Genomic DNA, 144,179 nt, shown 5'->3' with positions numbered 1-144,179 from the left:
GGCAATGTCCATAGTAAGAAAAAAATACATATTCTTGGAAAAGTTATTAAGAATAGGGATTTTCCCTTAAGCAGGGAAGGAACAATGGCTTTGCTGCAAGCTTCCTCTTCAGGCCCAGTAGTATATATTGAGAAGACGGGCTACAGCAGCTCTCATGCCAGGAAGGAGGGACCATGTCACACTGTCTGGTACTGCTGCAACTTAGACTGAGCAAAAAGTTTTCTTAATACTTGTCTGGCCAGATACCAGAGTGGGAATCTGTTCTAGGGCCCCAGGGTAACTTCAAGAAAGGTGAGCTAATGCTGGAAAGGTAAAACGATGCCCATCTCTGCTCACCAGCTTGCTACTTTCATTTCTGATGAATGTTTGAGACAGGTGAATTCCTTAGACTTCTGCTTAGCCAGGAAAAGGTGTAACTAAAGCATCAGTACGCATGATGCAGGGCACTGACTTTACAAAATACTGGCTTCAGTTGGTTTGAAAGTTCAAGAGGCCAGCTGGTTTTCGGGGTTTTTTTCTCTCTCCTGGGGAAGGAGATGAGCAGGAGACACCAGCAGGTCCTTTTTCCTATGCTCAGCAGAACTGTCCCCAGCAGCAAACCCGACTCACGGCTGTGGCTTCAGGCCTTGCTGAGGGTACCATTGCAAATGGTCGCTTTGCTGAAGAAGTCAGATTTTGCCAGCAGCAACAACAAATCTGTTGTTACATTGAGTGGGTCCCAGCACCACTCTACCCAGTTACTTTGCTGGGCTGTGACATTTGGAGACCTCAGGCTGGTGGGCCCCAGCACCTGATTTTTACTTTTAGCTTTTTTTCTTGTATTTCTTCCTGGGCTTTAGCCCAACCTGTGAGTACTCCACACACTTAGATAGGTTTCCAGTGTCTGAAAGTAGGACTGTGAAAATGGAAACATCTAGAAGGTATTTCTGAAACACTAAGCTTAGTTTGTGGTAATGCTAAGAACAGAAATGAAATCTCATAACTCCAAGGCATAGTAAGATCAAGCCCAAAACAAAACCTGATGGTTGACACCATTAACTTGCAATTAAAATACACAAGATTACATTTTCTGAACTTGCTTTAAAGATGAAGACAGAATGCAGATATGGCTGGAAGGAATGGAAGGCCTCTGGACCCTGGCCTTCGCCGGGTTCTCGTGAGACTAGTGTTGACAGCTGAGATTCTGACTTTTCTCAGCAGATGACATGGCAATAATGTATTCTCTCAAACATTTGTGCCTGATGACAGGTTACTGCTATTCCTGGGGAAAATACTGACTTCTCATACACTGCTCTAAGGTGTCTGTGTTCCCTCGTTCCTGGAGCAAGTCAGTTGGCAGTGTGAATCCCATCAAGCAATACTATGAAATGCAGGGAGTGAGTTAAATGGCATATCAGAAAAGCAGGAAAGAAGGAGTATTTCCAAATCAGTTTTATTTTCATTGCAATGAAAAGAAATACAGGTATGCTAGCTCCTATGGGCATGCAGGTGATAGGTTTCCAGAACATAATGTGGGCATTTCTGTATAAGAACATTCAAAATATCAGAGCTCTACCTCAGATATGCTGTATTCAGCAAATGCCATAGTGAGATTAATGATAAACCTAACTTAATGACTTGTGAAGGTTTGTACGAGAGAAGATCTTGTTTTGCTATCTATAACATAGGCACTGCATATGCTTCATATTTCTACCTACCTACCACTTTCCCTTGCCTAAAGAACAAGTTTAAATTTGTCTAAAGTTCCTGATGCTCAAATCTGTCCCACTTTTTTAATGTACTGTACAAGTCTTGCACCTAACATCGGAGCATTTCCTCTTGAGAGTGTACAGTGAAAGTCAGCCTTTTTTTGAGTCCCACTTTGTCTTGTCCGTGGATTTCATTTCCCTGGACTTGCCTCAGAGCACAGAAATCCTGCCTGTTCTTCCTCTCCCCACCTCTACCCCTCACCCCAGAAAAAAGAAAAGCACCTTTTCTTTCCTTACTTCTTTATCCCTAAACTTCTCTCTAGATTTAGGTATTGCAGCAGACTTGCAAATGAAGAAGTAATCTGTTTCCCAAAGCACTTTTGGGTTTCTTCTAGCAATTTGAAGACTTGCTAATAACATTCTGAAAAATCCCTTTGTAGTCCTTCCCCAAATGGTCTTCTGAATTATCTCAGATCATCCAGCTGAAACCATCTTTTGAAGCATCCGTTTGATCAAAGCGATAAGACCATTGGTTACATCTGCTTTGGGACTGCCCAACAGGACTCCATTTCAGTTCTGCCTTGTTACTGCAGCTCATACGATACCTCCTGCACAGAGCCAGGCTTGCCTCTTATTTCCATACGGATCTGCATTTAGACTCCTTCCACTGTTTTTTGTGCTTGTTTGTTTCTTGCTAGATATTTTTTACGAAGCTGAGGAAAAGTCTTCAAATAAAGATGACGGACTAGTGCATTTTGGTAACAGGTAATATCTTGTAAGTTTAAACTATTCCTATCAGCGGTTGTCCTTCTCTTAAGAGTTGCCCTCTTGTGAAGTGAGAATGTTGCCAGAATTTCACTTCTCTTTCTAAGAAAGCTAAAGAAGGAACAACGTGTACGAACAATATTTCAACAAGACTAAAAAGACCTTGTACAAAACATTGAAGCTTTGCTGAACCTGCACTTTGAGTAACTGTACATGCTTTTTCCCATCCTTGTTTCTGCATCTCTTCGCTCTGCATGTCGCAGTCTATTGCTAGCAATGCTTTACTCTGACGGCTTGCTCTGAAACCTTCGGAGACCTCCTCTTTATATTTGCCAGAAAGCAATCTGTTATTACAGATGCGTTTGGACCGCATCCAAAGACCTGTTGCTCCACGTAAAGGAAAGGAAAAAAATATCCGAGTATGAAATGCCCTGTGTTCAGAGACGAAAACTGCCCTCTCCCTCTACGGGTGGCCGAGTAGCGGGTGGGTGTGAAAGCTGGCAGCTCTCCTGGCCCTCGGCAGAGCTCTGCAGCTGACGGTTGCTCCCGGGTGCTGGGAGCTGGAGGGAAGGAGAAGGAGATGGTTTGCAGAAGCCACCAGCAGCTGCCCAGCCATGCACCTCGCCTGGGCCAGCGGCTTCTTACAGCTGCCTCCTTTGCAGCATGGCTGCCGAAATTCGCTGTCACAGCCATCTCGTTTCATCTCATCTCGTACCAGATAAAGTAGGTTAGGAATCAAAAGGATCTCTGAGGAAAGAAATGCAAAGGGGTTTCTAAAGCAATCTAGCACTCCTGCCCTTCCCGCCCTGGAGAGCTGTCTTGCCAGAAACAAGTCGGCATTGCTTGTGTTCAGCATGTAAAAACTCACATCTGACTGGAGATGCAATATGTAAAATGTATTGCTTAATGTCAGGTAGCCAACCAGCTTCTCCCTTGGGAGGCTGCGGTTGGACTGGAGGCACAGGGCAGCTAGCACAGGGAGGACGGAGCATGCTGTCACTTGTGCTGCATCCCTCCCAGCAGGCTTCTTCAGCAGATGTGGGCAAGGTATGTCCCTGTGGCTCTCGGTGCCCAAATCCAAGCATGTTTTGACATACACAGAGTCCCTAAAGCTGCTAGGGACAATAAGGATACCTAGATGAACCTCAAATGGACCCGGCAGCCCCAAAATTACTTTAAAATCCTCTCTGCCTTCTACTTTTTCCCCTTTTGGAGGATCTCATCACAGCTAGTAAGCAGGGGAAACTGTAGGTCTCTAGTGGAGACAACATGATCTTTCAGGAAAAATGAACACCCTCATCTCTCCTTCTCAGTACTGGAAGCTGTTTCATTGATTTACCTTCCTTGTGCTTTAAAGCACGTTTCTACTTATCTCAACATCTTCCTGAACTCCAAAACCTATTAGAGACCAAAGAGCTGCTTCAGCTTGTAACTGCTGAAACTGCTGGTTTTGAACTATTAGAACATTGTGAAGAAATGAACAGACCTGGAAGCCTTGTCCCATACCAACATCATCTATTTGCATTTGCATGCTAGCTATCGTAATGCTGGTGTGGCACCACTTCGTGGAAGCACCATGGAGGAGTTAGAGCCACAGTGTCCCTCTGAGCTGCCGACTGAAGGCCTGAAGCACTCCAGGCCATTTCAGAAGCATTGCTGCCTCCCTTTCCTTACACCAAGGGCCTGCTATCTTGGGTGCCTTTATTTGTTTCAGAGCTTCTGATGATTCTTTAAACTATGCTGAGTTCTACCATTCCTCTTAAGGTGGGTTCTTGCAAGCACTTGGTGGGATGTTTGCTCCATCATGAGAGTACAGCAGTTTATTTCGCCTTAACAGGGGCTCTTCACACATGCTTTTGGTATCACGAAATGGCTGGTGGAACCACCAATACAGTGTACACGAGGGGACCACTGCACATCTTCCAGGCAAGAACTGAAGGAACCAGACGGCAAGCATGGCAGGAGGCTACACACATGCTCTTTTTTAACAGATGCTGTTTCTTCCTCATTCTCTCATACTGTTTTAGTCTTGCTGCCAAATTATTTAAGCTGAACAAAACTTAATTGCTTTTATGATCTGATATGGCTTTAAGTTGTAGATATCCCTGCTCTAACAGTACTTTCTGCATTAGTTTTGTTAACGTGAACTTCTAATAATCCAATATTAAATTGCTGGAATTATACTGAAGTATTTGAAAATTCCTTCTGTCATTTATAATCTACTGCCCGGCTCATGGCTTCTTCAGACTGCTCTCCACAATTTAGGCATGACTGTGCCCTCCTTGGTGTATATAAAGGTTCTGTGAAGAAGCCCCTGGCAGTTGTAGCACCTCAGGTTCTTCCCCTGCCTATAAGTGGCACGCATATAATCATTAACATCAAAAGCAGAAGACGCGAATGGCAGAAACGCTGCTTTTGACTGTCGAAAACGACTCCCTGGGTCACAGAGCATGAGCCAGGGATGTATTGGTTGTTTCACAAACATCTAGCACAGTTCTGTTGTACAGAAATGGGCTTGGTAGAAGAAGATAGTTTATTGTTTGTGTTGTACTGTCGTTCGTCCAGTTTCCAGTCAGTTATTGCCTATGACTTGTTTAGCCTATAAACATTTGCTTGTAACTAAATATGTGATAAGGTGTTGCCGGGCTCTCTGGGGTGACTGAGCTGTGTTTGGTGACTACCAAGAAAAAGCTGTGTTTCCTTCCAGGTCTCTTCAGTTCCCTATCCTTAAGGACATGAACCTTAAGCCCGATGTCTTCTTCCCTCAGCCTCCTGCAAAGCCTGTTACAGAACTGTTGTGTTTGTTGTGTTTATTCGATTTTTCAGTTTTCCATCCATATTCTATAAAATGCTTTGAACTGTTAATACCAAGGGTAGAGGTTCCCAGAAAATATGGCATCAAAGTAGTTGGAAAAAACTTTCAGGCCTATGTATGAAAACTTTTGACAAAGGTGACCGCTATCTCATGTGTCACCTTACTGTCAGAAAACTAGGCCTTGGTTATCTAGCAAACTACTGGTTAAGCTAGGAGGGAAAAACAAAACCACATCCCTTTTCCCTGGAATTAGTCTAGTATTTACATATTTAACTTGTGTCTGGGGCTGCCCAGGGCCCATGTTCAATGGGAGGAGTAGTGTGCCTCTTGCCCAGAAGAGCTGATACTTTGGGTGTGCTGGTGGGAAGTGGGGCACGCAGGTTTGAATTCCCTTGGGCTGAAGGGGCCGCTGAACCTGTGTCTCCTGATACTCAGACAGCGGGTGAGAGGGAAGTTTCATTCAGCTGTTTTGGTTACTTTTTTATTAGTAAGATGTCTGCATCTGCCTGGAGCAAAAGCATCTTCACGGCTGGTAAAGCTTCACGGAAATTCCCACACATGGAAAGGACTTCAGAGAGATGCTCCCTCTCTGAGAACTGATGAGGAATTACTCCATCTAGTATCAGAACTTGCTGTTGTGGACTGGTTTGATTATACCCGAGATATGTGACCATATTTTTTATAAAAACAATCAGCAAAGCCTTTACAAGTGTATTGAAAGCATCCCTGTAACTAATCTGCCAGTTATTTTGCTTATTAAAACTTCCAAATACACAAAGCAATTAATTTGCTGAATTTACTGCCAAAGGAACTATCTGGAGCAATGCTATTAACCTATTAGATTTTATAATTTGTTTCCTTGATGACCACAGTGTCTACTTAGGCTGAACTCTTTTTGTCTTTAGAAAGTCTGAGAGATCATTTTTTCCTATCTCATCCCCTAGAGAAGTAAACATTTTCTGAAGCAGAAACAACCTGAGATCCTCCTTGTCTTGCCTAGCAGCTAACTTCTCAGGTGCAACATGGTGTTAAGCATTTGTTCCCATTAACAATAAAAGAACTCAGCTGCAACAACGATGTTGGAGAATCAAGCTTTCTTTGGGGCAGAGAGGCTTATTTGCCAGTTCCTGCAAGTAATTTTGGTAGGATAATGATCACGCTTAGGCTACCTGCTGCTAGATAGAAGGTGTGCAATCTGGGACAGTACTGAAGCTACTGGATCTCCCAGAACATACTGACATGACCAGCAAAACTCCTACAATCTCTCTGACCCTGTAAGGTAAGTGGTGAGACACATCTGTCAACTACTTGGAAGTGCTTAGCTAAAACTAAATCTAGACTAGTCCAGGACAAATTATTGGCTCACTTTTAGGTGAGCATGGCTCTCTATAACCAAACAACTCATGGAGTCTGTTGGAGCTGCAAAAACACTATATGCCTAATATGATCTAATCTAGCTGCGTAGCTTCTTCTGCTCCGTGAAGCAGAAAATATTGGAGACTGCTTTCTCAACTGGTCGTGCAAATTACCCATGTGTTTCCTGACATTTGCTGGTACAGAACACGAATATGGCAGCTGTTCTAAAAAATACTTCTGTCTGGTAGCCAGTAAGGTAGTATGTTCTAGGATGAAAGCAGAACAGGCTTAACCCAGTATGCTCACTGGCACTTGATGAAACTGCTGTTCAGTGTTCTTTGGAAATTGTGTCTATCATGTCTCAAAGTTATTGGGATGAGTGTAAAGGCTGTAAGATAAGTCTGGCCCAGAAGGAACCTGTATCTTTCATACACACTTGGGCTACTGTGGAATCTAGATTAAAATTTCTACGTTTATAATCAACCTGGATAAGTCAGAAGTGGTGGCCTTTGGATTCGTGGCTGCTTACACAAAATTTGTGAAGATCCCTCACCTTCTGGTGTACATGATGAAAATCAGTGTGCTAAATATACCAATACTTTAGGTTAGCACAACATTATTTTAACGTTCTATAAATAACACCATCCTGATTAACTTCTAATTGTACTCATTTCTATTATGAAGATAAATGCAAGATTATTAACATTGCATATGAAAAGAACAATTCAATTCTGAAAAAATCATTTAACTTCATATCCTGGAGATAAATGAATTTTCAGGAGCTGAGGTTAAAGGTCTGCTTTACATGTAAGGAGAGATAATGACTTTTAGTTGCTTGAGACTGCAGAGATGTCATCCACTGCGTGCGCCAGCATAACAACAACCAAGAGCTGATACCAAATACATAATTTAGTCTTCATACTGAAATGGCAACTTTCTTATTAATTCTGGGAGAGTGTCAAGTGCACTTGACACTCTAGAATACTTCAATCTCGGATATCTCTCTGAATTTCAGAGGCAAGCTGATCTGCCTCCTGCCTCACCTTTCCTTTTATCTTCAAATTTGACTGTATTCTTAAAAGTAACATCTCCAAAGAAGAAAAACTATGATGCACATTGAGAGAAATCATTAATTCTGATGCTTGAACTAAATCTGTTTATTAGTTGTATTATTTGGATTACTGCTATCCAAAGTCACGACGACTTAAATCTCTGTGGTTTTAGCTTATTGGCTGGATGGCCAAATTCTCAACCTGCTTTTAAGCAGGAAGGTGGTCTGTGCTTGGGCTACCTGGGCTAAATCGATACCTAACACAACTTGTGCAGAAAGCGCGTCCCTCACGCTTGAAACTTGCTTAGTTTATGCTGCTTGTCAAGGTACGCTAGTAATGATCCTCTCTGGAGAGAAGAAAATACACAAGATGATCTCTCTTCTTTTTTTTTCCCCTTCCCCACCAAGCAGACAGAAAAAACCTTTCTCTTTTGAAACAAGAGCAGTCGATGAGCTTGAGATGTGTCTGTCTGTGATCTTCTGTGACCTGCTTTACGATGTGAACAAGAGGGACAGTGCTGCCAAGAACGAGAGTGTCGTTGCTTGGAGAGGAAAGTGCCCCTCTTTCTCTTAAAGTAGGGCTTGTTAATGACATCAAGATGAATGGAAAAGCAGGCACTGACTCCAAATAGCCACTTCAGTGAGACTGCTGGAAACCGAGCTAAATCTTCTGTCATTCGAGTTTGTGAAAAGGCAAAGGCAAAACAGACGAGAACTGTTGCTCTATTTATTCCTCTCTGTGCATATTAGTAACTCTTCATGCTATGAAGCTGCTTATGCTTCTTAAAGTTGCTTACACTTACTACTGCCAAACTCAAGCCCTTGCACTTTGGGAGCCTTTGTCTTCGCCGCCTTTCCTGAGGCCCAGCTACTCAAATCTCCCTTTCAGGTTCTGTGTCATTTTTTTCTCCCTCTACATGCCTACCAAATGGGGAACCTGCTTTGGTGAACCTGTAAAGGTGGAAAAAGGCAAGGAAAAGCTCATTAACATCTTTTTTTTTTTTTTTTCCTTAACAGGATGGTAATGTTAAGCCTTTTACTAATTTGGTATAAAATTTCCTTTAAAATCAAACAGCTTTATTCCTTTTCCTGACTTGTATAGAATTGATTTAGTATAGGTGAGGAAGCAGCAACTTCCCTTCTCAGGAAAACCTGAAAATCAGGTTAGGTTTCTGGGGCTGTGAGAGTACAAGGAAGGTCCCAGACTTGTCCAGCTCAGTAAGGAATGAAGCAGGTATGTGATGGAAGACAGCTGTAGGAACCAAGCAAATTCCCCATCCCTTTTCTGCTCCCTGAAACAGACATTCCTACGGCACAAGGAAGAAATTTCTTACTCCTTGCATTTTATAAGGCAACAATTCTGAGGGATTATCTAGGGATTTACTGCAAAGCAGTGTTTAGTTTCTGGCATCTGGAAGAGGTGAGCTATTTGCACGTGTTTAACATTCTTACTGGAAACCGTATTATGATACTGCTGCAATAAATCAGTGTATAGAAAAGATTATTATTATCACAAATTAAACTCCAAACTAATTCCCTAAGAGGATCTGGACTTTTTAAGTAATACGTTTTTCAAAACACTGGAAAAAAGGTCACTGTAAGTCATCTATTTCTGCACATCCCTGTCTCAGAGTAGTGGCATGTACCTGTGACCCAGAAGGTGTTGTTGGCTTGGATCTTCAACTTCAGTTGTGATTAATTAAAGACAGATAACTTTAATTCAGTCATAAGGTTGTAATTTTCTGAACTGCAGTAAGGGTAATTCACCAGCTGTTGTGTGGCCACCAAGAGAGCAATCTGTACTTGGGCTATGTCCTTGTGGCCCCAGCCTATGCCAAATACAGGGTTTAACTCTCTAACTATTGGTTAAGGCAAGCTGAATCATTACATATTTTCTGGCTACTGTGGTTTGGCTGATATCCCAGATGGGAATGTCCGGAGTAAATGTGGATGTCTAGAAAATGGGTATCTGTATCAAAGCAAGTCACCTTGGATTCCTCCTTATACTCAACAGAGGTCCAACGGTGGATTACAGAGTACAAGTGTCCTTGTTTTAAGGTCATTGCCTATGCTAGAATAACAACTTTGTAAATTGTATTATAAATTGTATTAATATCTTGTAAAAGTGAGCAAGAGTGCTCCTACATGAAGCTCTGTACCTTCATGTCAAAACTTAGATGAGGTACGTTCTACTTGATGACAAATGATAATGAGAGTCGGATGCACTCTAAGCTTTTATCCATTGGCATTAACTGAACTTGAGCAGATGAGGGATTATAATATTATGGTTATCCTTGTCTCCGGTAATTAGCTATTTCCTCTTGAATTAGAATCTAGATGATTTGTAGACCATCCAGTGTAATTTTCCAACCATACCTTGAAACACTGGTCAACATTCAGTCTTCCGTGTTTAAAACACAAAGCCATGGATCATTTCCTTGATCTTCAAAGTCACCTTTGTCTTTGTAGTTCTAATATTCAGATGACATCTTGGCCCTGACTAACTGCTGCTTTGTATCCCTGTAATCATTGGGGAGCTAATAAAGTACAATAGATTAAATACTCTCAGCAACGTAATCTTTAAATTAACAATCTGACTTTCTCTCTTGCTTTTTTTAAAAAAAAAAAACAAAACCCAAAACACTATATTGCAAAGACTGTAAATCCTGACTGTGATAATTTTATAAAATTTTGGGAAAGAAGAAATATCCCTTAATTGAAGAACGATGTTTTTAAAATTCTCCTGCCTTTATTTTATTTCATAACAAAAGCTGATAATGCTGTTCTGCTGAGTTCAAAAATAGCCTTCAAATTGGCAAAAATATGCTGCCACTTCCTTTGGTGAGAGTAGGAGGTTGAATATTTGGGATTTTTTTTCCTAGGTACCTGCTCTTTCCATAAAATCTATGGAGTTCTTATATGACCAGTACATGCTGTACTGGGTCTGGCTGTGATGGAGTTAAATTTTGTAGCAGCGTGTACGGTGCTTCATTGCTGGCTGGTGTCAACCCACCACAGACCAACACATGTAAACTTGACTGGATGACTGCATACATGATAATGCAAAGGTTAGCATTGGATTGCATGAATCCTTGGTTGAATTTTCCAGACAGCAAACAATAAAATGCCATAAAAAATGTGAACTTGCTTGATAGTAATTTCCGCCATTTTGGGCAAGTGCTACAGTATTTAGGAAACCTGACTGACGAAGGATAGCATCCAAGCCCTCAGCCACCCAGTCAGCTGCACAGGCAGGCAAAGAGGGTGAAAACAGTCACATCAAAACCCCTGACCTTTCTAGGTTTCCAGGCAGTGTCTGTTCCAAGCAACTCAAGTACTCTCTTCCTACTGCACATCTTGATGTGACTGATACTCCACCTGTGGCTTCCTTTGAACTTTTTTTTCACCCAGGAGTGAAGGATATGCAACAACTCCAGTAAAGACTATTTCAGCTATTTAAGTCTTGGCTATAAATCAGAAGCTGTTGTTCGTAACATACACATCATTTTCATAGAGTCTGTCATGTTAATTTACCTCAGACTTGCCCTTTAGTGGGTCATGTTCCTGGTGTGTGACCTGACTATGCAGAGGAGATGGAACAACTCTAGACACGAGCTGAGCCACTCTCTCACTGGATATTGGAAATAGGCTCGCTGCCACCATTTCCCCCTCCGTTGGCTGTCTCTTGATTATGTACTCTGTGCTGTCCCATTTCTGGACCTGGTTCAGTGCCTGGCTGTCCACGGCCACAATGCTCTGAGGAAATGCAAAGATAATCCCAAGTCTCCTCTTCACGCTACAGTTACACCTGAGATTACAGTGGTATTTCAGTTCCCTCCTTAGGCTGGTGTTTCTGTTCTACTCTGACTACGGAAACATACAGGTTTGGATTCATATCACTTAATTTCAGCCATTCAATAATCAATTAGTCAACTTAGCTAAGCTAGCCCACTAAGCTCCAGGTACAGACAAGGTGCAGTGGGAAAGGCAGATCCAGGCCATATACTAACAGTGTATATTTTATGGCCAGCTGCACCTGGAAGTTAACTTCTCTTTCCATTGGCTACAGAGAGAACACAAATGACTATCTTAAAATTAAACCTCCTGCCTGAACAGATTTCGGTCATGCAGAATCAGGGAGTGATTATTCAACACTCAGAAATGCCCATATGCCCTCCTGGGGTTTCATGCTGCAGATCATTTGTTTAATAGGTTTTGTGTAAAACTGGTGGGCGGTAGTCAGTACTGGCTTAATCTAATACCTTTATTAAAGATGGAAATAGATATAAAATCCCTGCCAATAAAACCTGTGGATGACACAAAGACTGGCAGAATGATAAATTATGACAGATTAAGGGCTGGTAATACAGCATGAGCTGGATTTGGTAACAAACAAAACATGTTACAGTGTGCATATAAAATGGGATGCTGGAAAAAGGTAAATTTGTAAAGGACTTCGACCAAACCACAAAGTGTTAACATCAGTCTAACAGTGTGACAAGCAGGGCTAATGTGGTTCTTGAGGGTGTTAAGAGGAGTAGGATATTTTTATGATATTAAGGATGCTGGATGCATAGAACTGCTGCATGTCTTGTACAGGATCAAGAGAAGACTCGTTGAAGAGCTGCACAAATTTTCTGAGGGATGAAAAAGTGTCTCTCAGTGACTGAGAAGGAAGCTGAACACAGTATAATCATCTCGCCTTCACTGCCGATGCCCAGCAAAAGGATACTATTACGTTTGATATAGCTCCTTATTCTAAGGTATAACAACAGCCTGTGTCTGAAAGCTGAAATTGGACAAATCGAATTGAGGTACACTCCCTGAGCGAGTGAGATTAATAAAGACGGACAGAAATTTTCTGTATCTTGTTTCCAAGTCAGTACCGGTTATTTTTTTGTCATCGTCATGTCTCTGGAAGATACTTTTTAATCAAATTAAAATGATGCGTTCCACTTGCAGGCATTACCATGTGAAGCTGAATGATTTAGGAAGTACAGAAATCTGGCCAGATTAATATCTTAACTTCTATGAATCTACTGCAGAAAACACACCCCTCGTGGTTTTCTTGAAGTCCCTGGTCCTGTCTGTTTCTCGGTATGGGGTATCTGTTTCCATTTCATTATTTTTTCCAGAAGTAGTTGTGTTTCACAAACATTCTTGCTGCTAATCTGCATGTCTTTTCTTGTTCTCCTGTAAATATGGGCAATCTAGTGGAAACCTTTCAATCTTACAGTTTTACAGTCATATGGTGTGTTTTCATTGAACCCCTCACCCAGTGTGAAGGAGATCATGATGCTTTAAAGGCACTTTTTGTTTTGGTGGTGATCCCACGCATTTTGGCACTGATTGTCACGCTGGATCTGGCTAGTCTGCCTGGTTTCCTTGAGAATGAAACCACTTAAAAAAAAGAAAACAAAAAGAAAGAAAAAAAAAATTCAAATTGTGTAGTCTCTGCCAGAAACCTGAGCAAACTCGTGGGGAATTGAATGTCTTGTAAAGAGAAAAGTGGCGTTGATGGGAAATGCAAACATTTCACAGCATGTGGTCTTGAAGAGCTCTTAGCATCTGCAGTATTTAATTTCCTACTGGGGATAGGATGTGATGTATCATCTGTTAAAGTCAATGGCTCTTATTTACTAAGTAGGAAAGATATTTTCCATCGTTGTCAGGTCACTGCACTCCACTGCTGTTTTTTACAAGTGCCTTAGAAATGCCCTGTAAAGTATTCTGTACACATGTTGAACTGTCACACCGACCCTGCACTTGTGAACAGAATGCGCTTTGTGAGATGAGGGTAAAGGCATATATTAAACCACCTTCATCATATGAATTATTGCTAAGGGCAACAAAGCATTCCCCTTTTCAGCTTTCCTGGGTGGATAAAACACTACTGGTAACTGAGCACCAAGCGGGGAACTGAACACAAATAAGGTATGTACTTTTGGTAGATGTACTGGCTCTGTGAAGAAAACCAAGTGCACAATAACACTTAGAGCTGTAAGGTTTCTGCCCATTAGCTCCATTTACTGCCAAAGCTGCTCATGCCCAGAAAAGCTGAAATATAAGAGTCAAACATCCCACCCGTGCCAGGCCTGAAAGCAAACCAAGGAGAGAGGCAGATTGACTCCTGTAGCAGTACTCTTCCAGAGTCTGGAAATACTTTGTGCTGTACTTTAAATCGATAAGAATGAAAATCATATATCACCCTGTCGTGGTTTAACCCTAGCTGGCAACTAGGACCATGCAGCCGCTCGCTCACTTCTGCGGTTGGGATGGGGAAGAGAATCAGAAGAGTAAAAGTGAGAAAACTTGTTGGTTGAGATAAAGAGAGTTTGACGAGTAAAGCAAAAGCCGTGCACGCAAGCAAACCAAAACAAGGAATTCATTCACCACTTCCCATTGGCAGGCAGGTGTTCAGCCATCCCCAGGAAAGCAGGGCTCCATCACACTTAACAGTTACCTGTGAAGACAAACCCATCCCGTTTCACAACGAAATGAGAAAGGATCATAAAAGTTTAGCATAATAGTCAATCTTGTGTCAGAGAAGCCAGATTTTCACATGGATTTGGTGCTCAGAAAAAAATGACAGTAGCTTTAGAAGCCAAAAGTGCTGAAAAACAGCAAAATACAGCATCCTGCTAATTCCTGGGGTGGTACCAACTGAGTTATTGCCGGGTTGCCTGATGATAAAAGAAACAGGAAACTTCAACCTGAACTTGCGCCCCAGCTGCCTGTGTGGTCCAAGGCTGAAAACAGCCAAAGTCACTACTTGCACTACATGCCATAGACACAGACATGTGAATGTTGCCTGATGAAGATGCTGTATGCGACTGCTCTGCCTGTGGACTTGAGGGTTTTTACACTGCAAAGAAGTCCCTGCAGACCAGCACACAGCTGTAGCACACGCTTGTATCTACCTGGCCATGCACCTGCTCAATCAAAACTTCTCCCAAGCTGGTTGAGGATGAAAAGCAAGCCTGAAGGAAAAATCCAGGAATTCCCAGAGCTGCTAGTAGACTAAGCAAGCTGAAACAACTCCACTTGATCAATCTCACGGAAAATATTTGCAGTGTTCATACCTCTGTGCCCTCTGTGGAAAGCTTTTAGGAACCTACTCCAGAGACTGGCCTGCCATGGCTCCTTTTTGGTTTTTTTTTTGTTGCTTTTCTTTCCAGCAGTGGCTTTTCAAAAGTGGGAGATGGGCAATAATATAATGCATAATGTATAATTCCTGCTATGGCAAGTGCCATTCTGTCTGTGGTTTGATGAGGTCTTTTCTTGAGTGTTGCTGGCACATTCTGAACTCTATCTGGTTGGCTTGCTCAGGGCTGGATAAAGATCTCTTACAGAGAACAGTTTTACAAGTATTTTTTATGCAAACATCAAAGATTTTACAGTTCATAAAAACTGAGACAAAACAATCTCTTCAGACTTCATGTCTTACAAAGACAAGTCTGAAGGGAGGACCATCACAAGAAAATCTTACTAGAAGACCCCCAAGCAGGTTCTGTTACACCTCTAAGACAGAAAAGTTTCTCAAGAATGATTAATGGAAAGCGGTTGTGTGCTTAAGATGGGGCAGCTCAGTGGTCAGGGAACACCTACCAGAACCAGCTGGATTTGGGAAATTATTACTGAACAGGCATACCTCAGGGTAAAAAGTGTCTGAGATAAACTGTAAATGCCTCGATATTAGATTGCAAGAGCATTGCAAAAGAGAAAAGAACCAACAACAAACCCCCCAAAACTAATTCACTTGTTTCTAGAAACTGAAGAACAAGGGCCTCTGCTCTTATCTTCTGTGTCTTCTTCCAAATGCTGGCTCTTTTGAATTTGGTATTTAAATGGATTTTCATTAAAACTTTGTTTCTTAGCTTTCTAGATGCTAAATTTTATCATTTTGATTAGTCTCTTGAATTCATTTTTCTCATGGGAAACAAAAAATTATCATTAAGGTATTAAACCCTAGCTTATTTTTAACACTATTTCCGTGATAAAGACGCCACCTTTAGCAAAACTGCTTGAGTTAGAAGACGGACAGATGGGTTATTAGTAAGTGGATGTAATAGCAGAGACTTGATACTCTTTTCTACGTGAAGCAGATTACACGGGCAGTTTCCTCACTAAATGGGTTACTCCCTGCAGTTCAATTTCCAGCCTTTTCCCAGTCTATTATTCCTTCTTTCTCTTCAGGATATTCTATGTCTTCATAGTTATTGCCTTATTATTCTTGCAAATAAGACAGTAAATTAATTCATCCCTTCTCTCCTATCCCTATTTCTTTTATTTCTATTTCAAAATGGTGTTGATAAGAGAAGTTTTAAAATTAATATCCTATATATACACTCACATATATATTTACATATATACTATACATCTATATGCATATATGTGTGTGCGCTCATATAAAAATATATATAAAAACCATGTCTCACCTAGTTCTTCCATATAGTTTTCAAATTTTTCACAAGAGGTTGATCTCAGATTCCCAAAAGATGATCGGTCACCTTTCTGTACGCGGTGAAGTGCTGCTTCTGAAGGATAAGAAGAAACAGCTGTTTTACTATCATGATGCAAAGGAGAGTCCTTTGCAATCTGTCCCTACTTGTGTGACACACAGAAAACAGCACTTTTCTAGTGTATGATGACACTTGCCACTAAGCCAAGATTGAAGGAAAAAAGTACCTCAGAAGTCAACCTACAAGCCCTTCGCTTTCATATCCCAGTCTTCACAGCATTTCACTTTTCCCATTCACAGCTGAGGAGGGTAAAGCAGCCTAGCTGAGCCTGAATGGAAGCAGCAGCTAGAACCAAACACAGGCAGGACCGCGTCTGCTTCCCACTCCTCCACGCTGTTCTCACAGGCATCGGGAGTCAAGTCTAGAAAGGTGATTTTGCAGTTTTGGAGGGATCCTGATGACGCCGGTATGGCTTCCCAGAGGCAACAGATGCTCAGTGCTCCCACCAGTCCTTGTTGGAACATCCACAATAAGCAGGAAACATCAGAGGGAGAGAGGGCCGGTCACCTAGGGAGACATAGGGATACTTAGTAAATCTGAGTTTAAGATGTGGCAGATGAAGGCTTAAGGCTAGCTTACAGTGATGCCAAAGAAAAAGATACGAGGAAGAAATGAGTGTTAAGAAGACGACAGGAATTTGTGGTTTTGAGAAGTTGATTCCAAAGTGACAAAAGACCATTTCTGGAGCCTCTGAAAGACAAAATGGGGAGTGAGAGCTCGGGGGGAACTGGGGAGGAAGACATTGCAGTTGAAAAGGAGGTGAGGAGATTCAGGGATCTGCTAGAAGCGGAGAAGAGATGAGATCGCTTCTGGATGTTGGCAGCAAACAGAAAAGAAAATAACACAAGCATGAGGAGTTCTGGTCAAATAGTGAGTGATGGGGGGGGAGCTTGCCACATACAGCTTCACATACCCAGAGAAGAAACAGGATCTGGAAGTTATCCAGGCAGGATTCAAGGACTTCTCTGCATAGTTGCTGGAGATGTTGTTGTTAAGGGCTGAAAGCTGTATATATGTTTAAATATTAACCAAACAACTGCCCCTGCCTCTTGCTGGTGCTATATGTTTCTGATCTGCAAGACCTATTTTTGAACCTGCTTCTCCATTACAGCATCTGAGGGCTGGCACTGGGTACCCCTACTAATGCCACTGGTCACTGCAAAGCCAGGAGGCCACATCTCAAAGCAGTTTTCAGCATCTCAGCTGGTCCCACCAGGTTGTCTGGCCATACCCTGCACTGTGCACCACAGTGCTTCTTATTGTTGCCTTTTTTGCAATGTCCAGCCAGAAGGTGAGCAATGCCACCTTGGAACAAGATTCCTGTAGAGAAACTGAAGGAAGAATCAATTTTCTGGGTAGATGAACATAGGATCATAGAACTGCCTAGGTTGGAAGGGACCTTTCAGATCATCGAGTCCAACCATCAACCTAACTCTGACAAAAGCCATCACTAAAGTATATCTCTAAGCACTATGCCTACCCATCTTTTAAATACCTTCAGGGATGGTGACCCAACCACTTCCCTGGGCAGCCTGTTCCAATGCTTAATAACCCTTTCAGTGTAAATATTTTTCCTAATATCCAGTCTAAATCTCCCCTGGTGCAACTTGAGGCCACTTCGTCTTGTCCTATCACCTGTTACCTGGGAGAAGGGACCAACCCCCACCTCTCTACAGCCTCCTTCCAGGTAGTCGTAGAGAGTGATAAGGTCTCCCCTCAGCCTCCTCTTCTCCAGGCTGAACAACCCCAGCTCCCTCAGCTGCTCCTCATAAGACTTGTTCTCCAGACCCCTCACCAGCCTCATTGCCCTTCTCTGGACCTTCTCCAGCACCTCAATGACTTTTTTTGTGGTGAGGGGGCCAAAACTGGACACAGTACTCGAGGTGGGGCCTCACCAGTGCTGAGTACAGGGGATGATCACTTCCCTAGTGCTACTCACCACCCTGATCCTGATACAGGCCAGGATGGCGTTGGCCTTCTTGCTTTCTGTTGCTTAGGTCTTTCCTGGGTGTTAGAAGCAGCGGCTCATTTTGTGACCCTTTACCACCATCATGTGATTGTTTTTCCAACTGTTTCACTTCCTGCAGGTCATCTAGCAAAGCAAACAGCATTTTAAAATTGATTCCTATTTAACTCCTGCTGGATGAAAATAAATGAGTCGTCCCATTAATTGTTTTAGAATTTGACAAAAGCCTTCATGTTTTTAGAGTGGCTTATTCCAATAGGGAGGTAATATCTTTCATTAAACCAACTGAAATCATTGAGAACAAACACACTTTTGCTCATATAAGGCTTTTCCTCAGATCTGAAATGGACATAATGGTCTGGAAAAGTAAGGTTTTCCTGTGCTATGCAGCACAGTAGGAAAATACTGTTTTCTTGGAGTGACCTTGAAAGGTTTTTTGGCAGGCCAAACTTGTCTCTGTGTAAAATCTGAGATGATGCCACAGGTGAACGTAGCCCGCCACCTTGGAGGTTTAGGAAGCTTTGTAAGACCTGTGGCTGGGGAGAGGGAGGGCAGGTGGCCCCCTTCTCAATCCATTGTGCAACGCAAGAACACCCATGCAGGGCTTGTGCCCAAAGTTATAGGCTATGATGTAAGCAACTGGGGGTGACGTAAGCAGTTACAACTACTAAAACAGATTAACACTTCCTACTGAAAGACGATTGTCCTGTGACTCTCTGTGAAAGGACCTGGGAAACTCAGGTGCGTTGAAGCTTAATCCCAATGAGATGCATCCCACTACAGCCATTACTGGCCAATTATTCAAGCTACCAATGTGTTATTTCTGCTGGGCAGTTCTCCATACCCTTACCATTCCCCTAATCTTCTTTTCACTAAATCCTGTTCCAAACTATTACTGAAGAGAGAAAGTGGTACTGGGTAGAGCAGGATTAAAATACTGATCTTCTCAATGAGCTGAGACTCAAGAAAATGAAGGTATTTCACAAATATAAAAGCCATTAAGGCTTAGATTTACTTCTGCTGAATAGGATTAAAAAGAATTTGACAACCTGCTAATGATTCACTAAGGCTTTCCTCCCCAACACATTACCCTGGACAAGCACGTAATATAAGGAATTGCAGAAACCTATTGAAGAAATTCAAGAGTACTCTGGGTCTGAAGTTTTAAAACAAATCCTTGACTGGGGAGAGTGCGAGAGTCATGGACTTAGTATATAAAAAACACTGAATATTGCGCAGTGGTGGATAAAGCTTTGTGATGTGGTGAAAACTTGTTATTCAAGATGACACTCTTTAAATGGCGGTTTTATCATCCCTAGGGCATAACAGTCCAAAAACTGCTTCCCACACCTTCACAAGATATGTGCAATTTGCCCTTGATAACATACCTGGAAAAATATGCTCACCTTCCAGTACCTGATGGGAGCCTTACGTGTGCAGGCAGGGCTGGCTGATAAAAGTCTCACATGTGCCAGCAAGGCCAGCAGATTGCTGCCACAGCATTTTCTTCCCAGGCAAATGAATTTTATTTTTTTTTTTAAATGCAGCAGGTGCCTTGCTAAGAAAAGCAATGCAAGCTATGTGCCAAAGCCCTGACAGGAATCAATGATAGAAATAGTTTGCATCTGGGTGGCTTCACCTTTGGTAAGTGCAACTGTGCTCTGGAAGTCTTGCAACTGATAAGAGTGACTGGCTGTGAATTAAAAAAATAAGAGGGAAAAAAAAAGAAAAAAGGGTACCTTACAATTTATCTTCCTTAACAAAACAGGATTTATCATGCTGTGAGCAACAACAGAGCAAGCACTTCTTGCCTTCACAGAAGGAGATGTGCAATTCTGTTACAACACAGATGCTGATGCTTTCTGCTATTCAGTTTATTTTTCTCCATATCAGCTGTTCTGTGGTATCATAAACTGGTTTTGCAAAGCATCCAAAACCAGTCAAAGCACTATAATAACTCTGACCTTTCTTACAGCTTTCTTTTCTTTAAAATATTTTTTCTAAGAAATGTGACTGTTTTCTGATGGCATCAGTTTTGGTGGTATTCCCCATAGTATCTGCACAGAATATCTCTAGTCTGCTATCACTGTTGTCAGTTAATGGGTTTCCCAGCATTGCTTAACATTTAATAGCTTTCCTCAAGTCCCATGAGAGACAGACATTTTCATCTAAGTTCTGAGTTTCTAGCTTTGATGACTAGGAAAAAAAAGACCCTGAAACCATGTACTCAAAAAGAAATAACACCTAATTTATTGATTCAATGTACGCATATTTTAAATCAGCTCATGGGGGTTTTTTGTTTTTGTTTTAAATGTTGGGGACTGACTACACTGAGTTTCCATTTATTTATTTATTTGTTTGTTTGTTTGTATATTTATTTATTTATAGTGTGCCTAATCAGAGCTAGGTGTTGATGGACTGACTGACTATGCCTTTGCTAATATCAGCTGTGTGATGCCACCAACTAAAGAGGAGACCTAGTCTCCTCTGCCTTGACCATCTGGAGACTGTTAATTTCTGCTGATCCAAAACCACAGAGATGCCTAAGAGAGTGGCAGGGTTTGTAAGGACAATAACAGTGTTTACAGACCAGCTGATCTGTAGGGAAAAAATGGACAAGCCTCTGAGCACACCAGCTCTTCCAAGGTTGTCTTTGCTTTTCAGCCTTCTATGTACGCAGGACTGCAGGTGCATCAGCCCTGGGGGCTACTGCCCATGAGGCAAAAGCCACGTGTCGTCACCCTCTGCCTAAAATCACCCAAACTCTAATGGCAGCCCCGAAGCTTGCAGAGATTCACCAGTCTGTCCATGAGTTCCGCAGGCTGTAGCAAGCTCCTAGCGAGCTGGATTGCTCACTTTTCCTTGGAGAGCTCCCTGTCAGGCATTAGGGCTGGTAATGACAAGGAAACATGCAGGCAAATTAGGTGTCAGCTCCCAGCCACCCACAGCATGGTGGTGCTGCCATCCTGAACAGTTATGGTGCCCAATGGTGCCTGAAGCATTGGCCACCTGTATTATTGCTATGGTACTCGTGATCCTGGCCTTTTGTCCTTTCCTGGCTTCCCCAGGCTACACTCGTGCATGGCACCTCACTCCCTTCACCCATCACCGTGTGGTGTTGCAGCCTCTTCTGCAGAGTGAGGTCTCCTGAGGACAGGTCCCAGCTCCAGAGGCAGATCTGGTGGGCTGGTAATGGGAACAAGCTGAGCAGGCAGGATGCCCTACCCACAGGACCTGTAATCTTATGGATCCATTTTCCAAGAAACTTTAAAGTTAGTAGTGATACAGCAATACTTTTCTGATATCATCATTATGGCAGATTCAAACGGATCTCTCACCTTCATACATTGTGCATGTCTATGCATACACAAATAGCTTGGTGAGTTATTTGAGAAACACTTCCCAGGCTCTTTAAACTTGACCTTCTCTTTCTGCATGAAAAGTAAAACTACAGGGCCCAAGTTACTGCTCTCTAATTTGGTCCACTAAAGGGAGAGGGACTTTTGCATTTCAGAGATAATCTGTGGCAGAGCACTCAGCAAAACAGAAAACCAAAACTAAAGTTCACCTGTCTCTCACCTCCACACTTCTATCACCATGCGCTAAAATGAGATAGCCTTAAAAATAAACTCGATTTGAATTATATAATTTGGTTCCTTTCCATTTACGTCCGGGTCTTCAGAAAGTTCTTAATTTCTCTGCATCTAGGAGAGTGAGAAACGCTCTTCAGACAGAAGCTGTAAGTCTAGTGCAATTTCTTGGCTGCTGACTCTGGGTTTTGGGGGGAAAAAAAAAGGTCTTCAAAACCAAGAAAGAAAGCACACAAATTTATGAAACACTCTGCAGCTTGGGATAAGTGCACAGTTAGCTGTACTGTGGCCATAAGAAAAGAGAGCATCTTTTCATGAAGCCCAGTGATGCTGTAAGACTGATGGCTTAGGTAGGAAAAAGGGGGTTTGCTTTTTCTTGATAAAGGTGTATGTTATTGTCAAACTGACATACAGAAACAAGTAGCAAAAGCAACGGAAAGCCACTAGAGAAAGGGCCCAGCTCACTATGGATGAATTAGAAAACAGCTGAACAGGGGAAAGGCCTCTATGAACAGCATGAACAGCAGCCATCACACTGAGTGTGGGCTGGCCGGTCCAGGCAGAGCACACACAGCTAAAGGTGAACTCGGGTGTGATTTATTTTGCCATTTATTGATGTCAGTAAGTTTCACAAGTACCTAAAATTGAAGCGTCTAAACTCAGGGGGCTCCTCATCTCTGCCTTCGTCTTACACACTAATACTACTGACCATCCATCACACTCAGCATCACCCACTTGTAATTAGCCAGTTTGTAGCCAGGAGCAACAACAGATTTTAACAGCATTTTTAGGGGAATCTTTTCCTAAAAATAGCAGAGGCCCAAAGATCTTACCCAGTAATCTTTCCCTCTCCTTTTTGGCTCCAAAATATGGTTTGTACGCAGCAGAACATTGTCAGACAGGAAGGCTGAGACAGCTGGCTTCTACAATGCCCTGCAGCTTTTCAGCTAGGTCATTAGTCTTAAAAGAAGGAGGCCTTGGTGTGCCAAATTAGGGGTAGAGAGTAATTTAACCTGGGTTTCCCGTTTCAAACTATTCCAGTTATGGAGATTCTAGATTCCTCACCAGTTGTTTTCTAGCACGAGCAAGAAATGATCTGACTCTAGGAAAGGAAATGGTCTTTGACTGGATGGATCAGCCTTTCCCTGACCTGGGTAAAAATCAGGTAGAGCTGAGCTGTGTGGGGCTTCTTCCACTGCTTGCCTACTTTGGGTTTCTTCCAACAATGTTTAGTTGCTCTTCTTTCCATGTGCTGGCTTTTGTGAGTGCTGGTCCTATGGGCCTACCATTCCCCCGACTCTTTGCTCCTATCTCCCTCAGCTCCCTCATAAAGGAAGGAGACGTGGGCAGGCAGCTGGAGAGAAGATACAACCTGCTCTGGGCAGCTGGGGTCAGGGTCCCTGGAGCCTGCTGGAGCATGCATTGGTCACCTTGTCAAGGTGTGCGCTTATGTTTCTGTGTATGACAGTTCCTACTTTGCAACTGGGATCCTATTCCTCCATTTGCTCACTGAGCATCCTTGAGCCCTCTCAACCCCCCAGCTGTGGAATCCAGCTGTCCCAGAATACTCATAAAATTCCAGTTTTGAGAATTTTTCAACTGAGCACGACCTTGGTCAAAGTATGTTGTTGGGTTTGGTTTTTTTTCACAGAAACATCTTTTTACTCCTTTCCTGTATTGCGGAGCAGGTAGAGTGTTTGATTGCGTTACGAAACACCTGGGCTGGGCCGCTTGCATTTTGCTGCAAATGTGGCTGAGCGTGGAGGGAGAACGTCCAAAAAAGCTGAGATCAGAAATCAGCAGGTCTTGTTTTAACAAGCCAGTTGAATTCGTTACAGGCTTTTTGCTGAGCGTGCAAGCAGAAACAAAGCAGAAAGAACTTCAGCGCCCAAGTGGTGCAACTGCTCTCAGCTCTACAGGTCAGGATGATTAAACCTGCTAGACTGAAATCTGAAGAAGCAAATGGGACACCTTCGGCTCTCTTTATGAACGTCTAACAACAATTTTTCCCACATTCTGGTGGACAAAAAACAAATCGCTGCATCTGGTGCAGCGTATGGCCTAAAAAGCACGATTTTGTGTATATGGCCTCAATTCTAGCATTTTGTTAGAGGTTTAACTAACTCCATAATTAATACCTAAGCTTCTGATGGTGCTGCCATTAGAGATGTTGGACTCATTTGACTGCTGTAGTAGTGATGCATATTAACGATTAGAGGACCTCTCCGTTCCCTCCCGGTGACAATGCAGATAATGAGAAGCCTACTACTACCTATTGCTGTAAATATTTATACATCTTCCAGCTCTACAGCAAGCCCAAGGATAATGAAAGTAGATTCTGTTTCCCTCTTCTAAGTGTCTTTATGCTTATCATTTAAGCAAAATTTTGGCTTCTTCTTCCATATTCGTCTGCTTTTTATATTCAGATACTGTCCCAGGGATCTACCAGTCTCCTGAGGCAGAGCAGCAAAGGAGAACAATGTTCTAAAGTTTTTAATTAGTTGGATTTTCTTCCAGTTGCTAACATATCCTGTCACATCTGCATCTGTTTTGTATCTTATCACAGAAGTACAGACAATATGGCTGGAAAGGACCTTGAGAGGTCATTGTCCCTGCAGCGATGATCACTGACATCTGATTTCTGATGCGTATCTGCATAACCTGCTCTTGACAACTTGCAAGTAGCTATTTCCCAATCTCTCTGAGATTTTTTTTTCTAATGAGAATTAATCTTTCTTGCTGCAGTTGAAGTCTATTATTTCTTGTTCTGTCATCACTGAATGTTTATTCCTTTACTTTTTGCAGCAGCTGCCTGAGAATTTTGGGTAATACTAAGTATCCCCTCAGTTCTCTCATCTCTGTTTAACAACCTTCCTTCTTCAAAGCCCAAGTCTTCCAGGTGCCTGATCCTTCCTGTTGCCTTTTTCTGAACTCCACTGACAAACGTTGTAAGATGGGCTTCTCTACCTTGCTGCTTCTTCATTACTGTCAATGCTTAGCATGCTATTCAGTAATGACCAGCAAAAAAGAAGTTTCAATATGTCTTTGTGGCTGGTCCTTTTGCAGAAGCCAGTTTAAAATATGCTTTTATTCTGAGATATTTAAAACCAGCTTATGAGGATAGTCACAGTCTTTGGCTTTGTTTTCTGAGCCATCCTTCTGGCAGAAATACAACAACATTTGTGCATAAGCAGCTCCGAAAGTCTTCCATGTACTGTCCTGCAAATAGGAGGAAAGGCAAATGATGACCCATTTATGTGTAGAAGGAGAAGCAGGTTCTTCGTGAGGGAATTGCGCAGGATTTGGAGAGATGGGTTTCCAAATGAGGCCTTAATGGTCCTAAGCAGAGAGATTCGGGGGTTGCTATAGGCAGGCACGCGAGACATTGCTTTGAAGCTGTATGAACAGAATGCTGGATGCTCAGTCTAACCTCAGCTGGTTAGAAATGCCCAAACACTACCTGGAACTGTTTCTCCGTGAGCAGAATATTTCCTTTTGTCACCAGAAAGAAAGCAGAAGCTTCTGCTAGCCCCATGCCTGTACTCCTGATACATGCAATGCACCTGGTGAAGGCTGAGCCCTTAACTAAATCAATCACCTGGGAGAAATGCTGAAAGCATCCCCAAGTCCTATATCATGGTATCTCTTCTCTGTAAGCATCTGCTTATCTCCTGCATTCCTCTGCCTATGCTGACAGCTTTTATTGCTGAGAATTCGGCAGACATGTTCATCTTTTCCAGTGTGCCTTATCTGCTGCCTGGACACAGGGCTAACATCCTTGTGCCGTGGAGGTTTTAGATGTTGTTTTCACTAAATAAACTTTTATGAAGCGTGAAGCTGCAGCTGACATCATAGGTTTGGATCCAGCACTGTTATCAAGATAAAGAGGTTATTATGCACACACGGTGTGAAGCAATCTTTACAGTCAGAAGTGTCTGAATCATAGATGATTATGGCTGGAAAGGGCTTCCACAGATCAGCCATTCCACCTCCCACCCAAACACTGAATAAACTCTACCTACAACTTCCCTGGCAGATAGTCGTCTAGTCGCTTGTTAAAAGTCTCCCATGACGAAGCTTTCCACAGATTTCCTCAGGCAATTTATTCCAGTGCTTGACTATACTCGCTCATTTTCCTCATGTATAATTTGGACAGGACTAATGTGTAACTTTTCTTTAGACAAGAAAGGAGCATGATCAGAGATAAGTAATATTTCTACCTAGCTCTAGTAGAACTGCAATAAAAGAGAAACACACTTAAAAATCTTGAAAGACCTAACCCAGAGGGACTTGTGTAGATACATACGTGGATCCGAGCACGGCAGCAGCGAACTTGTCAGGGAGCTATGTAAATTAGGTGGCTGGAAGTGCTGAGGTCTGACATTTTTCTTAAGTTTCTCCCTCTCTGGACTCTAAGGTGTCTTACTCAGCGCTATGAAGTGATTCTTCCCTCCACGCAGGTTTCACATCTCTGAGCCTTCACCTGGAGCCTCTCCTTTGGTGGCAGAGGCAGAGCTCACTCCTTTTCTTCAACATAGATTGGCGGGAGGAACAAACTCTCTTAATAAATCACTCAGTTGTGGAGCACTCTTGCGAGATGAGAAAATTTGGGTTTAATGTCCTCTTTTGTCTAACGAGTCCAGGCTCATAACTTGCACTAAGGTGCCTTGCCCGCAGAAGGCTCGCAGTTTTCCCCTGTTGCAATGCCCTGCTTGATGTGAAAAAAGTTTCATTGCACTGGAAAGCAAGACTGTGATTTTTAGCCTTGCAATTAGGTGCTCACGTTGAAGCTTGGAACAGGGGGTTTGGGCCTGGCCACAAGGATTGCATCAATATTTTATGCAATATTTGTTTCATGCAAAATGCGTACACAAACTTTGGCTGAAAGAGCAGGCGTCACCCTCCAGCCCCAACTGCTTTTCTCGGGAATCCTGCTCACTTTCCGTGACTCACTGAACATTTCACTTTTCCACACCGTGGAACAAGTTCAGCAGGTGAAGCGGAGCCTACCCTGCCCTCGGTTACACACCCTTTGTGAGGTGAGCAACGGCAGTTTGGATCCTCTCCCACAAAGAGAAGAACTGAACCCTGTAACCCACTTCTTGGTGCTTGCTGTAGAGCATTCAACATTTTCCGTCCAGCTGCATTTTGAAGGAAAGCAGCAGCTTCCACTGTACTTCACGTGGACCCAAATTTGGGAGCTCAGGGTGACCTTGCTGGCTCGCAAGACAGGCAGGGGAGTGTCTGGGGAGATTTAGACAAGGGAGGGCAGGGGCTGAGCTGTGCACTGCCGCCTCAATGGGCCCAGAAATGGAGTTGCTGCAAGAGTGAGGAGGTCATGCCAGAAATCCCCATCCCTTCATGGTGAAGTACTCACAAACAAAGATCTTGAGGGTCCCAACTGGAAATAGGTGGATTAAAATTTAGGTGGCCTTCCCAAGAACATGCAGGGAATCTACAGATCTGAAAACTTCCCATGTCACGGTGCTGTGAGGTAGTTCCCCAATTAAACTTAGTCCTCTTACACCAGTAATGTGTTAAGGGATGTTGACTGCTTTTAAAATTGTTATCCTGCATCTTAGAGACCAGGGCACCAATTAATTAACATAACCTTCTTGCTACTATTCATCAAATAATTTTTATCTAGTTATAGTAGTTTACTACAAACTTTTCCCCGGGGAGTTTCACACTGTGGTGTGCTGAGTAAGTTGAGGATGCACCTTTCTAATTCAGCCATTCAGGAGTATTTTAGTGCCCAACTCCCACAGAGTCTGTTATCTCTCTTGTTTTAATTTCAGATGTGGTTAAGTTAATTCTGGAAAATTAATTAACAACCAGTAGAGAGAATCTGAGATTGAAAGCAGCTTGCATAAATGTGGACAAAAGAAAGAGAATTCATAATTAAAAGGTGAAGAAAAAGGGAGACCAGCAAAACAAAACAGTAGACCTCAAGAAGGTAGATTTGACTAAATTCAGGTAATGCATCCCTAAAATTTCATGGGAAGCCAAGGAGAGGGAAGGGTAAACTAAGGAGAATGGCTGTCACTCAGAAAGGAATAATATGAAGGACAGATACAGATAAATTCAGACAGGACACAGAGGGAGCTTGTCTCTCTGTCATTTCATCGCTGTCCTCAAATGCAAGAGGAAAAAGAAAAGGGAAAGGAGGTCATATGAATAGTTACAGGAAAAGAAGAACGAGTGTGAGCAATTATAGACAGAATCTAAAACACCAAGGCATAAAAGAAGATGCAACTTGTTAAAAAAAAATGGCAAATAACAAGAAATTCAGCTACAAACAGCCTTTGTAAGGCAAGAGCCAGGCAAGAGGAAGGCCTCTGCTTCACTTGCTAAACAGCTCGATGTGGAGAAGGCCAAAACATTCAGTTCTTTCTTTTGCTCAGCTTTCCATAAAAAGTTCAATGACTAGCAAATCTATAATAATTAATACCTGCCAAAAAAGTGCAAGATTTCAGCCTGGAATAGAGGAAGGATTGGGTAGGGAGATCTCAGAAGGTAAAATTCTTAGAGGTTTGATGTTTCAGTGTGGCTGATAAATTGCCCAGTATGATATTTAAAGACAGGCTGAAACAACCTCAGTGGAGAACATACGGGAGAGGAACAGGCGTTCAGGAAAAACACCTGCCTTTAGGAGAGAGGGAGAGAATTGGAGAGGAAATAGGGAATAATGGGCCTTACTGACAACATTTGATAAACTAAATGTAAGTATCTGGATGTGAAAGAAATTCTGGTACTTGCCAACATAGATGTCAAGAGCAAATGACATCAATTCAACTGCGTTTTCTTCTTCAAAAGGGTAATTGCTCTTATGGTTAGGGAAGAAGCAGTGTGCCATCTGTCATGACTTTAATAGGGGCTTTTGACGCTCCTTGTCGATGCTCTCACAAGGGTGTTAAGGAGGCGCAGGTAGGATGAAAATAGTAGAAAAGTACAAAGAAAACTTAATTTTTCCATGATTTTTTGTCAAAATGGAAGGACTGGGGTTTCTGTAAGGCCCTTATTTAGGTTCAACTCTGCTAAGTTTTCTACTCGATGTAAGAGTAGATCAGTCAGGGATGCACAATTCTAGTTGACCCTGACTCTTCTCTCCCTCCCGTTTTGCTGTGATTAAAGGTATTCAAAGAAAAAAATTCTGACTGCAAATGCAATAAAAACCCTATCTTTTCTGCCTTTAACAAGAGGAGAACTCTTCCCATTGGTTTGTGCAGTCAGGCACTTACACAGCTTCAACAATCAAAGCCTCCACCCCATCAAATGTTAGCGATGTTTGTGAAGATCACAGTTTATCTGTATCTTTTATCTTTGTTTCTAACAGCTGTAATCATAATTAAATTCTAACATTGCTGTTGTGGTTCATGTTAAAGCTTCTTGCTTTGCAGTGGCGTAGCTGAGACACTGATCAGTCTCTGGAGCTGTTAATTAAAGGATGAACATTCATTGCAGAGAACTATAATAAAATGTGTTTGTTGTGGGAGACTGAGCGCTAAACGGAAACGCAGGCATTTATCAAGAGAAGCAGTAGCAACATGGAGAAAATCATTCCAATGAGTGAACGTGACAAAACACGATTATTAAAAAGAAATGCCGGCGTTGCCTCCTCAGGCTCAACATGTGCACTGCTTCCCGCTGGGGCAGAGGGCTCTGCACCAGCAACGCCCTGGACTCTGCATGTCCTGATGTCAAGAGCCGTAAAGGCAGCCTGCTTGGAAGGGTGAAAATTACTGAGCAAAAGAAAATGTCCTGATGAAAAATACTGACAGAGAAAGACCTGCCAGCCTGGAACTGCGAGCCGGGGGACTAGGCCTGGGAACCACAAACACCCTTGGCATCTTTGAAGTACAGTTGTGTAGCTAGAAACCAGAGATATCCTGAGATACCATCGATAAGCCCCAAAATAAGAAACTGTAACAGCAACTTATCATCTGAAAAAGCGGAAACAGTCTGGGAAAATAAAATGGTTCTAAAAGAACAGAAAACAGCATCATCTGTTGGCTGTTATGGTGAAAAATCTAAATTGACAGCATCTATTGGCTACTTGAGGTGATGATGTCCTGCACCCTCTTATGCCTCTTTGATCTAAGAGGAACCTAATTTTTATCCAAAATTAAGCCTCTCTCTCTGAAAACTTCCCATGCTGCACGTACGTTTCCTTTCCTAAACAGGTTGAATCCCACACAAACTTTCCACGAGCACTGGGATGCTCACTGGGGACGCCCGTCTGACTCCAGGCTTGGTGATGCAGATCATCTCCTAAGTGAGACTGTCTATTTCTCTTATCGGATTCCCTTTGGGCCCAGTTTTGGGAGTTTGTCCTCCCACCTCTGGGATGGTTGGGTCCCCCTCTGAGATCAGTTCATCCTCTCCTTTGCCATGATTTGTCCCCTTCTGAAATCTGTCTAATTCACATGATACCAGTCAGTATTATATACCCATATAGGCAATCTAGCATAAATACACCTGCTGCTATATTGCTGATAAATTGCTTCACTAATAACGTTTGTAGTAACCTGTAATAGCACATACCTCCTTGGTGGTTGCTATGCAATTGGTTGCTGCTGTTATTAACTGCTGCCATTCTAATGATTGATACTGTATTATTGATTGCTGATCATCATATGTAATAGCTTGATATATGTACATATTCACTTTATTAATCATAGACATACTTCCTATTGGTGATTTTTGTGCTATTTGTGTAACTTCTTTACTTTGAGGGTGACAGAGCACTGGAACAGGCTGCCCAGAGAGGTGGTGGAGTCTCCGTCTCTGGAGACATTCAAAACCCGCCTGGACACATTCCTATGCCACCTGCTCTAGGTGACCCTGCTCTGGCAGGGGGGTTGGACTAGATGATCTCCAGAGGTCCTTTTCAACCCACACAATTCTGTGACTCTGTGGTTCTGTAATCTGTAATAAAGTAGAGAAATTCAGAGGGTAAAAGCTTCCATGTCCTTGTGTATTACGGAGTCCTACAAACCATGGTCATGATTTCTATCCACCCGTAAGCTGGGTAGCCTTTTAGGTCATGACATATTCCCAGGCATATGCTTAGCTTCCCTAAGTGTGCTCCACGACGGCATTAGGAATACAAGTGAACCTAAAGGTAAGCAAGTGACAAAATGTTTTGCTGGATGTACATGAAGCTGTAAAAATCAATAGCATCCCACCAACAGACGGGATCACGTAGGAGGTTCAAGGAAAGGAAAATACACCTGCATTAATCAAATGGCTTCTCATCCACTAAAGACGTTGGAAAATAGACTGCTCTCTTCATTCAGATCTGTGGTGTCGAAGAAGCAGACAGTGATCCGAACACTTGTCCCCCCAGAAGCTGGCGTAAAAGGGACTGTTCACCAGTGCCGCCTGCTCCTCTGCGACACGGTGTTGGTGGTCACTGCTAAAAGTGGAGGCTCAGTGATGTAAAGCATTTAGGTGGTGTTGAGCAGAAAATATTCGGCACCAGGTCTCCCAGCCTAGCCACGGAAAAAGCAAATTGGTTGGTACAAGTTAAATTAGTATTTACCAAGTTAAAGTTTAAAAATTTAAACTTCATCATACATGAATTTACACAGGAATTTGAGCTTCTCCAAACCAGTTTTGTTTCGATGTGTGTGGACATTGGCTAGGTAATAAGTATGTATAATATGGAGGTACGTGGATTTTAGCGAGTAACATAATATTTTCTCATGACGCTACCAGGAGTCATTTCTGTGGCTCGTGAATCATGACTTACAGTTCCAGCATGAAATCAGTGGAGTTACACATAGAACCACCTTGCCCTTCTAGTTTCCTCCCTATTTAGCTCAAATTACACCAACTACAATCTGGTTTAATATGACAAAGTACCTGCTGGATGTCTCTTCAGGCCCACCTACGGACCTGCTGTGAACGTGTCTGCTTTAAAGAGCCAGAGAACTAAGAACCAAAATAAAACCAAACCAAGCACACTCTGGAAGCTTTAGTTTACCCAAACATCTTCCCTCTGGTGGAAAGCTCTTTCAAAATGTCCTCTCTATCATTAGCTTGCAAGATCTCTGCCACCATAAGACAGCCCCCCCTTGCATGTCCCTTTCAAAAATAAACGCATCCTGTCTTTAATGGTATTTCAGTCTGAGTTCATGAAGTTCGCGTTGTCCCTGAAGTTGTTGACAGAAGACATTACAACAGGCAGGGTGGGAGTGGAGTTGCAGTTACTGTACTGCATTTGGAAATGCTAGGGACTAATTTCACAGACTGGAATGGAAGAGTCACACATCCCAGACACTGCCTCCACTTGTCATCTTGCGTATCTTGGAAGATGTGAAGTGGGGAGGGCGGAAAAGCCTTCAAATGAAAAAAAACTTTAATGAGTAAGCTCAGGTAAAGATGAATACAGCAGAAAATTTGATATGTGGTTAATATAATGAAATTTCCTCTCCAAAACAATTGTTCCATATATTGTATTTTCTTTTCCCTGCAAGTGGAAGGAAAGAAGTCTGTCACGGCTTCCCAGTTTTCAGGAACAATATAATTACTGAACTTTCCCATAGCATCTGTTTTCTAGGAGTGAAGATGACAGCGTGACACCAAGGAGGTACTGACTGAGTGAGGCTGGGCCACGTCCCGTCCAAACCTGGGGATGGGAGCCCCCCTCCTGGTACTGGACACCCAGCCGTGGTGGCCGTGGACAGAGAAGCTACTGAAGCATCTGCGGCATGGTGAAATGTAGGCGTGTAGGTCTCCACATTCATTCCCTCACAGATCTAACTCCCACCGGAGGCACCTAATCACTCTTATTACTGCATTATTCGTCTTGAGAACTCCCCAGGTGCCCAGAGGGTGCCCAGTTCTCCCAGCACACTTGCCTGGCAACACGGGGACCAGACTCTACAGAATACGCATTTGTGGCCACCACCTTCTTTTGAAGTTTAAAGACCAACATGTACTTTTATGGTCTTTTTTTTCCTCACTTCTTGAAGTTGTGTCACTCTGAAGGGGAAGACAGGAGGGTGTCCTAGCCAAAAGAAATCAGCACTACAGTGAAGAGCGCACTTACCCGAGAGAGGGAAGGAGGCTGTGATTTCTCTCTCTGCTTCCCATTGTTTGTACATTTTGTCTGTAATTCTTTCATTTAAAATGCACAGCAGTTCTTGGACCAGGAACTGGAACCAAAGGCTCTCCATTTCACGGCCATGTGTGCAGCCCACCTAGCAAACTACTCCCCTGAAGTCTTGCTTGCTTGCTCTCTAGTCCAATGAACCTCAAATTCTTCTTTGGTAGTCAGGAGACTCTCCAAGAACGGAGGTGTGAGCTTCCTCAAGCAGAGAAGGAACTAAATGTGGACTCCTGTGAGCTGTGAGCGTGCTCTGCCTCCTGCACTAGGTAGGTGCCTTTGTCTCTGGCCATGCAAAAATACAGTTTCTGCTCCAGTACCATAATAAGAACAGGAGGACCACAACAAACCTCCCACCCTGTACACTCCTAGCTATCAGCCACTTTCAGCTCAAGAACTTCCTGAGATTTATAATATATTTTCTGTGATTTATATTTAACAGCTCTCGGTGAATTTCATTTCACTGGCAATTCCAGTCTCCGCTACATCCTTTTTTGAGGTCCAGTTTTAAATTTCTGCTAGGAATAGGATCCAAGACACATTGTCATTCTTCAGCTCTGCCTACTGATTAATTTAAAAACTTCCAGCTGAAGACTTCTCTGTTTTGAGGACTGCCTAGTTCTCCGTGTTTATCACATGGGAAAACTAAGCAATTAACTCTCTATTCTGGATTTCCAAGGAGACATAATCAGCATGATTTCAGTCGAGGTGCATTGAAGGTTGCAACGAAAACTTCAGGAAGAAGAAGAAATAAATACTAGTAAGAGAGCCTGCTGAACTGGAGGGACTAACTTCAGTATAGTGTAGGGCTGGCATTTCCTAAAACGTCGCGTATTAGTTGGCAGGTACACAAGGGGCAGAAAGAAATACTTCTGATAGAGCCCACTAGCTACTCGTTTTCCACAATATTTAAATAAAAGATAGGAGAAATTAACCAAACAGGAGTGCGCATTAGTGGAAAACATATTTTCTCTCTTAATGGATTCAGTTGACCGAATAGCAGTGTTTTTCAGTGTCAGAAACACAAATGGCTGTTGATGGGAATCATTATGCCTGGGTTTGCACTTCCTTTCAGTAAAAACTGCTATTAAGGTCTAAGTGCCTACAGAAATAAAGCTTTTACCCACCCCCACCCCCCGCTATGACAGTTTATCATTATGAATTCCATTTCAACATAGTGAGCCAAACAAGGTGCACCGATGAAGTGGGATACAATTTACTTTTACACAGCTAATACATTGCTAATTACACCTGAACAAATATCGAAACAGGAATTTCTAACAACATTAACCATTAATCTATTTTAAATGTGTTTCGCTGGAGGACTGTTCAGAACTGTAATCACAATTTCAAGTATAATGAAGCAGAAATAAAGGGAGTTTTTATTATTTTTAGCTTTCAGTAGTGAGGTGAAAACAGTAAGTATTTTTTAGCTGTTTTCCTACAAGAAGCCAATGCAAACATCCACTAACATGGAGGTTGCTGCCATTAATAATAAATAAAGTCATCCTGATGACCTCATAGACCCAAATTAACTTTTTTAATTCTGGAAAAGCTATAGAAAATTGAAAATCTCTACAAAGGCTTTCTATATGGCTCTATAGAAAATCTATATAGATGTCACCCTGCCTGTTCATCATAAGAGCTGGAAAAGAATAACCTTTGTAAAACTAGAAAAATTCCTTGGTGGTACTAACATGAGCTGGCCCCAAGCTAGGGCCTCTTGTCCCTTTTGCAGCTACTTGCCGTGGTTGGCCTTCTCTGGCCAGCCCCTCTCCTACCTTCCCTAAGATCACACACCCCACGCATTCCCCGTGTCGACACGTCTCCTCAGCTGGGACTCCCTTCCTGCAGCTATTTGTTCTCAGCCAAGGTCCCCACTGCCAGAAACAGCATTTAGAGCTTTTCTTGGAGAGATATGGAGACGTATTTCTCCTTTTGCTACTCACTAGTAGGAAGCAGAGTACCTTGGGGCCTGCCCAACAGCCTGTGCAGATGTGCTTGGCGGATTGCTAACGCTGGGCATGTTCTGGACGACGTGCTCTAGCAGGGCATCTCCAGACGTATTACAGGGAGGGCAGGAAAGTCTTTTCCTGAGAACACTGCTGAGGCAATCCTTAATCATCCATGCTGACATAAATAGTGAGCTTTTGTCAGTAATGCATTGGCACTTAATCTCTAGGTGACTACTTCCTGGGCAAGGTCACAGAGAAACTTTTTATAAGACGCAGCACACGGTCCTGTGAAATAATGAAATAAAGGGATGAGTTACCTCCCCACGCTTGAACAAGTTCTGAAAAATATCGTCTCAATAGGCTAAACTGTGTAGGGAACAACGCAGACACAGCTGTAAAGTTCCTTTACATCATCAGAGGTTATTTGGAGGGAAAACACTGGGCTTGTGTTCCCTTTGGAAAATAAAACATTTACGTCTCAAAGATCATAAAGGGCGGCTCGTTTGTGTCTGGGTTTGTGGTCCCAGGGCTGTTGTATCTGCACGCAGATTGATGTGTGCTTGCCCAGAATATTATCTGTTAGGTTAAAAAAAAGGCTTCTAAAAGCCATGTCCTAATTTATTACAGCAAAAATCTAGGGGAAATGACTACAGCCTTAAATGAAGTATAATTTGATCATTTTCATGGCTTTTATATTATTTTAGAGTTCAGGTTCATGCTCTTGTGATAGATACCACACTCTTCAATATACTTGCATTGAAAAGGAGGGAATGTTAATGCTGCTGACACAAGTCCTGTTTCAAATTTCTTGTCAAGTCACAGAAACGCAGAGCCCGAGTCCTCAGAAAGTTGTGGTATAATCCTTCCGGATAATTCTCAGATACGCTCTTAGTTGTATCCAACAATAATTACAGAGAGCAGAAGGAGGATGGGAGGGAGGAGTGGAAAAGGGAACCTTGTCTATAAAAAAAAGGGAACCTGGACCTTCTGGTGTTTTCTTGGCTCCGGCTGCCATCTAGTGTTCCGTCGGGCTCGGTGAGGCGCAGGGCTTATTTTGAGCCTGCGCGAATCTTTCCCGAGACTGAAACTCCACCTGTGTAGACAGGCAGGATAAACAGTACAGAAACACCTCTCCAAGGGACAGCAGAGGAGGAAGGTTTAACGCAGCCGGACGAGGAAGAGCTCCTATGAAATTAGTTCTCAAGTCTTTGGAGGTAGCATCACTTCTTCTGAAGTAACTGCTTTACGTGGTTTTAAGTGCGGTCTCTAAGTGAGCCAAGGACAGACGTAACAAAACATAAACCTTGATCTTGCACTGCATAAAAAGGGGGTGGGCTTCTGTTCGTCACTGCTGCTGCGGTACAGTAGTTGCTGTTGTATTTTTCGCTTCTTTTCCTTTCACTTCAAAGGGCGTATAGAAGGCCTGATTCCTAACTAAAGCAACACTGGGGCAGGGAGAATCGTCTCGGTGTAAAAATCATCAGCACAACTGTGCAAACCAAGAGCAAGTGTGACACACAATGTGTAAACTCAAGCTGATGCAGCAGTCATCAACATAGGCTACAAGCTTCTGGAACAGGATGTACATACACCATTATTTTTGGCATCTTATTAGCTCAAATTGTGCTAGGAAATTTCTTCTCTGCTGTGGGAGATCTAATCCAGCCTCCCCAAACAGGCAAGAGTGTGTTGCACATGGCTTTGAAGTGTGGGAGGTTTTGTTTGCCCTGCTGTTGCAGCAGGCAGCCAGCGGAGAGTGGGCACGTTGCAGAAGCTCTTGCTGATCTTTGAGAAGCTGCGGATCTTTGTGTGAAGTCGTACAAACTGAAAAGTGATGTGACAGACCACATTCACTGCCACTTTTGATGCAGGACAAGCAGTAATACAGAGATCGAATGGATTATGTTGTCCAGGAGATCTGGCTGACTCTGGCTGAGACTCTTGTGGTGTCACATCACTGACAACGTCCTTCTGATGCCTGGAGTTTGTGCAAACAAAGGAAGCCATGCCAAATACTGTAGATGCAAAACCAATGTGCTGTTGGAAAGTTGCCTGTCAGCACTTTAGCAACAGGATCAGGCTTGAGAAGCAATTACTTCACTCACAGGTAATGAACAGAGCGGAATTAGCAGCTGGCTTTGAGAGGGTGGGAAGCAGCTCAGGAAAAGACAGAGATGTGCCTTATTCATATGGAGGTGACAGATTCTCATCTTATATCTAATCAGAATGTCTAGTTCACACCTAGGTACGAGGCTATGCAGAATTAAAACCATAGCTTTGGGTCACAGCTATTAAGAGGAATAGTCCCTATTTCTTTGGGGTGGGGGGGGATTTTCTGCAGGGCTGCTCACCAGGGCTGGACAAGAGCCTGAAGCCTTTTATGACTTTGTCTTTGGCAAAATTTCATGCTGGGAAAAGCTCTAAAGGATTGAATCTACTGCAACACCCTCCTTTGAAGGAGCAAAGCTGTGCAGGTTTTCATAGAAAATAATCACAAACTATCAGCAAGTCAATAAATGGAGAGGATTAGTGAACAGGGATGATAGCCAGGATGGTAGGCTAAGGCTACCTCCCCCTTTTTATACATATCAGTGCTAAAATCAGTATTACTTATTTTGTAGTACTGATTATTTTAGTCTTGGGCTAAAAATCGGTACCTCTACTGTGAAGACCTTTGCTAAGAACAGCAGTCGGCTCTGTAGCAACATAGCGATGATGTTGACCGTTCAGTCAAACTCTTAAAGGTCAAGGGACTGGTTAAATTTGGCCCTGTGGTCCTTTAATTTCCAGTAGCATTTCTTGTAATTTTTCACTTCCTCCAGTTGCTGAATCTGTCCGCCTGCTCTCCTCCTTCTAGCACTTGCAAGTTTTGAGTGTCCTTTACTCAAGAGTTGAGATTTAAACCACAGTAGAATTTGCCAGCTGAAGTCACGAGTTCACTGAAAAGCTACGTAAGAAAGTTTCCTGTATACTGGACTGCTGATGTCTTCTTGAGGGATATTCGTGATCTTAATTTGAGTCTTATGATCTTAATTAAAGTCTATCTGTGCAATCTGTGGTAACAGGAACGGATTGAGCAATCCTTTCTGACTGTCTCATTGCTGAGCAAAAGCTATCTTGTAAATATATAACTTTATTTTAAATTATAACAAAATCTAAGATTATTATCTATCTGTCACTCCATCTTTCAAAGCAACAAACCCAGGTATTTTACTGTTTTGAACATTGAGAGGCTACCCCTCATATATAGTCTCTCAAAAGCATTTTGATTACACAGCAATCAACTTCTCTGTTTTACTACAAAAAACACTACAAAAATTTGGCAAAATTGCAAGCTAGCATAGAACCAAAAAGAAAATGCCTTTATACTTAACAATTACATTTTGTTGTCCTTTCACGTAGCAAAAAAAGTGGCCACATACTAGATGAAGTGTTATCTGAGAAGGTAATATTTAGCAAAGTAGCAAACAACGGGGATTTCTGATCCCCCTGAAAGGGAGACTGAAATTAAAAAGAAATCAGACAATTGATAAAAGCTGACATTTATAGAGTAAAAAAAATTAGGCTGGTCTCCAACACAAATAGAGTGAGAGGGCCAAGATGGGAAATTCATATAAATTTTTCATGGAAGGGCATTATTAGGAAAGCTAACAGTGAGAAAGCCACATGCTTCAACCCACTGATGGGCCTCCAAAACAAATCACAGGCAAGATAATCCATAGTTTGAGCTCTGAGGTTGGAGATGATTAATGCACCATGATCTCATTGGAAGGTGTTGGAATATTCACTCTAAAAGCCTACTGCAGGTGTATACATAATCTCACTTATCTAAGGGCACAACCGTTTCTGATCTACATACATCAGAGGCCAAGAAGAGAAAGTGTTCAACTTGGAGAAAGTCTGAAGCCCACAAATCCAGCTTGTTGGGACCCAGCATTGTACTCGGATGAACACTGAGAAAGGAAGCACATCTGAAGCCACTGCTGCTAAAGCACATTTATTTCGAATGTGTTCTCCCATCTCAAGTATTTTTTATACACGTCTCCATTTCACAATAAATCAGTTTTAAGAAGTTATGCAGAATTTGTTATACAAAAGCCACAGAAATCATCATAGAATGGCTTGGGTTGGAAAGGACCTTACAGATCATCTAGTTCCAACCGCCCTGCCACGGGCAGGGACACCTCCTGCTAGACCAGGTTACTTGAAGCCCCAAATGGTACAGCAGACATACTTCTCAAGAAATAATGATGATCCCACATCAGTTACAGTGAAATGCTTAAAAAGTTTCTATCCTTGTCAACGGGAATTTAAAAAGAAAAATTAATGTACATCTGGCTTTTTGACAAGACTTTTAAATGTCATTAACATTAATCATCTGGCATTAGATACAACATCAAATTAAATATTTCTGCAAAATCTGCAAAAATCAACTGATACAAAAGACTGAAATTTATAATAAGAGATCTGTTGAAACTTCAAGACAGAGAACACTGTTTTCCAAAATAAAAACAGTGGGACAGCAGTAAAAAAAGTCAGGTTTTCCAGAGCATTGCGGTGTCTTGACCAGATCACCAATGAGACAGCTTTCTTTAGGAAGCTTCAGACACAGAAAAACCCTTCTAAAAACTTAGATAAGTTAAATCTTTTTTTTAAAGTGCATTAATTATTTGAACAGTACACTGATACTTTTAACAATCTTCAATACAAAAATTCAAAGAACCAGTATAGTTTTCGAAATTTAGAACAACTGACACCAAGAATAAAATTACTAATCTTTCTTAGATTTATAAACCCTTTAGGTTTAGATACGTCTCTTCTTTTGTGCCTCTACACTCTATAACACAATGGAAACCTGATCCTGGTTGGTCAGTGCTTTTATAATTTACAGAAAATGAAGTAAAAAATCTGGACTATGGGTTTATTTTTTTTGTGAGCTGAGTTACTGAAAACTCTCTTGGATTTTAATGATTCCTTAGACTTTGAAACACACTCATCCATGGAGAAACCTAAGCAAAATTAACAGGAATTGTAACTGCCAAGAATAAGATAGAGGACCTAGGATCAGCTGATTCCAATAGTCAAATGCAAATCATAACTTCATCTCAATTTAGAGCAAGTCCATTTAGTGATAGAAGTTGTGCTCAGAACTTATTTCTGGGAGATGCACGTGTTTTCTGGCACAAAACGTATTATTTTTGCAACTGTAATAAATCTGCAAGTGTACTGACCACATAAAAGGCTAAAGAAGAGAATGCGTTTACCTACCGTAAGAACGGCAGAATGACGACTACAAAACCAATGACAGCTAAGTAATAAAAACTTTAAATTAGAGCCAAAACTACAAGCAACAAAAAAGTTTGGAAATATGTGAACTACCTCTACAAAAACTGTGACCAGGTAAGGAAATGGATACAGTGATAACACTGAAGAAGACAACAGACGGGCTAGAGAAAGACTGGATAAACAGTAATGTCTTCATCTTTTTTGGATTCAGGATCAGATGTGATGATGTGGTGTTAAGACAGTGAATTTTGTTTTGTCGCTTACATAACTAGAGATTTTTACTTATCTATACATCAAAGAGTCTTTTTGCTATGCCTTCCAGTGCAGTATAAAACTTGAAAATACTAACTGTATATATTTGCTTCTTTTTATAGATCTTTATGTAATCATGAAGTTGAATAAAATACTTAACAGTAAAAGCTTACTTAGAATGTTGGTCCAATCTCAAAACACTACTTAACAGTCACACCAGTGCTGAAAGACTACCATCTATTTATCTATCTTTTTATCAGGTTCAAGGTGTAGAACAACGACCACATGGGAGTAGGAGACAACATTGTATAATTACATTGAAGGTGTAGTTTTGTTATTCAGTTAGTTGCATCATCCCTTTTCAGAGGAATTATCTGAAGTGCTTTGGCTATTCTCTCTCCTATAGCTCGACTACTTGCTGCAATTATTCTTCGAGACATCAAATCAAATGGTCCACCTAGAAATCAAAGCAAGCAAAATAACTAGATTATATCTAGAGAAAACTGAAAGTTGGTAAGAAAATAAGTGTTGAAAAAAACAAGTGCAAATGATACATTGCTATTTAGGACCAAGTTTTGCCCCTAGATAAAAATGCATTTAACGCAACAGGTATCTCATATGAGCTACATTTTACACTCTTCAGTGTATGTTTACTGTCTTTTTTTCAGTCTTCCAGGTGCTCAACCAAGGGAGTAAAGGTTATCTTGTAGCTTAAAAACATAGAATTGACTCTCTCTTTGTCCATTAACCGGATAGAAACTCTGTTCAGTAGTGGTAACTTGGAAAGAGGACTGAAAAACCTCTTTGCCTTCTCATTTCAGCTATGTTTTGCTCCCAATTAGCTACTTAAAAGGACAAGAGTATCATGCATGCTCGTGTATTTACCTGATACGTCTAGCAGTACACCGCCTGCTTCGGTAATAATGATTCCGGCCCCTGCCATATCCCAGCAGTGAATCCCCATTTCATAATAGGCATCGGCTCCACCCGTTGCCACAAGGCACATGTTCACAGCTGCTGTACCAACGGCCCTAATCCTAAAGGAGACATAATTGTTTTTTTAGTTGAGAACAGTTCGTAAGAAAGTCAAAATGTCTGTGTACACTGTACAGAGAACACAGAAGTGTCATATGCAAAGTGAACTGAGCCTGAGAAAATAAGATCGAACGCTGCAGTGAAACAAATGGAAAATTGGGAATAGTTTTGCTTAAGTAGCTTGAAGAGCTCTCTGAATATAGCAGATTACCAGAAATTACATTTATGAATTCTGTTAACCAATTTTGTTTTAGAGTGGAAATAAATCTTAAACAACTTCTTAACCTAAAACATATTATGGAAGATATCTACCTGTGAAACAATAACAGATATTCTACTTTGCTTTTTAATCATCAGTACATAAAACTGTAACTGATGGCAGCTAAATTACTGCAAGAAGCAACTTATATCAACTCCGATCTCCATTTATTCTTCACAAATAAAATACCAGAGTTGAACTGACAATGTACCTAAAATGTATTCTCTACTCTACAATTCAGCATATATTCTTTAATGACAGCAGAAGACTTATTGATAGTAGAAAAAAACCTACATGTGAAGTGTCAAAACAAGAATTCTGAGAATTTCAGCATAAAACTAAAAGCCCTTTTAGACTGGAAACATGAGTAGGGTTGAGTAACAAGAAAGTGTCTACTGAAACCACCTTTAGACATTAAATGGTTTGCAGAAATGTTGGCTTTGGCTTATCTGGAGGAGAGGAAGCAGGGAATGTAACCAAAATAAGAGCAGTTTATGGACAATTTCAACTACTTCGACAAATTAAAAAAAAAAATGTTATGATGCTGAAAGAGAAAAGGGAGGTCTACTTTTGTCTTCTGATATATATAAAAAAAACAGCAATTATTTTCATTGCTACAGGGAAAGGAAACTAAGAACTGTAATACAGCTTCTGTTAATCCAGTTTTACTCCTAGTGTGTTTCTGGGGAAAAAAAAAAAAAAAAAGGCACAGAATTGTATTTCATTTTTTTAACTAATACAATACATTTTAGTCCTACAAAAGCAAACATGCTTTACTTCTCAATACTGATTGTTAGGTCTCTCTTATATATGTCCCAGCTTGAAAAAGTTAAACACACTTAAGAGTTTCTCTGCAGAAACTACTATACAAAAACATTTAAATCATATTTCACATTTAAGGTGTCAAATGTAATGCAACCAATCCTTCCTGAAAATGATCTTATTTACATATTTACAGTATTAACACTATCAGTAAATATAAAAAGTAGGAAATATCTTACCCGTGAATAGGAATACTGAGAAGTCTTTCCATGTTAGAAAGAATTATTTTTATAGTCTCTGGATCACGATTTGATCCCAATTCTGTTACTAAAAGGGATTTTGTAATGTCTGGAAAAGAAAAAAACCCTCACTTTTCCAACAGTAAAACTTATACAATAATAATAATTAGCAGAGTTTACATCATTGCTTTCTTATTAGACTGATTAAAAGGTATTTTAATGTAAATATTACATATATTGAATGTATAAAAATTTGTTCTTACATGGAAAATGGCAGGGAAAAAATAAAATACAACAAACAGCACAGTCTGGTTCAGTTGTGCATATACATTAATCGATGTCATTAGTAAATAAAATTCTATTGCTATCAAAAATTAGAACAGTTCTCAGATCTTTAAAGGTGCTGCTTTAAGCGTGGATTTTACTTTACATAGGGTAGTAAGTATACAAGAGAGATACTGATTTAAATGAATAGTTCACACCTGGAAGAAGCTGAATTGTTTGGTAGATTTATTACAGACTCTAAAGAACAATCACAGATGGATTACAGAAATACAGGGAATTAAAACCAAACAAACACACACACCGCACAGGGAATAAAATCTTCAATTGCTGAGTCCTGTTTTTGCAAAGATCACAAGCATGTTAAATGCATTAAAGAGAACATAAAAGTTGTTTCCCAAAACTGAACAACCCATGGCCAAAAAAAGTCTGTCTTTGCAAAACAAAACTATGAGCTAAAACCAGAAATATATCCAGGTCTAAAACTGTTGATGCCTCATTTTCAAAATAAATGTAATTACTGGAAATAAGATACTCAGTTCAACTTACCTTCTTGGCCTGATACTTTAAGTTTTTGACCATTGCAAAATGCACCTTTTCCTTTTCTGGCAGTATACATTTTGTCTTCTATACAACTATACACAATTCCAAACTCTATCTGCAAGAAAAAGTAAAGATACCTTGAGGTTTTTTTCCCTTTCTTCCTATTTACTGTGAAAATACAGATCTTAGTTATAACTAGCATCAAGGAATTAATTTGGTTTTGATTGATTAGATATTAAGTAATAAAAAGTATACCTTTTTGTTTACAACAAAGCCAATTGAAACTGCCACAAATGGAAACCTACAAAACAAAACATTTCACTAATTTATAGCGAGATACTGTGCTTCTTTCATTACCACACTTACTCTTAATAAAAACAATATTCAGTTAAACATAATGTATATTTCAAAAAGAAACTTGGCACTGTATAGGAAATAATAGTTTTCTGGAATTTGCACAATTTACTATGAAAATAGACCCTAGAACACCAATTAGCATTTAAAATACAAACTTTTTCACCCACTGAAACTAAGCCTGTTACAGCTTAGTGACTGTCATTTTATAGGCAAAGAATACAAGCAAGCCTCTACGCTACTAACCTTTCTCAGGAGGAACATGCCCGTCTCATCAAAAGCGGCAAGTCACCTCTCCCCCCACCTCCACCTTCTCCACCAAAGCAACGAGAAAGACAGATATTGAAGTGAGAAGGAAGAACATAGGGGGAAGAGTGAAGGCAGTGGGAGTATATAGGACATGGTGGGCTGCATCTCAGTCTAAGTTTTTAATGATCAACCAGTTAATTTTTTTTATAATTGTTTTTTTACTTTTCAAAATTTGCAGTTCCAAAACATTTGCCTTAATTATGATCTGCAAAAAATACAGACGACTTTTAATTCTGTAAATCCAGCAGAATGGGTTCTTTTTTTTACAGCTTTTTGAACATGTCATTTAGCAGGATTCAGCAGCTGTTTAAAGCCGTGGTGCAAATAGCAGCAGCCATTTCAAAATTGGAATAAAGTACGTTCATAAAAAGCTCATCAGGACCAAAATCTGTCATGTTTCAAAGACAGAAGGAATAGACAGTCAGCACTAAACTGAAACTCCCCTCCTTACCCTGGTACAAAATACCGCTAAACAATCACTGGTGATATTCTGTTTACTTTCACAGTAGCAGCTCCTAAATCTTAATGAATTTGAAATTTCTTAGAAATCAACACCTCTGAAGATGCTACAACTCCTAATTCTAAATCCTGTTGCTTTACTGTTAAAATCTGTCCACCTATCTTTGGCACCTCTGCCAAAGGCTGCTGACTCCTGCTATACAGTACAGGCCTCTCACGGAACAACTGCTGTTGGTTACAGACTGAGACTATTATAATACTTACAGAAATACTAAAATGATTACAAAAACTGCCCAATAGCTCTCAATAAATGCAAATAACAATTTGAAATTATTAACAAGTTCACAGTATCTCTTTTAAGGCAATTTAAAAAGTGACAAAACCTTACTTTCATGGAACTGGAGAAAGAAAAAAAGGCAATCAGTTGAAGTTGCTAACATAAAAAAAAAATGAAAGGTGGACCTGTGCACGAAGTTGGTAGTTCCGTCAATAGGGTCTATAATCCACGTGGGGTTATCTGTCAAAATGCTGCCCTCTCCAGCTGCAACAGATTCTTCTCCGATGAAGCTGAAGTAGCAAACGCATTTAAAAGATACAAAGAAAGCATTTAAAAGTTCTGAATTACAAGTGTCCTTGAAATTAAAAAATCTTAAAGTGAGATGTAGGTTTTTGCACCATCAGTGATCATATGGAAAAAGTAGAGAAATACACAATTTATCTGGAAAGCACCAACCACATCTGACCAAGCCTGCATCAATATTTATGATGTCAGAGATAATCACAGTATGTGGGGAAAGAACTTTATGTAAGTAACTTTATGTTTTAACATTGAAGTTTTCATCATTTCTTCCAGTAACAGCATCATCAAATTTCAGTCAGAATACTTGTGGCTATTTACACCTTTCAGTTTATTTGTACTATACACCACTACTTTTTAGCTTGTGTTTTAACTGACGAAAGCCTTTCTGGTCATATCCCTCTGGTTAGACCACTGCATTAACTGTTAAATTTGTAGTCTGATTTCAATCCAAATGTGACAAAAAGTTGTTAGTCTCAAAACTATTTAGTTTTACAAGCATTACAAAAATGGTAACATGGTAAAGGGATGAAATCCAAACCAGAGCTCCTCCTGAAGAAGATGGCAGAGTGCATGCTCAACCATAATACTAACCCAAAGGAATACACAAGGCACAGTGCTACAGGAACCCAAATTTCAGTTTTTGCTGCTGATGGAAGTATTTGTTTTGAACTGCAAAATTACTGGGATGACTCTAAGTGGGTGGAATTCTCTTCTATGCCTTTTGCATGTTAAATTTAATCGCATATTACTCAACCTATGAAAAGTATGCATCAAACACATGCTTTCCTCCACAAACACGTAAAATGAGGAGAACTGCTGAGAGTAAATAAATAAGGCCCCTTTAATATTGATTAGGAGTTTTATGATTAACTATGGAAGTGAAGATGATTGTTCAGAAAGAAACACCGTGTTTCCAAAAAGCAGCAGATCTTCACAAAGAAAAGAGAGAGACTGCATCGTTATTTAGGCGGATGAGTAATTCGTTAGAAAGACAAATTCAGCACCAGTATGTCTAATGCGATATCAATTATCTAATATAAAAAGAAGCTAAAATATTCTACGATGTTTATCAAGGTCATTCTGTAAGTCTGTATGCTTGCACTAATTTGGTTAGGTTACTGACATTTTGTATCACTGCAGTTGTTTCAATTCTATGCACATTTATTGCGTTTCACATATACGGCTACAATAAGAAAATGCAAGAAAAATTAGCAAACCCACTTTAAGGAAACTGTATTAAGTTTCAGCCATTATACCAGGTATCTTGGGGACACCTTTGATTCTCCAACACAAATAACCAAGATGTTATTTACAGCTGGCTCAACTCAAAGTGCCTTTCAGCATAAATCCCGAGCAAGGCTAAACTCATGTCAGTAGACCCTGGAGACACCTTGTTTTGTTACTACAGCCCTGGGCAAAACTTCAGCCCACTACTACTCTAAAATACTTAACATACTGAGGGCAAGGGAGAATTCTGTAACTTTCCAGCATGCCAATTGTAATGAAATTTTACCAAGCAAAATCACAACCTTTCTGTTTTCTTCTTCTAGTCACCTCTCGCCTTCCCCTATCAAAAGTGTATTGGTAGGAACCCATACCTGTGAGAAGGATACTTTTCTTTTATCAAAGAAATAATGAAGTTTTCTACTTTTTGATCTGTTTCTGTCACTAGATCTACCGGCGAACTTTTAGTCATAACAGATATTTCTTCTTTGAGTGCTCCACGGATTATCTGTTAACAAAAGGGGGGAAAATTTTTTTTTCTTCATTAACAGTATGGAAAATAGTAGTTTTCCCAGAAACCTGAGCATCATTTTTACTGAAATTTTCTATACTGTACATACAAAACACAAATACAAAAAATGACAAAACCTGGATTTAACTGCAGGAGCTGGGGCCTACCCTTGCATCTATCTTCAGTCCCTACTCAATACAAACTTTTACATGACCTTAAATCTAAGTACTACAAGAAGATCCACTGGTACATAAAACTAAGCTCTATTTTCCTAGGACAAGTTTTATATTTATAAATTTAAATGCCAGAATTGAACAAAACACTTAAGACTGAGCTTAAGTCAGCTATTTTTAGCCAGACCCTGCATTTATGATCTTAAAACAATCAGAGTCAGCTTAAGCAAGAATCCATGCCTCACAGCCCACAGAATTATTTTACTATTACTTAGGAGATTTTGAGGGAAGACTTTAATGAGGTCACTGCAGGGACGATGTTCTGCAGCTCCAGGGGACAGAATTTGTACATGTGCCACAGCAATAGCCTTCAAATGTACCAAGCAGAACTACCAAGAACTGGACATTTAATAACCACTCTTATCCTGAGGCTCTGCCAAGATGTGCAAACTCTGTCATGTTTTAAGCCTTCTTAGATCACAAATGGGCAAAATACCAATACTGCAAGGGATGCTTCTTATTTACAGAAGTAAAGCAGCCTTCATAAAGAGAACACGATATGATATCTTGTACCAACAAGTCACTGTACAAAGTTGACTGAGGAGTTTGTAAGAAAGACTGTCAACAGCTTTCAGGTGGTAAAATAATAAGGTACACGGCTGCAGTTTAAGAGGTGCTCATTGTTTACCACACTTCAGAATTTATTTATTTTTTTTAATCAAACTTAAGAAACAAAAGTTAATCCTTGTTCTTTAATCAGACTCTGGTACAAAGAAAAGGTGCAAAGTTGTTTTCTTAAATTAACCAAGCTGTAAGCATGAAAGACAGTCCAATCTTGAACCTGAACATCACTGAATGATTCTGCTAATTTATATTTTTGATAAAATACTCCTTAGAAGAATATACAATATCAAAGCTCCTTTAAAAGCTCTATACATACTAGACTCAATAAATAACGTTAGTATTTATAAATAGGTTATACTTACCTCTCCAGCTTTCCTTGCTAAAGCAACTGCATAATCCATACATTCTTGCCAAGGGTCTGCCATCTTTTCTTAGATATACAGCCTAAGAAAAGGATAGATTAACACAAACATTATTATGGCTATTTTTTTACAAGTTCTGATTTTCTGCTCCCCTTGTTCTGGACTGCACTGTTTTCTCCTTGATGGAATATGGAATTTTGTCCTATCCTCTACTCTGAAAAAAATAACTTAAAGAGTATTAATACTAGTCTAAGTTACCAGATCTTTTTCCCACATTTTGTGATTACCAAAAAGGCATAACGTAAAAACATTAACAAGTACAGAGCCTCAGTCTTGAAAGGTACATGGATAAACAAAATTCTACATTTAGACACTGACCTCAATATACATAAAGGCTTTGAAAAACAAATAGTGTGGTTACACACAGGCACATTCACAAATACAGTGTACAGCTCAAGGCCTTTTTGCTTAAAAATACTAGAATCTTCACTGTAATTTACTGCAGAAACTGTTGACATACACCTTAGTCTATTCTTAAGTATGGTTTAAATGACTTTGAATATCTTAAATTAGAAGACTAGAATCTTAAACGCCAAATCTGTCCTTTCTGTATTTTAGTCCTCTGTGCTTTGTTCTAGGGGTTTACTCCAAACAGAAATATGAAATGGTTTTGATTCTACATGAGACAGTTACAAGATCCCTGTCATTTAAAAGCATTTTCTACATTCTTAAGTATTATGAAGCAATACTAGCCACCTCATCTTCCATGCATCTCTACTTTCACGAGGAATGCAAAATACAAATCAGCATATTATACGTTATTTCTGATACACCCTTAACAGACCACAAATTCATTCAAAGATGTAATGGTATTCTGAATTTTGGAAGTCTGTTTCATTTTTGAGACCTATCCCTTTCAGAAGCCTTCTGGGTATCTTCTACTAAAGTGAGCTACTTTTTAAGTGATGACATGGGTAGCAGTTTTCTAACACTTGCAGATTCACAAAGATTAGGTAAATTATAAAAAAAAACATCACTGAGACAGTATAAAAAACCCCAAACCCTGTGCAATTAACACAATCCAGAAGTCTCCACTCCAAGCATCCTGATCTAACTGCCCTTGCCTTTTTCAGCCTTGGTCCTTAACAGGTAGAGATGGCTACAAAAGCTAGGTAGAACGCAAAGGGTATGAAGCTTCAATTATGTTGATAATGTTCTTATCATAGCAGGTAAAGTACAGACTCTGTTAAATAAACACAGAAATAACTTTGTCAGAACACAGAACTGGGTACAGACAGAACAGATCCAGGTATGCGTCTACAAACAGACAAAGAATTGGCACTAGGTAAAAGTTACTCTGTTATCCACAAACGACTGGTAGTACTGGTGGAACCTTAAGTACATTTTAGACTCGCAGAATGTGCTGGGCTGGAAGGGACCTTTAAAGGTCATTTTACATCACTTACATCTAAACCCTCACTAAAACAGTAACTCCAGAACAAACATTCTAGTTAAATACCAGCACCTACACTGACTGAGAAAAGTGGGGGTTTTTTGCCCCAGCTATGTTTTGTCGTCCCTGGGTGCCCCATGACGAGTTTGTCCCGCAATCCCAGGCCATGCATTCAGAGTAAAGGTTTGGAACCCGGGCTGAAGGGCGGCCCACATAACGCGGCCGGAGCGACAGCACCTCCCGCGGCAACCGGGGGGCTGTGTGGCCCTGTCAGCGCTGACAGGGCCACACAGCCCCCCGGGGCAGCGGCGCATTCCCTTCATGATACCCCGAAATGGCGGCTGAGGAAAGAGGAAGAGGCTCACCACGATCCACCGCTGTAACCACCGCCGCCGCTGCCTCCCCTCTCGCTGAGGCGCGCAGCCCCGGCAGTGCGCAGGCGCCGGGGAAAGAGGCCGATAACTCCGCCCCCTCCCGCCGCTGCGCCTGCGCGGAGGGGGGCGAGAAGGGGCATGGTCGCTGCCCGCGGCGTGTGAGGTAATGGTCGCCGGGCGGGGTTGCCTCAGCGCCTGCACCGTTCAAAATTGCAGTTAAGGTCTTAAAATTAGCCTTTAACGTCGACTTCTTTTTATTAATTGGGCGTGGCAGGGTGAAGATGCGGAGAACGCGGTTGGCGTTTTCCCGGGTTTGTAGCTGACGAGGACGCCGCTGTTGACAACGAGACCGGGTTATACAGGGTGTGGAAAAAAGTATAAAGGCCCGTGAAAAAGAACGTGAACGTCACTCGGCACAAGAAGGACGGACGTGGATGTGTTGGAGCGGGTCCAGAGGAGGGCCGCAAAGACGACCCAAGGGCTGGAGCACCTCTCCTATGAGGACAGACTGAGAGAGTTGGGGTTGTTCAGCCTGGAGAAGAGAAGGCTCTGGGCAGACCTTATAGCAGCCTTACGGTACTGAAAGGGAGCCTACAAGAAAGCTGGAGAGGGACTTTGTACAAGGGCATGTAGCAATAGGAGGAGGGGTAATGGCTTCAGACTGGAAGAGGGTGGGTGTAGGTTAGATATCGGGAAGAAATTTTTCATTCTGAGGGTGGTGAGGCACTGGAACAGGTTGCCCAGAGAAGCTGCGGAGGCCCCATCCTTGGAGGTGTTCAAGGCCAGGTTGGATGGGGCTTTGAGCAACCGGGCCTAGTGGGAGGTGTCCCTGCCCAGGGCAGGGGGGTTGGAACTAGATTATCTTTATGGTCCTTTCCAACCGAAACCACTCTATAATATGTGTGACAGTGCCCTTGAAGTAAAACAGCATTTAATGAATTCAGGTTACAGTGCTTAAAAACAATAAACTGATCAATTTCTGAAAGATGTGGTTCTTTTCCGTTACATCTTGTGGTTTTTTTTCCTCAAAAACTACCAATACCCTTGAAACTGCTGCGTTTGCCCCCTCGCTAGCACCTCCTGCTGACAGTTCTGCTAACTGGAATAATACCAAATCAGTACCTGGAAATACATAGTATTTTTAAAATACACAGTAAACAGATTTTTCAGAAAACTCCCTAGCTTTCAAACAAAGATTTCTGAAAACAATTTGCAGTTGAAATGATGCATTTTCAAGATCAGTATAATTAAAGTTACACAGAGGACAAAAAGCTTTCCTTTCCAAGACCGACTAAATACCAGCTTCATTGTTTTTCTGTGATCTTTTGACCCTATTGTCTTTCACCAAGTAAAGGTAAACAGTGAAGCGTTCTCTTGTGTTCACAAATTGCAACTGATGTAATTTACTGTCATATGTGAAACGATGATCTACTGTAAAGAGGACAAGGGTTGTAGTTTGCTTTATGATTTAAAACGGTCATAAAATGTCTACATCACCAAAAGAAGCAGCCTTACCCCATTTCCCCAATGCTGATCCCACCCACGATTAGGCACCTGTTCAAGGCCAAACAGGGGCAGTTTTGTCCTTTCCACATCAGTGAAGACACAGTTTCCATTCCAGCGGTGCTGTTGTGTGGGACAAGCTGCTTGCCTTTTCATGTTTCCTCCTTCCCATTTCATAAACAGGAATAGTCAAATAAGCCTGTTTTTTAAAGTCTTCACAGTCATTGAAGATCTGCAGAGATGGTAAGGTGTGTTTTTATTAATTATTTTGCAAGTCATTCTTTACAAGGTTAAGCTAAAAGCATACAGCCAGCTGAAAGAGGCACGTGGTTTCGTTGAGGCAAGCTGCCAAACGTGCCTCAGCATAAACCATATTGGACCACACCAGTATTATGGAAAATGGCTTTTTTGACATCGTTAATAGTATACTGAACGTTACATTAAGTGTTTTACAAGCTCTATAAGGGGATTTCAAATTCTGCATTGATCCTAAAATCAGCAGAAGTAAAACAAAGAGAAATGCCTGAAATTCTGTCCTCGTAAGTGTGTAATTTCCCTAATCCAAACCACAACTTCCATTCCAGCTGAAATTTACTATTTCATGCAAGACGCTTCTATGAGGAGAACTGAGCTGCAGGGAGGTGTATTTGATAAGCAATATGAACAGAGCTGATCTATTGATAGGAGTCTTCCAAACCAGACTGATGACACTCCAGGGCACATACTTTGCTGTTTTTCTAAAACACGCACACAAAAAGGAAACTAATGAAAGCAAAAGTATGAGAGATTACTGCCTGCTTTCTTAGTGTGATGTATTATTTCTTGTTTGCTTACAGCACTGCTCAGCTGATCTAACAGGTCACACATCCAAGCAAAACTGAGCTCTTGATATTAATGTAACCCTTTCCAAACTGTGTTACATATATCACAAATATATGCCGGGCAATTTTGTAGCAGTATTTAAACTGGAACAAGGCCAGGAGCTGCTACCAAGAGCATTCTCAGTAGTAAAATGTTTGCAAAGCCTTGACCTTGTGCGTTCTCTAAAGTTATTCTGCAGATATAACAACCAAAAGGCTTGATATTCACTTATTTTAATAGTTCAACTGAAAGTACTGTTTATTATAAAATCATTCATTGACAAATTCCTCTTCTCAGTTAAGTAACTTTGCATATATTTTCTTTACTAAAAGTGGGGTTAACATTTTATTTATTGACTTCGAAATGAAACAGTTCAGCAACTTTAAACACAAGCCTGTAAATTTAACAATGGTTTCAAATGTTAAATGTCTCCTCTGAAGTGTTTTGGGGTTGTTTTATTTTCAAATCCAGTTGCTTAACTTTCCCTATGAAAATGTGCTAAGATAATAAGCTTTAGAAAAACAAAAAACTGTATAGGCTAAGTAAAGATATGCTAGAGTCTTAAAAAGCTAAAATGTTGGCAGTTCTAGCCTCAGCAAGATACTGAAGCTCTGGGAAAGTTTCTGCTGTTGTTCCTAGAGTTGATGATTAGGGCAGAGTTTTCAACTTTCTTCACTTATTTATCTGTCAGATTAGCTTAATTCGGTTTTGCTTCTTAGTTTCTGAAAACTGAGTGGAATGAGCTTCTACGTACAATCACAGACACATTCCTGGACTAAGATGAAAGTGAATGTGAAAACTTTTTGGAGTCTTAATCAACTGTGACTTGCCGTATTTGTACTGTCATTTACAGGCTGCTGGCCCTTAGCACTAACTGGCGATTGATGAAAGCAACCTGCCTGGTAAAACCTTTGAGATCTCCCCAAAGATTTACTTCCTGCATCCCAAGTTTTATCTTCTCTCTATCCACAACAAGTGTTATTTTAATTATTTTGCCTGCAACTGCTAGGCAGAAGAATTGGGGGCAGAAGGAAGGGGCTAAGTAGAGAATGAGGATTTTCTGCTAAAAAAAAAAAAAAAAAAAAGCAGGTATACTTCCCGCTGCCAGGAAACAAAGATTTCCAAAATATTCAGCCACTGAAGACTGTTTCCTTCATGGAAACCTGAAGCACCCTCCTTTTGGTGACATCCACACCACATCCAGTAAAATAATTTATCAGTACCCAAGTCATATTAAAACTACAGTAAAGAGTACTGTAAAGCAAAATAAGAACAATTAACACTGACACACTCACTGAGATGTTTTTGGTTTTTATGCAAGTCCAATTAATATGTAATAATCCTACAGTTATTCCTAAGTTGTTATAAAGTACGCTACTTGGTAGTACCGAAAACCATGATACTTTACAGCCATTTGAACAAGGCCACATTGCTGTTCTGCCAAGGGAGAGTACCTTTGAAAAAGATGCTAGGCAGACTCCTCTTACATTGTGATATTATTTTTTTTGCAGCTGCACCTAGAATGGGTATGTCATGCATGGCTATCTATTTTCAAACTGGTACAAATTAACCAGAATCTAGCCAGTGGACAATGGTTTCCTTTAGGCAAGCATGTACTTGAGAATAACCTGGACAGTTTTTCTCAGTTAGTGAATACAGTAACTGAATGAGCCAAAACACCAAATCCAGATTTGTGAATGCCCAGGTAACCATGGTGTGGTGTCCACCTCCAGTCACAGGTCTGAGTACAGCTCTCTGCCTCACATCAGCTCTCTGAACCAAAACTCCATTTCTCACAGAACTAGCAACATTCCTTAGCCTTATGTCCCCTGCCCTCCCCATAGAGTTTATCCCCATTTCTATGTATGTCCTGCAACGTCAGGACAATGTTCCTGAAATGCATCATATTGACATTTTTGAACAATGTAGACATTCAATCTCACTGTGGCCCAGTTACACCTCTGGGCATTACTGCGTACGTTCAGTCATGTTGCACGTATGATCTGGAACATAGAATCATAGAATCACCTAGGTTGGAAGGGACCTTTCAGATCATCTAATCCAACCATCAACCTAACTCTGACAAAACCCACCACCACTAAACCGTATCGCTAAGCACTATGTCCACCTGTCTTTTAAATACCTCCAGGGATGGTGCCTCAACCATTTCCCTGGGCAGCGTGTTCCAATGCTTGATAGCTACCTGAAAGAAAGTGCCCTGTGTCTGAAAACGAAAGGTAGTGAGTCACACTGATCCAGCAGTGAGTCACGCTGTGGGAGGCAGTGATTTCTCCCCCTCTATGTGAATACTGCGTCCCAATCACAAGCCACTAGGTCATTTCAGTAGCAATGGATCACACCTTACATACTGCAGCTGAAAATCTTGCCAGCCTACATAGTACCTGATGAATAGGTTTGCCTCAGTAGTTCACTCATGCTGCAGGGCACCACGGAGCTGCAGAAACACACTACAGCTTTGCAAATGGAGCCCAGGCTTGTGCTTTCCACTGCTCTGTTTACAGCTGTTCATACTCTGTCCTTTCTGTCATCGTAGGATTGCCTTTCCAGCTCCTCCCCATTGGAGAACACTCGCTGAATAGCTGTAAACAGATGAAAGCAAATTGGAGGAATTAGTCTTGAAAGAGTTCTGCTCCAGCTTAAATAGAGGCAGGCTCAAGGCCACTGTAGAATGAATCTGGGTTGTAACAGGCTCTTTCAAGAAAGATGAAGCGAGGCTCCTTGGTTATACATCAGAACTTATCACATTAGGGAAGTGCTGATCCTAATATTTGTGTACAACATTACATGTTTTTATGTTTCAGTAATTCAAAACAACTGTGATAAAAATAATCTTTTGGTTCTTTTTTGCTATCTTCACTTTGAATTTACAATCCAGCTTTGAAATCCACCAAGAGAGATCCAAAACCTGGAGTACAACAACTACCGATATTCTGAACAATCTTCTTAATGAGCACCAAACAATTTCAAGACACTGACAATGCCGAAAGCCATTAATTCCATAGGTTATACTTACACGCCCAGAGGTGTAACTTCTTTATGTACAATCACTGTAAACAACTGCTTTGAAACATAGTAAGTCCATCTTGGAGACTGCTGAAGAGGAAACAATAGAGATTTACCTAAGGTCGGAAATGCCAAGATGAAACTGCACGCTGTCGAATTCTATGTTTCTAGTTGAACTGCATTTCTTCCCCTCTTACCATATTTCTTCCTCTTTTTCACAGAATTAGAAAAGGACAATTTCAAGTTCTCTCTTTATCCCCCACCTAATCACACAATGATGCTGAGATTTACAAACACTATAAAGAAATCTGTGTGAATTTACTTTTGCTTCAGAAAGCTTTCCTTCTAAAATGTTGTTACGCTATTACGAGGAGACAAGCAAATGTGAACCTTGGGCATGGACACTGCTTGATTCCAAACTCAATGAAATCTGTTCCTGTAGATGTAGAAAAGATTCTGCGATAGTGTAATGTGTTTCTTCCCTTCAAAGGACTGATAACACTGCAAGCTTACATTTTCATTATTTATTGTTTTTAATACATGCTTTTCCCATCATTTACACAAAAATAAATATAAAATTTAAGAAAACATTATTGACATTATACTGCTAAATAAGGCAAGAATTTATTCTAGAAAGTGAATATCTGTAATATTAGTTGTTATGGTAACTAATTTTCCTTTCAGGACATAGTTCTTCTGTCAGTCAACCAATTGAGAAATTGATGGGAACTGTGTCTTTACAGCTGAGCACAGATTCTGGCATACCAGTGATTTTAAAAGAAAACTGGACTTGGTTTGAATATACCATGATTCTAAAAAAAATCTTTGATTTTTTTTGTTTGTCATAATTTACTGATTAACTAAAGTATGACTCTGTATCTTCTACAAATAGAACATCATTATCAAGATACTCCAAAATTATATTTCCACCATTGTACAATGGATAGTCTTTATCAGATAGCCACGTTTCCAATGTGTGCTCAAATGGCAAGGCTTCTCCAGAGGCAGTATGGCATAATCTCAATTTCTGTAAAACAAACAGCACAGAAATTAACATCAAGATTTGCCTATCTGAGATGCAAGAAGTGGGGTGGGGTAGGGACAAAAGAGTTAAAAAAAAAAACCAAAACGAAAAACTCAACAACCTGGAAAATGTTTGTTATTATTACTGATTTACCTGGGATGTTGATTTGTTGTTGTCATTTTTAAGGCTTGCTAATGAAGCTGCAAAATCTACTACTTTGCCAATACTCCACTTACTGCAAAAGAACATGGGCTTGCTTTTCTCTTTGTTCCCCTTTGGTAAAAATACTTGGAAGTAAATTCTTTCTGTCTAGAAAAACATGAAAAATAAACAAAAAATTATTCACAGAAGAAACACATCATTCAAGTCATACATATCTAATAGTTTCTCAGTAAAAAAATGTCAACCCAAAAATTACCAATTGAAACTTGTTCTATTCTCTCAGAACCAAGGCCCCATTTTACTGCAGAATATAAATAACTGAGTCCAATCCCCTCCAGCTGCAGGCACACATATGTAAGACAGTAAGTTCAGAAAGGTGGAGGGAACATCTTTTGCCAGAGTCCCACAGCTAGACTGTTAAATATAGACAGACATGAAATAGTGTCTACCCTGGGTTTACGAGACAATAATGACTGCTCTGGGGAGAAAAAGGTGAGTTTAAATAAGCAGTGCTGGCTTTTGGCAGCAGTGAAACGTCTCAAATTGGAATGCAAAGGCGGTTAAAACAGAACAATTCACCGTACTAGAAATGCCTGCTTCACAAACCAACATTCTGCTCATGGCCAGCTAATCCTTTATCCTGTTTTTCCTCCTTTTATGTACTAAATGTTCTTTCAGTATCTACTAGACTGAAACATTTGTTTAAGAAATTTCAAGAGTAATCTACAAGGGACAGATTTTGAGCAGGAATGGGACAATCCCTTCTTCAGTTTTATTTCTTCTTGACATGCAACAGAAGACACAGAGCAAGCGTGGCTGGTCCATCAGTTAAGACCACCCTTGCTAAGTGCAAGCCAGACACTATCAAACAAGACAGAAGTATTCTTTTTAAAGGATTTATTTACGCCTTCCCTAGAAAAATATGGGACTACCCTTCCCCCAGCTATGTTAATAAAACTGAGTCTGAATTTCAACGTGTGCATCTTCCTCAAAACTTGAGTGCTCTCCACACACAAGAAAATCTTTATCATGCAGAAATATTACACAGGGGCAAGGGAAGCAGGACCTGAATCTTGCTAAAATGTAAATGACCACAACTTGCAAAACAGCTAACAAAATGGCCACCCTATTATGGAGACATGCTAAATCACTTAACTGTTATCAGTCCCCCAGCACCTTCCTACAGTTGCTCCTCCAGTTCTAAGGACGATGAGACAGTCTCCCACAGTTCACTGGAACTTAATTCACAAAGCAGCTCATTCTGCTGTTGCACTCCTAACTATGGGGTATGCCTCTTGGAATTTCTGTGCCATACCCAAGGAAATAGCAGTCAGTCAGGGACACAATAACTAACCCTATTTTGCAGCATGGCCCTCCTGTTTTGAGCTGGTCAGTCTCAAAAAGGGGTAACTCTTATGAGGTCTGACACCCAAAGAAGCAATCATCTACAGAAAGCTAATCTGAACAAAGAGGCCAGAGAAACGATATTTCTAAGATAGCCTGATTTTCCTGATCATAGAACCAGAAAGGTCAGGAAGGACCTCTGGTGTCATGTGGTCCAAAACCATGCTCAAAGCAGAGGGAACTTTAAAGTTGGACCTAACTAAAAAGGTAGATCAGGTTGCTCCAAGTCAGATTCAATCAAGTTTTAAACATCCCAAAGATGTAAATTCCACAAATTTTCAGAGCAGTTTGTTCCAAAGTCTGACCACCATTGCTGTGATTTTTCTTCCTATTATCTAATTGGAATTTCACATGTTGCAGATTGAGCCCATTGCCCCCTGTCCTTTTGCTGCGCACCTCCAAGAAAAATGTGTCAATCTTCTCTATATAGTGATGAGAGTATATAGTGATGAGAGAACCAATGTGCCTCAGAGGCATCCCAGAAACTTCATATTCAAAAACTCTGTCATCGAACTGGAACGAGCTGGGCAGAAGGCAGCTAAAAGGAGTCTGGGAAGCAATTTAAATAGAGAGGTTCTGAAGGTTAACAGGCTTCATTTATCACTGTTAGAATTATTGCTATGCTAGATGATTAAACAATTAATATCCAAATGAGGAAATGAACAGTAAGAGAAATTAGCATACAGTAATTTGTGCTACACTTTTCAGAGATTACTGGCTTTGGAATTAGAAAGCAACTTTTATATATGTTGAGGGTTGACTTTTTTAATTATGTTCCACAATATTTGAAATTAATCACTTTCCCTCCAGCACATATTTTATTAAAGTGGTACTATCTGTGAAGAATGCTACAAGCAGGTCTTTCTATTATGACTTCTGCTTAAGCAGAGTTATCTAATTTCTAAGCATGAAGTAGTTCATATGAGGACTCAGTAATGGAATAGCTGTAGTTATTTTAAAAACAATAATTAAATGTACTCTACTAAGATAAGACCTAACAATAAGACTATCACACAGAATGTTTTCAGTACTATAAAATCAATATAACAGGCCTAAACTTGGCATGCTCCAACAGAACAATGTGGTGAAAAGAAATTTAAATACCTTTCTTTTAAGAGGATGTGTAAATACAGATCTAAATTGAAACCCTAGATGAAAGAATCAAGGTGTTTCTAAACCCTACATAATCCTGATATGTGGAAAAGACTTGAACAACAGGTTTGACTGGCCATGGTAAAACATAAGGAATCTGTGAAATACTTCAAGAACCAAAGAAATTAAAGGCTGAAAGAAACATAAAGCAACTCTCAAAACCATTTTACAACCCAAAGGCAGGAACAACTGACCCCAGGCCCTTCATACCTCATCCAGAAATGTAATAAATGTCTATCAAATCTGAGCAGCAGAAATAAGAACGGAGCTTTGCAGAACACAAAGCTCAGATTCAAATGAGATGGGTTCAATCTGATTGGTAGAGAGTTGTGCAAGCTGTGTCCTGTCTCTTTCAGAGGCCTTTCAGTTCCCAGCATGAAAAGCATCCCTTTGAGATGGGTTTGCCGTGTGTGGCTGGTACCCCCTACTCCTGACCCCTGCTAATATGTTTAGCATAACTAAAGCCATTTGATAAGGCAAATGGCCATTGTCTGTGACTGAGCTGGTCACGTATCAGTCCCCTCTCCCCTCCTCCTCATGGCCCTGAAGGTCCTGTGCACCAAGCAGACTTCTGCTCCCCCTCCCTATCAGCCTCAAGATGATAGGACAACTACTCCCCTCCTTACTGGCCTTGAAGATCCCAGGCACACGGCCAACCCAGTGGTGATGACCCCGTCACACAACAGGGAAGCCCAGCAGCACACAGAGCACTGTCCATAAAATCAAGCAGTTACAATCCCCAAGTGGGACTTGGACCAGAACTGCTGCTGGACTGCAGAACCCATGATCCCCCAGTGGCCAGGGATGCCTCTACTGTTGTCTCCTTCCTCCAAGGACTGAGTGAGTTGTATGCTTTTACATGTTTTGAGTCTTGATGATGACTGTGATATTGATACTGCAAGCCAAGCATTAAGATTTGACACAATCTGCAGAGGGCCCAGCCATCAGGAATTCTGTGCTATGCTACTTACAAAATGGTGCTACACTGATTCTGATTATAAAACTCCTGTGCTACTGTGACCATAAAATTCTATGCTATGCTGATCATCAAATTCTGTTAAAATAATAAAGCTTTAGTTTTAACTACAACTTAGTGCTGTCATTACTCTGCCAAGGATCCCCAAAAGAACCTGTCTGTCCTCATAGTGTCAGGTAACAGAATAACTTGGTGTAGTTGGCAGAATCCTTGGGTCAGAGTGATGACTGATTTCCCTGATAAATGAGACTCCTGGAGAAAGGGGTTTACAGAAAATGGCAAGATCCCAAGTAGGACAAGAAATGGCTAGAGGCAATAAGCCATGATCCAAAAGCTGTATGGAATGAGTTTAATAAATGGAAGGATATGTGTAAAGTGAAGAAGGACAGACAGAAGGTAGGAATGTGCTGGCTATTAGCTGCAGTATGGAAAATTGAGAATGAACAAGCTGAAAGGTTAGAAAAGGAAATTATGAAGTTGAAAGGTGAACCGTCAGCAAAGGATTTAGAATTAGTATCACCACATTAAAGGCTGATAGCAAGTCTGGAAAAAGAGTGTCTCGTGAAAAACAATGACTGCCACAAGTTATAGAAAAAATAAGAAAACATTGTGAAAAACTGTTAAAAGGTGGAAATATAGACCCCATAAAGGTCTGTGTAGCTATGTAGGATAGAGACTGGGCTGGAGACATTTGGGACAGCCTGGGTTAATCTGGTGAGGAAGGAATTGATTCTGTACCAATACAACCCCTGACTAAACAAGAAATCACTACTGATGACCCACAGAGGAACAATCTGCAGAGAAAGGATACTACTAACATTTAAGATTTTAATATGGATTATTTGTGAAAAATTCAAGAAACACACCAAAAATGACCTGGGCAGTCAACAGTTAAATGGTTGTGCCGCCTCTGGCATGATAAAGCAGCAACAGAAAATCTGTTTGCAGAAGACGCAAAGGACTTAGATTTAGGTCCTACAATTTTTCTCACTCTCGGAGAGAGTGTCGCTTGAACCTTATGGACCTTTGCTATTCAGTGGGCAAGAGGGTCCACTATCAAGATCAGAGCGAGAAGCCTACAATTCCTTGGCAGGGTCCAGATGAATTGCAGGAAGAGTAATTATAAACGGCTATTATAACCTTATTACATTGATCTGAAGCCCCAGGTGACAAACCTAGTCTTTGTGACTTTCCTGCTGTGTCCTCTGATTTGAGGTCTGATAGGAAAGGAACTGCAGGGTTAGAGACATCAATCTTTATGCAAACATGCCGGGGCTGACCTGCAGAAATCCCCTTTTCACAAGTGCTCCACAAATGCAAGTACTGACCCTGACCCTCCCATATGAAGGGAGAACCGCCAGGTCTTAACTCCCTCAGTCCCATCTGGAGGTTGAACAAGTGCCCTACGCTGCCATCAGGCCAATTTAAATAAACAATATAATGCCATCAGGAGGCTTCCTAATCAAACCGAAAGTGCACAATCAGGGCGAAGCAAGTGGTGGCACGCCTGCATAAATCAGGGGTACGCTGGTGACTGGCTCCATGGTTTGCCTACCAAAAAGTATGATTACTAGCAAAGGAAGGGGAAAAGGAGGAACAGCTATCCACATCTCTACCTAGTGCCCCTCCCATAAATGGAAACTCCTTTAAATCACAAAAATATCCTGACTTATCTCCCATCAGAGAGCAGTATCAGGGAAACTAGAAAAGGGGCTCGGACTGGCAGAGGTACAAGTGGCCCTTCCCTCTGCCACTCGAGGACTGAGTCCCACCCTTTCGGCCATAGCAAATGATAAATTAAAGACTGAAACATCAGAAAATATTAGTAACTGGAGTAAATAGTTCTTTATTAAATTGTTAAGGTAAATTTGGAACTTCTCTTTTGCATCCCTCCACCTCCCAAAAACAGTGAATGCAACTAGGAATCCTAAATATATTCGCTATGGATATTCCATGAACTGGATACAGGGCAACACTAACTGGGTTACTGAAACAATTGATGAAGAAACAATGCCAGGGCCTCAGCCAGGAGGTCACCTTTTGGGGGACCAAATGGACAGGGGGTAGGAAATAAATCCCCTGGTTCACTTGGCAAATTGATTGTGTTGGACCTCTCCCTTGAACACCCGAGAGGTGGCGTTATATCCTTACTGGAGCTGAAATAATATCGAGCTAAGGGAAAGTTTTTGCTTGCCGGAACACGGATGGTGTTACCACTGCAGCAGGATTTAATCAACGGTTTGCTGACACTCCTATGCCCTCTGCTGTGCAGTCTGACAATGTCACTCACTTGAAAAAAAAAATATTTTCCAGGAATGGTGTGAACATCATGGAGTTACCTGGGTGTTCCACCTGTCCTACAGACCCCAAAGTAATGGCACGGTCAAGATGTGGAATGGCCTACTAAAATGAGCTCTAGGGTAAAGTTTATATGTAGGAAAATGGGATAAAGCCTTACCTTAAGCTGCCTGATGCTTAAATAACTGGCAGACACCCCCTGGATGCCCGGTAGAACAAGCTCATTCTCCTGCTCTCCAACCCATAAAACATCTAAAATCCCCACTGTCAGCCTGTCATTTTTCTCAGGGTGATACTGTTCTTATTAACTACCTTCTGATGGTTAAAATATCTGTCACTTTCGTAACTTCCTGAGAAAAGGGCATACAGGAAACTGTTCCTAAAAGGGGACTCCCTTTAACTTTCACTGAGGCTTGGATAATTCCCAAGACTGAGAAACTTTTTACTGCTTCAGTTAACAAACTATACTTGAACGGATTCTTTGGCCTGAACAAACCTGGAGCGTGCCCAAGGAATCATCACTTTACCTTCGTGGAAACCTCAGCTGTAAAGAGATGATCACAGCACCCACTGTATTGTACCCTCTCCCTCTATATTTCAAGACTGGGATGATAATCGTGTCATTCAGTTCACGAACATAATTTCTCACATGGGTAATGAATCAAACTGCTGGTATTGTTTACACCACCCTCAATCTACAGCTGCTAATTCCGGGCGGGTAGCTGAACCTGCTCCTGAAACATCTTGGTACCAACTTAAGTTGGCATACTCACTCCCCAACACTCCAGATTATCAAACTCAACCTTTTAAGGCACATTCTTATGATAAGACCCTATGGTGCACTGCCATGCCCAACACAGAAATTTGTCCTGGGTGGGGAAAACAAGCAATTGTGATTATAGTCTGCTCTACAATAGAACACAAACTTGGTTTCAGCTGATATGCTATAATCAAACCAGAGTTTGTAGTGAATCTAAGTTAAGCACCACATGGATCTGTAAAAACAAATCAGTGATTACGGATGTTTTTAATATTTTGCTACCCTGGAATCTCACATGGACTGTCAATCGGACATTTTGTCAAAGATACTATAATCTCACTCGTCCTAATTCTACATTCTACAGAGTAATGGTTGGTTAAGAACTAAAAACAATTGGACCATCTGTAATTGAAATTACACATCTGGCTGTATATACACCAACCGTTTTCACACAATTTGAATAAGCCACCCTTGCCTGCTTACATTTGATCATCCTGACAATGAAAAACAGGCTCATCAATGGTGTGAAGAATGTTTCCCTAGAAATTTTATGGTTCCAAATCAGTGGCCCACCATTCCAGCATCTGTATGGTTTTGGCTCTGTGGCACAAATGCCTATAAAAGTCTGGCACAACAACAGATGGGTATTTGTACTAGATCGTGTCTTGTCCCCTATCCATTTCAATAAAAAATATTTTTTAGTTCTACCTTTTTACACAACCGTTACCCTGTACACAAGAAGTGTGTTGTGATCAATCCCTTGGTGCAAAGAATGATGAAATTCCATCATTTTATGTGTGCATTGTTTCCAAGTTTAAGTATTGATGATTTGGAGAGAGCTATTGTAAATATTTCTGCTATGCTTGAAATTGTCCAGAACGCTACTGCAGATGCTTTCAAAAATGTTTGCAATCAGAAATTAGTTCGTTTTCACAATTAGCAATTCAAAATCATTGGGCCTTAGATTATCTTTTACCGTCACAAGGAGGTATATGTATACTGTTAAACACCACTTGCTGTTTTTATGCCAATGAATCTAAATAAACTGAATATGATATAAACATAATTCAATGACAAGTTCCTACTTTTGACCAAGTAGCTCAAGAGCAACTCTTGTCAGAAGGTCTACCTGCTGACTGTTTTTTGCTACAGTCCTGGCTACCTGACTTTGGAACATAGGCCTGTCACATTTTGTTAATATTAACTCTTATTATAGCTGTTGGAATTATGTTATTTTGTGCTGTATCTTACTATAGATCTCTACGCACATCAATTGCTAATATCAATGTTTTATACTCCCCTTCCTCCCTTCACATGAACGGCCCTTGGATAACACGTCCCATTGCTGCCGTGGAGTCCTTTTTATGAACCAGTTACTAAGCTGTAGGCTGTGAGCAAGAGGTGACAGTACCACCCCCACTGGCATCCTTCCCTGTTCATGGTGGTGTCAAGAGGTGGGGTGTAACTTATACCCCCTGCTCCTGACCCCTGCCAATATGGTTAGCACAACTAAAGCCATTTGACAAAGCAGACAGCCATTCTCTGTGACTGAGCTGGTCACGTATCAGTCCCCTCTCCCCTCCTCCTCATGGCCCTGAACATTATGCGCACAAGCAGACTTCTGCTCCCCCTCCCTATCAGCCTCAAGGTCTGTTAAAATAATAAAGCTTTAACTACAACGTAGTGCTGTCATTATTCTGCCAAAGATCCCCAAAAGAAACTGTCTGTCCCTGCAGTGTTGGGTGACAGTCATATGGCAGGCAAATATACTTCTATAAAATACAGGAATTTGACCACACTGCTCCTAACTCCACACAGAGACCTTATAACAGACATAAGACTAATGAGATTGCTTTTCGATACCAGGCTGAACTATACCTATAAATGATTGTGGGCTTGAGAATTAAATCCAAAATCAAACTGAGGACACTAAATGAAGAACAAGAAATTTAGAAAGCTTTCCATTTCCTTTGAGAATTCAATTATTGAAAACAAACATGACTGACCTGAGGCAAGGACTTGTCCCCACATGCGTGCATTTTCAGTTTCATTAATGCCACTTTTGCGGCTGTCTCACTGTTTTTCGCTCCTTTACGTTTTTTGCTTTTTGCTTCCTCATTCTTTTTAGAATCTGCGAACAATATTATTCCTGTTAGTGTTATGAATCAGACTGTCTCCTGAACACATCTTCGAATTAATCTATTTGGCCTCATTATATCTCCAAGGTTTCCATCCCTTTCATGTCCTCCTGAGGCCACAATATCAGGTACCCCTATTCAAGAATATCTGGAATTGTTACAGTTCTAACTGAACTCCTTTACACTGAAAAGTAGATGAAAATACTATCACGAGGTAAACACAGTTTGCAAAAGCCAAATAGATACAAATTCCTAAGTTTCTACACCTGTGGCCATCACAGCATTCATATAGTAACAGTTTCAGCTCTTCCTTTCTATGTGTATGTTCTACTGTCCGATTAGGCAGTGCTGTTCATTCTCTTTCCTGACCTAGAGCTTGTTTAAAAGCTGCAAAACATGACATTGTAGACTCACATTTTTTTTCCGTCTTGGTTGTGTAGGTATAATCCCAACAGACAGGCATGTGCACCCAATAACATACAATTGCATTATGTGCACATGAATTAATATGCAAATAATGATGCCTAGGTACAATTCATTACATTATAGTACTTGTAGAATGAGAACAGGACAATAATTCTGAAATACATCTGAGCCCTATTTAATCTTTAAAGATTCTCTTTAGAGACATATGCCACTGTTGTCTCAGTCTAGATGAACGATACTATGTGCTGACATGTGAGTTCAGGGCTGTTTAGACAAAGGACTCCCATTCTTTCTTCTCATTTGGTCAAACCTGAACCCTCAGAAAAGGTCACAAGCTCAAACAGCTTTCTGAAGAAAACTGTAGAATATATATCCCACTGTACTTGCCTACAATATGTTTAACTAGTTGTTGGGTGGCAGCCATTCGAGGTTTTGGTGTGTCCAGTTTCTCACATTCATGATCTGACTGATGCCGGTGTCTGTAAACAACAGTGTAAAACTTTTATTACCTTTTCCATACACTAATGAATGAATATTGATGTTTAAACATTCTGTTTCACTCACCTTAGACAAAAATGTTTTTCACAGTAGGGACATAAAACTGGCAAAAGCTCCTTTCCGTTGCAGTCCTTGTATGAGCATGGGTAAGACCTGTGCTGATCTGGTTTCACAGAATTGTTTCTTATATTCACCTAGACATTAGTACAAAATATTTTGTGTAAATAAACAGATATTACAGATAGGAGTCACCACCCCAGCTTTCCAGAAGAACTGGAAACTCTCCTACTTTTGTCCTGGTTAAGTTTTGCTCAGCGTTATAAAAAGAACCATCATCCTACTCAAACTCAATTTACTTTGGACAGGCAGAAAAAGAGTAGATTCATTTTTTTAAGCTTGTCACATTCTCGGTTAAATAATTCATACTTATATACTGTGTTTACATATCTAATCTGAAAATAAACAGTTAAGTTGCACAGAATTTTAATTTTAATTAGTCATATATTATCAGATTACCTCAGAACACCCATGAGCATCCCGGCTCCTGTGCTGAAGGCTTTGTGCAAGAGAAGAAAATACCACATTGTTATCAATATTTCAGGAACAGAAAATTGCATGTGAAAACACTTAAGTGTTTAAAGAGTGATCTGACAAGTTTTATCATGAGAACACGTCAATGAAATAATGAATCTTCTCCAAAATCCATTCTAATCTATGCATTTCACATCTTGAATGGATTGATCATATTCTTTCTGAGTATGTAAAACATTTAGCTCTTGGAACTTATGCCCCAAGATAACAAACCTTTTCAAGAGAATAAAAACATTAGCATGCTTAATAATTTAGCTCAAAGCAACTGCAGTTTGTCTGAATGGATTTTGAATCACCTTTTACAACAGCAGAAATTCCTTGAAGGCTTCTAACATGTTAAAGTGAAATCTGCCCTCAGTTTATCTGAGCTTATCTCAACTGCCCTCTGTTAATCTGAAGTGCAAATCAAAGTGCAAGGCCTGATTTGAACCTTGGAAGAAACTTTTTTTTTTTTTTCCTCCAAGAAAAGATACCACCACCTCCCCCCCCAAAAAACCCAGTACAAAACAGGGTCTAAGATAGATGCCTTCCAAAATAATCTACCTGTACTCTAGAAATACTCCCACTGATTTCAAAGCTCCACAACTGCTCATGAAAAAATGTGGCAAGTTCAATGAAACAACTATTTTTTAACTAAACATACCTGAATTGAATCACAGAATGTTTTATACAACATTTAGGTCTACACAGCTGCCATACTGAGATCTTAGAGGAAAATCAACTTAATTTCCTTTTATAAGGTCACCCATCTAGTTGACCTAGGGAAGTCAGCAGATGTGGTGTTTTGGGGGTTTTAGCAAAGCTTTTTATCTCTCACAGCACCCTTCTGGATAAAATGTCCAGCACACAGCTAGACAAGTCCATAATACGTTGGGTGAGCAATTGGCTGACAGGTCAGGCTCAAAGGTTTATAGTAAATGGGGTTACATCAGACTGGCAGTCAGTCACCAGTGGGGTTCCCCAGGGCTCGATTTTAGGGCCAGCACTCTTTTAAGTTTTTATAAATGATCTGGACGCAGGAACTGAATGTACATTAAGTAGCTTTGCTGACGATACTAAACTAGGAGGAGCTGTGGATTCCCTTGAGGGTAGAGAGGCCTTACAGAGAGATCTGGATAGGCAAGAGAGCTGGGCAATCACCAACCGTATGAAATTTAACAAGAGCAAGTGACAGATTCTCCACCTGGGATGGGGTAATCCTGGTTATACATACAAACTGGGGGACGAGAGGCTGAAGAGCAACCCTGCAAAAAGAAATATGGGGGTTTGGGTTGATGGCAAGTTGAATATGAGTCAACAGTGTGCCCTGGCAGCCAAAAGGTCCAACCAAGTCCTGGAGTGCATCAAGCACAGCATAGCTAGCTGGTCAAGGGAGGTGACTGTCACACTCTACGCTGCACTGGTACGGCCCCACCTTAAGTCCCATGTGCAGTTTTGTGTGCCTCAATATAAGAAGGACAACAAACCATTAGAGTGTGTCCAGAGGAGGGCAAACAAGATGGTGAAAGGTCTCCAGGGCAAGACTTACAAGGAGCGGCTGAGGTCACTTGGTTTGTTCAGCTTGGAGAAATGAAGGCTGATGGGTGACCTCGTCACTTCCTCAAGTGAGGCAGCAGAGGAGGAGGTGCTGATCTCCTCTCTCAGGTGAGGTCACCAGCAACAGGACACAGGGAAATGTAATGAAGCTGTCGGGGGAAGACCAGACTGGACATTAAAAAAAGGGCTGGTGGGTCACTGGAACAGGCTCCCCAGGGAAGTGGTCACAGCACCGAGCCTGTCAGAGTTCAAGGAGTGTGGGGATGATGCTCTTAGTCATATGGTTTAGTTTTAGGTAGTCCTGCAAGGAGCAGGGAGTTGGACTCACTGATCCTTATGGGTCCCTTACAACTTGAGATATTCTATGACTCTATGAACTTACCAAAAGACACCTGAACAGCCATCACATACAAAGGGGAGAAAATCTGAAACAGATTTGTTTTCAGTTAGACAACATTATTTTTGTTTTGCTAACAGTTTCTAGCTTAATTTTTACACGATTAACTTTTGCTTACCTATCATGGGTTAGGTAACTTTACAAGGACACTTAGAAATTGCATCTACCCACTACCCAGAAGTGGCTTTTATAACACAGTTACACTGTTGACTCCTCTAGTTAGCATTACTGAAAAACATACAAGGAGGTAAATTATGTTTAGATACATTCCAAAAGTTGGAATTATGCTTTAAATTAATTCTTTTTCAGTATCAAACTTTGAAACTAGAACAGTTGGCTAGTCATCAAACTTACCGGTTATGCTAAAAATTGCATTTATTGTGAAACCACTCAGAATACTATTCACTGACTGCTGGAGCACTGGACATTTTACATTTTTATTATATGGCTTGCCAACTGGAGAAGATGCTATCCCTTCCAAAAATCCAGCGTCCTCTCCATTTGACAGTCCTCACGATCCTGCTCCTTCCTCTCTATCCTTCATGTCGTACGTACCGCCCTTGTGTATTTAAACTGCACATAATTCTTAAGTCTTTGCACACATCCCCCACCTACTGCATCAATTCCTACAGATAAAATCACTTCACTATCTGCTGAACTCAGCCACGCCACCAATGACAGCAAATGCCCACCTCCAGGCCATTACTCCATTTCTCCATCCTTCAGATTTGGTCTTAATGGACCACCACGCAACTGGACTACACAGCTCAGGTCACGAAGATCTCAATCGCTTCATTTATAAGACCAAATGCTCCCATCAGAAAGCTTGCAGTACAAGCTGTCTTGCTGCCTCTTTCCGAAAGGTTTACATTTTCACGAACACGATTCCTGAGATCAGTGACGGCAAGCAAGGGTGAAGAATGGAGAAACAGGGTAACAACAGTCGGCAAAGCAGGGGATTCACCACCCGCTGACACACCCGAAACGACCGGCCCCGGCTGCGGACGGGCAGGGCTGCAGCAGCACGGGGACCGCCCCGAGGGGGCGACACCATCTCACGGCCTCCTCAGCACCGCCCCCGGCCCCCTCAGCACCGCCCCCGGCCCAGCGTCCACCCCGCGGGAGGCCGGACCCTGCCTCCGCGACTCTCGTGGGGACCCGCCGCGCTCTCCCTTACCGAGCTGGCGGCAATCCGCCACCCCGCAGTGCTGCCCCAGCTCCAGCTCCGCCATTTCCCGCGCGTCCCAAAGGGCTGGGGGGAAGGGAGCAGAGAAGCACAAGGCGCACGGCGCGCAAGGGCTGTCGGGACACTGGAGGAGGCCGCGGGGCGGGGCCTGCTCTGCGGCCGTGCCGGCTGTCCCCGCCCCGGGGAGCGGCTGGGGGCGGTGGCGGTTGGACGCTGAGGCGGGACCGGTGGCGACCCGCTGCCCGTAGGGGTGGTCTGGGCCCGTCGGCTCGGAACTGCTGGGTCGCCGACAGGGCCGGCTGCCTCGGCGGGCTCTGGAGAACCTGCGCTGACGAGCCCGCGTCGGTGTGAGCGGCGCGTCCGGCTTCAGGCTGGGGCTGTGCGTGGGTCAGGCAGCTGTCTTGGAGGGCAAAAAGTATTTTTTGTGGCTTATTTTTGTCGTTAGCCGTGTCAGCCCTCCCAACAAGGGCCCGTTCCGAGAGGGAGCGCAGCTCTCCGAGGTGCTTCTTGTAATGCATTAGTGCCGCTGCGCCTTCCTTCGCCGTGCACCCGCGCTTTTAAAAGCCACGTTTCTTAAGAATTTCATGTTTACTTTTTCAGTCCTGGCCCGCGCGCGCTCCTGTGCCCGGGCGTTAAGGGCCCTGATGAACGGCTGGCTCCGCGTCTTGTCCCCTGTCCCCGCACACCGTGGTCAGCGGGAGCCGTTCCGCCCGTGTCACCTGTTGTGCCCCGGCCAGCGCTGTGACCTCCCGCAGCGCACCTCCCTGCGGCGCGGGGCTGACAGAAAACGGGGGGAAGCGCAGACTGGCCAGCCGCCCCCGCAGCGGGCAGGCCCGCCCGGCCCCGCCTCGGCCGCCCCCCGAACCCGCTTCCACCTCCCGGCGCCAGCGGAGGCAGGGCGGGCGGGCACGCCTGAGGCCCGCCGAGGGCAGCGGCGGCTCGGCCTCCCCGGGGCCGCCCCTGGGCGGGCAGCCCGGTGCCAGGCCCGCCCCACCCCGCCGCCAGGTGCGGGGCCGCCGCCCGCGGGCCCAGGCAGAGCCGTCGCAGCCTGTGCCGGGTGGGGCGGCTCCTGCGGGCCGGGCCGGGCCGGCCAGACCCTTCTGTCGGCGGGTGCCGAGCCGAGGCCGCCGCCATGAGCAAGATTTCCAAGTTCTTCAAGGGGGGCGGCTCGGCCGCCTCCAAGGGCCGCGGGGGACCCTCGCCGCAGGAGGCGCTGGCCCGACTGCGGGAAACGGAGGAGATGCTGAGCAAGAAGCAGGAATACCTGGAGACGAGGATCGAGCGGGAGCTGGCGGCAGCCCGGCAGCATGGCACCAAGAACAAGCGAGGTGAGCCCTCGCCAGGCCCGGCCCCGGCGGCTTGGGGGCTTGCGAGGCTTTAAATACCGGGGTTCAAACCTCTCCTGGTGGTCTGGGCGCTAATAAGGATAGGGGGGACTTGGGGTATGCGGTGTGTTTCGGGGTTCGGCTGTGGACTCCCAGCAAGCGTCACCACGGTGTTTGCACACTGGGACACGACGGCGGCTTTGTGTCTTTGGCATCTGTTAGTGTTTAATGCCTCATGGTTTCATTATGATGGGCTGATAACAAGGTGCTTTATTCTTAACTGATTTAACGTCAGTGGTTCCCTGCGCGATACTTTTGTTCGTGCTGTGCACTACAGTTGAAGTTGGATAAATGGTGCTGCAAAGTACTGTTCATTGTGCGTTGGGGATCGCAGCCTGCGTGTTGCTTGTTGGTTGTGCAGATAGCAGAGGAGCTGACGAACGTGAGGATCTCCTGTATATTCATGGAAGAATTCACATTATCCCAGCTGTAAGGGTTGGAGAATATACTGCTGGCAACTGAGGAGCAAAGCGATTCAGTAATTTGCCTCAAATCACATAGGAAGTATGTGCTATCACTAAAAAAACGGATCATAATTCAGAGCATTAGTGACTACGGGTCTGGGCTGCTGTTGGCTGCAAAGGGGAGAGTACTAAGGGATAATAAGGTCTGGATCCTGCTTATACTGATGTCATCTCTGGGAAGCAAGTGACGGTAGCTAATGTCTTGGGGATGTACAGGCCTTTGAGGAACAAGTTAATTACTTCCTTGAGTCACCTGTTTGTCTATTACAGGCTTTATTTTTCTTTAAAAACTTCAAAACAGACGCAAAACATTTCAAATTAAAGATTTGTGGCATAACAAGAAAGTAGGTCCTTCATCTGCTCTTTATATTTCTGGATAACTTAAAAAGTTAATGCCACGTAACTTAGAAATTGTGAGGAGTTGTGGTTTGAAGGTGTTTTGGTTAGCCCTTTAATCTATATTTGTAACACTTTAGCATTTAATAATCATTAGCAAAAAGCATTTATTTAGAAAGGATTTAAAGGCATTGGCTGAGATGGGACAGATTGAACTCGGAGGGAGTAAAGCTGGTGCCACTCTGCGGCATGGGAGCTGTTGGGGTTGTCCCAGTCCCAAACTTTCTGCTGCCCTGGCTTTAACTGGAGCGTCTGTCTTGTCCCCTTGTGCAGGTACTGGAACCTGTGTGCTGGCACAGTGAGCTAGTTCAGGAAAGTGACCCAGCTGAAAACTAACTTGCTGTGGGACAGAGCAATGAGACAGCTTCTGGGTCTGGTGCCCTGTGCAATTGCCCGTGCAATAGGGCTGACTCAAGAAAACAGGCCTGCTCCTGTGACTGTGGCAATTCCTGTTTAGATCCGGACCCACTGCTGTGGAACTTCATCCCGAGGCTGGACTTTAAGCTGGCATTGTTGCAGGAAGAAGCAATGCTTCCTGCCTCGCTCCTGCCCCCGTGCTTCTCCCTTCCCTCCTTTGCAGAGCTCTCTCAAGGGTGTGTTTCAGAAAGCTGGATGTAGCTGTAAGATGTCGTGGGTTTTTTTGGCTGGGTTATTTTTTTACCCAGGGTAGGTAGGTTAAATTCCACTTACCCAGTTGAGTCCACAGCTGCACAAGCGCTCGGGCACCTGTGAAGGAGAGGGTGGTGCACAGGCAGTAATGAGTTGCTGTTGGGAGAAGGTGGATCTGCTTCTCCCTTAATTTGGCCGGTTGATGCTGTTTCCAGGTGCTTATCAAACGACGGCCTTGTGCGTCAGGCATGCAGTGTTTGACATAGGAAGCTTTTCTACCAGGTGTTTGTTTCCATGGCTGTGCTCAGTGTGCCATTCCACTGCTTTTATCAATGCGATTGTTTGTGGAGTCATGCTGCAAACTGGATTGTTGAGCAGATCGTTGTTAAAAATAACTCCTTTTTATCCTGTCATTTGCTCAGGAACTTGCAGTTAAGGACAGTAAAGAGACAGGAGTAGGGCAAGAAGTATAGAGTGGGAATTTTTCATGCCAAAAATGGCTCTAAAGGCAAAATAGGGCAGTCTAACTACAGTCAGAGGAGAAACTAACCTTGCTGTGCCAAAGTGCTTGAATTTAGCAGGCTAGTGAGTGAACCGAAATCCCCAAGAATACCCCTTCATTTCATATGTCAACTGCTTTGTGGTTTAATTGCTGTTGATTTACATATAGCAGCATATTAGCTGGTATACTGTACTATATAGTTCAGAGGAAATCTGTTCTAACCAGCAGCTATTGTAGCATTATGTAAACATACACAAAAATAAGAGAATAAAAGTTTTAATCTTCACTGCCTTGTTAAAGTAAATGTTTCAAAGGGACCTTGTAGGTAATTTTTAATGTTGCATTTTCTTAATTGCATCTGTGGAGAAGCCTGTGGAAACTAAAAAGCAAGTGTTGGAGACTGGAGCAAGATGTAACTAAGTCTAGAATAACGCACCAAATTAGCATGATCTCATTTGATTTTTAGACGTGTGAGTCTGAGTCAGTTATGCTGACGCAAGAGAGAGCAGATTCAAGCACCAGCAATTTTTCACGGGTTCAGATGATTCTTGAACGGGTTCATGTGACATTAGTAGGCTTAACTTGACTTAAAGGCCATAACACATTAGCTGTGCAAATAGATGTGAAGCATCACTTAAATATTTTTGCCTTCTCCTTTATGAAGTGAGCATCTCTGCAGTTCCTGTACCTAATCTGAAATTAGTTATGCCTTTGGGGTGATACATTTCTAGTGTTCCCCATTAATATCTTACTGCAGCTAGACCACTTGAGGGTTTTCAAAACAGCGATGTGTGCTGGAATTCCTCCTGCAGAGTTTATGTCATTATAAGCAGTATTTCTTTTCACAGTTAGCACCACCTTTTAATTTCTCCCCATTCCAGATAACAAACTCATTTTTTTTTTTTTTTTATATCTTTTGCTATCCTTTTTTGGGTATCTCAGTTTCAGCCAGTGCACAGCTACCAACTCCTTCTGCAGATTGGCCTTTCATCCTCGATATTTTGACGGTCATACAGGAAAACTTAAAGGACAGAAATTGATACTGAATGTTTTAGAACTTTAAAAGTTTAAAAGGAAATGTGTCTTCTGAAGTGTACCTGTGCCTGTGAAAATAACATACACGTGAATGAGTGTTGTTTCAGCCTCGAATCTTTCACAGATCCTAAAAAATGGCTAAATGAAAAGAATTAAGTTAAAAGAAGCCATCCAGAATAGGACTAAATCTTAACAATAAAGAGACACATAGTGCTACTGAGGACAAAACCTACATAGAAGGTTGGAATAACACAGGGTTTTACAAGCAGATGCTGCTAACCATGTTGTGTGGTACATTTGGGCAGGGCTTATGTAGCCATGTGGCATTCCTTTTCCATGAGTTAGTTGTTACCAGAAGGCTGTTGAAACCAAACAACGATGTAGTAGCTGTGTGTTGACATGGACAGGGCCGTCATGCATATGGCAGGGTGTATGACAGGTTGGGACTGAGGGTTTGTGGCGGGGAGATATGAGTAAGCCCTTAGTGCGTCCTTGTTCTGTGAGTTACACCTGTTGTTCTCTGATCTTCATGATCACGTTTCAGGTGTCTTGCCATGAACTGGGATGGTTTATAATGAGTCAAGTGCATTATTGTTCTTGAATTAGCACCTCAGTTGTAACTGTATGTGGCTTCTCCCACAAGGTTTTAAGGATTATTAATGCTGATAATGAGTTTGCTTAGGGTGGTATGATTTTTATGGCCTCAGCAGCATTTCTTTTGGTTGTCCCTGGTGTAAGGGAGATTGTAATCCATCAATTCCTTGCAGGACTGAAGTAGAGGTTTGTGAACTGTATCCAAGAATGAGATCCAGTATTTTCACTGTGGTGTTATATCTTCTGAAGAAACACTCTTTTCCTTCTTCACCAGTTTCCCCCTGGAAATTTTAAGGATTACTAGACAATGCTTTTATTTCTACTTCAGAAGATGAGATCTTCAGTAATTCCTGTACTGATGGGTGTTGGTGGTGGGCTTGACAGGTAAAGGTGCTGTTATCGCTGTATTGTCTCTTTTCATTCTGATCTGTCATGAAACCGTGAGGAGCCTGCCACAACTCTTTCTATGTCACTACTTTTGTTCTTTCCTTTAGAAATCTGGATATTCAGTGTGACCAGGATTACTGTTGCCCAGCTGGCTATTTCTGCTTGCTTAATAAAAAAGTATCAGCATAGCAGTGGTATTGGAAAAGGGTCCTTCTGTTAATAACAGTAGTTCTTTAATATGCTTATTTAAACTGACATAATAGCCTGCTGTTGTTCCAACCACTTATCTTGAAAATAAAATAAAAATTCAGATTAAAAGCAGTGGTTCCTAATCTATGAGCTGTATCCTTCTTGCTGGACTCAGAAGTAGAGCACAAGAAACATGCTAAAGCCCAGCCAACTGCTAACCACTTCATTATGAAATGCAGGAGTTGAGTCGGCTTCTTTGGAGCGTGACAGAGACAGTGTGCGAGATTGCTTTTTTCCGGGAGAAGTCCTCCACCTCTTCCTGGTTGAATTGGTATTAATTAGACTTGGTTCCTCAGACTCTACTCCTGCTTTGACTCTTCTCCCTGGGCCAATGGCCAACACCCTTTTTCAGTGCCATTCCTAGACCTTCAGTGAAGTAAGTTTATGTTCTTTGCTCAATTTATTTATTTTTTGATAGATGTGTTATTCTTCAGTTTGGTTATTGTAATGCAGTAGCATTTTTGTGAAGTATTTCAATCTTATAAGAGTTGCACACAAAATTTAAAATGCTTGTATGCGCAGTAGAAAAGCACTTAAAGTTCATGATAATCTGTAAAACAGAAAAACAGATTTCAAATAACAAGGAAATTCTCGTATCTTAGCTATAGGAGCTACTGTTACAAAGCACTGTGCAATGAAGAGCATTCATTTAATATAAATGAGAAAAAGCATATAGCGTAGTGTGGGAATTATGTCTTGGTTGATAAGGAAGCAGTATGAATTTATTTCCTAAGAAGTGCTTTGTTCTATAAGTCACTGGTAAAACTAAAGAGAATTAATAAAGATGATATGTTGCACTACAATAATTAGGAAAAGCTCTTTATGAATAGGTGAAGTCACACAGAGTCTAGCTTCTTCTGTGGTTTCTTAATTTGGGTGCGGTTTAATTAAATCTTAATACAGGAACCTTCAGGATTTTGAAAACAACTCCTTTGTGTGTAACTGAGGAAATCCATTTTCTCTCTGAGCAGCCAATAATAGCAGTACCATTACAGAGCCTCATTTGTGAAAAAACACTGACTGGAAGTATTTCCCTGTGATAGCTACTTATTCCAGCTGAAGCCTTTCTGCATCAGCCAGTTAGTGCTGCGCAGTCCGCAGGGCTTTAAAGTCTTCTCTGGCACAGCTGGTGTTATGCTTAGTTTCAGACCATTAAATTTACCTGGAATCTCTGGTTTCCTAAACTAAGAATCCAGGATAAAATTTTGATTCAACTAGAGCTAAGGAAGGGAGTGGTTGGTGTCCTAATGCTACCAATAATAAGCATAAGTAAGTAGGGAAATAATGAGTAGGTAAAAAGATAAATTGGCGTTAAGTCAAACAGATGTACTTTGGCATTGCCAGTGAGAATTTTACAGTTCTTACCTTTGTCACTTGCATGACATCATCTGGGGTTCATGCATCCTTTTCAGAATATTCGGACCATGCCCCAAAACCTGGGAAAATCTTGAATTTGAATACTGGGATTAATCTGTTGTGATTGTGGTTTGCTGTCCTGAAACATTTTACTGCAGGTGCTAGAAGTCATTGTGTACCTCAGCCTGTATGAATGCTTGTCCTTGCACAGCTAATGATGAACAGCTTTGACTATATTGATTCAAGCATTTGTCAACAAAGCACTAAATTTTTTAGTGTGTTGTTACACACCATAAAGCTGTGCCCCCTCCTTGGAGGGATCCTAACTTCATGTGTACCCCAATGTCAAGGTTCAGTGTTATTGCATGTGGGCAATTATGTGAATAGGACAGCGACAGTAATCACTGCTATCATTTTCCTCAGTTTGGGGGGCTGCAGTTGCTTGCTGACTCTGAACCTGATATAAAAATTAAATGTAAGAGACAAGGGAAAGGACATGGGTATTAATAGCACTGAAAGAGCAATGAGTTAATTCAGTCTCTTTTGGTTTTGCTTGGTTTTGGGGTTTTTTTTGGTGGTCTGTGTGTTTGGTTTTTTTTTTTGGTTGGTTGGTTTTTTTTGCCTGGCACGTGTAGTTTGGAAAGGACAGCGGTCAGGAAATGCTTGCGCAAGATTGTGTGTGTTCCACACCCAGAGGCTGAGAGAAAGCCCTTTTCTCCTCCTGCTTGTCACGTGCATTTATTCTGGTAATGATTTACTCTGGGCAAAGTATGGTGCTCATAACTTAGCAAATATAAAAGATATATATATATATTTAAAAAAAAAATTAAAATCTCAACCAATTTACAGTGATAATGGGGAGTAGCTGGATTTGGCTGTGGCTGTGTCTACAAAGTTCTGTATGTTTTCAAGTTTTAAGGTTTAAAGATCATGCTTCTAAGTGATTGTAAGAAACAGATGCAGCTGAAAGCCAGACAAGTGTGAGTCCTCCTCTCTTCTAACCCACCTGCTCAGTTATGCCATGTGGGCTCTCCATTGCACCGGATAATTTCCGCTGCTGAGACAAAGTTTAGAAGGCAGCGTTGGTGGAGGTGTGGTTATCATGACAGATCTTCTTACTCTGTCTTCCTTAGTTTTTACTTATATTTTGCAAACTCTTCTTTTCTTTGTTTCTTTCCCCTGTTTCGTCCTTTCTGCTTCTCTCTGACATTTTTCTTTTTCCTCCCCGTCTTCCCTGCTTTGCCTGTGTGCACAGGATGGAGTTCAAGATCTCCCGCAGTGGAGGAAGAAGCTGCTCTTCCCTGTGGTGCTAAAAGGAGTTAATCTAAAAGAGGCTTCCCAGCATGTTCATGCAACAGCATGTTGGTGATAAACAGGCTGCTGATCTGGTGTGGGCAAAGTTTGTCTCCCTACTAGTAAGGTAGGAGGGTGAGAATTATAAATTCTGCAGGTCGGCTCGGTGCTGAACTACTTGTCCTTGCATTTTGCTATGAAAATACACAGTGCACTTTGCCTCTTCCCATTCCAGCTGCCTTACAAGCACTGAAGAGAAAAAAGAGATATGAGAAACAGTTGAGTCAAATTGATGGGACACTTTCAACCATTGAGTTCCAGAGGGAGGCATTGGAAAACTCCCATACCAACACAGAAGTGCTCAAGAATATGGGTTATGCCGCACAAGCTATGAAAAAGGTGCATGAAAATATGTAAGTGCTCGCTAATAGCTTTCAAGTTGAGTTTACCAACCGCTTTCAAACTATTTAATCGCTACAGTCTATTGTATCAAGTCAGCCAGTTTTGACTTAATTTCTGGTTCAGGCATTTAATGTCAGGAATGCTATTGGTGCTCTAATGTTGTATTTGGCAGAAAGGTATCTTTTCTTAACAGCAAGTGTAGAAGGAAGTCCAACTAACTAGAGAGATCTGTGTGGTACCTGTTTTTTTTTTTTTTTTTACGTCTGCCTTGGCAGTAGAGAGTGGCCTCTGCCCTCAGTTTTTCCAGAAGAAAACTTAGTTGAAGAAATTAAGTGGACTCGTTTCTTCAAAGTCCATAAGATGTATTTTGTGGTTCAAAGTACTAATTAGACCTGAATAAAAAAGAGTGTAATTTTTTTTGTGTGTTTGTGTAGTATTTTTATATGTCCTATATTGTTTGATGAGGCATTTTCCTGCCTGAATAAACAGAGTTAAATCAGAAAGGTTGTTCTGGGAGAAGTAAACAGGAACTGAAACAATAATGAAGTTAACAATAAGGGGAAACTTTTAAATGGGTATAGTCCTGTTAAGTTCCTTTCAGTTCTGGTGAAAGCTGAACATCAAAAAGGTTCCATCTATAAAGATGCTAACCTTGGGAAGAAGATGGCATCTTCCCAGGGAATGTGACTGTTGGCTGGCAGAGGTATGGGAAGCCCAGAGAGGGAGAGAGACACAGACTGCTGCAGTTTGATTTTTGGTATAATCCTAAAGTGGAAGAAATTGGACTGGCTAAAACACACACAGAATCTTGCCAAGAAACATTAAGGTGTAGGTGAGGGAAATTATTCCCAGTGAGTTCTGCTGTTTATACAGCCATGGGCGTAAAAAGAAAATAGTCTGTTCAAGTTTTTCTGAGTCTCTCCCATAGGATTTGAATGATATATCTTTAAAAAATGTTTCCATGTTATCTTGCCAGGGACTTGAACAAAATTGATGATTTGATGCAAGATATCACTGAACAGCAAGATGTTGCCCAGGAAATTTCAGACGCTATTTCAAACCGAGCCGGCTTTGGTGATGAGTTTGATGAGGTTAGTACTTCAGTAAAGCCTGTGAGTTTTAGCTGTTAAATGACTCCATAGTTATTTAGTTGTGCAGTGGCTTGTTACAGTGGTTTGTTTCTCAAAAGGTGTGGATGTGGAATTCCTTGATTCTAGCTTACCCTAACTAGGACATTTTTATATATTTTTTTTTTTAATATATATAAAAAAAAATAATAATATACACAATTTAATAAAGAAAATGTGTATATATATGTAAAAACAGAAATATTTTTTATTTATATATAAATTTTAAAAAGCCAATTTTAACTGCGCTCCTGTAGTTGTTATTCGCATTTGTACCATGGAAGGAGGTGGCCACTAAAACGTGTAATTTGTACTTCTCCAACTGGATGCTTGAAACATATAATTTTTTGTGCTCCAAATAGACATCTCTTTGACTAAGTGCATGTTCCTATGCCATGAACAGGCTGCTGCTGTTCACAAATCTGAATATTTGGACCAGTTTTTTAAGGTCTTTTTTGGTGCTTGGAGGTGCAGGTGCTTTCCCTGTTTTCCAGATTTTCTACAGACGTAGATACATTAGGTAATGAACTAACATTAACATTAGTTCCTCTTGGAGGCAATAAGGTTTCTTCCTTGAGCATTTTTCTTCTGAAACCCCCACAAGGCACTTAAGACCTGAAAATTTGTTGCAGTAGCGTTCATCCAGTGTTCCTGGACTTGATTTTTGGATGTCTAACTAGGACATTACTTACCTTCTGATCCAACCATGTCTGAGGACTCAAGGGTCAAGCATACACAAAATTCCTGCAGTCAGTGGAATGCAGAGCTATGGATCAGGCTCAATATCACAACCAGTTTGGTTTTGGTTTTTAACTGAGTTTTAAAATGACCAAGCACTAGGGATCATTTTAAGAATGTTCTAAAGAATCAAACAATTCGCTCCTTCCCCAGCTCATTTGTTCCTACGTGCCCAAATGGATAGCAGAGGAAAATACATATGCTATATCATATTTGATTGATTTGGGGGGGAGAGGAAATTTCATTCAACAGTTATAATTTGTTGAAAATAATAATGATTCTTTGTATTTTGTTCCCATTATCTGCTTTCCTATTTTTTGACTTTGAAGGTAAATAGACTTTCAAGAAACATTTAATCAATACTGGCACAAGGAATGGGATTTGGCCTGTGTAAACTAGGCTTCAAACAGCTGAAAAACACTGCCATCCCAAACGGCTATACAGTGTTGCTTACCTCTCATCAGTGCTTAACTTTTAGGAGTCTAGACTTCCTAAGCATGCTGTAGGTTGACCTGGAAGTTCATAAGAGATACTAGTCTAAGTTGATTGTTTTCTATTTCTATTGTTTTCTGTTCTGGGAAAATGTCGCATGGAGCATCATTGTACCGTGATGCCCATGCACAGGAGCATAATAGTTTTAGCACTTGTCCAGTAATTCGGAAACCTGGTTTGCAGGCCGCTTCAGCTTAGAAGTGCTAGAATCAATTACTTAGTTGCTGGGTTATGAGATGATTTGTGTTGGAGCATGATATTTAATTTTATTTTATTTTTTTGAAGGACATTTTGACCACAAAGTTGGATTTCCTCTTCACACATGTGCCATGGACATAAGGAGATAATGAAAGCATTTAATTTCTACTGATCCAGATAGACACAAAAAATAAGGGTTCTTTCTCCCTGGGTTGACACAGTGCATGTCATGAAGAATGCAAAAAAGCTCGGTCCTACTGAGTAGGATGCTCACTGGGAGGCGTGACTCTTGCCTTGAGGCCTGTTTCTGATAATCAAATGCAAAATATGCACATTCCAGTGAACAAAGCCTGGAACCTGAGAGTTCACATGGTATATTCCCTCTGCTCTCTTTTTGGCCCAGGTTCAAGGAGAGAAAGTGGATTTGTTATTGCTGTTGTAGAGCAATGCCTGAGTTGTGGGAAACAGAAGTTAAATCTATGCCTGAAGTTTAGAACTTAGAACTTGGGTCTCCCTCTTTGAGAGCAGATGTTCTAGCCATCACATCATTATGTTAAAAGTGTAGGGGTCATGATCATTGTTTCCTTCACCTCTTTTTTATTTTCTTTTTTTATTTTTTTCCTGAGCCTGTCATGGCTGACATGCCTCTTAATTGTTTACTTGTTCAGCAGAGGTTGATAAGGACTAATTTGGTGGGGGAGAGTGTTAGATGACCATGTAGAGATCTTCAGAAATACCCATTTCTATTGACTTTACAACAACTTGAATACTAACTTAGTAAGAAGCTTGTATTCACACCACTGTCTGAGGCACTTGAAAGTACAGATACGTTTGTGCCTCGGCTAAATGCTGAAGTTAGACATGGGGCCCCAACCTGCACATTTATTTGAGGTGTCAATTGAACATCATCAGCTGTAGACCTGATGTTGAAATTTTTAGATGATATCCTAGTATTTGCACTGTGAACTAGGTCAGACAGACAAACTGTAGCCTTTTTTGGCCTTAAAAATATAAAAACCTGAGAAAGTAAGTCTAGGAAGGCCTGTGGTGGCTATGTAATTATCATTTTAATTTTCACATTGGGGATAAGGTATAAGTGGGTAGGCAAACCCCATTTCAATACTTTGAATACTAGTAGATCTCAGTTTGCTACAGCCACTTCTTCCCCACCCACTTTTTCCCATTGTTTCTTTTGAAACCATTTTATCAACATGGCAAAAGTCCATTTCTCTACAAAGAGAGAATAATATTTAAGCTAATATTTAGCTTCCTTTCTTTGGGAAGCTCCAGCCAAGGAATAAGTCTTTGTCTCTTTAAAAAATGTTGTAGCCTCTTTATTTTTAGTATTATACAAGTGGGTTAGATCATCTGTCCAAATCAACTTCTGCAGCTAAAAGCCCAAGAGTGTTATGTGCTTCAAAAGTGAATAACAGGACCCAGGAGAACATCTCTGATTCCAGTGCTGCTTTGAAATCATATATAATCCTGGACTTGTGCGATAGGGTTGAAGCATAATGTTTTAATGACAGGTTACCTTATAACCTGTTTTCTTTTTAAAATGCTAGAAATTGCACATTAAAATTAGAGACTGTTAAAGGGTACAGGTTCTAGACTTCGAACAAACCTGAGGAAAGCAGAGGGACCTTTTTTTTGCCTACTTTTCTCTTTGCCTTTTTGATGAGTTTTGACTGTTTTCTTTCTAATTTTATACCTTGTCTGTTTCTAACTTCCATTGTCCTCTCAACTTTCAATTAAGGTTCGTTGTTATTGCCCACACTTAGTAAAAATTATACTTGTGATATGCTTTTTTTTTTAATATATTTGTTTCCAGGTCTAAACTGTTTTTTCAGTAGTGCTTTGCTTCATGGTTGTTAAATGTGCCCTTGCCCGAGATCACTGTCAGGACAATGAATTTGTAAATGGTGTTTTGCTTGAATTTAGGATGAGTTGATGGCAGAATTAGAAGAACTGGAGCAAGAAGAATTGAACAAGAAAATGAGAGATGTCAGGCTGCCCAGTGTTCCGTCCACATCGCTGCCTTCTCGCCCTGGTAAACTGCTTGCCATTTTACGCTTCTCATGATTAAGGCATGCTGTGAGTAGGAGGAAAGGAAGAGAGAGCTCCAGACATGTATTTAACTGTGTTTTAACTTTTAAAGTATTATAGGTTCCTCTTCCTATTTTAGTATCTATTTATCAGAAAAAGCAGGGTGGAATCCTGGTTTTCTGTATGAAAGCATTTAGGATCAAATTCTGTGTAGATTTGGGGAGGCAAACTCGGGGAATGTGACCTTCCACATATAAGAATGCATCTCCTACTGAAGTGTAGTGAGATCACTGAGGAATGGGAAGACCTTTTTTCTCTTTTTGGCAATTAGATCCTTAGTCTTTTTTAATTAGAGTCTGACCTAGATTCAAAGTATTTGCATCACAAAGATCCAGCTTTGTAAGGTAGTGGTTTGATATTTGCCACTGGTATTTTAATTAGAAACGAAGGAGGCAGCAGGAAGTACACGTTTAAAGAAATACTGTCATTCCTTTGCTTTCTTTCTACAGAACAGACTTATTCCTGGCATTAAGCAGTGGTCTTATTTTTCCGTAGTTCTACGCTGTTAATTTTGAGCTAAGCCAGAGACAGTCAACTTTTACCTGTACCTTTTACCATGTCCCTGTTGTCCTCTGTCAGCTGAAAGACTCGTTGTGTACTAATGCTAGCAAAAGAGTATACATATTTGGTGGCAAGAGCATGCACACTTGCTACAGGTTGTTTATGGTGCATTCTGCTGCAGAACAGGTTAGTTACACCATCTCAGCTCAGAGACTCTTATGTGTGTTTTGGCAGTTGGCACTTAAAACCCTGAGAAGCAGTTTAAAATATTCAAACTGTGATTGTGGCCTCATCTACTTAAGTTAATTGCAGAACAGCTAGTAAAAAAAATGGATTTAGGAAAACCCAGTGCAGATTGCAGTCTAGGCATTTATGGCTTGTTCATACATCATCTACCAGATTCAGCCGTGCCAGTTCACATTTTTATTAAACCCAGGCTATCTCCATGTGCTTCTCACTATCTTAATTTGCTACTTCATCGGTCTGTATGACTGCTTCAGGCAAAAGTAGCTGGTTACTTTAATACAGTTTAAGGCCTGCAAAACTGGCTTATCCTTCATGAAACTCCATGCTTACTGTTACACAGAAATAGCAAAATAAGAGCAAAATGGTTCTATAATGCTTCTAATTGGAGATGCATGTTACGCCTCCTGAGTTTAGAGATGAGGAAACTGAGATGGAGCAAGGCATAGTGACCTTCCCCAGTCGCGCACTGAGCCAGTGGCACTGGCCTCTAGAGTAGGGACTGGACCTCTGGTCTCCCATGTCCCCAGAGGTGGTAGCTGCAGCCCCTCTCAAGGTGGTGGCTCCCAGCAGTGTGGCTGCTGCAGGTGGGAGCCAACTGGCTGTTGTAAACGTACACGAGGGTATTGCACCCAGTAACAGCATTCCACTGGGGTTTGGAGGACAAATCCTGGCACGCACAGCCTATGGGCCGGAGTTGAACCTGGACTGTAGGGCATGCAGATTGTAGGTCAGTGAAGGAAGACTATTCGGGTGAGTTTTTAGCTCAGGGAATGTGAAAAATGTGCAAGAGGAGATCTGGGTAAAAGAAGGAAAGTGTGTGTGGGACTTCGTACAGAGCTGGGAATTGCTGTTGCTGTGACCACAGCAGTTAATTGGTGTCACCTGAGGAAAGATAAGTTCAGGAGTTTCTTTCTCCCTTTTAATAAATGACACCTCTCATTAAAATGGAGTGAGTGTGTTTGGAGACTGGACCTGCACACGCAGAACCCTTCAGCACCATTTGGAAAGGCGGCAGGATGCACAGCGGGCCAGGGGTAGGTCACTTGTGCCTGCTCAAGTGGCAGTGAGAGAACTTGCAGCGTTCTGGTGCACGCCTGCTCTCTCTCACAGCTTTTAGAGCTTAAATGTATTTTCTGTGGTAGTCTTTCAATAGGCTTTACATCAGACCTATATTGTTAACCTCAGGGTTATATGTGAGATAATGGTGGGGCACAATAGTTGCATCCCTCATCAGCTTCATTACTGCATTACCTGTGTTTAGCTTGCTACTCAGTAAATTGATCTGAGATCTTCAGACTGAAAAGCACTGTGCAAGTCCTCCTGCTAACAAACAAAATGGTTCTGACTGTTACATTAGTTGATGGTTATTGTTAATCTCTCTTTCTCTGCAGCATCGACCAGGAAGAGAGTGGAGGATGAAGACGAAATGAAGCAGCTGGCTGCCTGGGCTTCATAAGAACATGATCTTTTTATAACACTGAACTTTAGAGCTGTAATGCTGTTTTATAACTGTACTGATTTAGTGTGGTTGCATCTCATACAGGCTATTTTTTTTATTTTTATGGCCAATCTTGGTAAGAATAGTGTTACTGCCATGTTACAAAACTAGTTTAAAAACAAACAAAAAAATACAATAGTTGCCAAAACCTCCAGGCATCAAAGTTTTTTTTTCACCGCAGGCTAGAGATTGTTGCTATTAGTATCAGTTTTTATTAGGTAATGTCTTACTATGTCTTGCTGGTTGGTAAAACCCTTGCGCCTCACTTATGCACACAGCTGGAAAAAGTTCAATAAGTTATCAAAGCTCTATCCTAGGGGGTTATTTGGTTCAGACTATTTAAATATTAGCAAAACAGCTTTTTCCATGTCCTGATTTGCAAATTCCTTTGAGTCTAAGAGCTAACAGCCATTCATTTGGGCATGGAGATTTAGACAGTCTGTCTGGAGCAACTTCTGGTGTCCTAGATATTAAGAGGAGACTCTTCTGTAGATTTTTTGAAGTGGGATAGGTTTTTTGGTTGGCTTTAAACTTTGGCCAGAATACCCTTGCACATCTATAGGTCGACTTGAATTGTATTTTGAACTATTTCCTACTCACTTAGAGAACAGTTTTACAATGACTGGGGAAATGAAATGTCCAAGATGTTCTAGATCCCTGCCAAACAAAACTGGTTTCCGCTAACCCTGTCAAAAACCCAGAAGAGAGTTGACTTTCCTGTGTTCTTCTCCTCCACCGTGTCTTTCTAGGGTGAGTCTTTACTTTGTATGATAATACCCATCCTCAAAGGAATTGGTAACACAATGTTTTAATTATACCATTTCAAAATAATTTTAATTTCTGAGCGTTTGGTTCTTTTCTCTTATTCGGTTTCTGAATGGAAATAATATGAGCATGTTGCATTTGAAATGGTTAAAAGCTGATCCTGAATTGCTTGTAAAGTCTGACATGTTATTTTCCTACTGACAGCTTTTTAGCTTAAGGAACAAATGCCACTCTGAGTGCTAAACTACTACACATATAGAGAAATCACTGTTCAAGTACAAAACAAAAATTAAATAGGCTGCTTTGTACTAAGAAATGTTATTAAATAAGATTTAAGCTCTGTGCTAGTAGCCCACTGTCAATCACAAAGAAGTAGTAAAACACTGTGGAGTTCCTAGGGATGTGGGAAGCACAGTCACATCGATAAAGGTTTCTTGTTTTCAAATTAATTTAAATTTACTGGTGATTGAACCACTTGGGGAATAGTGGGAGACTTCGTTTCTGAAGATCTGTAGCAACAGAAGACTGATCCCTTCTCCTGTGGGCTTTCGTCTGTGATGTGCTGGGTGTTTCGCTTCAACAGGCTACAACAGGCCTCGGCTTATTGGATTTTAGGTTAAGCATAAGCTAATGTGTGTTTTTTGGACATGGCGTGGTGGTGTGCTCAAAACATTTCAAGATGAGTTCCATGGATGAAACCCAAAATTTACAAACCCTGTGGAGAGATTCAGTTTTTCAGGACTTTTTCATTCTCTGTTGTGGAACTGCTTTTGGTTTGCATCCATATGAAAGGAGAATCAAGCCTTGCCACTTTACTTGGGATAAATTTCCTACTGGAAAAAATTAAGTTTGTTAATTCTGTCCCAAAGTTTGGAGGTACCAGGAAAATTGTCCCTTTCTGTTGAAAGTAGAGAAAACATAGAACTATTCAATTTGCATCTTAAAAACAAACAATAAAAAAGAACTGCCTTACAATTTGAAAATACATTTTGAACTCTCAGTAGGAAAAACAAACACTAAAAATATGTTACTCAGTTTTAATGCCTGCTGAAATTCAGGATGAGATGCCAGCTGAAAGCAGGCATATTTAATAAAATAACAAATACTCTGAGTTATTTAGAATCCATTTGCTAATCCTTTTGGCTGGAATCCTGTTTTCAACGTGTGCAGTCTATGCAAGTCTCTGAACTGGGTAGAAAAAGTACTGGTGTGCGCTGATTGCATCACTGTGTGAGGCTGGCCATGTGCTTGTGGACACATCTGGTGTTTCTAAATGCAAGGCTGTGCCAACATAGTCCCGTGCTTAGCTTGGAACAGCTGCCTTCTAGCATCTGTTCTTGGTCGAATTAGTAGTTTTCCAATACTTGGCACTTATGTAGCACTTAGCAAATTTAAAAAGTGGTCTACAACCTAACCGAAATAGGTCTCTCAGCCTCCAGTTTGAAACTATAGTGATTTTCAGTCTGTTTTTGTGCAAGAACTTTCCATGTGAACACTCTGCAGGGAAGAAATCCTAGGGAAGGCCTTCTCCTTTGCAAGCTGGTGCCTGACTGCTGACCTCCAGCAATATTTTGTCCAAGTGTTGATCCTGTGAATCTTCAGGTGTCTTCAGCTTATTGATTTCAGGCCAGGTACTTTAGGAACTAAATTTCTGAAGGGTGAAGAAAAGCTGTAGTCGTTTGGGTGAGCTTCTCTAAAAGCTTGTGTGTAGTGGCTGGTGATTCTGGAGGAGAGTCATGTAGCAGCTCACAGGGTAGGACATGTGTGGTTGGTGAAGCTATATGCAGAAGTACTATAGGCTAAAATACAGTATGGACCTCCAGAACTGGAATGCTTGTTGCCATAGTTGTTTGGAAGACAGTAGATGACAGGTTTTCTTCAAAAGCAAAGGTGTTCTAGGGACCTGAGGAGGTGGCTTTTTCCTGTGTAAATTCAGATGTCACTGGGACAAATGTTTCTTCCTTTTTTTGAACATATGTCTCTCTTCATGCCAAGATGGTATTTGTTTAGTATGTAAGCAGACAAGAGTGAGTAGTGTCAACGTGTTATTGTAAATGTACTCTCTAACTGGAACATATTTTACAAGAGGGCTGTGGAAGCAGATGGTGTACTACAGCTGACTTCCTTTTTTGTTTCTTATTTATTTTGAGAATGTTCTCTTCTCTTGACAGACTTGGACGTTTTCAATCTGAATAGCTTTAAAAGGGGGAAAAGCTATTAATATAAAGTGAAAAGAATGAATATGTATGTACTGTAAATAAATATTTTGGTGTCATATTTGTGCTATATGATTGTATTAAATTTATTTTCCTGCCAGGCAAAACTGTAAGTACTCTCCTTACACTGTCATTAGGATACAGTGCTATTTAGAGGATATGAGGATATTTTGAAACATTTTTTGATATATTAGTCTTTCAACATCAAGAATTCTTCAATGTTACATTGGTTTAAAAAAAAAAAAAGATAAAAGCAGTGTATGCTGTGGTGTTTGGGCTGCGTTTCTTTGCACTTAACAGTTGTGTTGCAAGAGATTCTTTTATTTTAATGTGTCAAAAATACCTACTTTTTGACCCCACCCCACCTCCCGAAGATTTCTTCATTGTTTCAGAAATGTGTGTATTTCACTTTCCAGGCCTTAGTTGAAAGGAGGAATGGTCAGGTCTTTTAAACATGATAAAGAAAAATTACTATAGGAAAGGATGAATTAAAACAAATAAAATAATGCATTTTTTCATGTACCTTATTAGAAACCCCTTCAAGTTAAGTGTGTGTACAGTAGCTCACACTTTATGTACATACACGCGTATATTTAAACATATATTTAAAGTGTTGGAGCAGTGATTTAAGACCATCATTCGTTACCTGGTCTGGAAAGGGTCCAGTTGCTTGGGCAGCTCGTCTTTGCCTCTTTGTAAAGCCTAAAGGCTTCATCACAAAGCGTCAAGGAACTGTTTGGGTACAGACACGCCTGCTGTGTGTACAGCTGTTGGGGAAGGTGGGTGGAAGTAGAGGATTGGTATCGGTTTTCCAATGAGGAAATATCACAGTTTTACATGATGTAGACCCTGCATTATTTTAATGACGTCATTTTTTAGAAACATAAGGCAGAAGCTTTACTCTCAAAAATTACTTAACAGCAGGGACGAGCTTGACCATCTTAAGAAATGCCAGCTATCATCAGTCTAATCTTACGTAGCTGCCGTGTTTTCTCACATCTGTCCCCATTGCAGAGACACCTGCAAGACCCACCAGCAGAGCACAGGTGGGTCAGATGGGTACTGTAAGGAAAACCTGCTCCGTTCATGTGACTGATCACGCTATCACGGTTTAAATGGTTTATTGTTTTGTTATCAACACATAATTAACTGGCCATCGCTGAACTATACACTTGGGATCAATATCTGCAGTGCAGCAGATAAAGTGAGATGTTAATATGTGCCTAGAAATGTCTTGTATCCTTGTATAACTGGGATGGCTGTGTCAGGCAGGGTCACGCCGGCCCCTCTGCTGGCCTGCTCCCCTCCTCTCCTGCGCACTGCACAGCCTCACGTTTTCACGTTTTGCTTGTATGTCCGCTTAGCTGACTCCTACCCCCACCCACCCCTCAACTAAAAGTCTCGTGGTAACTCCCCGGTTGCTGTTCAATACAGTTGATCATTGTTGTCTTTGCCAAGGTGAGCTTTGGGCAAACACCCGCTCAGGCAGTTTGGGCGCCCCAGTACCCTCCCTGTGCTGTCTCACCCTCCGCTGTTACCCGGGCTGTTTTTAAGGCAGCAGGGCTGTGTCGGTGCCCACTCGGCTGGCTTTCTCCAAGAGCAGGCAGCTGGTTCTCCCAGACTTAAACGGCAGGATGTGTCTAAATTGAGGATCCTGCAGTTCCTAAGTGAGCTAAATTTAATCAAATAGATGGGAGGCTAATTGGTCTGAGCTAGCGGTGTTATCCCGTGCTGAGTCTCGATATCTCTCGTTGGTATGACATCAGCTTTCAAAGATGTACTAGCTTAGTTTAAGGAGTGTTTTGTGGGTTCAATCAGGGTTTACATGGACCTCCTTCCACCCCAGCTTTAGCACCCTTTCCTCAAAAAAATAAAAGGTGCACTTTTATCTGAAAGTCTTTGGATATATTTAGTATGTAAATATATATTTATATTAATATGTAAATATAGATAATATGTAAATATATGACAGGCTGAGAGAGTTGGGGCTGTTCAGCCTGGAGAAGGCTCCGGGGAGACCTTATAGCAGCCTTCCAGTACCTAAAGGGGGCCTATGGGAAAGATGGGGAGGGACTCTATCAGGGAGTGTAATGATAGGACAAGGGGTAACAGTTTCAAACTGAAGGAGGGTAGATTTAGATTGGGTATTAGGAAGAAATTCTTTACTGTGAGGGTGGTGAGGCACTGGAAGAGGTTGCCCAGGGAGGTTGTGGATGCCCCATCCCTGGAAGTGCTCAAGACCAGGCTGGATGGGGCTTTGAGCAGCCTGGTCTGGTGGGAGGTGTCCCTGCCCATGGCAGGGGGGGTTGGAACTACATGATCTTTAAGGTCCCTTCCAAGACGAACAATTCTGTGATTCAGATGTATTATATTTACTTTTGTGATTGGATTCAACTTACCTTATAAGTACCTATTGTATATACCCTATATGTATATAGGGTTGTTGAAGTGCCTGGTGCACTCGCTGTTGGTGTCAAGCAGCAGCGATGAGCTCCATCAGCAGCAGGACTCTGCAGACCTGCAGGAGGAGCTCTGGATTCAGTGTACAGCAACAAACACCGACCCGCTTGGGAGGCTGCGATTTTCACACAGGACCCGGGTTCAGTCTGTCTTATTGCTCATACTGGAAGGAAAAGGGCCTGCTTGGAAGTGCTGCTCAAAAAGTGGTGGGGAACCCTTCCCCCCAAATTCCCACTTTTTCAAAGCCTTTAAATACTAACCCACCTTCTTGCCTGCTTTTTTGGCCTTTGTGTCTTCTCTTACCTTCCCTCGCCCATGGCCACCTTGGCACCAGCCCGGTTCCCTGCTCTGGATTTGCAAACTTGTGGGACAGCACGACCTCAGAAGCAGACCTTCATGCAGAAGTTTACCAGTCCCCACACCATGACAAACGAGCGAAGATAAAGATTAAATCTGTTAAAAGCAGCCATTTTCGAAGAGAAGTTCAGCCCAGCCTGATGAGGGGACTTAACCTCTTTAACACTGGTTCAGCTGGATGTCATTGCAACACATTGAGGACACTGAACTGCCAAGAGGCATTTCTCGGTCAAGTCCGTGCCTCAGCCCATGCTAGGGTTCAGAGCACTTCTGTAGTTGCGTGGTAGTGTCAGTGCTACATTGGGTTAGGTGGGAACACGTGGGAGATGCCTATAGGAACGGCAGGTGTTGGTTTTGAGGCTGTTGAGGATGTTCAAGGGTAGCATTAATCCCTTTGATTTATTGAAGACTTGGATCTTGCAGGTAATTTTACCAAGAAGTAGGGGTCTTATTTGTCAAAGGAAATCCAGTTCTGAACTGACACATTCAGCAGATATTGGCCCCATTTTCAGGAGTGGCTACGCAGTAGAGCTGAACTGGGTTTTGGGCCCTTTGACCACGAAGGAACAAACTCTGCAGCCCCGTTAGCTGCTGCAGTGCAGTGTCTATGTGTCAGCGGGGTCGTTTACGGAACTCTCCAGAAAAAGCTTTGCCACACTTGAAGTATCGCTATACCCTGGAGCAGCACCTCACATGTCCCTCTTCAGGTACTGTAAGAGTGTCTGCAGTGAGGCACTACAAAATATTCCTCCTGAAGGATGATAATAGGCTGGAAGGAGAAAACCGTAACAGGAGAATAAATCATATAGATAATGCTTTGATTCTTTCACCGTGCCTTGCAAACATGCTTTTTACGCTGCACAAACAAGAGCATGAGAGAAAAAGCCCTTCAGATCTGCACCGAGAGGCTGGTAAGAGTGTCTTGGCTAAGCTAGAAATGGTGGCAGTGGCAAATATACTGAATTTGGCGGCACGAGCAGGTAGCCCGGGGCTCCTCTGAACCCCCCCCCCCCCCGCTTGCTTTAGCCCCACAGTCAGCTTTCTTCAGCGGTATCACCAGGACGAAGAGTTAGAGTGCTCTGGGGGAAAAAGAAAAAAAAAAAGCTGCCTTTCGCTCAGGTAATTTCTGCTAAACCAAAAGCAAACACAGTGAAACCGTGTATGGACACACAAATAAAATGGATTATGTTACTACTGACCTTCCTACGGCTGTAATGCAAGGTGTCAGAAGTTACTAGCTGAACACGGACAGCAGAGACCACCTCATGCTTTTCAGCTTAAAACCTTCAGCTCCCGATGCTTTGCAAGCTCTGTCAGCAAAATGCGTCTAATTAATTTAGTTTCCTGAGCTAGGGAAAAAATAATCCTCCTGCATGGACCAAGAAATTCTGGAAAAGGTTTGTAATAGCATTAACCCGATGACAAATCTTATCTGTGTATTGTATCAGACACTTGTGGTTGAACACAAAGGGTTTTATTTCACAAAGAAGACAATAGGAGAAAAAAAAAATGATGCAGGAAAATGGTAAGTAGTCGAGACATTAATTTATGTAGGCTGAGAATCTGTCTAGAGCGCATACTGTGTCTGAATAAACTGAAAGCCGAGCCAACAGCTGCCTCACCGGGGCGGAACAGAGCATCCCCTTTGTGGAGAGAAGACACCTCGTGCTCTGACCTTTGGACGATCACGAGCTTGTGCAACTCACGTCATTTGAGAAGTGAAAGATGTCGGCCTTTCTGTGGTTTTCTGGCATCAGAACTGAAACGCGTACCCGGCAGAGGACACCAGCAGTTGCCTACAGCATGCTGATGGCAAAGATAGATAAAAGTAATTATTTGCACATGTTCTGTTTCTCAGGTTAACTCACAGCCAGGTTGAGCTTAATTTTTCATTGTTTGATACTCCTTCATAACACATTAGTTTGCACATTCATTTTGCAACGCTCTCAACCTAGTTTTTAATTGCCTGTTTAAGTAGAGACGACTGAGTCAGATCTGACTGGTTTGTGAGATGAAAGAGCAGTGATCTGTACAAGAAGCCGGCTTATCGGGGCTCTTCTTGCACACGTCAGCAGAAACACCACCTCGATGGGCACATCACCATCTTGCTGTATGGTGGATTTTAAAGGTTTTCAAAAGATCCCATAGAACGAGACAGTTTTCCCGTCTGCCTCTTCCCATGTAAGTCATTATCCCCTTGCCCAACTCAAATCTAAGAGGAATCGCGTATTAGGTTTACATCATCCTACTAAGTTTTCTAAATTAAGACACCGTACATCAACATAGAAAGAAATAAATTTCTCAGGACAAGACTTTTCCTAAATGTACAAAGCAGCTGCCGTAGTAGGGTAGGTCTCTCACCCAATGCCTCTGCTTATCCCTGTAACAGGCACATTTATACTACAGAATGAGGGGGAAACAGAGGCCCCATCACATCACAAGCTATCCACCCTGTCACCCAGTTATTGGAGATGCTGAGGGCACCTAGGAAAGACCCACAGGAAATTTGGGAGGAGAGATCCTGTAGGAGGTTTGTCACGTGTTGCAACTGCTTCCTAAACTCCGTCCGTCCGTCCATCCATCCATCCATCCATCTTATCTATCTGTCTGTCTATCTATCTATCTATTTTTCGAACACGCAAAGCAGCAATGAGATCTCGAAAGGCCAATGCACAGCCTTCTCCCATAGGCATTTGCCAGATGAGCAATGCCTGACGAACCCACATTAATTGCCAAACAAACTTATGAGCAGCACTTCATAGTCATCCTCAACATTTCCATAAAACAGCTGTGGTTTCTCCTGGATGAAAAGCATTCATCCACAGGGGGTTCAGAGAGCAGAGGCTTGTTTCTCCACCACAGTAATGCAAGCATCTTGGCGCTTTCAGTTTGAACAGGTAACAGAAAGGAATATTATGAAATCTAGAAGCAGCTAATCATTTTTGAGCAAGGATGTTTAGACCTACTTGAAACCCAGTCAAGATATCCCAAGACACAGTCCCTATATTATACAGACAGGAGGCTCTCCGTATCAGCAAATTATCTAATTTTAACCTGCTGACAAGTCTATGGGATCAGCAGTAACCCTAGGACTACACCAGCTGACTTACTGTGCAATTAGGGTGAATCACGTAATTGCTTTCTTCCTCCTTTTCCCTATTTGCAAAGCAGAGGGAAATACAATTCCTGTCTCTCAGGTACAAAGTGGGGACAAATTCATTATTTGGAGACCATCTTGATGATCTTCGAGTCACGGGCGTGCTGAGTAGGGAATGGCAAGTATTTAAGATCTCCATGAAGAGCTTAAAAGCAGTAAAAAGGGGCAGCAGGGGAGGTTTAGATTAGATATTAGGAAGAATTACTTTACTGAAAGAGTGGTCAGGCCCTGGAACAGCCTGCCCAGGGAGGTGGCTGAGTCACCATCCCTAGAGGTGTTTAAGAAACGTCTAGATGTGGCACTTCAGGGCATGCTCTAGTGGCAGAGATTGTAGGGATCTGTTTTTTGTTTGGTTGGTTTTGTTTCTGTTTTGTGTGTGTGTGTGTGTATGGTTGGACTCGATGATCTCAAAGGTCCCTTCCAACTATGAAGATTCTATGATTGATTCTATGATTCTATGAAGATTGTGTTGAAACCCATGAGAACAGGTCAGAGTACTGCTCCTGAAGGCTTAACAAAGGCTTGTGCAGGACTTGCCAACTTCCCTTAAGACAGATGAGACTCAGCCAGCGCTGGGAGTTGAGCCCGGAACACCCTTTATTAGGTCAGTGCTTTAATGAGCTGAGCCACAACACCCACCGGCAGGCGAGACCCGCGCTGGTGGTTTCCGCACTGTGGGTGGATCTCTTCTCTGATGACACATGTTCCTGTCTCCTGAAGGGCTCAGCTCTGGCTAGCAGTGATGGCCCCTCTGAGGAGTGAAATTACTACTCAAGTTTACCACTCCCACTTCCAAGTCCCCTTTTTCTCCAGAGCCAGGCTGCCCTGCTTGCAGTTTGGGATCTTTACAGGCCATACCAGAACTTCAGCCTGGGCTGGTCCCCTGCCACATTGTCGGTGAGACACAAAAGGCACAAGTCACACCGACAGGGACAGGCAGAGGGTAAGGATCTGGGTTGCGCGTGAGACAAATGAGTTGCAGACCACTTTTCTGCCTGTCAAGGTGAGGTTTAAAGGTATAAAAAGAGAAGCTTTGCCAGTTCAGCTAGAACATCATTAGCTTTTCCTGAACTGTAATTTCAGCGTCAGGTGCTGCTCCACTGCAGAAGGAATTAATGCTAAAATTTCTCATTATCTATTACGTAAGAATGGCGCGTATATATCCGGCTTTCTGATTTATCCAGCTACACAGTCCAGCTATCCAGCTACAGTCCTACATTTGAGGACTCGGTAACTTTGGCCAATTGCATAGTTCCTTCAGCCTTCCTCTTACCTCTGAACGATAGTGAAAAACGCCTGTCTTTCAGAAACACCCCGTCTATGCGCATCCCCTGCTCTGGGCAGCCTAAAAGTAACTTGTTAAACAGGATCCTTCAATACTAGTATCCCTCTGTTTTGATGATACTGGATAAAACTGTGCTTTTGGGCTTTAAAATGTGCCCACCGGAAGAAAAAAGGTGCTTTGTATGTGACATAGGGGTTACGCTTAGACACATCTTGTGACAGCGTTCTCCTGACTCTGGAACAACCATCAGAATGGTCCTGAATTCATCAGCCCAAGGAGAAATTGAGAGAGAAACGTTTCCTATTCCAGTGTAACGCTCAAGCTATCCAACTGGAGAATAATCTATAAAGCAACAGCAGGACAGATACAGCCAACAGTCACTCGTAAGTGGGGATGACAGAAGTTGTAATTTATTACAAGAATAATTTAATCTTTTATTGTTTAGAATAAAGGACTGCGTTATCCCATCTTTCCACTCTCCCAAATCTGTACGGTTGCATCAGATAACAAAAGATAGGTGCAACTTTGGAGGAAGACTGAAAACATTTAACAAAAGCCCAGGGTCAGTTTGTTTTCCCTGCAATGCGCAACCTGGGAAGGACCAAACACAAAAGACTGCCCTTCGAAACAAGACTAGGATAAAGCAAGGGATCGTTAAGAAACACCAGTGCTATGGAAGAAGCCCTAGAAAGAGGTTCCTGAATGGGTTACGAGAACACAGAACCTAAACCACTCACAGCACAGAAACTAACATTTAATGGAGAAGTGATTCCGGTTCGCAAATGATTGAACAAATTTTCAAAGGGGAAAAATCCTCAAGTGTAAACTATGGACAAGGCAATCCCCTCTTTCTCCTCTGCCTTTTCCACTCCTCATTTTTTCCTTCAGCGAGGAGGTTAAGATACATTAAAAATGTGATGACGATAATAAATAAAAATGTAGGATGAAAAACTCCACTGGTCAGTCCATTGACTGCTCCCCCGGAACACAAACTGTTCAAAAGAGACATCTCTTTTGGAGACAGCTGCATTATCAGCTCTCCAAGTTCAAACAGAGAGACATGGATGCGAGGAGATAGCTCGGTTACCCCAGCATCCCTGAGACCAAGCCCAGTATTTTATAGCAAAAGGACACACCTAGTTCTGAATGTTGGATCTGTCTAGAAATCTGGATGTACTGATCTCCGGGACGAAGACTTAATTGAAATATAGAAATGAACGATAGGAAGAAAGACCACTAGACCTGGTATTCCATGAAGGGAGTGTTTCCCACGGGACTCTTCCCTTCCTTGCTGATTCATGACCTCAGACTATTTAATGGTGTTATTCGACATTTCTTAAAAAAATTGATTGCAGCAGCAGCAACTTTAGAGCACGATTTCAGAATTCCTCCCCCAGTGTGTGTTAGAGCCTGCTGTAGCATAGGGGAAAAAAAACCCACAAAACTTGCTAGAGTAAGTTGCATTTGTTATCAGTTCTACTAGAAATGCAAATTTCTGGCAGGAGAATTGCTACTGCTTCATAGCTACATTTCAACAAAGGAACAGAAACCCCAGAGAGACAAATCAAGGTACTTAGAGGTCTATTGAGATGTACAGAGAAAAAACAATTTGGGGCAGACACAGCACCTAGAACAGGAGCCCCTGAAGGGGGCCTACGGGAAAGCTGGGGAGGGGCTGTTTGCAAGGGCAGGTAGCGATAGGATGAGGGGCAATGGTTTTAAACTAGAGCAGGGCAGGTTTAGATTAGACATTAGGAAGAAGTTCTTTACAATGAGGGTGGTGAGACACTGGAACAGGTTGCCCAGAGAGGTGGTGGAGGCCCCATCCCTGGAGACATTCAAGGCCAGGCTTGATGAGGCTCTGAGCAACCTGATCTAGTTGAAGATGTTCCTGCTTGCTGCAGGGGGCTTGGACTAGATGACCTTTAAAAGACCCTGCCAACCCACCACATTCTATGATTCTTTCCATGTCCCTTTTCTCCCCAACTATGACCCCCCCCGGAGGAACAGAGATGCTTGACCCAAAGCAGCGAGGACAGCAGCCCACGGGAAAGCACACGGTGTAGGAGACTCCTACAACCATCAGGTGCAGTTTCCTGAATTACCGCATTTGTTGCCTTCCTGGAGCTGGTTCAATGGCACTCTTGTACTCACAGTAACTAACGGGTGTCACAGTGGGAAAGGGATGAAGTGGGAGTTTTACAGGGACTCATTCTTGATTCCGTACTAGTCAGCATTTTAATTGATTTAGGAGTATACAAATCAAAAGCACAGAAGTGGCAGGGGCAGACTGCAAGTGCTTTGGAAGATAAAAAATCCCGCAGGATTATTGAATTTATAGTATAAAAAAAAAAACCAAACAAAACCCCAGTAAAAATAAGCTGGGTACAATGTATTTAAATCTAAAATTAAAGGGGAAAAGACTGTAAATCAGTGACTGAACTATTAAAACAACTACCTTTGCAATGATTAAGTGCAACAGAAAAGAACAAAGCCTTACTGGCTGCGATTCTTGTCATTAGTTCACTCCGCTACAATTCCAGTTTCAATATTCTGCACGTTGTGAAGAGCACAGAATTCCACTGTGAAATCCTCATGAATGAAATAATTGAAAGTTGGCTGCTTCTGTACTAAAATTGCAGCAGTGAGTGAAATGACAAGGATAGGGGTAGCGAATAGTGCCAGAACGGAAGCAAGCGCACCAGAAAAAAAAATAAAAAAAAAAAAATCAATACGGGACAAATTTGGAAACCGCCTCCAGCAGGATGCTCAAGGCCACCGTGGGCTGCACACCTTGAATTTCATGTCCCTTGGGAGGGTAACCATTCATTAACCAGTAACATAGGCCAAGTCATACCACATGGCTGCTGAACAAAGTCACGGTTTTCAGCTCAGTTTAATTAAAAAAAAATAAAAATCAAGATCCACCTAAACAAAAACGTCTATTCATGCAATACCAAGTCTTTTGTGTCAGCAAAATATCATATAAATCTTAAAGACAGAGCACAAAATTTCCCTTCCTGTGCCTGCTCATGACTAAACTGTAAGTTACACTAATGCTTTCTTTAGTGACTAGATTTGCAGATTTACCTGAAGCATTCCTAGGATGTATGACCCAAGCACCTTGTCAAGATTTAAAAAACATTTATAGTTGTAAAGCTAAGGCTATTTTAACATACAATGTTCAACCTTCTTTCCAAATATTAAGTGACATCTGACAGAAGATTACATGAATTTTCAGTAAGGTGTCAAAACTTTATTGAGTTCACTCAACATCTATGAGGATTCATGTGGAATATAAAAAAAAAAATCAGTTTCTTTTTTTATTTTCGTCTTCAACAGAAGTACAGTAAGTTTTCTGGTGTCTTGTTACAGCATTCTCATTCATTTTCATGCAGACAATTTTTGGTACAAATGAAACTCAGACCAAAAGCTGAGTAACTGTAGGAAATCACTGAGGTAAGAAATGTCTCTTCCCAATAGTATTTTTGTCCTTCTACTACATAAGGAATTGAGCTTTTTTGTTTTTCCTAACGGAGAAGAGAAGACAGGTGTTTTGTCCATAGTTTTATTTCACCAGGAAGGTTTATACAGTTCTGCATAAAGCTCATTGTATGCACAGCCTGAAGTACAAAGCTCCCTTTGAAAACTCCAGCACAAAGACACTGCATATTGACAACATTAAACAACGATGTGGGTGGTATAGGGCGAAAAAAAAGAAAAAAAAGATTAAAACAAAACAGCATTCTTCCTATTGGAAAAGCGGAATAAAACAAGGCACTTTCAGTAAATAAGTGAAGAACAGAAACAAGCTGTATCAAAGATTCCACAGAGCTGACCCAGAGCACTGTAACAAAATCCTGCAGTAATGAACAAGTAAAATACAAAAAGGCACTACATAATCCTCTCCCTGCAACTCCCCTTTCTCAACGAATTAGCCAACTGAACTTGGCACAGTGGAGTCTTAATTATAAAGTGCATCTCCTGTCTTAATACATTTTGAAAAATAGGCTATCGAACATATGGAGCAACATCCCCATGTGCACAATATATTGAAACAAAAATACATTGCAACTAGATTCAATCTAGTTATGAACCGTGCAGGAAAAAAATATGGCTTCTTTACAAGTCTTTCCATCATCTCCATATAATCTGGAATATTTTTAAACAAACATGAATGCGTTAGCAAGATGGTAAGAGGTAGTGTTCCAAGTAAAAGGCAAACTCACGGATTTTATTGTTACATGGGTATGTAGCAAAGGTATCCCAGATTTTAGAAGCAGCATTACCGAACAAAAAGTATTACAGCATGCTAACTTGGGATGAAAATACACAGTGTTTTGGGGGTCTCATTAGTTCCTTCAGCAAAAATGACCATTTTTTTTTTTGCCTTTAAAATGTCCAACTATAATCCCATTTCGTAAGTACTTTTCTCTTGGTACTGGAAGTTTTCCTATTGCATTGCATTAAAATTGCCAGAGAAATAGTCATCAACTTTACAGCTTAAAAACAACACATTCTACGCTCTTATTAAACATAAGATGAGCCCGTTTTTACTTCAACAAGCATTAATTTATGGCTATAAGAATACAAAACCACAAATATCAAACAGATGAATGCATCAAATGTGTCACATCAGTGGCAACATATGACATGCTAGTTAGGAGTGTTTGGTGATTTAATGTGAAGTTTTTGCCACTCTGCTAGGAAAAAGTCAGCCAAATTGTGTATGTACATATCTAAACTTTAGCTGATTTTAGCCCTTATTAGACTGTAATATATTAAATATATAAAGGCTAGATAAAAATTGAAATCAAAGCAGCACTGGGTATATTTCTTACGTTAATAATTTGTAAGGATTTATGTAAACATTCAGTGTGTGCATTCTTGCTCTTTGCTGTAAGTTCTCTGCAGCTGCTATGTGCCCCTACCCACAGGGTATGTCCCAAACATGAACCTTTCCCAGGTAACAGCAGCTGCTAGTGATCTATTCTTCTTCATCAGCGGTGTATGCTACTTCAGCGACTTCAATTTCTGGCACAGAATTTTCAGCCAAAGAGCCACTCCAGCAAGCCTCATGGTTCTCTTTATCTGAGCTGCAACAACAGATCAATGAGCTTTGTCAAACGGAAACTAATATGATTCTCCATAGTCATTTTATGCCTGCAATCTACAAAACATTTACAAAGTTGTTCAATTTAGCACTTATTCCAGATCCAAAATCATCTATCCTGAAGGCCTCTGTGAAACATGGGATAGCTACAGAGAGGTGCAATAAAATGCTGAATTCCTCAGCTGTTCAGAATTTATGTAAGACCAAACATTTAAAGACATACTTTAAGAAAAAAACTAAAATATAAGTAAAATAGTAGTATTTACCAGCTGTCCTCACCCAGGGTACCCTGGTCTGCTTCTACTGCAGAAGACTCCACCTCACCACTGCACTCACTCTCTTCTCCTGACATTTGACGAGTCATTTTTCCTGAAGATATGTCCCTACAACAAATAAGAACAGGGTACCACCAATCCATACAGCAAACATTCATTGCTGAAGAGCTGTTTGTTTCATTTTAAATTTTACAGTTTCTGGGAACCCATCAATCTCACTCCTACATGCCCCATTTCTTTTATTACTACAAAGATGCAGGGTTTGCACTAGATAGCTATTTAAACAGTTTATTTGCTCCAGCTGCTTCTTCCTAAGCTAAATTCAATCCTCTGGTTGTCTTACAGTTTAGTAGCTTTACAAAATTCGAGTCCCAGAGGAGCGATTATGACCTCAGGTAAGAAATTACAAGCAGATGATCTAAGCCACACACATCTTGTCTAAATGGCAGAAGGATTATAACCAAAACATAGTTATAAGGAAGACAGCCAGGATAATAAAAAGAGCTCTGCAACAGTTTCCCAAATTTCTCATTGTAACTTTAGAGTCACACATTAAGTTTCAGAACAATACATTTTCCCATTAACGATAAAGAGACAGGTAATAATTTTTTCTTAACAGCAACATGAGTTGGCAGTCCGACTAGCCTGGCTACAAATGGGAATATGGTCATGTAAAACTATTACCAAAACTTATTTCCAAAGTATTGCTCTGTGGGGAAAATATATATCAATTTAGTGTTGAAAGCTGCCACCTGAATTGGAAAGAAAAGCTTGTGAACAATTTTACGTTGAAAGTGATGCTACTATTTCACCCTCTTAATTACTATTGTTTCTATAGTGCTATTTTACCACATGCATTAAGTAGCACCTCAGCAGTATTCTCTAACATGATTATTGACCTATGTCTGGGGCAAATCCAGCATGATATGTAAAGGCCTACCAGTCTGATGCCTTGTCTAACTGTCCCCTCCTACCTCACACACATTTCAGGTACCTGGCCTTTAAAGCATAAAGGCAGAAGATGCTTAATTCTTGTTGGGCCATCAGATCAAAATTCCACTTCAACAAAACAGAGCCGTTTCTTTTGGGTTCGATTCCCATCAGATAGGCTGAATTTCTTACACGAGGTCATGGGTTTACTTGGTAACTTTTACAACTGAAAATCACAGGAGCTATTTTCCATTAAGACTTCAGATACTACTTGGCTGACTTTCAATAATTTCAAACGTCTGGGAAACTGGCAGTGTGTTAAAAAAAAAAATCTCTCTTCAGGGAAAGCAGTAAAACATAAAATCCCTTTTTGCCACTCATGCTTTCTTATTTTAGTCACACAGACTGTGTATCATAATGTTTTAGTCAAATGTGAGTTATTTAATTTTTGTTGGCTATTCCACTGTTTAAGCCAGCAGTAAGTCATAACTTTCTCCTCAAACAGGGAAAGCATCTTTCAAGTGTAATTACTTGCCTTCAGGAGTAAGTGACAATATGAATATGGCATTCCGATCAGAATTTTCAATGAGCCACAACAATTCCATTTAAATCCTTTTCCAAATGTAGTTCACTTAAACCGTATATCCAAATACGCGATTTGTTAGTCAACCTGGATCTGCTAGACTCAACAAGCCAAGCAGTACTAAAATATCTTCTAAAGAGACCATGGGAATTTACTCCTTTTCTAAGGAAGTCCCACAATAACTGACTCATCAGATCTGTCGGGACACTGAATAGCCCGACAACTGCCCTGGGCCTGCTACAAAATTTAGCAGACAGGCACCATAAAGTTTTATAACAAAAACTCTACCATTTTCCCCCCTTAGATTTAAATGGATGATCTGTAACATCATTCCAGGCAATTCAGAAGTTGCCATGTTGCCAACTGACTAATGTCAGTTGAAGACATTAATACAGACATATAATTGCGTGATCACTACGCTCTGTCAAAGCTTTGACTACAGGTGGAATCTTGTAACTCAAAGCAATTTTTTCCACTGCTCTCATCTCTAGCAGGGCATTTCACTTATCCAACATTTCAAAAGCAGAAGAGAATCTTTGCCTTATCTTTACAGGAATTATAGGATTAAGAAACATAATCCCTGTTACTTTAGAGGGAAAAAGATGGGACAACACTTTCTCAGTATTAAACAGCAGCTTTTTGGCCAGCATATGAGAAAAAGCCTACTGAAAATATTGCTTTGTGTGTGGTTATGTGGAGAAAATTGTTTCCAAGAATACATTTAAAGCTGGAGCTTGTGACTATATAGAGAAAATGTCTTCATGGAAAGAAACTCCTAAACCCCATAAAATTTCTACGTACCTAATTCTTCTTTCAATGGCATCTATATGAAGTTGCTTTTCACTTAACAATTTCTTCAGCGATTCAACCTCCCTTTGTTTCTCGAGCAATTCCTTTTGTAGGCGGTAATTTGTTTCCTCCAGAGTTTCACAGAAAGCCTAAAAGACAAATTTAAGAACATATTCTATTTAACTTCAGTGAACTGCCTTTATTGATTTTTCTTTTAGAAATACTAACCTGTAACAGAATTGTAGCTGCTTTGCTTTGTATTGATTATCATAAAGAACTACATAAGCTTAAAAAAAGTCCTGTCTGTAATAGAACAATGCCGCTTTGCTTTGAACACTGAATTATTATCCTAAACTGCAATGCAAATACTTTATTGCATTGTTTGTTTGTCTCACAAGAGACTTCAGAAAAAGGTTTCTCTCCTTTGATGCACAGTCCCTAATTTTGTACCTTTTTCCCCTATATGGAACATCAGCTGAACTCCTTACTCCTCTTTCCCCTCATATAAGCTTTGCTTTCACAGGACTTGGAAGGCAATTTCAAAGTATCTAATTGTTCCCACAATGGTAGGAATATCTGCATAAACTGTATGTTCTTCCCCTACCCAGGATAAAGACCAAGTTGTACAGTTCCGTACCAAATATGACAATCACGAGAGTCAGAAGACCAACACAAAAACATTTTGAGAAGGTTTAGTAAAATGCTAAGAACACTAACTACTCAACCATGATAAGTATGTCGTGTTACTCTGCTGAGCATGACATGTGTATATATAGCACATCCTGATGAACCTGACAGTGAGCAATCTCAAAGTTTAATGTGAAGAGCCAACGTGTAACGCAACATCCACAGAATGCAGGAAGTGACAGAAACGTTGGCACAGAGCCTGCTGCTCTATTACTGGAAAGAGCAAGTCTACCAACAGTAATGTGCGATTCTGATTTAATAATTTACATGCTCGTGCTAAATAAGAAACCCTTTCTTGGCTTAACACGACACGTAACTAACCGCTAATTCACGGAATCCACTGAATATAAACATTTTATGTGAGTTCAGTTAAGAACAATGCTCTTAAGACACCTTTTTTCCTCAAGTTTTAAAATGGGCTATGAACATCAAGAAGATACTATTCTTGGCTTTAATTGAAGCAGACTTACAACTTCTTTAAAATGTTAAGTTTTCCTGTAATTCTACAATTCAAACAAATGCAGTGTTTTTCAATCCAATAACCATTTTGATTTTTTTTTTTTGCACTGAGTTTTAGTTTATTTTATTGACTCAGATAGCAAATTTATCTTGGTTGACAGGCATTGAAGACAAATAATCAGTTAAGCCACAGCTTTATTGAACATCTACTAGAGCCGAGAACACGTGGCATGCAATTCACACAGCATTTTTCGTGATCGCTGTAGTAATCATTGCAGTTAAGCAGTCATCCTGTTTCATCCAAGCCAATTAAGTGAATTCTAGTGTGTTTTGTAGAACTGTTCAGGGTTGCTAGTGTCCTAACTGGAAATTGGCCATTACGTCCTTAAGAATATAATTAAGTTATATTATTTCTACCTTTAGATTTATACACTTGCAAATTTCCCGATTCACAGAATAACTAAAAGTATTCCACAGGTGGTGTGAACTGTTCCATTGTTCTATATGAGAACTGGAAAAAGCCTGTTGGAAAAACTCCTCTCTAGCTACAATCTGTGTATCAGCTGCCCAAGGAAAGGAAGTCACATAGAAATCAAGAAAGGTGAACCAAAGCTGAGCAAGACCTATCGGGGAATTGTGTGTAATGATATATCTTCCTCCTTGAAGTGCTGGACACCTAGAGTCTGGTACAGTTCCAGTACTCTGGTGGGACCAATTTTCCCTATAAGTTTTTAAAGGGCAACAGAACTAGACCAGATGAAAGAGAGCTTCGCTTCCTTCTTCACTGGATCATGAAACACTAATGGCTGGGAAAGGACCTGTGGAAACAATTACCAATGATACGACAAAAAGGATTGCTTTAAGAAATATTTTGCCTATGGTTCTGTGATAAAATTTCTCTAAGGCCTAATCAATTTCTAGTGGGGGAGATACCTATACTTCTCCCACAAAAGATAAGTATGTTTTGGCAAGTCCTTCTTGAACTGGAATAATAGAATAGACATAAAACAAATAGAAGATACCCATATTTTTCATTATCAGGAAAACATAGAAGATTTTTTTTGCAATGCTTTGTATGACAACAGTAAGGCAGAACTGAAGTGACTTTTGAGGTACCTTTAAAAATAAACTCCAGGAATAAGTATGTGAACAATAGCGCTTGTCCTGTAGTTGGGCATTGTTTGCAAAATAAAAGCGAGGGATGGATATAGATGCTCTCTGATATGTAGGAGTTCAGGATCCTAACAGGCAGAAACAGGGCAAAAAGCAGGACCACAACCATGGATTTCAGGTGAGCAGACTTCAATCTCTTCAGAAATCTGCTTGGAAGATTCTTCCAAGATCTGCTTGGAAAATCCATGGGAAACCACCCTAGAGAGAACAGCAGCCCAGGAGAGCTAGCTGATATTCAAGGAGCACCACCTTCAAGCTCAATAAAGGTCCAGCTCAACAAACAGAAGTCAAGCAAAGGTCCATATGGATGAGCAAGGAGCTTGTAACTGAACTCAGATACAAAAAGCAAGCGTACTAGCAGTGGAAGCATGAAGAGAGGTGACCCAGGAGTATAGGGCTGCTGTCTGATCTTACAGGCATAGGGTTAAGAAAGTGAAGGCTAACCTGGAGTTGAATCCGGCAAGGCATGTGAAAGAAAACAAGACAGGATTCTACAAGTACATAATCAACAAAAGAAAGACTAGGGAAACCATGGAGCTGCTGCCGAATGGAGTGGGGGAGCTTGTGACAAATCACACTGAAAAGGTTAAGGTACTCAACACCATGTTTGCCTGTCTTCACTGGCAACACCAGCCTTCACGAATCCCAGACCTCTGCAACCAGAGAGAAACACAGGGAACGGCGAGACAAACTTACCCTCAGTGGAGGAGGACCAGGTCAGGGAGCACTTAAAAAACTGGACATAGATAAATCCGTGGGGCCTGACAGGCTGCACCCATGAGTGCTGATAGAGCTGGCTGACCTCCAGCTTGTTGTCCACCAGGATCCCAGGTCTCATGACTCAAATACTATAATAAGAGATAATTGAGGGACTGAAGCATCTCTTATGTGACAAGAGGATGAGAGAGCTGGGACTCTTCAGTCTGGAAAAGAGAAAGCTCGGGGTGATCCTATCAATGGGTACAAATGCCTGATGGGAGGGAATGAAGAAGAGGGAGCCAGACTCTTGTCAGTAGTGGCCACTGACAGGACAAGAGACAATGGGCACAAACTAAAAACCAGGAAATTCAATCTGAACACATGAAAAAACACCATTTTACTGTGATGGTGATCAAACACTGTAGCAGGCTGCACAGAGAAGCTGTGAAGTCCCCTCTGTACAACATTCAAAACCTGACTGGACATTGTCCTGGGCAACCTGCAGTAGCTAACCTTGCTTGAGCAACTGATCTCAAGGGGTCCCTTGCAATAAGGGACTCTGCAATAAGGTGGGGTATCCCCTGGAGAACAGAATTTTATGTCAGATGTCTCTAACAACTTTACAGAAATGGCTAATAGCCAAAACTACAACAGCACAGCTATTTTAATAGTTTTACCAAATTCCTGTGGTGGCAGAATAACCCTGAGACTTCACCACAATACACACAATCAAAATGTCTATGAAGACGGCACTTAAATATTTTAATTATCTGAATAATTCCTGTAATTTTTATTACTTTTCATCAACTTAAATAGCTACCATGAAAAGTGATTGTACAGAAATCAAGCATGAGCTCGTAACACAAAAACCACACCAAATCCTTCAGTCGTACACAGTAATGTAATAAGAGCCAAGGCACTCCCACTTACATGCAAAGCAAGCTGGTAAATACAAGTTTAGTTGAAGGATTATCACTTAACATTCATAATTTCTACGGTATTGACAGTGTATGTGCAATTTTAAAATATATTGTTATTCTATAAAGCAAGAAAACTAAGACCACCTGTTCTAGACAGACTTGATACAGCTCTGCATGCCAGTGAAATACTTCTAATTAAACAGGCCACAGCATACAGTATTATTTGTTCAATGTGCTCATATGCATGTTGAAAAGCTGCTGTTTTACAACACTACTTGACACTACTTAGTTATCTGCAAGAACACTATTTTTGGTGGTCAGAATTAATCCTTTCATTACATTTCACAGCAGGAACATTCTACTGCAAGACCTTAAGTCTAAGGTGTACACATTGTGAGAACGTGTTGAATGTAAACTACAAAAACTCTCCTTATATTCAGTAGTTGCTTTATATAAGTAGTTGCCTAAAAACAAATTTCATCCACTGCTCACACAGGAAAAAAGGAAGAGATTGTATCTTGGGACAGGGATAAAGTACAGCAGTCAAAGATTATCAGTGTGCACCAATAATCAGACTGTCAGTTTCAGAAACACATCCATTGGCAAATTTTTTTGAAAGAACAGAAATAAAAGTGTTTCATTCCATACCATTCAGCACATTTTACAATATTCTAACAACAACTACTGCCTTTTGCATTCTGCTTTTATCATATTAAATAGCACTTACCCTGCTCTCTTCTAGACTGTCAAAAGGACCTGGAGGATCATCCAGACAAAGGAATTCTCTCACTGCAAGACTTTACCAAATAAAAAAGAGTGAATTACTTGAAGTACAAAAAAGCAACAACACTTAAATATGATCATACAAGGGCAATATTTCTTTAAGGGACACAAACATCTATCCTCAAATTTACTCCCAAAATGTTAACAAACTATTAAGTCTCAGTTGTATGTGTTAACCAGGGACAGTATTTAAAATATGACTTAAGAAATTGCACAAGTACACTTAAGAGCTTTCAAACAGACAGTAGAACATGATTTAGAACATGACTTTTCAAATTGTCATGGTATTTGTTGATACATGACAAGTGACAAGCAAGTTTATCACTTTGGTATTGAAGAGGTTTGAAAAATTCTCCTGGTGAAAAACACATATTAAAAGATGGATGAAAGAGTATGCTGCTGAAATCCATACGCAGATTCAGGAAGTATCAGTGGAACCAAGCATGGGTATTGAAACATGCTTACGCGTCCCCATTTCGCTAAAATCATAATCCATAGACATATACACAATATGTAATTTTTATAGCTACAGTATATGTTTATATATAGATAAAAAAGCATAATAGGTTATAAAATAATAAGAAGTGACAAGATTAACATGCCACACATATACTACATAGCATCTCTAAGCATACATTTCAAACTAATGCGTTCAACTTAAAATTGTGTAACAGTTGTCATCCCTCTCTGCATTGTTTTGCAAAGGCCAGAGGAGGGAAGTGTGTGTGGTTTACTACAGGTTATTTTGAGCATCTTGCTCATTCCACCTTCCAAGTTTAGATCACTTTTCATAGAACTCTTCAACATCTCCAAACATGTTCCTCTGCCCACCTTTCTAAGACTTGCCTCCTCTTGTTGTATTCATTCTTCTATAAATAACCTCCAATCAGACTACTGTATTCACGATTAATTAGCAAGTAGTAACTTATTAGCAATTCTGTGCATGCACTTTCTACTATAAATCTCTAAATCATCTCCTACTGCAACGAATGCAAAAAAAAAAAAGGGAAGACGTGAACCCAAACTAATTCCCTGTCTCTTCCTCCCAGTTAAGTCCTGTGTCAAGGTGAGGGCAAAAGAAACTAATTTTCAGCCTTCCACTCATTCTCTGCATTTGAGGCAAACACAAAGTACAAACACAAGAAAGGAAACTTTTACCCAGCTACCAATCTAATCAAACAGCTTCAAGTTTGGCAAGCAAAACAAGGAGAGAAATTTCTTCAGCAAACACTAATCATTGATCATACCATCGTTTTAGTTCTAGAAAGGCTCTGAAGAATATTAATCTAAAGTACATTGAACCTTTATTTTGTTGTTGGATTTTTGTAAGCCTGCATTCCAGTCCTTATTGTGCATGTGAAGATACAGGTGGGGTTGTGGGGTTTTTTGGCCAGTGGTTGGTCAGAATTTTTGCCTTTGTATCCACTTTCTCCTCATCAGCCTTTACACTAACCTGAAAAAAATTTTCTACAATCACGATTGTTTCTTTTCCCACTTAATCTATGTACAAATGCGATAAAACCTTCCCTTTTCAAGCCCTCTCCACTGTTTTACATTAATCAAGCCATAGCCTAAACTTGCACTATTAAAACAGCTTCTCCCATATACTCAAATAAATAATAATAAAAAAGTCTGCTACTTAAACCAAGATTATCACTCCAATTAGCACAAAAAATGATAGACTGTAACAAGTCATTAGTTAAATTATCAGAAAACATAACCTCAAACCAAATGAAAAGTTATTCAGGCATATAAAGTACATTTTCAAGAAGAGCAGGGTTGTTTTTTTCCCTCCAAATAGTTTAATCTGCTTGAAGTGACCCTTTTCCAACATGATGCTCAAGTCCATTTTTTAATGGTTGAATCGTTCTTTTCATAAAGATTCTGAATGAGCTCACATATGCCTAATGCAGAAGAATTCATTATGCGGAAACACTTCTGCTCACCATTTTTCTTCAGCATCTTCATCCTTATTCACACAGCTCTGTTCAAACATATTTTAAAAGTGCTTAAATTTCTACATTTTGCTAGTAATTTTATTGTGTTATTAAAGGGTAACTTTACAATGGCATAACACGCAGTAATGCTTGTGAGTGAAAAAGCAAGTGTCCAGAAAAATAAATGTGCAAAACTATCCAATCTACATATATAATCTACTTAGATCTGGTGAAACCCTTTTTTTTTTTTTTACCTACAGCTGGTGGCAGAAAACTGTGTCTTTTTCTATAGTTTTCAAAACTTCTTGAAAGCTGTAGATTTCATTATTTTACATGAGGAAGTCAAGAAAATTAAAGGTCACTGAAAACATTGTTTCTTTATCCAAAATATACACCTGATTATGCATAAACATTCATTTGCAGCCTAGGTTTACTCTGAGGGTCTGCTTTGCCTCTGCTCTCCCCTCCACGTGTTAGACTTCTTCCTTTTGTTTAACAAACAGGATAAAATTCTGCCTTACAAGTATCATAGAAATCTTCTAGATCAATTAAGAAGAGCTGCAAGGGGCATCACCCCACAGGGGGATCCCTGAGAAGACTCAACATCCGAGTTTCTCCCTTTCAAGCTGCTTCTTCGACAGGGTGGAGGCAGAGGAGAGCTGCGTCATCTATATACAGACACTTCTGTTCAGCAGGTTAAACTTCTTTCTCCCACTTCGTGGGCTGCACAAAACTTTCTTGAACACATCAAACTCTGTGGGTGGATTTCTATTTGATCTTTCACTGAATCTTCAGCACAAGGCAAAAATATGAGAAGAAAGCCATAAAAGCCAGACTCTAAATTTAGTCACCTGCACACCATCCTACATTTTATCTTTAAACTGCTTTGTGAATCTAGTCTAATTAAAAAATAGGTATACCAGATGAGGTCTCCTGTCCCCGATGGGCAAATTTCCCACTGTCAGTATGCCTCAGTGATAATACAGTGCATAAAGAGAAATGAAACAAAAAGAAAAGGCTCATTTGGTTTTGGTGCAACCCAAGCAGTTTGACTTATTTGCAAAACTGTAGAAGTAAATGGTGAACTTTTAAAGAGGAAGCAGGGTCAGATGCTCACCACTGCTCATGTAAGGTGCAAATATTAACTTCCATTAATAGTAACTTTAATTCTTTAATTCTCTGAGGAGTGGGTAAAAAAAAAAAATCGGACAGATGAAATCTCCCTAGTTTTAGTCACTTCCTAAGAAATCCAGGCCTTCCATAAATCCAAAAATTAGAACATCATCTGTACCAATAGATTATAACGTTTTTAATAAACTTAATCTTCATGCAGAACCTTACACAGCCAAGATCAGAGTTTTCCTCAAAACCACATTTCAGTTAACTATCTATTCATTAACCAAAATACAAATTGATTCCACAAACATTTAAATACCCTTTTGCATCTGATGAGCGATGCAGTCTGAAAGTTAGGTCTTGTTTTGTGTTTTTTTCTGAAATTATGACAAACACCATTTTTTCCAATATGGACCATCATCAGGATACAAACAAGCTAGCTGAAATACCAAACTAGCTGCAACAACATGAAGCATGAAGCCTTCAGATCTATTCAAGCAGGCTAAAAGTCCATCCAGCTCACTATTCTGTCTCCAGCAGCATAATGCAAGTGACATCTAGAGCATAATTCTTTTTTTTTTTTTGGCACACCTATTATTGTGTAATTTAATAATCAGGAAGTTCTTAAACTTCTCAGCCACATATTTCATCCATATAATCGTGTTTAATAGCCACTGACAGGGAAACTCACAGGTTGACCCCAATTCCTTTTTGAAACCATTTAAGCTTTTTGTCTGGTGACATCTCACAACAAAGCCTCACAACGCAGTGTGACATACTGAGAGATGACTATGAATCATCCAAGATATTAGCATTCTTTACTCACCTTCCCTATCCCCTGGGATGACTTCATATGCCCTGTTTAGCCAGCCCTTTCCCAAGATGACAGACTAAAGAAAACACATCTCTTCTTGCAGGGGAGTTTGTCTGTAGCTTCATCTGTTCTTCCTCACCTTCTCTGTACTTCTGGCAGACCCTCTTTTGACATGGAATGCTGTGTTTTAGCACCGGACCATGTGGAAGTGCAATTCAGATTCCCACAGCAATAATTTTTTTTCTTTTCAAGTTCCTCTTCAACAGTTTTTATGCAACTTTTTCACTATTGCTGAATACTGAACTGACTGAGAACACTGTATCAATACCAATGGTTATTTTCCAGGTTGCAAAAAAGAACAGAGTTTATGGTTCTATATGTACTTTTATGTAATTTTGCACTTCATGACATGAAATTTAATGTTACTCATTCAGTGCCTTGGGATCCTTCTACAATACTTCGTGATCTCATTGTTCATTCCCTTTCACAGATATTCTTAACATCAGTTTCCGTAACTGTTGTCCAGCATTCCATATGTAATACATCTAAATTTCCATCAATCGTTTTCCCCTTGCCTTTCAACCATTTTATATGAGCTCCTTCATAAACTAGTTGTCAGATAGATTTCCCTCTGCAAGAGACACTATTGCTTTTCCAAGTATTATTTTTATTTACCTACTTACCACTTTGGGTTTTTCATCACAAGCAGTACCAAAAGTCAGATTTACTTACTAATCTCCAGTTCCCAGACTCAACAGTCAAATGCCTTATAAAAACGTGCCAAATGTAATACCTATTTTACTTTTCAGTGTAATGGCTATGAGCATTATATGGTCTCACACCACAGCTCAGCAATTTTACATTTTAGTTCCTTTAAAATTCTTGAGGAAATGCTGTTTGCTCAATAGAATTTTTTTACTCTTTGTTTTTAATGAAGTTTCAAATGAGTACAGCTCCTCAGACTCATTCCTCACAGAATCTTTGGTACAGCAATCTCACAACTTTTTTTATTTCTGGTGTTGGGAAATGTTTTTAGAATTAACTGCTCTGCCTCCAGCAACTTGCTTGCCTATATTAAAATGATTTTACGTTTCATTTGCCAGAATTATGTTCTGCTCATCTTCCAGCTTTGGAAGAATCTTCCACTTTGTATGAAAAAAAAGATACTGTTCAAAGAGACTTCTGCACTTTGTTAATTAAGCACATTATGTTTTTTAGACTCTTAAACCTTTTTTGATTTGTGGTTTACATTTACTCATGTAAAGCAATCTATAAAGGTACTTTATTACTATCATGTAATGTAAATTAAAAACCTTTAGTTTAATACACATTTTAAGAACTAATCACATAATAGAGTAGGTACTTTCCATTATGACAGCCTAACAATCTCAATATAAATTAACAATATATCAGTTCTGCATTCAGCATACAGAAGTAATGTTCTAGCAGTAAACATGTGATTCATCTAACATTTTAAATATTACAGATTTTAGTTAGTGGTTAGCCATGTACAATTCAAAATACTCAAAATACTGCAATTCCCCATTTTTGCTTAGGCTAAAATGGGATTAATTTAATAGGACACCAAATAATTCACATAATGACCAAACGCACAACATGAACATTAATGAAATTCCTTACTATGTTGCTGAAAGACAAACTGCTAGAGTCTAGAAGCCTATATGAGGAGTCTGAACACCAAAAAAAATCCCAGTCCACAAGCAAAGGTTAATCACGTACCAGTTAGCAATATCTTTGTGAGCTACTAGGTTCTGGAGAAATGCTTGTAGTCCCAACTGCCGATCTTCCAAGAAGTCAGGATTGTAGTTATCCTTGAACCAGCGCTTTGGTGGAAGAGCCAACCGAAAGCCCGGAAACATATCCTTCAGCTGAAACAGAAATCAAAGCCAAATGAAGAAAAGTCTTGATGAAATACCAGATTTGACAGAGGCATTGACTTTACTCAGAATTACAGGATCTTTCTGTCTTCTGTTAAGTTCCAGCACAAGGTCAGTCTCAACCATAAGTACAATCCAAATTAGAGTGTAAATTGTGAACACAGTTCTATCACTTGCTGTGTTGCCTCATGCAATCAAATGATCTCTCAAAATTTACCATACAAAAATAGGAATAAAACCCTTTGCTTTATTATTTAATGTCTCTGAGCCTGCTATTTAATGCCTTTGAGTCAGTAAATTGTACGTAAGTAAAAAGTATCAGATGAGTAAGCATTTCAGTGGTGTTTCTCTTAAAGTACTCAGGGATAAGAAGTACTATATAAATAAAATATATAAAAGCCCATTACAGACCTACAGCTCTGCAACTTGTCTTTTTGGGGGGACTGGCAGAATGAATTACAGCACAGGCCTGAAAATTCTAATAAAGAGTAGCTCCTTGTACACCCAGAATATTAAAATTTAAATACACATGGATACAGCTCAAACCCTAGTACTAACATGCAAAACTGTATTTTTGAGTTACTTAAACAGTAATGGGGTTTACTCAATGACAGAAATCCCTGGAATTTTTCTTTGAATTCAGAAATGGAACAGGCAAATGAATGGAAGCATAAAAATATATAACAACAGACCTGTCCAACGATGCCAATTAATTATTTTTCTAATATGCATGAAGATAAAAACCACTTCCATAAAAAACAATTTTTAGATGCCTTTTCTTAGAAGGGATGTTTGACATAAAAGTCTCAAAGAGGATTTACAACGAACGGGAAAAAGCAAACAGGTTTTAGAAAATCTAATGTTCCTCCAACTGCCACAAGAATTGTTTAATTTTTTTCTGAAGACAGAATCAAGCCAAATTCTGTCAGGGATGTGCTGCATGCACTTAAGATATTCATATGAATGTTCCAGTGACAGAGATTCCAGAATCTGCCTTGAAAACAGTTTAGCACTCGACGTTTACATAGCTGCAAGATAATTCTACAGTGAGTGTCTTGATCCTTGCACAGCAAAATTTAAGCCATCTGACAATAAGCTTTATTTAACTGCTCTTTACAGACTCTTGGAAAAAGCTAATGGATAGCTCCTTCAGCAGATTCAGTTTTTAAAAAGTTTAAACAGACACCGTATTTCAGCTAGAATCTTCTACACAATTCAAAGGAAGAACCACGTTAGTGGATTACCCTTGCTCATCATCCAAGTACCATTTCACAGCACAAGAAGGGTGCTTTAACACCACAAGCACTGTATATTCAAATAGCCCATGATTAACTACCGGTTTCTTATTTATAAAATGGTTTACTGTCGAAGTCTTGCTCTTTATTTCTGCATTTAAGCGTATGTTCTCCTCTTACTGATTTTCACCTTGATATTAGCTCCTTCTTGATATTTTTAGTTTATCTTTGGTCATACAAAGTTCCTTCATCTCTTACCAAGTTATCATTAATACCATGTATGTAAGTATCCTCTGTGCTCCATAACCCCTCTTCCGCTACTAAAATACTGAATAGAACTGAACCCAGAAAAGGTAAGAAAATGAGTTCCTGTGTTAGTTGGAGAGAGGACCATAGATAATCATTGCCGGGAAAGCTTTTCAACCACACAGATTTCTGCTTAATGGTAATTTCACTTGTCTGGGTATGCAGATCATGTAATTTATATCTAAGGGAAGAGTACGCCTACCCACAGATTACTCCTTTTGTGGATGACGAGAGTATGAGAAAGCTAGCTGCTGTCAGCAGACTAATTTTCAACAGCACAGTCCCGGGGCATGCTTTCTTGAACATTGCTCAAACACAGCAGGAAAAACTGTGGGTCAGACAAGTTACGCTGGTTGCGATCACCTTCTTGGATCCAGCATGTTTTCTAGATGTCTCTCCCCTACATCATCACCTGGCAGATGATGCAAGTCACATGAGGCACAGTCTCAGAGAGAAATGGTTAACTTCTTGATTCTTAAGACTGGCCGTTTTATTATTTGTTCAACATCTCTACCAGCATAGTAATAAACTTCACAAAGTTATTTTCCCATCATTTTTTGGGACAGAAGAGTATTCTTCACACACTTCTCCAATGCACTAGTTGTTCTTCAACAAAAACTACGCATCTAGCCAAGTGTCTGTATTTTAGCCTTTGCTCCTAACCCCTCAAATTCTGTCATGTTCCAACATCCACTAAGTTTTTTCTTAACATTACAGTAAAAAGACAGTATTTCAGCCTTTGCTGTATCATTTGCATTTGCTTCCCATAGTTTGCTCTCTAGTAATGGATCTGTTATTTTACTGCCTCCTTCCCTTATTTCTGTCTCTAGTGATTTATAGAGCTTTACCTATTGCTCTTAGCATCCTGTGAAAGTCCATCTTGTATCTCAGCACTTCTGCTTTAGTCTTTAGAAGCCTGTACTACTCTCCTTAGCCTGATTTTTTTTTTTCCAATTACTTTTGACTTTGAGATCACTGCGTGGCTTCTTGTGCGCTCAATACTGGCAATACCTCATCTTTCCTTTACATTGGATTACTTGCCATCATCTTCCATTTGTTTTCTTTCAGTAGGTATGGAGTTTTCAGAACCTTTTCATTGCCTGGAAAGTAGAGCTTTGACACGCAGAGAACTTGTTGCTCACACTTGAAAACTGTTCAAGTCTTAACCTGCAGCTGCACTTACTCGTTTCATTCATAAAAGCAGAGTTCATGGTTTTGAGCTTTTTTACTCCCATTCACTTCTATTTTATTAGCTGTTCCTTACTACAAACATTTCAGAAACTAGTGGAAGTACAAAACACTTTCTAGGATTCTACTGCTATCTATTTTGCCGTATTTATTTTATTTGTGAGTTCATGGCAAATAAAGAATGCTCTTACTAAGTTCACTAGCTGCTTCTATTAGTTAGCTGAGCTGCATTCATTCACCTAGTCCTGATTTTATTGACTCAGGTTCCCCATTGTGACATTGTCCATATTCTCATATGTTTTCCATTTTTAGCCACTGCCAAAGTCCAACTCTCAGTTCAGTTTGGACTTGCAAATAAGTATATGCCTGATACATACAAAACATATAGCTCTTTTGTCTTTACCTGGTCTTCCTGAAAAGCCATTCTTCCCCCTCTACTAATACTTCAAACTGATTCACATAGTGGTTGATTATTTAATTCAATTGGCATTTAATGCCAAGTTTCTAATACCATTTCAGAGAATTAACAATTTGCCACCAACCTCAACAAGGACGGTGAGGAAAAGGACTTACAAGACATACATTACATATTTCTCTTGTTTATATTGTATTTCTAGGAGATAGGGTACAGAAAATCCTGAAAATATACATGCATGCAACTTCATGTCTGTTATTTGTCACTAGAAAACAAGGCATTGCAAGTGCTGCACCATGTCTTTTGAATCACTGATGCATGCATATAACCATTTACTCTTCAGTTCATAGGAGATCATGCTTTTCATAATACAGAAATGCCAGCTCCAGGAACTGAAACACAGCATAATTCTAAAGCTTCCAGAGAATTACAGAATAGTAACAAGATAAAAGTTTAGATGTACACTGAAAGATGAAAAAGGTTCAGTAAGTGACACAAGGAAAAAATAAAGTTCCTCCTTTTAAACAGAAATCCTAATACCCATAAATTGTGTTAAAAATCAAACACTTCTGTCAAAGATTTGACTGCAAACACTAAGGACTTCACTCGTAAAAATCTAAATATCAATTCTAAAATGAATACCTGTGGCATTTTAGTATTTGAAACTACTGATAACCACACTAAAGGTCAATGCATGTAAGCCAGTTCTTGGCCTGTCTCTGACATAGCTGACCAAAACACAAACTGTTGTATGACTTGACTTCTGAAATTTGAGTTGAAATCCCCAGAACTTCATCATCTCAAAAAAAGTCAGGCTTTTGCCAATACCAAGGCATTCCTTAATTCAGGATACATTGAAAACACAGGAATTTCTTCAGAAAGGGATCTCTAAAGTAATTCACATTCAACAATTTGCGGTAGTTTTAGACTGCACTGGTGTTTTAAAGCTATCCTAACAGACATCTAAATAGGTCAAACCAAGAACCCAGAGAAATGTATGTTCAAGTCCAAATTAAACATGTCAGCAGAATTAAGTTCTTTAAGTTCAATTAGTTGATTAGGCACATTGATCCAAGGAGAAGAAAAGCTATACCAAAAATCCCTTACTATGGGTAAAAAAAAGTGAGCCTTAAAAAGTTACAAGTTTGAACACTGAAGGAACATTATAGAAGAAAATGTGTTAAACATGCAATGAAAGATTATTCTTAGGAGTGGAGAGTAGGGCAAAGAAAAGGGTAATTCTCTTTTTTCACTTTTATGCTTCTGAAGAAATAACGGTAAATGCGATAGCCAAACGCTATTTACCAATTCAAAACCCTTGTGTTTTTTAGAGAAACATTATTTGTTTTCAAGTGTTCTAAAAATATGAAGTTGCTGAACCAGAACTCCTATTTACCTGGCATCTCTGTCTTCAGCTTTAAAGATCTAATATTTCACAATTAACTTCAAAGACACTGAAAACAACTGAAGACTGACCAACATACAAAGAACTTATGTTCATGAAACTTCAGTTTTATCATGAAAAAAAAAAAAGTTTGTTGTACTGAAAAACTACTGGATCATTCCTGCAAAAGAACACAGGCCCCTAGTTCTACTTCCATGCAGGGGATACAATCATTAAAGAGTTAATTTCCTTTATCACACAGATTAGGAATAAATATAAAGTATGAAGCACACTAACAATTTCACATGAAGAAATACCTTCTTCACACTAGCTGTAGTTATTTCATGTATCTTTGAAAACATAAGGAATCATATGTTTTCCATTCATTAATATAGTATGTGTTTTAAGTGCAGTAAAAAAGGCAAGAAAAGAAAAAAGCGTCAGAAATGTTGAGACACAAAGAAAATGAAACATGAAAGAAGAGGGTGGCAAGTTAGTTGAGAAGTTTACCAGTGTATAATTCTCACCTTGTCATTAAGCCTGGAGAAGTCAGTGTACCGTCTGAAAACCACCCAGCTTTCCTCTGGACTTCTTTTTACCAGTATTTTGTATACCTGTGTGGAAAAACAGGAATATCAGAAAAAACGCACAGAACTTTAGGCTGCATTGGCTGGAAGACTGATATTATCCTTTATTTCTTAATGAAACAGGACTCATGCATAAAAAAAAAAAATCCTTAATTGGAGGGGGTTCTAAGCTTAATTATCAGTATAAATGAATATGAGTTTAAGGAAGGAGTTTCTATAATTCCTAAATGCATTTAACTATTCTCTGTCTGTAAGAAAAGGTTTGTGAAACTGCATCCAGATTTCTTCCCCAGCAAAAACCGAGTCTCATTTATCAAAGAGTTAAATAAAGTCTGTTTTAGCGATCTACTTTAACCTTTGCCGAATTATGGTTTTACTTATCAATCCTTGAGGCCAATCTGTTTTAAAGATGACTGTAATACTCAGTAACTGATTATTGCACTTGTTTTAAAATGTCTCATCTGACTTGGTTCACAAGGAAAAGTAATGCAGGATAAAAATAACATCCTGCTTTGGTTTCAATTGTCTTGAACATTAGGTTTTGTCTTTCGAGGCGTAATATGACCACTTCCTTAGATAACCGCATCAGAACAATTATACTAGCACTGTAGAACTGAGGTAATGGATTCTTTGAATCACGATTTAGCAAGAGAACAGGACAGTGGTACTGCTGTGCTATTTAAAAGCAAATGGATAAGAAAATAAAACAATAACAACAACAGTAATAATTAAAGAATAAATCAATTACCTTTTTTTTAGGAGGACTGATGCTCTAATGCCTGAACACACAATTTCAACTAGAAAATATTAAGCAGTGGCTAGGAAACAAGGATTCTTATGCCACAACCTTACTTTTTCCAATATAAGGAAGAAAAGGCTCTGCAATTCTACAGGGTTAGCTTTCCCAACCTAAGAGTTCTCTAGTTAAAAAAAAAAAAAAAATAGAAGGAAGAAAAGATATTTTTGGACTCATAGTGATAAACAATCCCTTATAGGCATTTAACCAAATTCTATTTAAAACATTTCCTAATCTGTTACATAGTAAAATCTTTCCCAGTATTTCACAGCAGGTTGTTTCAGCTGATAAATCTATTTTTCTTGTTGCAGTCCCAGCATGTGATAACCGCAGCAGTAGCCAACTTCTATACATGTGTGAGACTGTTTTTAGCAATTTTGTATTCTATAGTGTATTAAGTTGCAGACAATTACACAAACTACAGTGCAAATTAAGTGCAATTTTTCAGCAAGTATTTCTTTTTTCTACTTTTTAAACACATAATTCCACTTTCAAGAAGCATCATCTGTGGAAGTCATGTACTGTAACAGAGGCAATATTTCAGTCATTACAAAAAGCTATTAACTTTTAGAATTCATGCTGCAAGACATGCCTGTGAAGCCAGCATTAAAAAGTAATTCTTCTGTCTTACATTTTCTGTATAAATGATCTCCAATTGTTTTAGCTTTCCTGTCATACCGAAAGTATAAACAGAGTTTTATTTTACAAAAATTTCATAAAGCAATACTGTTATATAAAATTGTGAAGACTCTTTGCTAGTATACAGTAAAACACAGAACAAGAAGCTTTGGAATATGCTTGCTGATTTACTTGCTGATCAGTATTCTATTCTTTTATTCTACTAAAAGTCCTACAAAGACATTGCTGACAAATGCACATGTCAATCGTACCCTGGGCTGCATCAGGAGAAGCGTGGCCAGCAGGTCAAGGGAGGTGATTCTAGCTAGCCTGACCCTCACTTTGAATGGTTTCCAAGTAAATATTAGACTACTTAAAAAAAGCAAAAATATGGTCAACCTGAAACAAAAATTTTGTTATCTTGAAAAAGTTGAAAGAAGACGACTGTAATACTTCTGTATAACATCTTCATGTGTAACATGAATATGTTAGAAACTGAAAAACTTAAGACAAGGTATCATTCTCAAATAGACTGTAATACTCAAAGACAAGTTTTGGGTTTGGTTCTTTTCTAAGATTTGTAATGAAGAAAAACTAGATCATTACAAAATCAACCGTCTGTTCCTTCAGACAAGGTTTTGGGAAAAAACTACAAATGAATTCAACAAATTCAAGTCACTCCAGTCAGTCCTGAATTGCCTTATTCCTCAAATACAAAATATTCAATGAAAAAATGCCAATATTCAGTAACAATCTCTGGCTGATTTAGCATCTCATTATCATTTCTACTTGGCTTAAAAGAAAAGTGCCAACTGAACATTCCAGGACTGCCAACTCATGAGACCAACTGCTCACAAACAGAGACATTTTCCAGCCTAGGTTTTTTCTCCCATAACCTTCAGCAGCATGTAGTCCAACGTGCACTAACATTTAACTCCTGAAGTTAGTACATCACCCAGCTTAAGTAATTCAGATTCATATTTTTGGGAACTCTGAGATGCTAAGAAGCAGTAAAAAAACTTCAGCTATTGAGTCTCCTCTCTTTTACAGATGATTTCAATTTAAATTTCCACTGTCTTCCATCTCACTGACTTTGCATTTCAGAAGCAATCAAAGTTTCTAGGACTAATTACTTGCTGGTTTTAATGCACAATAGCATGCTTGTGTTCAACATGCAACTGAAAAAAAACAGTTAATTATGTGCTTTCAGAAACACATACAGCAACAAAAGAAGTGAATTCAGAAAGAACAAAAATGCAACCAAGCATTTTAATGATGAAGAACGTTTAATTTGTACTGTAACCTGGCCTTCCGCATAAAATAACAACTTTGACTCCTTATTTTAACTACAGTTGAGTAACATCTTACATGCACACTGGAATATACCTTGGCATATTTTCAGAATAAGTTGTGTCAATATAACTCTACTAGTAATTGTTTTAGTTTTGAAGGTATTATCTTAAAGGAATCTTAATCTACACATAAAAAAAATTTTGGTTCTTCTCTTAAGCTACCATACACGAAGATGTTAGAAACTAGAAAAACTTAAGACAAGGTATCATTCTCAAATAATTTTAAAGCATCATTGTTAAATTCTTCGCAAAAAGAACTTGATTTTACCAGTATTTGAACTAGTAAAGTTAGCTTCCACAGTTTTATGGGAAAATAGGAGGAAAAAAAAAAATTGTCCGCTATTTCCTCCTCCTTACCTATTTGTGATTAATGTTGCTCTGCTGAAGTAATGTAATTAATAAATAATTAGTAACAAACAACTCCCATCACTCCCACGTGCATTGCTGAATTGTATCAAAGAAACATTTCAACCACATCCACAAAAACAAATGCCTTAATGTATTTATGGCATGTAAAAAACCTGACTTGCCAGTGACAGTACATTTTGAGAAAAATCAATGCAAATCGGTTAAGCTGGTGTTCTGCCATGAGATACTGCATATGTGACATCTCACTGATGTTTTCAGAACAGATTGCCCTTTGTTATAAATTAAACCTAGCAATGCAAGAAGCTGTAAACTACATGTTGGCACTTTAATGCAAATGTTATATATTACTAATAACTGTAAAAGGCAAATATCAGAGTGTCTTTTATCACTCATTTCAGATAAAAGACTACATTTTAAGATGTTTAACTATCTAGAACTTCTAGAAGTTCAATTTCACAAGGAATTGTAACTTTGCAAGGAATTCCTGACTTTTCCAGCAGAAATTGATACCTGAAGTAGAATGAATCCCTTCTATTCCATGTACACAATTACAGGAAAGACTGCTTCTGAGTCTCAGTTTTCCCACCTGTGTAACGGGAATGATATTTTCCTGTCAGATAGCAGTACTTTGAAGCTAAACTGGTATTGGTAAAGTACTCCAACATCTCTGAACTGCAAGAATAGCTACTGGAAAAGAATGCGAAGTACATTCAATTGTTACCGTGTCATTACAGGATGACCATCCCCAAAACTTACAGTGAATTTTGCCCTTTCCTCCATCACCTCATAACCCAGTATAGTAGGCGTGGATGGCCGATCTTCCCAGCTCCTGGAATCTGTATTCTGCTCTATTTCATCCACGGGCTGAGTACAGTATTCTATGGATGTCTCCAGACCTGTAAATTTAGTCCTGACAAGTGGACTACTACACGTAGATGATGTAGAACCAATCTGGTCAGGCACGCTCATCTTTTTAAAACTACCAATTGCAGAGTCCTCCAGCTGTCCTTTTGAGGAGCTGGAACTCGTCGAGATGCTCCCAAAAGAAGAACTTCTTTGGTTTCTGTTTGTAAAGCTGGATGATGAACTTCCGATAGGAATAGGAACAGGAACATATGGTGTTGCCATCCTTCACGAAAAAAACCTCAGTTTTTGGCCCAGGAGCTTAAGATTTATTCACTGTGCAAGCCATGATTTGTCTTCTTTTCAAGAGCAGTACCTGCAGTGGAATACAGAAAAATTTGAAATTTTTAAGTGAAAGCAACACTAAGACACTGCTTTGGAAGAATCTGTATCAGCACTGAGATGGTACACAGCAGTATCGATGGTTAAATATTTTCACAAGGAATTTGGCTTCATGTAAATTTCACTTTATATCTCTACAATTTGATGGACAGCTTTACAGGAGTTCACTGTCTTTCACAGCTATTAAAATGACAGAAAGTTAAAGTAAGATTACAAAAGAGAAAAATAATTTTGTCCTTTGTGATTTAAGCGCTACTTTGTTTTATTGAAAAAGTCAGCAACCTTTAGGCATATCTAAGAAGCTGTTGTAGTTTTAACGACTGTTTAGTATAAACAGTACAAAAGCTTTTCTCTGAATTGCTTCTGTAAGATAACCAGAGCAGACTACATGAGCTAAACGTGCATGCGACAATATGGATGACACGAATCAAAAGACAACCCAGTAAATACCTTCGGTGAAAAACATATTTGCATATATTACATATTCACTGAAGTATAATGGATGTTTTCAAAGCGGAATATTTTTTCAAAACAACTCTGTTGCATATAATGCTGCAGACATTTGTAACATTGTTAACTGGGTACATTTTCTGTAGCTTGAATTGGAGCAATTAAGTTTTACAAGCATGCACATCAAAAGCTGTGTTGTAATAGCAACTAGTTTTCCATTCCAGCAGATTAATATGGGAAAAACAAGTTCAGGGAAAGAAAATAAACAAAATACACGATATTTTTTTCTTCAAGAAAACCATTTCAAGCCAAAATTAATCCTACGTGTGCACATTTATAAAGAAAGCAGAAGAAAATTAAGACAGCAGTATCAAACTGCCAAAAAAAAAAAAAGCACCATCTCCTCATTTTAACAAAGTACCCAAAGAAGAGCTCCTACAAGATGCAAATTAGATGCCACCTCTTTGGATTAATAGGATTTGAGTCACCACCCATTTCACCCAAGAGTCTGCCAATCAACCACAAGGCTGCAGGCAGCTGTGAAACGGGAAACCATCAACCTGATTCGCGTCATATATGTAATCAATCATCTACTGGAGCAATACCCAAATGAGTTTCCTAATTACCAGGGTAAAGTGATGGTTTCATTCTCTTGCTATAAATAAATCTTAGAGAACACGAATAAGGAAATAAATATGAAATGAACCAGCATCAACAAGAAAGACTGAAAACTGCTTGTGAAAGAATTCCTTGAGTGAAGGAAAAAACCGACCTTCCACCTCCTTTCTGCTACACAGGGAAATGTCCACACACATTTTATAAGTCAGAAAGCTCAGGGAACTTGACCAACAAGAAAAATTTCAGTCTGGCAGTGACTCCTTGGGAGCACCTCTACCTCACTGCCGGGTGAGGCTGGACACTCAGCAGCATCCAAGGGAGCAGAACTGTCAGTACCACAAACCCCCGCTGATTTGATGTTGCTGGTCAGGTGCAGACTTTGGACTACCCAGCAGCTTCTGTTGCAGCACAGCCCTGTGTTGTGCGACTTAACCCCCCACCCCGTGTCAGACAGCTGACCTGCTTCAGCCTCACATCGCTTGAAAGAAGCATGTCACACCTGTCTTGGAGACAGGACATTCTCCTGGAGCTAGACCAGGATTTAAATCCCTTTTCCCACCTGTATCTCAGTAAGCGCGTCTGTTTTCTCCCTTGGACAATAAACTTTGCAATAAATTTTTTCAACAGAGGTAGAAATATCAAGACAGAAGCCTGGTAGATTTTCTCATAGCAATATTCTCATCTGCCTAAGACAATGAACAAGGTAACTCCTTTTTCACTTGACACTTTGGTGACTCTTCCATGTTACCAACATAAGGAATTGAGAGCATCCCCTTAAAGAATGCTCCACCAAGCTATGCTCCTGGAAGGTGTGGGATTAAATCCCTATAAACAGAAGAACCCAATTGAGTCCAGGTTTGCAACAAATCAAAGGAACTGTAAATAAAAAAAAAAAAAAAAAGAAAAAGTGTTTATTATCTTCTCCTGCATGACTACGAATCTGACCCAGAAAAGCAAAAGAAGCCCACATCTCCGAATCTGGTGAAGTTCACCCGGGAGTTCATGGAACTTTGAAAAGATAAAAGCCTGTGCTTTCCATCACTTTTTGGAAAAAAAAAAAAAAAAAAAACACAAACCAAAAAACCAACCAAAACCCACAACATTTTTACCCGTTACAACACTTATGAACAGTGTATTTTCTACAAGGGCTCATACTACCAACCTCACACCTAGATTCCTGTAACTCTGAAGAGCAATAGAAGTGTCAGGTCAAGTGAGCAAAAAACACACCATGTCATTTAATTTGATTTTTTTTTTGGTCAATAAAACAAGCATTAGAACTTACCAGCCTCATAAATGCATACATATATATGTACGTAAATCCATCTTAAACTGTAAAGGCATCACAATTTCCAAATACCTAAAATAATTACATGCTATGAATCACAACAGGGTTTAAAAAGTCATTTATTTGCACTTTATGAAGGCTAAGCATTAGAAAAAGAACACAATGCTCAAATGAGGGTCACAACCTTAGAACTCAAGCCTTTTTATGAATATAGAGTTTACTGCCAATTCATGCACTAAAAGTAACAGAAAATAATCTTATAAAACACTTTTAGATGAACCACATCACTCCTCGCTTACGCTGGTGCAGCAAGGAGGGAAGATTTAGGTGCACAGTCTGCTACTAACCAAGCTTCACCACGAACCGGTCTCACATGTGACTGCATTAAATCAGCAGAATCATTGCAACACATGAACTTTCAGAACAAACAGATCACTCGCAACACCTAAGAGATAATCCAGTCACTGCACTCTTTCTTGTCTAGATATTTACTTACTTTACTTTTTATACGAAATTTCTTTCCTGTTCAGAACCTGTATTTGGTTTAGTTTGATTCCCAGCTGTAAATTACAGTGAAATATAAAAGAAGAGAACATTTGCTCGAAGTACCGAACTGCTAAATCTGAAATGGGATAGGGCAGAGTCCCAGAAACTCTACCATCACATGCTACGTACAAAACAGCATGACGCCAACTTATCCTACTGGGTGTTTACAACAGCCACCTCCCTTTTTGCGGGTGAAGCAAATAGGCTATAATAAAACCACTTAAAAAGGGTTTGCCTCCAGCTTGCAGCTATCGCAATTCCAAACCCTTTTAAGCTAATGGTTTGTATCTTCAGTGAGAAACATGTAAGCGATACAATCTGAGGATAGTAGATTAGAAACAAAACAATCCTTATTTAACAGTTCTAATTGGATTTAGAAGACTTTTAGCTATGCAATACTATTTGCGATGGGGGTTACATATAGTACGTCTCTGTTTGGACAATGCAGTCGGGCTGACCTCTGTTTGGGATTTCAGCGCTACCACAGAATGCCTCCTGAGGAACTAGTGGGTTATTTAAAGAGACAATTTCCTGGGTCGGGATTTATAAAACTTCAAAAAAAAAAAAAACCAACAATCGTTTGGCACCGACTTCAATAAAGTTACTTAACGACGTATTTCACCTGTTTACGAACTCAAAATTGGGGCGTATTTATCAAACCTCGCATGCACACGGGCACACAGAGGGAGCAATTCCTGCCCCAAGGAGTCTGTCACCACATCGCAAACAACTCTGAAGGTACACCCCCCTCCCCCTCCCCCAAATTCCATAGCGAGATGTGCTTACGTTTCCTACCTTTGCCTGTGACTTAACGGTGCTGAGACCGAAACGAAAACCACACAGAAACCGTACTCATTTCTCAGCCTCCCGCCAGCGACCGGCAGGGCCCTGACGCGGGGCTGACCCGCTGCAGGCCCGGGCCGGGGGTGGAGGCGGGGGGGTGGGGCGGCCGCCTCCGCCAGGTGCGCGGCTCCCGCCGCCGCCGGCCGCTGCCGCCCTTGTAGGGAACTTCAGGAGCGGCCGCCCTGGCAGCGGTACCGGAGGGGCCCGGTAAACCTCGCCCAGTCACAAGGCTTCGGACACCGGCCGAGGAACCACCCCTGAGGTGAGGCACCGTCTTCCCACCCCCGCCCTGCCGCGGGGAGGGGGGAGTTCCGTCCTCGCCGTCCCGCCCGACACGGACCAGGAGAGGGACCGGCCCGTGCCTCGCCTCAGCCCGCGCTGAGGCCCAACCGCCCACCGGCGGGGGCCGGCGCAACCGCCCGCGGCCGCCTCCGCACAGGTGGGCGGGAGCTGCGCGGAGGCGGCGGGGGCCGGCCGTGCCCGCCGCGGGACGGGATGGGACAGGACGGGCGGTGGTGATAGGGCTCCACGCTCCCACCGCCCGCCCCAACTCCCCACCGCTTGCCTCCCTCATTCCCCTCGCCCCTTCCCGCCTGCCGAGCGGGCAAGTGAGGGGAAGCGGGCTAGCAGCCCCGCTCACCTGCTCGCCGCCGCGCTCGCCTCCCTCTGCCGCGCCACCGCGGGGGCCGCCCCTCCCGCTCGGCCGGCACCGCCCCCCCCCGCCCTTCCTTGGCGTCGCGGTGCCCGCTGGGACCTGTAGTTCCGCGGGGCGCTGAGGGGAGCGGGGCAGCGCCCGGAGGGCGGCCGGGCCGGCGTCACTGCGGTGCGTCCAGCCCGGGCGAGCCCGGGGCCTCCCGCCGCCGGGCAGCCGCGCTGAGAGGGCGGTGAGGGGTCTCTGGGCCCCTCGGCAGGGTCAGCCTGCCTCTCGGCCGGGAAGGGGAAGGAGCGGGGAGGGAAGGAGCCCCGGGGCGGGAGGGGGAGGCCGGCGGGTCTTCGCCCCGGGGGCGGAAACCCCAGGAACTCTGTCAAGTAGTGGGATGGTAACGCGGTGTCACCTAACGCCACCGTACGTCGTGCTGTGCCGCCAGGTGTTTTTCATGGGGCAGCAAAAACAGTGTGGTAGTGGAGAAACGGATGAAATTTCACGGATAAAAGTGATCCGTGATTTTCCGGGAGACGGGGCAAAGAGGGGAATGAAATCACTGTTCATAAATAGTGGTGGAAATAAAACTGTATCTTGCTATTTTACAGTGGCCTATGTATGTAGACGGAAGTACAATATTATGAAGAAAGCACAATTTGTGTCAAAAGGTACATTTTCTTTGTGTGCTTTACATTCTTTATACATCACATAAAAAGTGATGCCTAGGATTTCTGAGGAAGTCTTTCTGTTGAGTTTTCATCTGGAGTTTACCATGCACCTTTTTTCCTGGAATTGTTCCACCCGTCTCCACCCCCCCCACCTCTCCCCTCCATCCCCTTGTATTTTTTGTCTGGAAGGCACACTTTGGGATTTTTGGGTGTCAGCATCCTGCTGGAACAGTAGCTGTGGCTTCTGCCTGACATCTGTCGCATGTTCACGGGTCTGGAAGCCGTTAGATACTTCCAGAGAATATTGCACCTCTTCTTCAAACGCTGTGCAACTGATCTGCTTGTTTATAATAAACCTGATACTTTGGGCAGGGCATGAGCACACAAAATAATGTAGCAAAACTATGCTGGTAAGGTGATCTGATCTGTGATTGCAAACAGTAGCATGGGCCTGTTGCCTTACCCTTGTCAGTATATGCTGCTCTGGGGGCTACTGTTACCACAGCAGTGTAATTCTTCTGCTGGAATTGTATTCTTAGGGTCTTGGGGAATTTTGTTCTGTGTTTTTTTTCCTAAGTCGTATTGTTTAAGCAGTACATCAGACTGTTTGGAATTAATTTGGAACTTAGTGGTTTTGATGGATGTTGGTCTTTCAAGCAATTTCCTCAGATTTGGCAGGGTAGCCAGCATTCATCATGAGTGGAATTAATAGATTTGAAAAGCATTTGTGAATGACTAGTTGAGAAGCCATGCCACAGGGAACTTATTTGGATCTAATTATCTCTTTAAATTCCCAATTCTGTTTTAAATATGTAGTACTCAGAAGAGATAATACACTGGATTTTTGAAATGCATTATATTAATGCATATATTAAATCAGAGGAAATGTAATCAATTGCATTTTGAAAATTACACTGCAGAACGTGATATACTGAACACATATGTTTAAAGTTATGAACTTCAAACTTTGTCTCACTCAAGATGAAAATGTCCTCTAATATAGTGGCCGAGGAGAAAAAAACTGCTAGAAACAAGAGAATCCTAACTTCCAGTTGCTCAGAACACTTTTTTTCTATAGTAGTTGAATGTGTCTGAGCATTATAATAATTTAGTTGTATATTCTATGTTTTTTAAAAATCTTTACTGTAAATAGTTAAAGTTTCCTACCTATACCAAGTTACTTTTTAAAAACAAAAGAGATTTTTTTCCACCTGTAGAAACATTTTATAATTATAAATGCATGTTTTTCAGTCTGTTAGTCAGCTGTCCTAACAGCTTGTGACATGACATTTATTGTATAATTGTATATATTGTATATTGTATAATTGTAAAATTTTTAACAGGCCCCACCAATGATAGTGGGATCAGTTTTCACTGTGACACTGTCAATCAAGCAAGAGTGCTATCCTAAATCCTTTGAAAAGAACAGGATGCTTTTTTGTCAAGGTGAGCAGGTACAGGAACAAGGCGTGAGGCTGCATTTCTTTGGTCATTTGGAAATTCCAAGGAAGTCAGTGGGATTTTTGGCTGCTGAGGAATGTGGGCTCGGTGCCGTCACGTCACAAGGCACTATTCACTCACAAAGTCATCAGGAATGACTGTTGATTCACTGGGGTGAGAGAAACTATGCAGGATTAAGGTGAATTAAAATTAGGTCTGTGCCTTTCTTGGTTTTCTCTTTATAGTAGTTCTTCCTTGTGTACTCCGGCTGTAGCAATCCGAAAAAGCTTCAAGACTGCCTTGCTTCGGCTGCTTGTGCAAGCAGAAAATCTGTTACTTTTATTGCAGGCTAGATGAGCCACCCTGTGGCAATACCGTGCATTTCACCTTTATCGAGTCGAAAGGACAGCAAAACTAGTTCCTAAATGTGTAAGAGACTGGAAAGTATTTGCTGGACTGCCCCGGAAAGTATTTGCTGTTTTTTTCTGCACATATTGGTACCGGATGTCACCCACGTTCTGCCTCCATCCACTAGTTACTTGGTTTTCCAGAGGATTGTTGTATATATATTATAGGCCTGATCAAAATCTCTCAGGCCATCATAATTCTTTGTCTCAAAGACATGATTTTTGCTAATGCTAGCTGGTTAGCTAGCTTAATTTAACCTTGTTTAGGGTCTAGGGCTTGCAGAATCAGAAAAGCCTATTAACGTAAAAGAACTTTATGCAATCCCTGTGAACTTCCCAGCACTTTCTCTGCTGGGAAGAAAGCAGGAACTGCTAATTATGTAACACTAGTGGTCCAGCAATTTCATCTTCTGTTGAAAAAAACCCCAACAAATAATCCTACAGGTGAGAACTCTGGGACAATCAGTTATTGAATTAAATGTGGCTTCTACTGTGCTAGTTGAGGCATAATGCGATATGTTTTCAACGTTCCACCTGCCCCCATGATCATGTGAAACACTGAGGGTAGATTTTTCAATCAGGTTATGGGATTTAGGCACTCAAATCTCATTACATTTTGATTGGATGTAGGCACTCAAATTCCACTGTATTTTAGAAGAATTCAGGCATTCAATCCCATTATGTTTCAATGGGATTTGAGCCTTTCTCTCTCACAATACTGTGAAATCTATGACTTGGAGGATATTTGTTTTATGACAAAAAAGCCAATTTTGTTTCTCAGCTGTAGAGTCTTCAGCATTAGAAGTGATGGAGTTTCTCCTAAAGGCAATAATTTCTGTAATTCTAAAATCCTTGAATTCTATAATGGTTTGGGTTGGAAAGCACCTTCCAAGATCATCTAGTCCAACCCCCCTGCCGGGGACAGGAACACCTTTCACTAGATCAGGTTGATCAAAGCCCTGTCCAACCTGACCTTGAACACTTCCAGGGATGTGTCAATGTCCTGGTTTGAGGCAGAACGGAATGGCAGAACTAGGAATGGAGTGCAAGTCTTCTGAGTAATCCAAAGCCAACAGAGCACTTTGGCCTTAAGTTTGTCACATATCTTCATAAATGTCATCTTCCTGGAGGAGCTGAGAAATGTCTACTGAATAAGAATTCAAATAATAAATGATGAGTAAATTTCTTACTGTACATTAAATCCTAGTACAAATCCAGGGTACAATATCATTGAAGCAAAAGCTGAAGTCTTTTGTGTTTATTTTGTTTTTGTTTTCGTAATTTTCCTTTTCAGTTAAGTGTCTTCTAACAAACTAACTCTCTGAAATTAACAGCATATTTTTCAGACAGTGTCTGCTTCTAACAGAAAACATCTGATGTTTGTAGTTAATACCAAGGAATGGTATGCAGAGAGGCTCTTGCTTATACTTATTGCTATAACAACCAAGGGCAGCTCACTTTGTTGTGTACCAAGTTGGAGGGTCAGAAGAAGAGTGTAGAGGGGTCGCATCTGTGGGGAGGAGCAGACAGGACAGGTGACGGTGACCAAAACTCACCAACAGGGTGTTCCATCCCATCTGCCCCGTGCTCAGTATAAAAGCTGAGGGATCGAAGGGGTTAGCCTCTTTCTTCAATGACCAGTGTCCAAGGAGGACTCTGTTCGTCTGCCTTTGATCCCGATCCATGCATTCCTGAATCCAGATCTGGAATCCAATTCCCATACGTTGCTGAGTCCCGTCTGGGACTTGTACAGTGTCTGCAGGTGATGTGGTTGTCATCCTGGGAGCTTGACATGGTTTTCTATATATTGTATATATTTCATTATTTTCTTATTAATATTATATTTTCTTTTTATTATTACTGTTTCATTAGTTTAGTTTCTTTTCAACTCATAAGTCTCTCTCTCTCTCTTATTCTCTCTCCCTTATCTTCAGGGAAGGGAAAGAGCGGTTAAAGAGGGCATCAAAGACAACTTCTCTGGGCAACCTGTTCTGATGTTTTACTACCTTCATCATACATCATTTCTTCCTTGTGTCCAATCTAAACCTACTGTCTTTCAGTTTAAAACCATTGCCCCTTGACCTATCACAACAGGCCCTGTTAAAAAGTCTCTCTCCATCTTTCTTTTAAGCCCCCTTTAAGTATTGAAAGGCTGCAATAAGGTCTTCCTGGAGCCTTCTCTTTTCCAGGCTGAACAACCCCAACTCTCTCATCTTTTCTTCATAGGAGAGGTGCTCCAGCCCTCTAATCATTTTTGTGGACCTCCTCTGGACCCACTTTAATAGGTCCTTGTCTTTCTTGTGCTGGGGACTGCAGAGCTGGACACAGTGCTCCAGGGGGGTCTCCTTCCAGGTTCAAAAACTACACAACTTTATAGTACAGCTGGAGAGTTGGAAAGTAGGCATAAGCATTGAAACTGGGAATTTCATAAAATACAGGCATCTAGATCCTGAGTTGTGATCCTGACATACTTTAAGCAGTTGCCTTGTCATTCTAATGTCTCCTCATTTTATAGATACTGTATCAGTGTGTGTGTGTTTATATGTTGTATTCGAATACTTCCTGTGTTTGTGAGATGCTACTACAGCACATGTTCAGAGGGACCTTGCCTTTTAATGGGCTGAAAAAGCTGACCTTTTATACATACCCTTTGAGAGCTCCTGTCTTTGGGAGGTTGTACTACACAGTTTCAGATATCCAGTGGTCAAACAAAGGACTGAGGGAATGGTAAGAGATGGGATTTAAAATCCATTGTTGGCTGGCTCTTTACAGGTTTGGTCTGACTTTGTGTGATTCAGTGCTCTGTGGCGGACTGTGTTCAAGCTTACTTTGAAATCATCATGAGATATCTCACTTGTGCAGTATAGGCTCCTGGAGGCCTGCACTCCTTGTTCAGAGTTTGAAGTATCGCCCTGAGGACGAGGCACTCCCAAAGTCCAGTTCTTTCTTAGCTCTAGATCTTTTATGCTTTCTAGCTCAGGTTTTGAATTTCAGACTTAACCATTGTTCGAAACACTCAGGTGTGGGATACTGATTGCCCCTTTGTCTCCTAACTGGTTAATCTCAGCCTGTTAACATCTATATATTATCTTCTAATGGTTGCTATAAACTTCATTCACAATATAGTTTTACACCCAGGTTGGCTTCAAGGTGGTATCCTGATAACAGACATTTTGTGGAATGAAAATAGACTTAATAGACTTTTTGTGGAATACCAGTTTCACATGTATAATTCAGCTGCTGTGTATTATTCTGGCAATTTACTGAGCAACAAATGGGACTTAGCAGCTTTCTGTGCCTGTCATGCTTATCTCTTAGAGGGGAGTCCTCAAGAAAGAAAGCAGAAGCAGCAGCCTCTAAGAAGTTAAGAAATCCCTGCCTGCCAGAGGCTAGGTCTACTTTGAGTTGCAGGGAATTTTTCTCTCTCAGGGGTTGCTTCTGGGTAGAGAAACTCTCAGGCATTATGGACAGAATTTTCAGATGAATGAACTATAAGTGTGGATTTTAAAATAATATATGAGTTTCAACGTTTCCTTCTGTCCTGTGCCAGGTATCGAGATTCCTAGCAAATTGTGTCTTTCCTTCTTCCTTCCTTTTTATTCTCACCATCAGCATTTTCAGCTCCTCTCCTAGCTGGGTATATCTTGCTTTGGCTTTAAAATACACAAGTAATTATGATCACCAACTGCTAATAATGATGTGTCATTAAGAATATACAGAATTATTCTGATAACTAATCGTATTCATCCTTGGGCAAAATTGTCTTAGAAATTGACAACTAAAGACTCATTGACATCTGGCTACCCTCTGGAAAAAGAACAAAATAGGTAATTTTGACAATAGGTAGACTATGATATTCCACTGGGTTCCTGCTTTCCCTGCTTTCTTTACCTTGGTCTTTACTGGTAAAATCAACTCAGGGACTTTCAGTCCCCTGTGATCAGTGGGTAAGTTTGGAGCAGGGCAGATTTACCTTGGTGAAAGAAGATTATGTTGGGGAACGTTTAAACAAACTGGACATATGGAAGCCCAGTGACCTGGTGGGATATGCCCATGAATGTTGAGGGAATGGGCAAATGTCACTGCAAGGCCACTCTCAATAATCTTTGAAAGGTTGTGGATGTTGGGTGAGGTTCCTGAGGACTGGCAGGAAGAAAATGTCACTTCCTATTTCAAGAATGACAAGAAGGTGGATCTGGGGAGCTACAGGCCTAATGTTAATCCCTGAGAAGGTGATGGAGCAATTCAGAAAACAATTTCTAAACATGAAGGACAAAAAGGTGATCAAGAGTACTAGTTAGAAAGGGAAAATCGTGTCTGACCAACCCGATCATTTCCTCTGATGAGATGATTAACTTGGTGGGTGAGGGAAGAGCAGTGGAAGTTGTTTATCTTGACTTAGTTAAGGCTTTTGACACTGTCTCACATAACATCCTCACAGATAAACTGATGAAGTAACATCTTCATTAATGACCTTGATGATGGCACAAGAGTACGCCTTCATCACGTTTGTGGACAATGCAAAACTGTGAGGAGTGGTTGATACACCAGGTAGTTGTGCTGCCATTCAGAGGCATTTCTTGACAAGCTGGAGAAACGGGCTGTTATGTGTCTCGGGAAGTCCACAAAGGGAAATGCGAAGTCCTGCCCTTGGGGAGGCATAACCCCATGGGATAACAAGTACAGGCTGGGAACCAACCAGCTGGAAAGCAGCTTTGCAGAAGAGGCCCTGGGGGTCCTGGTGGACACCAAGCTGAACATGAACCAGCAGTGTGCCCTGCAGCAGAGAAGGCTAACGGTATCCTGGGCTGTATTAGGAGGCGTATTGCCAGCAGGTTGAGGGAGGTGGTCCTTCCCCTCTGCTTAACACTGGTGAATAATATCTGGAGTGCTGTGTTCAGATCTGGGCTCCCCAGTACAAGAGAGACACGGACGTACTGGAGCAAGTACAGCAAAGGGCCATGATGATGATTGCAAGCTTGGAACATCTGACAATGAGGAGAAGCTGAGAGAGCTGGGATTGTTCAGCCTGGAGGAGGGAAGGTTCAGGGGTGTCTTAGCCACGTGGAGAAATAACTGATGGGAGGGCGCAAAGAAGTTGGAGCCAGGATTTCTCAGTGGTGACCAGTGACAGGACGAGAGTCAGAGGGCACAAATGGAAATAGAGAAAATTCCATCTGAACATAAGAAAACACATTTTACTGCAGGGGTGATCAAACACTGGAATAGGTTGCCCAGAGAGATAGTTGCTTGATGATACTTAAAACCTGACTGGACATAGCCCTCAGCAACCTGCTGTAGCTGACCCTGCTTTAAGCAGGGGCTGGACTAGACAATCCTGGGAGGTCCTTTGCGACCTCAACCCTTCTATGATTCTGTGAGCTTAGAGGCCTGCCATCCTGCTGTTGCTATAGAACAAAAAGATACCAGACATAGTTTCTATTTTTGTTTTCTTAAAAGCATCTAAAAGCATCTACTTTTCAAAGAGTATGGGAGCAAAATTTGTTCTCCTCATCTGCTGTTGTGAGATGAAATAAAATTCAGCTTGTTGCAAGTTTACAGGTAGTCTTTGATTGTACTTTCTGATACTTTTTTCTGAATAAGGGTTTTTTTTCTTCTTTTTTCCTCCTTGTAATCAATGTGAAAAGAAAAGAACATTGTAAGGAAAATCCAGGGAGTAGAGAATAAAGAATTATTGTTAATTGAATGGTAGACTACATGGTTTCTTTTCAATCTAAATAAAATTATTATGGCAGAGATTTCAGGCATTTTGATTGAGGAGTCATATTCATGTGCAATAATGACTTCATTACATGCATTTGAAGCTTCAAGTTTAAAAATGATTAGTTTGCTCTTAGCTAGAAGAAGCGGTTTTAAATGTTCTTTGTTTTACATCATTGAAGCATTCACTCACTTTCCTTGCGAGGAAGAGGTGGTTCTCTCCCAGTAATAACCTTTTGGACATGGTGGTACCCTGCATTGTAATTTGACACAGCAAAGCTTCTGGGCCTTTGATATGACCTTTGTAGCAGGTTTTGGTTTTTCCTCCTAATGCTCTGCAGCTTACTGTTTTGCATGGCACAACGTATTTTAGTATTGATTTGTGAGAGGTCTCATAAGTATTTCTTTCTCTGTGGGTAAAGAAGAAACTTGGTCTTGTTAAAACACGAAGGGACACATGAGTGTGACAGACTGTTGCTTCACAGGTTTCTGTGTGACCTTGGACAAATCACTTCGATTTCACTTTACTGTGATTCCCAGGTTTCTGGGATTCTGGGTTTCCCGATTTTTACTCGATTCCCAGGTTTTGCTGTAGGCTCATTAAGCAAGCTAACAAAGTTACAGTGAATATAATCTTCTTCTAAATCTGGAAGGCATCACTATTACTTGCACAATCCTGTGTTCTGAATTAAAGTGATGCTTGTCTTTCCTGCACAACACAGCTCTGTTACAATAGGCTCCTTCTGCACGCGGTCACTAATACAGCCCTATAAAGGGCCGTGTTCATTAACTGTATCCTGTGCACAAAAGATGTGAGTTTCATTGTTTTTAACAATAATACAGAAACCTTTCCCTTTATTTCTGAAGTTCAAATAGCAGCAGTGGTGTGAAACAGCTTTGTCTTGGAGAAACATGTGGCGCATTGATATGGAAATGAGCACACCCTGTGCTTCAGTAAATGCCAGGGTGGCAGTGTTCCGTACTGCCACACTCAAGGAACTTTTGCATTGTGCTCAGCTTGTGTTCAGCTAGCCAAAATTCTAACAGCGTTTCCTTCCCTGCGGAGGCAGACTTTGAAATACTGCTATACTTGACATCCTTGCATGTAAAGTTGGGTAGAATCATACTCTTACCCTTTTCTTGTGCAGTAGCAACATGTAGTTGGTTATTTTTAGATGAATATTGTACAATAATGTATTTCATTTATGGTAAAAAACACCAGATAATTTGGACTTTTGGCTTTGAAGAAGAAAAATATCTCTGTCCTTCAGAAGGACTCTATCTATTGCTTTCTGTTTATTTAGCCTCCTAGTCTTTTTCTATTTCAACTCTACCTTGTGAATTGCAATTCAAGAGTATGTTGCACACTGACATGTTAATTTAGCATTAGTTGCAGGCTCTTCTAGGGCTGGAGGCTACTGTTTAGTGATTATTATTATTATTGCTATCTTGCAGAGCCCAGAAACGTGCTAAACATTTGCAGACATATAGAAAAACATCATTACTTTCTGGATGGATTTGTAACTTTATATTGAACAGGATGAAACAAGTGATGATAACAGATATTTCAGGCAGAAGTTGGGAAGAGAGAACAAGGGTTATCACATGAAGATCAATCACTAACTCATTTTAGGCCTTGACATAGAATGTTTCATTATCAAACAGTATTTATCGTGATGGATGATTACATGGAGCAAAGACTCTTTTAGGAGAGATGAGCTCTAGTGGGAATGCCTCAGCTGATCTCAGCTCTGCAGCAAGTTTTGCTGCATAAGCATGGTAGGAAACCTCCAAATTGCAGAAACTGAGAGACAAGCTCTGCACGACTTGTCTCACTGTCATCCGGACACTGTGCCATTGACTGGAATGCCCACCCCTTCCTTTTGAACTGTCTCCATATCTTATTTTCCAGTGAATGTAAGAGTATGGGAAGGAAGCAGAGGGTGGGATGGTGCCAGCGTGCTGGTAGGACACAGCTGTCTCTCACACCTTCACCCAAGCCTGGGGAAGAGCTCCCAGGTACCACAGCTTAGAGGTAGTAATAGATCATCTAGAAACCTGGACACGACTGATCACTAGTATATTGCAGCACTCCCAAAAACTCAATAATTTTAAATGAAGGGGAAAATTGGGCAGTTAGATGACTGAATAAACGTCTTTTATGTGCTGAGGAGGAAGACAATTTTTAGGATGCCTTTTGAATTAATACATTCCATAATACATCCATTCTGGATGTAACAGAAACATTAGGCATTGCAAGAAACATTAGGCATTGTAAGATGGGAAACATGAGGGCGGTTATAAGAAAGGTGGAATTTTGCTGTCAGAACTGTCACAGATTTTTCTAAGGAGATAGAGTCTATGATGGAACAAAGTCAATATTAAAATGGTCATTTTTTAATAAGAAATCAGTATTGCCTTTTTTTCACTACAGGCATGAACACCCACATCCCCACAAATGCATACTACTTGCATAATTTAAAAACGCCGTCACTTTAATTTTGATGGTGTTAACTTCAAGGCAATAAGCATTCCTAAATGGTCAGAGGTGTTAGCCTGACTCTCTCACCGTGCGATACTAAGGACTTGGAGTTTCAACATGAAGACCTTGGCCTACTAGGTCCACTGAGTCCACAATTGCCACTTAAAATTGTTTCAAACTTTTAATAAAGATACAGAAAGAAGAAGAAAAGTAGAGTAGAATGTTTGAAATGTAACTTATTGAGATTTTGAAATATAAATTTTAAAATAAAACCTGTAATTATAGAAGTACCTAATACGATAAAAGGTAAAAAGTTTTCATTTCACTAGCATCCCCTAATTGGTTTCCTTTCTATATAAAAATATTTTAGATGGAAGTTCTTATTCCTGTTAAACTATATTATAGCTGGTATTAAAGACTTTATCAAATGTCTTTTTTGGAAAAAGAAAAAAGTATTTGAGGTGTATTCAAGCTATTGCTTTTCCTAAGTTTATGCTCCCATATGGCTTTGCCGGGAACAAAACAAGACAAACAGACAAAAAAGGGGAGAGAACAACAAAAGTTGGCATTGCACTTTCTATTTTTGGTGCTGATTTTTAGCTTGCAGCTTCCTGAGCTGGAATGACAGGCACACTGTGCCATCTTAGCATCCAGCCCAAGACCCAGCAAACCTGCATCAGCCACCTTTCAGGTCATGGGTTGACAATGAAATGAAAAGAGGTTCTGTCTTGGTTGGCTAAAATCAGGTTTCTTTCACACCAAAGAGGAAAAGAGAAGTAGGAAAAAACAAAAATAAGCCAGAGCAAGAAAAAGAGAAATACAAGAAATGTTAGAGGTAGGACCCAAATCTTATGTTCTGTATGATGTTACAGATTAATCTAAAGAGCAGTGAACAGTCATGTGACAAAGGGACCTGGACTTTTCTTGCTTTGTACAGTGTAGAATACAGGATTTTACACCACAAAGCTCAGTGTATGAGTTCTCCTTGCCTGGTATTAAGTAGAGTTTCTTTGGTGTGAAATGAATTGTATGCTGTAATTTGAATGGTAGCAATCTGACTTTTGTGCAAGAAAGATGTTTGAGAGGAAGCATAAATAATAACCTTACCATTTCTTTCTGACATGTAGATCATGCTGAACATTAGATGATGAAGATATTTCTGTCCTTTGATATCCTGTGTTCTCACAACGAATTATTACACATCAAAGAAATGAGCTCTGAGTCAAAATGATAGCAAAAGTGATGAGCTAGAAAATAATGTAAAGAGCTGGTACCTATGAAATTACTGCAAATGTCTGAAGAAATCGGGTAAAGGAAATTGCGCACAAAGTTGTTCAAATGACTTAAGCTGCTGTCTGAAAAATAAATAATCTGGGATATGACTATTAAAAATGAAATGTGGTTAAAAGCTGAAGATTTTGAAGCACTGTATCCGATACTGCATTACAAGCCATCTTTCCTTAACCTCCTTCCCTGATTAAAGTTTTAGAAAGATTGTATCAGGGGCAAGTAGAGGGCAAAAAGATTGCCAATGTCATAAAGAGTCTTTCTTATCTGAGTCATTAGTCCTTTTCCAGCCACATCAATAGCGAGTTGAAGTCATTATTTCCAGAAGACTGTTCAGTGGTCTACGTGAAATGAGTTGATTGTTTCATTCTTGTTCCTGTTAGATACTTACCTCAAAAAAAAAAAAAAAGTTTACTAGGATTGATACCCCGCAGCTGATACCAGAGGCTAAGCAGTGGTTGGGGATTCATTGCAGAGAGAAAATCGTAGTTAATGCAGGTTGAGTCATTTACAGCAGTAGGGAAACTTGTCCTTTTTGCTGATGAGACTCTTGTGAGATCTGGTCTGGTCTCACTTCAGTGGAGTGTCTTTCAATACCCACTCAGGGACAAGGCTTCTTCTTCCACGTTTTGCCATCTAGGTTTATGTTTGAGGTGGTTGTCTAGGATCCCTCATAGCCCATACAGAGACAAAAACATTTTCAGAGGACTTCAGTTTCTCCAAGATAACCATTTTGGAGAAGTTTTGGATCATGTTGCACAGGTTGCCCATGTAGCACTCTTCAGAAATGTTGAACTCCACGTCGTCCCCTCCTGCAAAAATGGCTGGGTCTTGATTTTATTCATATGCTCAGAGAGGACATTAATGTAAAAAGTCTAAGTAAAATGACATGTGGGTTAAACTTCTCCATGACGGCTACAAGATTAAGAGGAGAGATGAACAGAGGACAAAATGTTACGTATTCTGGGAAGCTCTTCCTATGAAAAAAGACAAAGGAGGAGAATATAACGTTTTAGTGGGTGTTAAACATTCACACTGAAAGTATTAGTGGTGAAACTTACTCTGAAGGCAGAAAGCAGTGTTTCCCGTTACTCAGAGCACAGAATTTCCACAAATTGCTTCAGTGTAATCTTGTCTTTGATTCTTCCTGGGGCCTCAAATTTCCTACTTAGCTCCCTAATTCAGTTTCTAAGTCAATAAAATGAGGATAACAGGACTTTATAACTCCCTTGAAAAATGTTAATTGAGAATCCAGTGTTGAGTTACAGGTGAATAGTGGTAGGTGTGTGCTGTATGTGCTCAAAAGCCCAGACTGGCACCAAGATCTCTTGAAGTTGATGGTACAGACTTAGCTTAAATATGTAACTACCACATTTCTATCACCAAAGAGTTATAAGCTATACATAATTTTTTCAGCTGCAGATTTTGAGCCCTCCCTTGTGCGTCCTTTTTGGTTGTGGACTTAAATATATTTTTTTCCCCCAGAGGCAAAATGCAGAGCAGAAGGGTTACTCTAGGCTGTGGTCTTGGTGATATATTTGGATGTTATGGAAAATTGGAAAACAAATTATTGCCATGTCTTATTAAAGATCCATGTGTCTGGACCAGATGTTTGCTCTACAGCCAGTTCTGCTAATGAGGAAAAGGGTAACTAACCATAACATGATTGATATCTGGGTGAACGTCCATCTTTGCCTCTCACCCTAGCAGGTGTGTGTATTTTCTGTATTGCAGAGAATACACATTTTTCTGTATTGCAGAGGATATAATATAGCCTGTCCACTACCAGAACTTCTGAAAGAAAATATCTTGGCAAACACCGACAGATCAGGACTCTTTCTTTAGGAAAGGAAACCCTCACATTATTTATTAAAATTATCTGTACAAGTGACAAGCGAGTTTCTTTGATTATACTTATTTTACTGCTTCTGTTGCCTTGAATTGTGAATTGTGATTGCTGAGATAAATGCACTGAAAGACTGTCTGTTCTCACTTTGGCTTCCAGAAATGCCTCTTCATGTTTTTCAGTGAGGTACTGTTTTGTAATTTACAACATCAGTCTCATTGTGTGAATCTCTACAGGTATCTCAGCAACCTTTGCAGGAGTAATATGGTGTGGGTACCATTTCCCTCTGCTTTCCAACAGTGAAAGAATAATGCTCTCACAAAGCTGTTCTAAATTAGAAGACTAGCTTTATCTATGCTAAATCCCTATTGTTATGCATGATTTTAGTCAGTATGGTTAAAGAAAAGTGTGAAGCATCCCAGCTTTCTAGGTGGCCTAAAAAATCTGTTGTCTCCCCTCAGGTTTTCCACAAATGTACTTGAGCTTTCCTTTAAGTCTCATGTCTGAATTTGTGAATCCCCATAAAGGAAAGAAAGATTGAAGCAATCTCTGAATGTACTTTTTAAAAGTTGGAAATAGGACTAATGAAATCTCAGCGTGGGTCTGTAAATGATAATTTAGTGGTAGGCACTGAATAGATCATGCTGTGTGATTTGCTGATGAATCCTATGAGATTTACTTAGACGCAGGATCAGCCACACTGAGAGCAGAGCAATAATTCAAGCACTTCTCCGCAGTGACAGAATTGCTGTCTTCTGTAGCTGAGTTAGTGCTGAAAGGTGCAACAAGCTAGCTCATATATTTTCAATACGAGTTTTTTAATAAAAGGCAATAAATTTAAAGCACCCAGCTGTTCTGTAAAGGCATCATAAAAAAAGGGACGGTGTGTAATAAATTACCCATTATTTATTTTAAAAAAGGGTTTCTATAGAAAGCTTAGCGCTAATTAGATCTAATCACACTGGGAAAATTTGGCTATTTTCCAAGACATTTAGATCCTCTTCATAGCTATTCTACTTACTTTAACACTTTCTGGATTTCTCTCGTCTGCGGTATGTCCACTGTTGTTTAAAATAACTTTTTCCCTAGTGACTGGAGACTACATCTCCCATTACGATCTATAAATTTATGCAGGCAAGTAGAATTTGAATCTTGACTAACTAGTCCCACTTACAGAGATAACTTTTCATTTTTGCGACAAAAAATGCTTGGATGTCTTAGCTGTTAACAATGTACATTTGCTCTCATGAAGTCTTTAATCTCTTTCTCCATATTGTCTTAGCTTAGTGTTACTTCTTTTGTTCAACAGAAAAAGTTTTGAGGTTTGTTTTTTTTTCCCGTCAGTCTCATTCTAAATTTGTCCCTATTTATTTGCATGTGCTGTCTGCTTGCTTGAGGGTTCAGTTCAAAGCTCTTCTGCATTCTCTATCATCATTTGCTGTGCTTCCAATTAAGTATCATCTGAAAATTTGTCCATTTCTCAAGACATTTAAACAATTCATATTTTTATTTTGCCTTATTTCTTTTCTATTTCTTTAAAAACTCCTAAAAACTAAAGCAAACCAAAATTAACCTGGTCTTCAGCTAGGTTAAGATCCCAGAAAGGGAAGAGGTATTGTTAAATAAATGGGGCTGTGTTAGTACCAACAAAACGCTCTTTGTTCCTGTTTCACTTCATTATGTTTGAGTCCATTCAATTATTTCTATTGGAGAATACGAAAAAACACATAGTTTAATGCGGAGTAAAGACACTGATATATATAATTTTGCATTTAATACAATCAAATACCCTCTATTTTTTTCCTCCGTGGAAACAGAGGAGGCTTTCAAGGACAGTGACAGTAAAAACTTAGCTCCTGTCAAATACATGGAAATTGACTGGTTTCCTCTTTAATAATTTTTCAAGATTTCTTTAGATACTCCTGTTCATGTGGTCTGCAGACTGAAAAGACTTCTGCCCTCAGAAACTCTCTGCAATGAATTGAGACATCAGTACTTCTTAGCACTGATAAAATAACACCCTGTCAAATATTTGATGGTGAAAAGATGGTGAGTTGATCACTCAGATGACTGACCAAGTCACAGTCACTAGATTTCAGGGTACAGGCAAAAATATTGTTTTTTTCACCTCAATTCATGCTTCTTTCACCTCAAGGTGCTGAGAAGTCAGGTGAAGTCAGTCTTTTTCAGAGAGAAGCTTGCCTGAAGGCATAGCTACATTTCTATCTTACACTTGGTTCATGTGTAACTCTTTTGCCTTGATCTAAATAAAATAACATTGCATATCGTTGACAGAAAATGATTAGTTTCCTTCAGAGACAATCTGTTCGGGTGATGCGTCTTTTTTTAGTGACACCTTTCTCTTGCTGAGTTTTGAGCCATTGTTCTTTGGACTGCAGCCGTGTCTCGACATTTATGATAGACCAATATGACCTCTTATAAAATTTGTAATAGAAAGCATTAGGAAATCTCATATGGTCTCAGAGACTCCCACTGGTGGTCTAAGGGCTGCAGTTGCTGCTGTTGTAGGGCATTTTGCTTTCCCTTTTTTCTATGCAAGGATCTGTGGCTGGCCATTTGAACCTCTGACAAAGGAGCGGAGCACTGGCTGTT

General features: G+C 40.7%; 4 protein-coding genes across 10 annotated transcripts; 1 reads left to right on the top strand and 3 right to left on the bottom strand.

Annotated features, from left to right (window-relative positions):
* Positions 1-38,805: 38,805 nt before the first annotated feature.
* On the bottom strand, positions 38,806-51,438 carry IMPA1 (inositol monophosphatase 1). 2 transcript variants are annotated; one of them, XM_054191238.1, is made up of 9 exons: positions 51,418-51,438; positions 48,076-48,157; positions 46,780-46,913; positions 45,064-45,168; positions 43,735-43,780; positions 43,486-43,594; positions 42,655-42,763; positions 41,245-41,396; positions 38,806-40,816 (listed from the first exon to the last, which is right to left on the bottom strand). In XM_054191238.1, exons 2-9 carry the CDS (start codon positions 48,136-48,138, stop codon positions 40,698-40,700), a joined length of 837 nt encoding a protein of 278 aa, XP_054047213.1. In that variant the 5' UTR covers positions 48,139-48,157; positions 51,418-51,438; the 3' UTR covers positions 38,806-40,697. The 2 variants fall into 2 exon arrangements, with proteins under 2 accessions (XP_054047213.1, XP_054047212.1); XM_054191237.1 differs by lacking the exon at positions 51,418-51,438 and adding an exon at positions 49,894-49,999.
* Positions 51,439-51,456: 18 nt separating this feature from the next.
* Positions 51,457-69,962, bottom strand: ZFAND1 (zinc finger AN1-type containing 1). 4 transcript variants are annotated; one of them, XR_008464833.1, is made up of 11 exons: positions 69,830-69,962; positions 68,638-68,680; positions 66,645-66,684; positions 66,195-66,322; positions 66,018-66,109; positions 65,073-65,197; positions 56,468-56,623; positions 56,221-56,317; positions 55,301-55,380; positions 54,669-54,866; positions 51,457-51,637 (listed from the first exon to the last, which is right to left on the bottom strand). XR_008464833.1 is itself a non-coding variant. In XM_054191241.1 (10 exons), the coding sequence occupies exons 1-9, from the start codon at positions 69,882-69,884 to the stop codon at positions 55,322-55,324; spliced, it is 795 nt and encodes a 264-aa protein (XP_054047216.1). In that variant the 5' UTR covers positions 69,885-69,962; the 3' UTR covers positions 51,457-51,637; positions 55,301-55,321. The 4 variants fall into 4 exon arrangements, 2 of the variants coding, with proteins under 2 accessions (XP_054047216.1, XP_054047214.1); XR_008464834.1 differs by having other exon boundaries at positions 55,301-55,377; XM_054191241.1 differs by lacking the exon at positions 54,669-54,866.
* An 852-nt stretch (positions 69,963-70,814) lies between these two features.
* Positions 70,815-89,000, top strand: CHMP4C (charged multivesicular body protein 4C). Its single transcript, XM_054192642.1, has 5 exons — positions 70,815-71,166; positions 78,344-78,521; positions 79,487-79,601; positions 83,007-83,115; positions 85,310-89,000. Exons 1-5 carry the CDS (start codon positions 70,971-70,973, stop codon positions 85,372-85,374), a joined length of 663 nt encoding a protein of 220 aa, XP_054048617.1. The 5' UTR covers positions 70,815-70,970; the 3' UTR covers positions 85,375-89,000.
* Positions 89,001-98,886: 9,886 nt separating this feature from the next.
* SNX16 (sorting nexin 16) lies at positions 98,887-127,771 on the bottom strand. Of its 3 annotated transcripts, none has more exons than XM_054192570.1 (8): positions 127,713-127,771; positions 122,839-123,301; positions 118,888-118,974; positions 113,675-113,823; positions 108,012-108,081; positions 103,359-103,495; positions 101,036-101,152; positions 98,887-100,752 (listed from the first exon to the last, which is right to left on the bottom strand). In XM_054192570.1, the coding sequence occupies exons 2-8, from the start codon at positions 123,208-123,210 to the stop codon at positions 100,644-100,646; spliced, it is 1,041 nt and encodes a 346-aa protein (XP_054048545.1). In that variant the 5' UTR covers positions 123,211-123,301; positions 127,713-127,771; the 3' UTR covers positions 98,887-100,643. The 3 variants fall into 3 exon arrangements, with proteins under 3 accessions (XP_054048545.1, XP_054048544.1, XP_054048546.1); XM_054192569.1 differs by lacking the exon at positions 127,713-127,771 and adding an exon at positions 127,025-127,468; XM_054192571.1 differs by lacking the exons at positions 101,036-101,152; positions 127,713-127,771 and adding an exon at positions 127,025-127,468.
* Positions 127,772-144,179: the final 16,408 nt, after the last annotated feature.

This window comes from Rissa tridactyla, chromosome 2, assembly GCF_028500815.1.
Source record: "Rissa tridactyla isolate bRisTri1 chromosome 2, bRisTri1.patW.cur.20221130, whole genome shotgun sequence".
Classification (NCBI taxonomy): Eukaryota; Metazoa; Chordata; class Aves; order Charadriiformes; family Laridae; genus Rissa; species Rissa tridactyla.
Note: the sequence above shows the minus strand (reverse complement) of the source record. Positions and strands in the feature narration are given on the sequence as shown.

Bases quoted from the DNA above. Each gene is read 5' to 3' on its own strand.
- IMPA1 (XM_054191238.1), bottom strand. From the start codon at position 48,138: ATGGCAGACCCTTGGCAAGAATGTATGGATTATGCAGTTGCTTTAGCA. The intron at 45,169-46,779 runs GTATGGGTTCCT...TTGCTACTTCAG, and splicing joins GAAAAGTATCCTTCTCACAG to CTTCATCGGAGAAGAATCTG. The intron at 43,595-43,734 runs GTATACTTTTTA...TTTTTCTTGCAG, and splicing joins GCTTTGTTGTAAACAAAAAG to ATAGAGTTTGGAATTGTGTA.
- ZFAND1 (XM_054191239.1), bottom strand. From the start codon at position 69,884: ATGGCGGAGCTGGAGCTGGGGCAGCACTGCGGGGTGGCGGATTGCCGC. The intron at 66,323-66,644 runs GTAATCTGATAA...ACTAATGTCTAG, and splicing joins ATGCTCATGGGTGTTCTGAG to GTGAATATAAGAAACAATTC. The intron at 56,624-65,072 runs GTCAGTCATGTT...ATGTTTTTCTAG, and splicing joins GGGACAAGTCCTTGCCTCAG to ACAGAAAGAATTTACTTCCA.
- CHMP4C (XM_054192642.1), top strand. From the start codon at position 70,971: ATGAGCAAGATTTCCAAGTTCTTCAAGGGGGGCGGCTCGGCCGCCTCC. The intron at 71,167-78,343 runs GTGAGCCCTCGC...TTCCCATTCCAG, and splicing joins TGGCACCAAGAACAAGCGAG to CTGCCTTACAAGCACTGAAG. The intron at 78,522-79,486 runs GTAAGTGCTCGC...TTATCTTGCCAG, and splicing joins AAAAAGGTGCATGAAAATAT to GGACTTGAACAAAATTGATG.
- SNX16 (XM_054192570.1), bottom strand. From the start codon at position 123,210: ATGGCAACACCATATGTTCCTGTTCCTATTCCTATCGGAAGTTCATCA. The intron at 113,824-118,887 runs GTGAGAATTATA...TTTCTGTTTCAG, and splicing joins TCTCCAGGCTTAATGACAAG to CTGAAGGATATGTTTCCGGG. The intron at 108,082-113,674 runs GTACGTGATTAA...TATTTGGTAAAG, and splicing joins CACAAAGATATTGCTAACTG to TCTTGCAGTGAGAGAATTCC.